Consider the following 144,179-nt stretch of genomic DNA (forward strand, 5'->3'; position numbering starts at 1 on the left):
GATAAAAACTAGTATTTTAAAATGAATTTCTTTTACTTTATTGGGAACAGAAATTTACTAACATCCTGCTGCAACCCTTCTGTCAAAAGTGAGGGAAATTTGCTTTGGGGAAGCAGCTATGTTCATTTCTTATAGCTTTCCTGATACAGTGATCATTACACTTTACTATAGCGAGCTTCCGAATTCCTCTGATGGAAGTACTGTAGCCTCAGTGAGCTCCGAATAGTCATTTAGGTGAAATCCTTTTCATAGTATTCTCGTATTCTTTACAGGAAACAGGAAACGGTTAATTTCTCGAGAAAAGAAGGCAGCCGGAACAGCTTCTTTTGAAACATTCTGCCCACTTATGATTCACTGGATCTAAATCTCTCCTTCCCGTATTGGCCATTAAAATGTTATTCCCACTATTGGCCACCAGAGGTCACCCTTTCTCCTTGTGTTACTAAACCCTCATTTTATAAGACCTTTAATCTGTAATTTCAAAGTTTTTGTTAATTGTGTTTTATGTTGCACAAATGTTTACTTTATGAAGAACCGGGCCTTAAACTTCAACCAGAACATCTGGGCTGTTATTCTCTGATAGTGATGGCACCATCTCAGTCTGGGCCAGAATGTCCCCAGCTCAGCTCTACCACAGCTCAGCATGTTTGTAAAGGCACAGTGCTACAGTCACATGCAAGAAAAATGAATTCTATGATTATGGCATACTTTAATGTAATATAATCACAGATTATTCTACATGTAGGATCGTCATATGGCATTTTTACATTCATGAGACTGTATCCTTCATACTGACCAACCACAGCAGGGGGTCGAGCATTTTCCTAGCCCCAAAATTGTGGAATCATCTCCCGACCTTTGTCCGGGACTTAGACTCTCTCTCTCTCTCTCTCCCTTTATTTGAGCCCCTGAATGACGTTTGCCTCATGGGAGCCACCAGAGTTTCAACCACCATGGAGTTTCATGCTGTACTGACCCTCCTGATGATGCTGCTGCTGCATAAACTCAAACTATCTAATTAACCATTGTTTTGTATTCTAATATTTTATACTAACACTGTTTGCTATCCAGTGTCGACCAGAGGAGGACGGGTTCCCCTTTTGAGTCTTGGTTCCTCTCAAGGTTTCCTCCTCTTGCTCTTAGAAAGTTTCTGCTTTTCCTTGTTTTTCCTTGCCAAATTGGGCTCGGACCCAATTTGTTCTGTAAAGCTGCTTTGTGACAAGGACTTCTTTAGGCCCACCTCCAATCTATCCTACCAGACGTGGCAGCGGCCGATGGTACAGGAGCTGAAAGTGGGCTTTTCCATCTTCATAACTGGGTGAAAGCTGACCATTCATGAACCTTCAACGGCGTCAATGCGCATAAGGGTCTTTGCCGACTGAATCTCACCAATGACACTGTGTTAAGTTTAGTTTCTGAACCAGTTCAAGTCTGCATTATAGTAGCTTCTGATCTGTAATGATGAACCAGTCTAGTTTAATTAAGTCTGTGTTAGGCGGGCAAGATAGCCCGCGGGTGCTCTCAGCCCCACCACCCTTTCTCTCAATATCTCTCTCTCTCTCTCTCTCTCCTTTTAGAGCTTTAACCTGCTGACAACTAGACAACGAAGCGCCCCGTGATCCAGACCACCTCATTTGGGGTGCCAACTGTTATGGCAAAAGGCTGGTGCTGGTAAACCGGGGATCTTCTACTGTCTAAAATTAATGGAAAGTTCTGGACGTGTGATTAGAAGCTATTTTAACTCTTATTTTCAGTCTTTTAGCTCCATTCACCCCCATTCATTGAGAACTCGCTCGCAGGCGCCCTCTGCTGTTCCGCAGTCATCTTTCTGATATAAGGGGGAAATAGGAAGAGGCCGGGCTCCTCATAAACCGGCTCTGACTAAGCTAAGTTACCTCTCCGTGGTTTCCTCTCTCTCCTACCCGTTTCTGGACACAAAAAACACTAAAAACATCAATAATACAACTGTTTTCAAAGCTCTTTTTGAAATCCTGACATCAGTAGCCCTCATAATTCATCAGGATTTCAAATGTTTTGTCCTTATTTTGAAGCCAAACGGTTTTTATTATTAAACTAACGCTGCTTGTTTCACAGAGCGGACGTTAGCAAACCTAGCCGACCATGCCGTGCTAGCATGTTAGCTACATTACCACTAATATCAACACAAACAAACATCACACTAACAGAAAATGACATCTTAGCTGACCTTAATGTTTCCAGGTAATGTCAGAAATACTCTCTAAATTCATCAGAATCCAAATTCACAGGAATTTTCCTTCACAGTCTGTTTTTACGTGTAATTATGTTAGCACTTCGGTGACTGACTGCTGGTTGAACGCTTGAACACGGCTTTCTCTCCAAAGAAACAAGAAAATGATCCAATCAAATCTGTTTATTAACGATCCTTAAACTGATAAACAGTTAAATTGTGGTATTTTTCTTCTCCCTAGTTTGGGATACAGTCTTGGAATCCAGTATAAAAGTCATACACACATTAATCCTTTTTTGATTCCATAGAACTGAAATTCTCAGTGTTGAGATATGTGTTACGTCATTGTGCTGCCTGCCAATTACTATCGGTGTCTCCATTGGAGACCCAGCCATTATGACATCACCGCTTCCGCCTGTGACATCACACTGAACATTTTCTATAGAAGGTCGTGTGCAAAACTGATCATTACCATTTTGCCCACTGCGCAAAAGACTGAACAGACACAATATCAACACTGTAGTACTTTTAGCTTGTGTTTTTAATCTCTTTTTCACAATTCAGCACTTTTTTTTCTCGACTGCCCAGTTATTTTTATTTATTGCAAGAGGCAGAATTTTCTCTGAATAGAGAACTTCACCTAAGAAGAGCAAACAAAGCTAAAAAAGGTAAATGTTTTGAGTATGGTTACATGTCGCTGTTGTCGGAAGAAAACCTTGTATCTCCAAAAAGTAATTTTGCAGGAGAAGGAAAAAAAAAATTTACTTTTAATGTAAGTCAATGGAACCAGATGTTTTTCCAAGTCATTTTGGGACGTTTCTTTGGTCCATTTATCATGGAACTTACAAACAATGTAAAAGGCAACAGGCATTTCCAAATTATGTCAAAAAATGAAAAACGAAAAAAATGGACATTGGGAGGTTTGGAGGTTTTCCTCCGACAGCAGTGAATATAGGCTAATAATATATTGTTGCTGTTGAAACAAAACATCTCCAAAAAAGGGAATTTTATAGAAGGAGGAAAAACATTTAGAACTTTCAATGGAAATTAATGGAGAAATGATTTATTCCAGGTAATTTTGGACCATTTCTATTGGTCCGTTCATCGTTAAATGTTGACACAGTGTAAAGGGCAGCTAGTGATTTCAAATTATGTCAGAAATTGACAAACGACAATTAAACAAAATTAAGATGCACGGTTTTGTCCCGGCAGCAGCGATATCAACATTTATTTCTTAGACATATTGTGCGCCGCACTCTTTAAAAAGATGGTTCTTCAAGTGTTCTTTAGTAAAGGGAATGGTTCTATTTAGAACCATGAGTTCTATATAGAACCAGTTAATGCTTAAATGGTTCCTTGCATGGTGAAACCGTTCTTCAGATTGATGGAGAATGTGTAGTATGTGGTTCTATACAGCACCAAAAAGGGTTCTTCTATTGTCACAGGCTTGACATCAACACTAGCAGAACCCTTTCTGGTGCTTTGAGTGTTCATGGCACTGAATAACTCTTAAAGAACATTTTTAAAAGTGTATATCACTTTTTTTGAAAATGGTCCCACATAGCACCAAAAAAAGGTTCTTCTATTAGAGAACCTGTAGCACCTTTTTGAAAACGGTTCTATATACCATCAAAATGTGTTCTTCTGTTGTTACAGGCTTGATGTCAACACTAGCAGAACGCTTGTTGGTGCTATGTAGAACCCTTTTCAAAAATGTTCTATACAGAAACATCTACAGCACATTCTCCATCAATCTGACGATCCGTTCAATGATGCAAAGAACCCTGAATGAGGGTTCTTGAGTGTTCATAGTACTACAGAACTCTTGAAGAACCATCATTTTTAAGAATGCATATCACTTTTTAAAAATGGTTCTATATAGCATCAAAAAGGGTTCTTCTATCAGAGAACCTATAACACCTTTTTGAAAATGGTTCTATATAGCACCAAAAAGGGTTCTTCTATTGTTACAAACTTAACAACACATTCTCCATCAACTCATGGTTCTAAATAGAGCCATTCCCTTTACCACAGAACCCTTGAAGAACCATCTTTTTTTAAAAGTGTACATAACATTTTAATGATTATTTTCTAATGTACTCACATTCTTTCTAATAATAGAAGCCAACATGAAAGGTGGTTCCCGTTTTCCCAGCATTGGAGGTCTACAAAGAGTGGAGAAGCACCAGCATGTGCCAAAGAGCAACCAGACAACGAAGCTCCCCGTGATCCAGACCACCTCACTCAGGGTGCCAACTGATTTGGCAAACAAACGGCTGGTGCTGGGAAACCAGGGACTGAGTGAGATTCCCCGTGGTGGTGGTGGAGCTGCAGCTTTCGGGATTGAGACGTTTCCTTACCTGTACCTGCCAAAAAAGCCCTGCGACGAACTGAACAGACCAAAGCGCCCGAGAACCGGAGTGCGCCGTCGCACTTACTTCGAGGCCCAGGCAGGATTCAGGCCATGAAAGAAGGCAGTGAAACACATCTTTAGAGCGAGAGATGAAACTGGACATATGAACAGTAGAGCTGAGGTGATGAACTGATCTCAGGACTGCAGATCCAACACCAGCCATGTCCCTGGAACCATTGGGAAGAGTCAGGAATGCTCCAGTAGATCCAGAAGAAAGATCTCATCCATACCACCTTGTGAAAAACTGGTGGATTTTAATGTTGAAAATAAACATTGCTCAGCATGTCCACTTACTGTCCACTGCATGAGACACTCCTACCTTGTTGGCCCACCTTGTAGATGTAAAGTCAGAGACGATAGCTCATCTGCTGCTGCACAGTTTGTGTTGGTCATCCTCTAGTCCTTCATCAGTGGTCACAGGATGCTTTTGGCTGGATATTTTTGGTTCTCAGTCCAGCAGAGACACTGAGGTGTTTAAAAACTCCAGCAGCACTGCTGTGTCTGATCCACTCAGACCAGCGCAACACACACTAACACACCGCCACCACGTCAGTGTCACTGCAGTGCTGAAAATGATCCACCACCCAAATAGTACCTGCTCTGTGGTGGTCCTGTGGGGGTCCTGACCACTGAAGAACAGGGTAAAAAAGTATACAGAGAAACAGATGGACTACAGTCTGTAGCTGTAGAACTACAAATACAGCAGATCTCAGTACTGTTTTAATGAAGGATCAATCCTTTCCAGTGGTTGTAATCATTGAGCCAATTCCCATTAAAAAAAAAAAAAAGCAAAACCATAAGCCTTTAATCTTAATGGCTCTAATGATCTGTTTTCAGCAGGGTGGGCTGATATGAGTCAGTCAAAAAAATCTGAGGGTTATTTCTCAGGAGCCAAATTTCAGAAACAGGAAAAAATGGCTTAACGGGAACTCCACAGATTTTTCAAAAGTGCAAAATAATTAAACACTTCATTCTAGAGAAACTTACATAGTCAGAATTGCTCACAGTGGTGGTGATAGGAACCAGACGTCCACCTCTAAAAGCTCCCTCACACTCAGCCTGATGTCTGAGACGTTGATTTTACAGTAGTTTTGCGATAAAGTTTTTGGACTAAAATGTATTTTAATCAGTTTATTTTAATCCAATTTTAAGGATACAAGAAGGGTGTTCTAAGGCAAAATAGTCCCCAAAGAAAAGGTTTTTCCTACTATTTTACCATCATCAACATTACACACAAATCTCAGAAGACACATGTAGGTTCACTGGTGGTTTTGGACAGTAAATAAAATGGCTATATTTGTGTTGTAAACATGGCGTCTCCTGGTTCCCATCACCACCACTGTAAAGAAATCAGAGTCTGTAAGTTTCTCCACAAATTTCATTTCACATCAAACCACTATGAATGATTTTGTTTACATCTCAACCACTAAATAATGCAGAAATTTTGAAAAATCAGTGGAGTTCCCCTTTAAGTCTCACTCTGATTTCAAACAGGACTTAACAATGTCTAGGAGAAATAGATAAGATTAAGAGGAGACAGGGCTGTGCAGTATGACAATATATATCATTATCATGAGAAATTATGTCATAATTCAATACGACATGCTTTTGTGAACATATTGTGTATATCATCAGTAAGCATAGAACACTGACCAACGGCAAGTTTCATTATAAAGAGAGCCAGTTTAACTGGATTTAGTCAAAGTCCTTATAGGAAAATCAGTTAATTAGGCAGCTATATTTGCAACGCCGCCGGGCAGTTATTTCCCGCCGTACGTGACCAGGCCCCTCTCTATAAGATGGGGAAAGACCAAAATACTTCAAACTGAAGCTCAAATTACTGTTTCAAAAACATATTTGAAATCACTGGTGAAATATGACGAAAACATCATAAACAGTTTGTACTGTTAGCTCAAAAACACATTAAAAAATAGTTGTTCTGGCTACTGCGCTTGGGCAGGTCTTCACAACGAGGGAGGGCTTTCCCTGCTCCTCTGCATAACTAGCAAGCTCATTGGCTCTTCGCATTCTTATTTTAACCAGTAACTGGTCTCCTTTCTTGTAACATCTCTGATTTAGTGCAACACAGAATGTCAAATATTGAATAAAAATCATTGTGTTCACATTTTCTAATAGTATTTTTAAAGATGTAGCAATACTGGTCCTTTTTCCTCTGTTCTAACTCATCAGATATCTGGAAAAATAAATATTGTGATGTATCTTGTATCGTGAAAATTTCTTGAAGTATCGCGATATTACATTTTTGCCATATTGCCCACCTCTAACAGGAGATCTCATTTAGAATATTTCTTCCCTCTGGGTTAGCAACTGACTTTTGTTTTAGGTTAATTTACAACTGTTACAAGCCAAAAAAGCCAGAGAAACTAAATAAAGATCACAAAAGTGGAGAAAATGTGCTACAATCCAGCAGAACAGCCTGGCCAGTCCAGTCCAGCAGGCCACAACTGCTGGAGACCCCGTAGCGACCTCACCACGCCCGCCCCATTGCGGCAATATCCATGCGCCTCACGATATAGTCCTACGCATAGGCTTGAAAGCTCCGTCGCAAGTTTCACGAATAAACGACGCTAAACCTCTCCGGGAAATATTTTAGTTGCGGTAGCTGGTGCGAGTGGTGAAGAATCTACAACCGAAGGAGCCGCTAATCGTAGCGTTTTAAACCGCTCGGGAACGATAGGGGAGGAAAGGGAAAGAAGTTCCGGTCAGATAAAATCGCCTGAGGCTCGATCGCTCTTCCTTTCCAAGTGAATGCCGAAGTCGCGAACGGACCATGTCTAGCGGTTCTGCTGATTACCACAGGTAGTTCGCTTTATTATCGGGTAAATTTGCTTGTGTGCGACGCTACGGGGTTTTATCTTGTAACGACCACGGTTTCAACACTCCCCATTTTCGTGTTTTCATGTTAAATGGCCGGTGAACGGCCGTGGCGCCGTATCGCGGCCTGCGCCACACCGTTTAGCCGCGTAGCTAAAGCTAAATACCGAAGGCACAAAAACAGACAACGGCCAGCTTATGATGGTTTATTTGCCCATATTAATATAACATCATTCTTCAGTTACGCTATTCTGTCTAAACTAAAGGGATGTATTCAGTTAAAACGTAATATTTTGTGTTTGTTTCGCTCCACGCCCGCCTCTTGGTGCTGCGGCCTGTTAGCCTGAGCGGGTAACACGTTAGCAATGCTGCTAACAGCTAAGAGCTATTTCAGGCCAAAATCGGCATCTGCGAGGTTTAACAGCTCTTTAGTTTTGATGTTGTGGTGTTTTAATGTGATGTTAAGGAGTTTTAACATCCTGTAAGTAGCTTTCCAGACTTAATATTGACATAATGGTCTAGTTTGATCTTAAAATCGTACAAATGCGTACGACGCTAAAGTTGGGTTCTTGTTCACCTGCTTCTTGTTCGAATATTCCCGTTCCACCTTAAATGGTGCAGCAGTCACATTGTGGCATTTAAGGACAGACTGTAGCGTTAACTGGTGCCCCATTTAAGGTGAAACGGGAAACGCCAAAATGTAAACTCGTATCCCTTTTAAGGTGAAACGGGAAACGCTAATATGCGACTGCTGCACCATTAAAGGTGGAACGGAAAATTCGCACAAAAAGCTGGCGAATATCAAGCCAACTTTAGCCTCGTGAAGTAGGAGTGCATGTTACTGTAATGCAGTACTAATGTTACTCGTCATGGAGAGAGGGGCTCACTTTGCTCACTCTATCCACGTGGCATGCCAGGAACGCGCCTGGTTCCCCACACATTATAAAGCTCATAGCTTGCCTTGCAGCTGGGACATTTCTTCATGCAACTCTTTTAGGAGTTGCTCTTAGGTGGTCCGCAAAGCCTTGGAAAAGCCTGGAAAGACCTTTCCTAAACTTTTTTGGTCTTTTAGCTCTAGAGATCGAGACCATGGAGGGCCGGAGGGTATGGAGCCGGATGGTATCATCGAGGTAATCACCTTGAAATGCCATAATTATAGTATACTTAAAGGGTAATTTCACCATTTGTCTTCAAATTTCTGAATAATTCTGTCATTGAGATCTAAATGGATTTATTCACAGTGGTTTGGCTTGCAGTGCTTAATTACCAAGAGACTTGCAGACTCAGATTTCCTTACAGAAACCAGGGGTTGCCATGTCTACGATACAAATATAGCTAATTTATCATCCAAAAACACCCGCACAGCTACAAGTGTCTTATGCATTTTAAATGTAATGTTGGTGACTGTGAAAGTCATAAATCTGAAATGTACTTCTTTTGGGACTGTTTCGCTTTACTGTGCTCTGGGTAGCTATCTGCCATGCATGGAATAATACATGTTTTAAGCCAAAAGTTAATTACAAAACTATCATAAAACCACATGTCAGACCACCACCACTGGGAACGACTAACTTGGCAGGTTTCTCTAGAACTCAGCATTTCACTCCAAACTACACTGAATGAGCTGTAAACAGTCAGTTGCTTAGTTGTGTAGAATTTTTTGGAAAATGGGTGGAGTTTAACTTGAATGCTCACACATTCGAGCCGAATTTGACACGTGGTTTTCTGTCTTGCAGAGCAACTGGAATGAGATCACAGACAATTTCGATGATATGAACCTGAAGGAGACACTTCTCCGCGGGATTTATGCATATGGTTTCGAGAAGCCATCAGCTATTCAGCAAAGAGCAATTATTCCTTGCATAAAAGGTGAATTTATTTATTTTTTTTAAATTGTTTGGGGAGCCAAATTATTTTATTTTACTGGGTAATGGCTGTTGAAGGTCTTCTTGTACTGCATTTGCTTGAGATTAATGTTACCCCATGTCGTTCAGGTTACGATGTCATTGCCCAAGCCCAGTCAGGCACTGGCAAAACAGCCACATTTGCCATCTCCATCCTGCAGCAATTGGAGATTGAGCAGAAAGAGACTCAGGCTCTGGTCCTCGCACCAACCCGAGAGCTTGCTCAGCAGGTATGCTGTACCCGAGGTCATGATAAACTTAAGTGTGTCTCAGACCAAGGCGGCATATTTGGGCGGTAGCTGAAATGAAGGTACTATTTTGCTTTTCTTCCTGCTATGTAACTGGTGAAATGTGGACTTTGTCTCTTAGTCTTATTTGATGTTTAGCAGGGAGTAGCAACCCAGTCATTTTGGATGTGAATTTACTGCTAACAGACTTTGTTTTTAGATGTCTTAAGATTTATAAGTTGATGGTTAAGAGCCATAAGCTATGTTTGTTTTTTATTTGTTGTTAATTTAAACTGACTTGTTCTTTGTTCTCTTCTCTCTGCTTTTTTTGTAGATTCAGAAGGTCATCTTGGCTCTAGGTGACTACATGGGTGCATCATGCCACGCCTGCATTGGGGGTACCAATGTTCGCAATGAAATGCAGAAACTCCAAGCAGAAGCCCCACACATTGTTGTGGGAACTCCAGGCCGTGTGTTTGACATGCTGAACAGGAGGTTCCTCTGTAAGTGTTTGAAACCAAAACATCTGTTCCTTGGCCTAATATATGTTGAACCAAGTGTGAAATGATGGTATCATCTTTCGGGACTGACATGTCATGGAGATGTCTTTCTTTTTTGCTGATCACGCTCTTGTCCAGTATATATTGTCTCTATGTGGGTTACTCTGGGCAATGAATTGCCTGACCAATTTTTTTTTTTCCTCATAGCTCCCAAATGGATCAAGATGTTTGTCTTGGATGAAGCAGATGAAATGCTTAGTCGTGGATTCAAGGATCAAATTTATGAAATTTTCCAGAAATTAAGCACAAACATCCAGGTTAGTTGAGCTTTACCCAACAGTCTCTGTTTACTTTCCTTTCCCTTCCATACAAAAGAACTGTGCTTAAATTACAGAATCCAGGTCGTCTTGGTTTATGTAATAATGCTAGCAGAGTAGCAAAGTGGAAGAAGAGCAATTGCCCTGCACCGGAAATGAAAGATGGCCGGACCTCTTTCTTAATGTCCAGTGGCCTTTGTTTCAAGGTTCAGTGCTACAGTTACTCAAGTTGATGAGGTCGGCAGAAGTGTTTAGTTGTCTTGTACCACCAAGAAAGCAAGCGTTATGAGTGATGCACACGTGCTTCTCTGCAGGTTGTGCTGCTTTCGGCCACCATGCCTGCAGAGGTGTTGGATGTGACCACGAAGTTCATGCGGGAGCCCGTCCGCATTCTGGTGAAGAAAGAAGAGCTTACCCTGGAGGGTATCAAGCAGTTCTACATTAACGTAGAACGAGAGGTGAGGACTTCTGTGGCATGTTTAAACATGTCCTGATGCTGTTTGGTAGAAAACCCCCCTTCTTTTCCAAAGCGCCATGCCAAAATCAGCAGGTCTAAGCTCTCGAGCTTAGTTCTGGTGGTCATGCTAGTATGGCATGTTTCAGAGAAGGGAGAGCAAAGACACAGTTTCGGAAATGAGTCTAGGGGGGACCTCTTTCTTAATGTCCAATGTCCTAGGTCTCGAGATTCTGTGATACAGGTTACAGTAATGTGACTAACTTTTGTCTGAGGAGTTCTTTGTCTTCGATGCACCTCTAACAACAAACTGACTTAATTTGCAGGAATGGAAATTAGACACACTCTGTGATCTCTACGAGACCCTGACAATCACCCAGGCTGTCATTTTCTTAAACACAAGAAGAAAGGTGGACTGGTTGACTGAGAAGATGCATGCGAGAGACTTCACCGTCTCTGCACTGGTAAGAGAAGTTCATTAAAGCTGCTCATTCATCCTGCTGCCGGCAGATCGATATCGCTTTAGAAGTTAATTTTTGTACCTACCGATTCTGCCTGTTGGATTAAGTATGAAATGATGGTAGTTCATCTTTCGGGACTGACTTGTTATGGAGACACTCTTCCCAATTTTCTGATCATACTTCTGACCAACTGGCCTTTGACGAACTTAAGTTTGAGATTAGTGTTTCTGCTGGTTCTAAATGAAGTCTTTTCTTGCAGCATGGAGACATGGACCAGAAGGAGAGAGACATTATCATGAGAGAATTTAGATCTGGCTCTAGCAGAGTGCTGATCACGACAGATTTGTTGGTAAGTTGATTGTAACCCCTCGGATGCTTTCAGTTATGGTTGCTTCCGCTTTAATTGTACTTGGGATTCTGTTGTGGTATGAAACGAATCAGATTTGTAGTATTAGGTAACTCGGTGTGCCTGTACTCTGACACAGTTATGGTTTCTGTTCAGTACGTGAAACAATAGGTTTTCACTTCCTTAGGTCTGTTGCGTAAATGCTTGCTCTGTAACCACATGCTGTGCAGTGCACTTGTGAGATTAGTAAAGTAACCGTTTTTCCGCAGGCGCGTGGTATTGATGTGCAGCAGGTTTCGCTCGTCATCAACTATGACCTTCCAACAAACCGAGAGAACTACATCCATAGGTGAGTCATAGCAGTGGTCAGGTGTCCAATTCTGAAACCTGTTGCAAAGCCAGCTTGCTAACTCGTCTTTCCTTACCAGGATTGGCCGCGGAGGTCGGTTTGGCAGAAAAGGTGTTGCCATCAACTTTGTTACAGAGGAGGACAAGAGGATTCTTCGAGACATCGAGACGTTTTACAACACGACCGTTGAGGAGATGCCCATGAATGTCGCTGACCTGATTTAAACTCCGGAGATTTTAATGCAGGGATAGCTATCGAATAATCACTTGCATTTTGCGCTTATTTTATTGGAAGAATAAAAAAAAACCTGTTCTCCTCAATGCTGGCTGTGGATCAGACTTGCGAATTCGATACGTGACGTGACTTTTTCTGCGTGGACGGTCGTAGACTCCCTACCAGTCTGCGCTGGTAGCGGAGTTTACAGAACATGGGTTCTTTAAATGTATTCTTTATCAGGTATTTTCTCCCTAGTATGTTTAAAATGTACGTGTTAGATGTTCTTCATCGTTTAGTAATCTACTTGTGGACTAAAAGATACAAGTGCTGCATCAAGTCTGCCAATTATGTTATGCTAACATATGTGTGCAGTTTAACTTGGTTCACTCTTCCCATGTCAGTAAAACGAAAGGCACTTTTTTTTTGTTTTTTTTTGTTGAATGTATTAATTTAATTGTATATTGTTATCAAGTACTTCTTTGTGTGAAGTCCTCTTCAAAGGTGGGTCTTAAACTAAATGTTCCATGTAGTGTTTGGCTCATTTGACAATAAAGAGGATAGTGGTACTCCGCCTAGAGCTTTTTTGGAGTGTTTTAAGCTTGACAGGTGTCTTCTGTATTTATTTATTTATTTATATAAACTGTTTTGTGATGCATGGCTGTTCTACAAAGGCCACTGTTGTAAAGGATTGACTTCTACATCTTTGGAGCTTTTGTGCGTCTGATTTTGAAATGCAAATGAGAATCTACCTGGGTGACTAGTTGGCTCCAGGGGTGAAAATACAGTTGATGTAGATGTCTGATTAGTTTCATGTTCAGAGGAGTTGGTATGTATCCACTGGCACACCACATTTGAAATGCAAAAGAAAACCATAAAGCCATAGCAGGCACATCGTGCTAGGTCCAGTGGAATTTGACTTTGGCCGTGCATACTGAAAGGGAGCTGGTGCTTGTGTGAAATGTACAGCAACAAGTGCTTTTGCAAGGCTGGAACTGTAGTATATTTGAGTGTAGGATTTTCTTGTTTTTATTAGGTTTTTATAGTTTGGGTCAAACCTTAAATGCCTGCTTCAAGCTGGCTTTGTATTTGAACCAACAGGCAAAGTGAATGTGTATTCAGTGTTAACGAATTGTATTCTGGCACTTTTGTCAGCTTGTGTTGGACTCTTTCCATGACTTATTTCGAGTTGAGTCAGGTGGCGTGACTTTAGTGACCACAAAAATGCCTCACATGCTAGATTGGCCAAGGTGAGACAGGCAGTGGGTTGCAGTCAGGAAAGAAGGGGCTTTCCATTGTGGTTGCTACTTCAGGTATACATGCACCAAGGTACTTGCAAGATGGTGGGAAAGCCTGTTTACTGTCCGAGCATTAAACGTATGCTTAGAAAGGAACGTATCTTAAGGCAAACAAAACTTAAGAATGGTTGGTGAAGGAGGCCTATCATTATTAAGAAATTTCTTCTTAAAACCCACTTTCAGACAGTTTCTATAAAGATTCTGACATTCCCCATGTTTTATTAGGGATTTGTTCTTCGGAAAGAACAGAATCTGCAATTTAAGAACAGGTCACGAATCGGAGGCAGACTTTTTCTTAGGATGTTTCTCAGAAATAAAAAAAAAACAAAAAAAACTTTCACTCACCATCATCCTAATTTTCTTGAATGCACTTCTCCAAGAAAAAAGCTAAAATTTGCAAATATTCAAAAATCAGAATAGTTTTTATTGCCCATCAGTGTGTCTTTTCCTAGCTTAACTTCATACAGTGTGAGGTCCATACTGAATTTGAATTAAGCACTTCGCATTAGCTGGTTATTCAGTTTAATCTGCTTAATGAGGATGGAAAACGTAAATTAAACCAAATGCCCAAAGACTTCTGAGCAAAGGAGTGGAGGTACTGGTGAAGGAAAGAGCCAATCGGGGGGGAAAATCATCTTGGCTTGTTTTACCAGTTGTATTTTAGTGAAATTTATTTTTACAGGCTCACCTTGACAACTCCGACAAGTAGGAGGCTGTTAAAAAAATTTTATTCCAAAATCTCCACGTGTTTTCAAAAGGAAATGAAGATGTCTTATTTATTTATTTTTTTTAATTAAGAAATTAAGAGGGGGGGGGCACATTTAAGAAAGCAACAACCCTCCTCTGTATTCAGCAACATTTCTCACTTTAACCACAAACCAAAAATTTAAGGTATGCACATAAAGAAGCAACAAACAGTTTATTAACAGTATAGAAAAAAATTGTCAATATTACTCAAATACACAAGTCACATAAAAGACCGTAACACGGACGCAGAACATTAGATTCTAGATATTTCCAGCAGTTGTTCACAGAGGGTGGCCTGACGTGGGCAACACGATCTGATGTCCAAGTCTTGCAGCCAGGACATTTGATCCTTTTGCTAAAAATAGGGTAGTCCTTCAGCAGGGGATAGGGACGGGTCCCCGGTTATGAAACAGGTTTCACTTAGAGTCGTCTTCAATGGACCCCATGACAACTCACACAAAAGCGTTGACCAAACAAATGTCCTCTCAACCATCATCCCTGATTACATACAACCTAGAACAAATATGGTCTTCAGAGCACAAAGCCACACCTTTGTAACCTTGTGCCAGTGCAATGTAAACTGTTGCTGGGAACACCACCTGTGGTGTTTAAGGCAAGTTTGAGGCATCAACGTCGTGCAGGTCTGATCATTCACAGTTTTTTTTTTACCACTGCTTCCCAGAAATGTTTGACGTATATGATGTACAGATCACAAGATGTGATTTTGAGGTCAGCGCTGAACCAATGGTCACACTTGAGTAAACTCTTCTTATGTTGTGTTTTTTGGCAGATGCTGAGGTAGTGAGTTACACATACGAGTAGAAATAGAGAACTTCACATTACAGTAGCAAACAGAGGAGCGCTGACGTTTTGAGGAACTGAGTGATTTGCCGATGCGCTGGCCCCTGCATTCTGGAAAACCCACATCCAACGTACTGTCCTTGCGGCTTGCTCCCCCTCCTCTGCATCTATGTGTGGAACCAGTCACCTCAGTGTTATGAGAGTTTTAGCTTCTCCCAACTTGCAGTCCCGAATGGTGGCTCGCTGAAGCTTAATATAAGAGTAAAAACACAGTAGACGAACATTCACCAATAGTTCCCAACCCTGGTCCTGGAGTAACCCCCTGATTCCAACACAACTGATCCAACTAATTAAAAAGCCCTTCATGGCTTCTTGTTGCGCTGGAAGCCACAAAAACTACTACAGTATGCAGAGCAGGGGGTAATGCAAGACCAGGGTTGGGAACCTTATGCAAATATACTTTATGAAGGCTCAAGGTGTCAAGAGTATAATCCTTGTATCTGTTCCAGACTCTCAAGGGTGTGCCTTGGTTTCTCTCGAGGTGTTGGAAAAATAAAAAGGCACAACAGAAGTGCTTATGATCATGAAAAATAACCCTTCAATATCTGTAAGAAAACAAAACTTTCTGAATAGATTTGACAAAGTGAAATGCAAGGATATTGCTTACTCATAACTGCTCTTATGCGTCATGACAGCGATGACATTTAAAAGTAATTTATGGCCCAAAAAATCCAAGTGACACATAAAAATACTACCAAAAAAAAAGACTCCTGCTCTCTGAGCAGAAAGTGGCAAGGTATTAAAATAGCAAGGCGGGGAACCCCAAGTGATTTCATACTAAACCAAGTCCCGTGTCCTACAAGAATGCTGCTTTGCATGGATAAGCATTTGCAAAAAATGGTTTACAAAGCAGTGCAATTTTAGCCAGAGTGCAGTAAAGTCTTCCAAAGGGTCCCGAGGATACTTTCTGCACTTCGGGATCGGTCGCATGTTTCCAGAGTTCATGAAAGTCCTTCACATGCCCATGCGAGGTCATCATCTGCTTGTAAATGCAGCGGTGATAAGGGGCCCTGCCCTCTCCCGAAAAGAAGACATGCTCCTGGGGCAAAACCCCTATCGCGTTGGCACAAATGCCCATGAAGACGTCGTCAATGTAAAGAGAGGCATTCAGGGTGAGGGAAGCCTGGTAGACCTTGGAGGCTACGTCTTTGGAGAGGACATAACCAGATCCAGGAGTGTAATCAGGATACATCAGCCAGGGATACATCTCTTCAGACACATAGTACTTGCTGTCCTTGCTACGAATTGGAGGAGAACCTTGATGTACCTTCCCGACCCAGAAGTCCTTTACCCCAGCCCGGTCGACCTCTTGCAAATAGTGGATGAGGTTGGGCAAGTGAACAAAGATGTCATCATCCGCAGACATGAGGAATCGGGCATGGGGACAGTATGCATGCGTCCAGCCCAACTGCAAGAGCAGCTTGATGGTCAGGTTGTGGAAGGTATCGAGAAAGTCCTGCTGGACCAAATCGTGGTATTTTTCATCTTCCTGGAACAGCTCCCTTTGCAGCTTCTTCCTCTGCAAGGGCTGTGGGGGGAGGCCAAGAGCAAAGACCACTTTCACTGTAACACCCAAGGTCTTCTCAATGTAGGCCTCGTTGCCCCACGTTGATCGAATGGCCCGCCTCATCTCAAAGTTCTGCGGTGAACTCTTGACAAACAGCAGGAGCAGGACATCCTTGTCGACACACTTCCGCTCGTGGTTTATTAGGTAACGGTGATTGCTAAACTTCTGGGCTTCTTCACGGCTAATTGTCAAGTTGGCAGTGATGAAGTCGAAGTTGGTAAGCAGGTGCCGTAAGGAGTAGGACTTTATATGACTCACTATATTATTGTCAAGACTTTCCCAGTACAACATGACCACTGATAACGCAAGGCAGGTCATCATCAGCTGCTGAATTTGGCGTTTTTTGATCCTGCGAAAATTCACAAACATCCTGGACCCTCTGAGAACTTCAGCTGCAGTCATGTTCGAGAGGTGGCAGAGAACAGGCCTGGGTTACGTTTCATAGAGAGACATTGCTTCTCACAGTGTCCTAGTTGGAGTTCCATCATAAAGCCGAGACCATTTCAAATCTGAAACAGAAATATACGTGTATATTAGTTACCGGGTTTTTGATCAAGATTTCAATACCTTGCATACTTAAATTTAATAGAGGGAGATTCACTCGAAAGAGCCCCCCGAATATTCTGTAATAACTCTCGCTAGGACGAAGCAATCTGAATGAAACAGGATGCCCCTGCGTCGGAGCGATGAGGTAGGCGCCGGACAGCTGTCACGACATTCAACCTCCATTTGTAACTTCCTGGTGCAGACCCCAGTACCCCTTCATGTGTCTGGCAGAAAACGGAGATCACTTCCAGCATTGCATGTAATGCAATCAATTACACATATGTCAATGCATGTTGGGTATTTTTTTGGTTCTGATTGCTTCATCCTAACAGGAGTTACAACAGATATATTCAGGGCCTCTTTCGAGTGAATCTACCTGTATAAATGGGCATCTGATGCCTCTAATGAATAGGGGCTATTTGATTACAAACAGTATAATTAGTTCCATTTAATTGTGAAATTATGAAAAAAGTAGTTGCGACTCCCTCCAAATGATCAAATATTGATGCATATTGTTTATTGTGTTAAAGTATTATGATGTAAATTTATCATCCACCCCTACTAAGTCATACTGTTTGTAACATAAACATTAACATAAAGTAGCAATAACATCTTAAAACTGTCTTGACAAGAAAGTAATCCTGTGGATTTTTGTACCAACACACTCTCACTGGTCACTTAATCAGGTATATCCACCTTATATTTGCACTCACTGTCTATTTTGTGAGGTCCACTTACCAAACAGGTGCACTTTGTAATTCTATAATTACAGATCGTAGTACATCTGTCTGAATTATTTGTTAGGCTCTTTTTACTCTGTTCATCAACAGGTCAGGACCCCCACAGGACCACCATTGAGCAGGTATCTTTTGGGTAGTGGATCATTCTCAGCAATGCAGGAGTATTTAAACAGCTCAGTATCACTCCTGGACTGACAACAGCCCACCAACCACAAAATAAAAAAAATAAAAAAAAAGTAAACAGCACCATGTGGTAGATACTGACCACTGATGATGGACTACTGGATGACTAACTCAAACTGTCCATCAATACATGAACCATAATCTGTAACTTTATATCTACAAGGTGGACCAACAAGGTAGGAGTGTCTAACAGAGTGGACAGTGAGTGGAAACAGTGTTTAAAAACTGCAGCAGCACTGCTGTGTCTGATCCACACACACCAGTACAACACCCTTTACCGTTACAGTGTCACTAGCGTTGTTAATGATCCGCCACCCAAATGATACTCGCTCAGTGGTGGTCCTGTGGAGTAGATGGCTTAAGCAGCTGCTCATTATCATCAAATCATCACCAACACAAACATTTTATATAATACCCATTATACAATATTTTGGCAGCTTGCGGTAGTCATTGCTATAAGTTAGCCTTTCATTGTACAGTACATCACAGTATACCAGCAAGCAAGATAACCAGTTCACAAATGTTATGTAAACAAAGTTATTAACTTTTGTTTTGCCCCCAAATTTAATGTTGCCATTGATATTATAACAATGTAAAACTATTGAAAAAGGCCAAGGCCCTGACCACTGATCAACAGGGCAACAAATTACGCAGAGAAACAAATGGATTATAATCTGTAACTGCAGAACTACAAAGTGTATCTACACCGATCAGATCAGGCATAACATTATGACCACCTCCTTGTTTCTACGCTCATTGTCCATTTTATCAGCTCCACTTACTATATAGGTGCACTGTGTAGTTCTACAACTACAGACTGTAGTCCATCTGTTTCTCTGCATACTTTGTTACCCTGTTCTTCAGTGGTCAGGACCCCCATGGACCCTCACAGAGCAGGTACTATTTGGGTGGTCAGCACTGCAGTAACACTGGTGTGTTAGTGTGTGTTGTGCTGGTACGAGTGGATCAGACACAGCAGTGCTGCTGCACCTATATAGCAAGTGTAGCTGAAAAAATGAACAATGAGCGTAGAAACAAGGAGGTGGTCATAATGTTATGCCTGGTCGGTGTATAAGGTAAGTGGAGCTGACAGCATGAACAAGGTAGATACCTAATAAAGTTTGAGCAACAGAACATTCATTTTTGGTGCAATAAACTGGCAACGCAACACTGCTCATCAGAATCGTGACCCCTATTGTGGATATCCATGTATTTTAGTACACAACAGTAAAGCTGTCACTGAACAAATATGCATATGTAAATCTATTTGACTGTACAAAAACAATGCTCTACTGTCAACACTCCAGTTTGGCAGCCTAACTTCATCCTGAGAAGAAATGGCTCTGTGTATATTTATCTATCAAACAGACGTTTGAATATCACCTGATCTAACCTGCACACATTAGCGTACGGCCCTGTTGGGGCTTTTGTCAATGAAGTGTCCTGGTTGTACTTTTTCAAAGATCCCTGTGTCAATGTAAAAGCCAACACAGCAAACGTGCCATAAAGTGGCCAATAATGGAGGGCTTTAAGGCCTTAGAGGCGGTGAAAAAGTGCTGAGGGGGATGCAGAGCTTTCAAACGCAGTGAGAACACAAAGGATGCCCAGAACCCACAGCTTCCGCCAGGCACGGGAATAAAACCAGTGGATCATCACTCTAGAATTCCTCGCAACGTTCCTCACATTGCTTTGTTTTGGCCCAGTTATTCCACTGTTCATCGGCTTAGAATGATAAGGTTTGAAGTTCTTTCTGAACCCAGGATTGAGATGTTGAGGACCAAAGCTTTTACTTGGGTCCACTACACAACTTTTAAAGTCCGAACAGATTATAAAAGACAGGGCATCTCACACTATCTGACTGGTTTTTGCAGATTTTTCTGGACGACTGAAATATTGGGGATCACACACTAAACCAGGGGAGACATTCAAAAGCATGCAATGACAACATACAATTCCATACGTGTTAATTTCCAATTATATAACCTTTCATACAACTTGTGACCCATACCCCTCCCTCCTTTTTATTCTTTAAAAATGATTATTTTCTCTTTTTGACATTCTTTGAAAGAAAACAACTATATACATTAAAACCTGAGAAGATGCCTGGGGGTAAAAAAAATATATAAAAGGGAAAAAAAATACATAAAATAAAATAAATAAATCAATAACTGTAAGGACAAAAGCAGAGTCCTCACTCAAATTGTATCTCTACAAACTCTGGTCTTACAGACTTCATATAGTTGACCCATTTTAACCATAATTTTACAAATTTTGTCTTACATATTACATATATTTCATTGACCAGGTGTATCCAGTCATCCACTGTGGGGGGTCAGGAGACAGCCACTTCATTGTTACAATGCAATTAATAGAATGTCCCATAAATATTTGTCCGATCTTGTTACATCAAAATTTAGCACCCCTTGGAAAAGTGTGTCAAATTGACAAAGTAATTCTAAACTAAAATTTTCAGTTCATTTTAAGCAACTCTGTTCTTAATACTGAGCATTCCCAAAATACACACCAGTGACTGGCTTCCCGCTCTCCACACATCCTCCAACATCCCTGATTTTCTACAGGTTTCTGCTTTGGAGTAATAGAAAAAAAATTGAGTAACACAATTCCACCCAAATTCTCTTCAGACGTGAATTAGTACATCTCCACTAAAATTCACATATCTTATGCCATATTTCACTCGAAATGGTAATACTACTTTCTTTTCCACATTTTTGTTTTCTATATTCTGTAGAACTTCCTTTTTTTTACCATTAAGCCTTTGTACATTTCAGATATGATTCCTTTGTGAGGCTGAGACTGATTAAGCAGGTAAACATGTTGAATTGAGGCTCACTGATTTAAAAATGTGATCAGGTATTTTTTTAGCGTTTTAAATGTACATAAACTCGATTGTGCTCATTAAAAAGCTTCGCTCCACATGTGAGACTTTTCACCGTTTTTCTTTGTTTACTTGTGTATTTTCTTCTTTCATGCTCTCAGTTTTCATTGGCTGTTGTGGGAATCGGTTCAGATTGAGTCGTTGATCAGTTTACACTAGATTTCGCTCAGAGTCGGGTTGAAAAAAAAAAAATCAAACGTTTGATAAACATGTTTTTGTTTATCATTAAAAAGAGAGAATTTTGCTAAAGGGATGAGTTTGTGTGGGTAAAACATGCAATTTGAATGATCCACATCCATCAGTCACACTGCAGATAGAACCTTATAACACCAGCTTTGTATGAACTTCATATGGGATTTGCAGTAAAGGAACGTTTTAATTAACCTATCAAAAAATCTGCATTAAATAATTAACTGTATGTACATAACTCAAATGCTAAATGATGTCAGATAGAAACCTGAAATAATTATAAGCATATGGGTAGCTTTTCATTCCATTTTATGAGCAATAAAGGGAACTGCTTACTTCCATGTCTGGGACTCCTAGAACAAAACTCCCTTTACTAACATTAGAGAACTAAAACCAGATGAAAGCACGTTCTCAATATTTTGTAACTGACATAAAAGCACTAAAAGACTGTATTTAAAATTAACACTAACAATTCTGCGAATCGACTTAAGTAGCCTAACTGCACTACAGAAGCACTCATACAGAAGTTCTTCTCAGAAAACCTGACAGACACTGGCACCCAGCCATAAAACGTCCTGTTGTCATTTTTGGATTTACACTCAATGACGCCTGGTTGAATAAATAAAAGTAAACTTGAATAATTTAAATGGTTTCAAATTCATTTTTGTGACATTTTTTAACTTAAGTGACCAAATTCTCATTATCACAACATAGTAATATTTAAATACTATTTAAAGACAAATGTTAAAATGCTTTATTAATCCATAAACTGTTATGAAGTATTTTGAAACAAAATGTTAAAATATACATTTTACATAATACAAATTTTGCACTGGGGTTTTTGCTGCTATTTGTGCCACATAAAATTTTATTGTTCTGGTTTATGTATTATATATATTTTAATGAGGTTCAAAGAAAGACAAAAACAAATTAATTTTTCTAATTTAAAAAAAAAAAAAGGATCTGCAATGAGAAATAGATATGTGGACACACTGCAATAAAAAAAAATATCCAAGAAACATTATAATACAGATATGAATGTCTGCTATAAGAGCTCAAACTGATCTACAAAATTAAATGAATATTATTTATCTGCATTATATACTGTAGAGAAATGATCTGATGTTTTAACTTTAACTGTTTTAATATGGTTCCTAAATCTGCCCTGACCAACTCTAAGTGCTATTATTGTGAAATGGAAGTGTCTAGCTGGGCTGTTATTCAGGCCCCTTAGTTTCAGTGAAGGGTGATGGTAATGCTACAGCGCACAAAGACATTTTACACAGTTATATCGCTGCTGTCGGAAGAAAACCTCATATCTCCAAAATGATAACTACAGAAGAAAGAAAAAAAACCTACTTTACTTTTAATGTAAGTCAATGGAGCCAGACTCCCCCCCCCCGCCCCAAGTCATTCTGGGCCGTTTCTTTTGGTCCATTCATCATGAAACTTACACACAATAAAAGGAAAGGGTAACAGAGTAAAGGATAACAGGCATTTTCAATGCCAAAAACTATGAAGCAGCGATAAGTTTCCAACTTTGTGGAAGCAGTTTGGGGAAACCCTTTCCTGTTCCAGCATGACTGAGCCCCAGAGCACAAAGCGAGCTCCATAAAGATGGATGGTTTGATGAGTTTGGCGTGGAGGAACTCCAGTGGCCTGCACAGAGCCCTGACCTCAACCCCACTGAACACCTTTGGAATGCAGATTGTGAGCCAGACCCTCTTGCCCAACATCAGTGCCTAATCTCACGAATGCTCTTTTGACTGAATGGACACAAATTCCCACAGACACGCTCCAAAATCTCATGGAAAGCTTCCCAGAAGAGTGGAGGCTGTTACAGCCACAAAGAGGAGCAAATCCATATTAATGCCCATCGTTTTAGAAGGTGTGACGGATAGGTGTCCACATACTTTTGGCCATATAGTGTATGTGTGTGTGTGTATGATATATATCGCTGCTGTCAGGAGAAAAGTCTCCAAAATGGTAACTTTACAGGAGAAGGAAAAAACCTACTTTACTTTTAATGTAAGTCAATGGAACCAGACTTTTTTTCCAAGTCACTTTCTTTTGGTCCATTCTTCATGAAATTCACAATTCAATGTAAAGGGCAACAGGTATTTCCAAATTAAGTCAAAAACTGAAAAACGACAAAACCTCAAATTTCAATTTTTATTCTGACAACAGTGATATGCTACTAATTTCAGCACTCCCAACTTAAAACACCTTCCCACATGCTTGGTGTGGATGACAAACTGTGTTTCAAAGTGGACGGTGAGTACAAACTCAACTAACTGACAACTAAGTACTAACTAAGTGTTAGCCTAACTGTCCATCAGAATATTTCCTCTGAAATAGAAGTACTACTGAAGAACATGTAGGTTACATGCTTTAAATCACTGGGCAACCAACCTCGAGAATACACAAGAAGCCAACATGAGCAAAGTGTAAAGTCAACAACAACAACAACAACAACAACAACAACAACAACAACTCAGAAACAAAGCAGCTTGTTTTTCCGTGGAACCATCACTGAGCAACGTGTCAAAACATTTCAAGCAGCGACTTGAACTTAAAACTTCTGTTCGCCATAAACGTTGCATGAGACAAGTGTGTGTATCAAATAACAGCACCGAGCTCATCCCTCAGGCAACGGCCAAACACATCTGTAAACAAGGCAGTCCGTCAAAGGCACATAACTAGGAGTCCTGGCTGACCATCTGAGTGCTTTCTGTATTTGTCATGCATTGGCTGACTTAGCTGGTTGACTGGTAGTGCCTGTAAAAGGTGAACTCCACTGATGTTTCGAAGGTTGTGCACAATCATATCATTAAGATTAGAGGTGGGCGATATGGCAAAAATATTATATCACAATACTTTAAGACATTTTTTTATGATTGTTGAATCAGAACATTTAGTTTTTCTGAGATTGAATAATTTGGCACAGACAAAATAGAAACATAAAAAATACTGAAACAATAATAATCAATCGACCCTTATTTAACCTCGGAGAACACCGAGGGTGACCCTCATTTACAATGTTGCCGAGTTGATACAGGAAAAGGGACTGATAATGTGTCAAATAATGTGTCATGACTCAAATCAGGCAAGTATAAAAAAAAATCAAACGTTAATAATAAAAATACATAAAAATACAGTAGAAAATACACCGATCAGGCATAACATTATGACCACCTCCTTATGACCTACACTCATTGTCCATTTTATCAGCTTCACTTACTATATAGGTGCACTTTGTAGTTCTACAGTTACAGACTGTAGTCCATCTGTTTCTCTGCATACTTTGTTAGCCCCCTTTTACCCTGTTCTTGAGTGGTCAGGACCCCCATGGACCCTCACAGAGCAGGTACTATTTGGGTGGTGGATCATTCTCAGCACTGCAGTAACACTGACATGGTGGTGGTGTGTTAGTGTGGGTGTGCTGGTGTGAGACACTGACAGCTGTAGGGGGCGCTCAAGCCATTTGAACGTTTTTACTTCTTACTTTGCCACAAACAGAAAATGGACACTTTTAAGATCACATTTGACCAACAGCCGATTTGGTCAGACTCTGAAGATGAGACCACACTAAATTCCCAAACTGTCATCACCACTGAGCAGCTTTTCAGTCGGCAGCTGTGACAGAAGAACAGCTAAACACCTGGACCTCAGCCAGAAATGAACCCAATACCATTCGCCAAACTAAATGGGCTGTAAGATGCTTTACAGACTGGCTGGAACAAAACAACATTAATAGTGATCTGGCAAAAATGGACAAAACTGAGCTAAACTTGATATTGCGGCAGTTTTATGACTCAGTCCGTAGTTCAAAAGGCGAGGCTTACAGCAGACTGTGCAGCGAGAGTTCGTTACTCTGACGTAGCAACAAGCTGCTCGTTAAGGAACTACTCTATTTATTTAACTGTTGTATAAAAGCAATAGTTATAAAACCAGTTCAGTTTTCAAATAATCATTTGGGCACCAGAAAGCTGAAAACACATTAATTAAACGTTACACATGTCTTGCTGATGAACGGAGCTGTAGAAAGCTTTAAAACACAGACAGCTGTGTAACATTGAGAGCAAGTTATGAAGTAACTAGATGATTATAGAGTAAACAGATGATTACAGCGCATTTTAAAAGATCAACTTATTCATTTCTCACTCACAGAATTATTGAAATATTGAATAAAACTATGTATTACATAATGTTATTATTGTACATAAAATAACAAAACTTGTTAAAATACACTTACCTCATACACTTCTCAATTCATAAGAATCTGTTAATATCACATAGATATTACTCGTATGGTTTCTGATACTGAACAACTAAACATATGTTTTTCGGTATTTAGGCCCAATCCCATTTCACCCCTCGCCCCTACCACTGAGCCCTTCCCCCTCCGTTTTGCGCACTCACATCGAGGGGTAGGTGTCCTGATTTTTGTTGAGATAGAGGGGTAGGCTTAAGTGTTTGGGCTAGATGGCCCTTCAAATGGAGGTTTTTCAGAGTCACACTCCAAACAGAGTGTTATGACAAAAAAAAGAGAAAAACCCGCAAGATGGCTGCACAAGAGACCAAAGAAACCCACAAATGTGAGAATTTTCTGTTAATAATTACGATAACCATTATATTATCTTAGTTTAATGTCATTTCAATGTATTATGGTTCTTTTCTTCATAACAAGCATAAAAAAAAACCTTAGTATGCTGATGTCTCGGTTGCTAGCTAGCTAAATTACCCATTCCACCTTAAATAGTTCAGCAGTACCGATGCCTGAAGCGCCACAATGTACCTGCTGCTCCATTTAAGGTGGAACGGGAAAATTCAAACAAGAATCTGGCGAATATCTGACTTCAGCTTCATATCTTTGCAGAATTATAAGTGGCTTATAATAAATAAGTGCGCTCTTTGAAGGCACATGATGTCCTGAATGTAACTGAAGCCCAGCAGTCAGGAGCTGAACTTTACCCTCCTCTGTTATCACTGCAGACTGGCAGCGTCGCCTACAGAGCAGCGCTGGTAGCTGTTAATGAAGTAATGCTCTTTTTATTTGAGGGTCCCATTTTGTAGGAAAGATAAAAATAAGAAATGGGATCGCGCCTTAGAGCGGGGACTCTTTCAGTTTTTTAAAGAAATCTGCATATATTTCCGCACCTCCAAAGTTCAGCCTTAGAAGTTGGTTGCATTTCTTGCTTCTCATGATCCAAGTAATCAAACACATTCAGTGTTGAGGTCTGGACTCTCAAAGACAAAAGCTTTAAATGCTGTTTATCTGATGGAAACAGTTTTGGTGGTCTGCAAGGTCTTGCAGGTGCTTGTGAGGAATCCAATTTTCTCTATATCTATTTTTAACTCCAGTTTTAGAAACTCCTTAACTTATTTTTAACTCCTCCTTATGCAAGTGGATTGTCTTCTATCTAATCTCCTCAGAAATATCGCCTGAAAAATGAATAACCTGTACTTAATGACTTTTTTTTATCTGGAAATGAAATAAATGAAGGGTGGTCTCTGCCTTTTACACAGTACAGTTTCACACATCCCGTTTTAAAGCACTTGACTCATGTCATCAATTGTTTAGAAAGCCTGACATCATTTTCAGGTTAAGCAAGCAAACGCTCATGGCCTCATGATGCCCTGATAGAGGCAAGTTAGGGTTTTTTCCTCATAGATCCTTCCTTCACCAAAAGTCACCAAACAATACAACTCAACTGTTGCAGGGACAAGTTCTCTGCTGATCTGAGTGACAGCAAGGAAAAATATGCAACGCTGAAAAGAAGGCGCTTCTGCAACCAAACATATGGCATATTACAACATCCTGTTCATGAAAAGAGAAGCTGGAATCACCAAATTTGTAGCAACATGATCTGATTATGGTCTCTTAACAATGATCTGCATTATATCACAACGTAATAGAAGAATTAAATCCTCAGTGACTTTCTTAATCCATTCATGTCCAATGAGTAAATTTAGTATGATGAGGAAAAAAATGCTACAGAAATTTTTTCAGACCGGACTAAAGTGATTAAATTTGGTGCGGTTACATCTTAGAAGTACGTCTATCAATACTCATTTGAATTAGTTTGATAACATGCCATTTTCATACTTCCATTCCCAATCAAATTTGGAATTTCTTTAAAAATCAGCAGGTAGGGCTGAAAGATCAATCATTTTTATATCAAAATTGCAATGTGAAAGAGTGCAATTTTCAAATTGCAAGAGCTGCAATTTTTTTGTTGTAGTCTTACAGTCTATTATCCATAATGTTGATAGAACGCAAGTTTTAAGTAGGGAAATTTTACCTAATGACATTAAATCACATCCACAAATAACTGGCAGGTTAACAGTTAACAGCGAATGTTAAAAGAGAAATAGAGGAACTGGGCGTTGGTGTTTTAGGGGGCCGTATCCCTGTCAATGGCGGATTTTGTTGCAATTTTGCACCTAAAGTTCAACAGGGGTTCTCCAGATGTGTATTCTCAATTACGAGACCACATCTGGCTCCGTGAGACTATGCTCAGGCGAGCTCAAGAACACATGCACTAATGAAAATTAAAACATAATCATGAAATAATGAACATTAATGGGTTAAAATCAGTTAGATTTCCTGTTGGAACACTAGAAGTGATGCTGAAATAAGGCCAAGCTATTACAACACTACTTCAAAAATATGATGTTTCTGTTTGGACAGCCAAGCATCACTGGTCATCTATCTGGTCATCTCCGTTTGAGGCCTACATGATCATATTTCTTGACAACTGCCTTACACTTACACTTACTGGTCTCAACATGCAAGGAAAAAAAACAAGTGTGAGAGAGAGTACTATAAACAGGCTTTGACACACTCTTATGTGAAGATACAGCGTGCAAACGAATGCCTTAGCTCAGTGGTCACCAACCCTTCTCCTGGTGGTACATCTGTCCTTTCCCTCGGTCACCCGATCAAGGTCCTCTGAAGCTTTAGTTGGTACACTGTTAGAAATAAAGGTTCTGTTCAGGAACATTTTTCGTTCATCAAGGTACAAACAGTGCAAATGTTCCCTTAAAGGTACAACAGTGGTTTTAGGGTCCAATTGTGAACCTTAAATAAGTTTATCCAGCTGAAACGTTCGTATTTGTACCTTTTCATAACCGAATGTTTTAAAACAGAACAACAAAATAAAAGCCTGGAGACGAGACGGGGTGTGTGGAGTCAGTACAGCTTAGAAAATATAATTTCAGTGGATTATGGTACAGTTATGTTCCCTGACTAAAGGTACTGAGATGTACGCTTGAGGGTCCCACCCCAGTGACAAGAGGGGCACTGCGCCAGTGACAGTTTGGTACCTTTATTTCTGAGAGTGTAGGAAAAAGCAAATATTCAAAGGGTCTTTAGTAAATGGTGATGATTGTATACAGAACTGCGAACCATCTGAATGCAAAATGGTTCTTCTCTATGATGGAAAACTTGCTGTAAATGGATCAACAAAGCATTAAAAAGCGTTCTACTATTGTTTGGTACTATACGGGACCCTTTCTTGCTTCTCTTGGGTGCAATTACATTCGAACCTTCATGCATCATCCTCCACTGACATCGCTAAAGCTGCTAACAATTCTGTTTCCCCGGGCTCAAAACTAATGCGACAAACTGACGCTTACAGCACTTACACTTGCTTACAACTCAGCTCCTGAGAACAGCTGACTAAATGCTGTGAGAGACGTTCTTCCACCGGAACCCACAAGAATCTTATCAGCAGTTTCTTAAAGACATAGATCTCAGAACTGATATGAAAGTGAATGATGAGAATGACCAGAGGCAGCAGAGTTAGACAGTATAACACGGAACAATGCTGAGCCCCACAAAACGGACACATATTCCACATTCTTCTTGCACTGTAGGTCCAGTTGTGACGTTTCTGTGGGTTTACGTACCAAAACCAGTTGTAATCTCTTTGGGCCTCATTCACAAACCGTGCTTAAGAAGAAATTTCTTCTTAAAACCCACTTATGCAGTTTGTGAGAAGATTCTGACATTTACCAGTGTCCTCTCATCTGGAATTTGTTCTTAGGTAAGAACAGAATCTACACACAGTGAAGAGCACAAAGGCGTGAACAACTCCGCAGTTTAAGAACACGTCACGAATCTGACGTAGACTCTTTCTTAGGAACTTTCTCAAGAACATGTTTAAGAACAAAGTCAGGGAGAGAATGAGGCCAAATAACGATAAATTTCCAACCTCTCTTTATCCCTTAGGAGTCTGACAGGTTCCTGGGCCTTTAAGATGGACATATGTAACAAAGCTCTGTTCTGATTGGTTCCCTCATTATAAAAGGAGGCTGAAACACTGCTTATAACTTCGGTGTGAGTAGAAAGATGTGTGTAAATGAGTTGGTTTTCTGTGACATCACAAAACCAACAAAATGAGCTGTTTTCACAGCTTAGTTTCCGTACAGAGTAGGAACTGAATAGTACTTTTTGAAACTTTAACTGTATTTAGGTTACATACTGAACAAGATAAAATAGAAATAAGTCTCTAATCATTCATATATATATACACACACACACACACACACACACACACACACACACACACACACACACACCTCATCTGCTGCTGCACAGTTTGTGTTGGTCATCCTCTAGTCCCTTCATCAGTGTCACAGGACGCTGCCCAAAGGATGCTGTTGGCTGGATATTTTTGGCTGGTGGACTATTCTCAGTCCAGCAGTGACACTGAGGGGTTTAAAAACTCTGATCCACTCGCACCAGCGCAACACACACTAACACACCACCACCACGTCAGTGTTACTGCAGTGCTGAGAATGACCCACCACCCAAATAGTACCTGCTCTGTGAGGGTCCATGGGGGTCCTGATCACTGAAGAACAGGGTAAAAGACAGATGGACTACAGTCTGTAATTGTAGAACTACAAAGTGCACCTATATAGTAAGTGGAGCTGATAAAATGGACAATGAGCGTAGAAACAAGGAGGTGGTCATAATGTTATGCCTGATCGGTGTATTATATATATATATATATATATATATATACATACATATATATATATATATATATATATATATATATATATATATAGATAGATAGACAGATAGATAGATAAAAACCTAGTATCTCTAAGGAAAAAAAAACTTTACTTTTAATGTAAGTCAATGGAAGCAGACTTTTTCCTACAAAGTCATTTTTGGCCATAAATGTAAAGGGCAACAGGCATTTTCAAATTATGCAAAGAACAAACATACACACACATTATATATTTCATATATATATATATATATATATATATATATATATATATATATATATACACACACACACACATACACATACATACATACATACACACACACACACACACACACACACACACACACACACACACTCACACTCACACACACTTCTTTCTAATCGCATGCCATCTGCCAACACTTTACATATGTAAGGAAGTGGTTAGCAGAGTGTCTACAATTTCTACATTTCAATAAATCATCACTATGGCTTGTTATTTAAGACACAGCACTGAAAAAAAATGACAGATTTTGCCATTTTGAGCCTCAACCGCTCCTCTTTCACCAAACATCCAGCCCGCGTTTTTCTTCTTTTTCCTCACCAAACTCTCAAACCAAACACTAAAGTTACACATCTCCTATTACAGAGAAAAAGACTAAAAATGTGGATAAACGGTTACGTTTTGTAGAAATATTAAGCATTAGTGTACGAATTTTGTCTCTTCCACGAAGCTGAAAGCTCTTCGAATTTTCCGTTCCACCTTAAATGGCACATCAACCGCCCGCAGCGCAGCAGGTACAGAACGCGTAACTGCCGCCCTTTTTAAGGTGGAACTGGAAAAGTTCGAATAAAAGAGCGGTTTTCACCTCGTTGTGTTTCCCAATGTGAAAAATCACACGAAAAACATGTTTTCACTTTTATCTGCTTTTAAAAACACCGCAGACACCCGAAATTAATGTCACTGAACTACCTAACAGTTGACGTTAACTCACCCCTCACTCGCGGTAGTACTTAACATTAGAGACCGGCGTCCTCCTTCGTCTGAGGCGAGGGGAAAATGTGCTAATGTTAGGGTGGTCCTCAGGTCTGTGGAGCTCAGCACCCGCCTTTATCTTCATCTGTTAAAAACTGGTTGGTTTAAAGTTGACTTAGCTCCGACAGAGCTCCGAACAAGGCTGGGCAGAGTGAGAACTGATGAGCAGAGTCTCTCCCTCCCTCCCTCCCTCCCTCGGTGCTGTAACGTTGGTGGGTGTCGCTGACGTTGGAAAAAAATCTGTCGTTCACGTTTCCGACCTAGTCTGGCACCTTTTAGGTCGTGTGTACAGCCACCAAACAGACACTAAACCTGCTGATCCCGCTTTTTTTTTTTATCCCTCTTTTCTTTTTCTTTCTGTCTTCCTTCCTTCGTTTTGTTGCTGTTGTTGCTTTTTAGCTTTTTTTGTTGAGGCGCGCGGGCGCCGCGCCCCCCTTTAACTTACTTGACCGCGTTGCTAGGACACAGAGCAGCTAGCCGACTTTATTTTTATTAATAAATTAATACATTTAAATTGTACTTTATGTGCCTACAACGTATATCAGACGTTTATTGTTGTGCTTTTCAATGTTTTGTTGTTTTTATTTTTTAACATTATGATATTTGTTAAACATTTTCACTAGCTAGCTAGCTTACTAGCTAGCCCGTTTTTTATTAATATTAACTAATAAAATGTTAAAAAGGTATTTCATATCACTAAAACTGGTATTTCACTGGTATTTCATAACACTGTCCATCGAACCAGCATGGTAGTGATGAGAAATACCGTTTAATTAGTTAATGAAAATGGGTTAGCTAGGAAGCTGGCTAGCTAGTAAACATGTTGAAGAAATTATAACAATTATATAATTATGTATAATGTAATTATATTTTTTATATTATGCTATTAATTCAATAAAAATGTAATTAAATGGTATTTCATATCACCAAACATTTCTGTTAACATATATATATATATATATATATATATATATTGTTGTTGTATGTTGTATTATATAATAATATGTTGTATGTTGTATTATATAATAATAATTTGTGTATTTGTGTACAAATTATAATAGAAATAAAGATAAAATTAAAAGAATTTCTCTTAATTTTACTAACATTCTCTGGTAGCCAGTTAGCTTCCACTGTCATCAGTTATCAGTACCATATAAGTTTATAAGTGACTTATAATGCATGTTTTTCCTGTTGCTGACTTCCTACATGTCAGTGAAGATAGTTGGGCCATTGCACCATCACGGTGGCTAACAGGCTACAAACATTGATGTGAGCACAAATATTCAAGCAAGTTACCTGTTTACATTAAACAACAAAAGTAACATCAGCCGTAACACCGCTGATCATAACACCACTGACTGAATTACTAAAATCTGAGCTTTTCAAAAAAATAATCCACTGCCACTTTAGTTTTAAAGGCATACTGTATGTAGAAAATGTAGAAATGGTGCATTGTTTTTATTCAGTTTTAAAATTTTAAATCACTTAGAGTTTCATGAGTGACACCACTGACAATGTTTTTACGACAGATTAAGCTGTCAATATTTTGGCATGTCAGAATTTAAAACTGATTTTACTAACCGTGGACTTCAAGTTAAGTTAGTCTTTCTTCCTTTGATATTGGAAATATATAAAATATTTTTTGTTTGTTTGTTTGTTTTTATGTTATGTTTCTGTAACACCATTGACAAAAAATCTTGCTTGGGATTAATTATCAAAATAACATTTAATTTATATATTTAAATTATTTTACCACAAGGCAATAAGACAGTAATTGTTATGCATTTCTACAATTTAAACTGAATAAACAAGCATCAAAATTGATGTTTTACATGAAAACAAAACTGCATTTGTGAAGTCACTGGTATGACTTGTTTTTCATGCACAAGTAAAAATCGTTAAAAGCAAAAATCAAAAAGAAGAATTATCACAGTTTTTGTTGGACAGTTTAGGAACGAAACAAAGAATAACCAGTCCTCAACTTTTTGTGGCTTATTTTTTTATTTTCATTTCTCATTTTCATGCCTTCAAAGTTGTAGGACACCATTTTCCACCCGAGGTTAGAATGACCCAGTTTCAGAATTACTTTAAACACAATAAGCTGATGGGCATTAATGCTTTTCCGAGAGCCACGTTTAAAAAGCCTGAAACTGTCATGTTACTCTGTAGACTTTGCACCCTCAGCCTCGTCAGTTTGACAGAATTTTTGACAGCCGTTTTGGATCCTTTTTGCATTTTCATCCATCAGTGTTCTCTCACTACAATACCCAGCATGCATTATATAAATACGTCAAACAACTATTGGGCATCCCTGGCGATCCTTACTGCTAGCATAGCCACTGCTGTAGAGGCTACTAAATACAGACATGCTAGTTGGCCTTCTAGCAGAAACGTTAGCTACTTAGCTTCCTTCGACATTATCCAGCTACGAGGAAAAACATTCCAACAGCCCTCCAGTGTCCATCCAAAAGTCCTTGTGGTTTTCAAAAGCTCCTCCCACCTTCAAGATACATCATCAGACGAGAATTTTCCTAGTCTTTAAAATGAAAAATCTCGCCCTAGAGGCTATTATGGCGCCTCTGTAGGAGGTGGGTACTTTCGGCTACAACAGATGTAGCAAAGATTGCATTGTTAATTTTGGATGGAGCGCTCCTTTAACGGTTCCAAGGATGTTTTTATGAGTTTAGAAGAAGCGAAAGTCTCACTTTATTCATATTTATTGAAAAAAATCAGCTAGTGTAATGAAAAGTGATCATTTTAGACCAGATGTGTTTAAGATATCAGCACCTAGAATTTCTGAAAATGGTTCGATCTTTGTACGAATATGTTTGGCACAATCTACAAGACAATGGTTGTGAGTTCAGACCATGCCGTCAACATGGTGGAGGTAGTATGACGGATGACCGATTGAGGGAGGGGGAAGAACTGAGAACTTGGGCTGGAGTTCTGCCTATAGCTAGAAGGCCAGACCCCCTCATAGCTGTAGTAGGACTGATGTAGGACTGAGGAACAGGGAGGAGATGGGGTGGCGAACACTTCGTCACAGGAACGAAAGGCGAGGATGTGAATTTATAGGTTGTTAGATTGGACGAAGGAGGGGTTTCAGGCATGCCCAGTTATAACATCATTACATTTCATACTCACCCAGACCCACAAAGTTGAGTGAAGATGCATGAAAAACTCTGCTGGGAAAAATGACGACCCACCCAGTAAGCTCTCAAACCGCAGTAGATGAGGAGCAAACCAGCCCAAGCTTTTGAGACTGGACTGATGATGTTATATTATCAGTTATTTATAGATGAACCCAGATAGCAAGATGATGGCAACGCTGGCGGCCCACTGGCTTTTTGCTCAGCGTTTTCTGGGCGGCTAACTGGTGGTTAAGCAGAGTGTAGACAAAATGACACTTTTCATCGCTCACTTTCCACTCACAGAACAAATTTACTTATTTTCCCTTCATTTATCTGTTTAATTTATCATCAGTTATACACAGTTATATCATAGATAAGGCCAGTTATACAGCTGTAACCAATCTAGCACAGTTTTAGCAACAACATTGTCAACATTATTACTTTATACAAGGCCTAGTCATCCTTTTTCCTCTCAATTGTTCCTAATAACTGTCTTAGTTCATTTTCCAAAATAAAAGTCTGTGCACATTTAAAGGGCACTGTTTGCACTGTTTGAGGAGATTAAAAACTACTTCGATTTTTTATGTGGTAAATTAATCTTGGTGGGCCGAGGGTGGACCAGCAGTGACACACAGTCAGCAGGATATCAACCTTGATAAGTGGGCTGATAAATGCTTGTTATTTGGGAAATGAGAAAAAAACATGACATCCCTTTTTTGCAGGCATTCCTAAGTGGAGAAACTGCTTTGACATCCACACACAAAAGCTCTCAATCCAGTCAGTGCCACATTGAAACTGTACAGCATAGCAAAAGTAAAAAAGTAGTAGTTTCACTAAAGCTCTCACTTCCCTTATTACCACATCTTGCATAAAGAGCTCTTTAGATTCACTTTCTATGTACCGGCACTGGTCCAATGTATTAGGCCAGTGTTATTTCAGCTGTTTCTGGTTTGCACATTTTTTCCACGAGTGTGAAGGAAAAACATGTCACTTCAGAGAAGAATATCCATTGTGCTGCAAAAAGAATGTACATTGTTTTTTAAAGCTGTAATTTCACTTAGAGGACACAGTTGAGGTCATTCCAGGGTCTGCCTCTCATGTCCAGGACAATCAGCTCATTCTTAACAGGCGCATCACAAGTTTGGCCACCAATACAGTGACTTATCTCTTGTGGAGAAGAACCAAAGGTGTTGCTGGGGTATTCACATGTTGATGTTGATGCTTCCTATGCTAAGACCCAGATAGCGAGCATATGAGTCCACAACCCAAAAATATCCAAACAAAAGTGGCTCTGTGGTCAGAAACTAACCATTAATGAAGAGTTAGTGGATGGAAATTAGCAGATAGCAGGGCTCCGGCAGGGCTGAGGTTTCCTGCTCACTCAGTGTTGACAGTCACAATGCTGACCTGTTAACAGTAAGCAAGACTAGCCTAGCCAGCACATGGCAATGTTACTAATACACCTAACATTAGCTAGCTTTATAAATAGCCACCGCTAACCTATTAACTTTAAATTTATACTGCGTTTCACTTCAAATATAACCCTGAATGTATTTCATCTAGTAGCACCCCAGACAGCAAGCATATATCGGTCCGCTGGCTTGATAAGGTCAGCCCCCTGCTGAAAGTTTGCTGGACTGCTCACTGCTGATCCACCCTCGGACCACCCAGATTACTGTACTGCATACAAGTTCTAACTAGTTTTTAATGTCCTCAAATAGATTTGAAATGCATAGAGACTTTTATTTTGGAAAATAAAATAAGAAAAATATAACAACCAACTGAGAGGAAGAAAATAATGACTAGGCCTGATATAAAATGATAGAAAATGTTGTGCTGGATTAAAATTATTTACTAAACTAACTTACTATATATATATGGGCCGCCAGCTTTGCCATCAGTGGGCCATCAGTGGCCCACTGTCCTCTTGCTTTCAGGGACTCTGACAGAAAGGGTTTTATATTCATTTTTACTATGGGGCTACAAAGCTAATTAAAATAGCTATTGCTAGCTAAACCCGTGTAGCGCAAAAAAGCAGATTTTGAAGGGGGTGATGACCATTTCTGCCCCATAGTCCTCAGAAGTCATGTCCATGGTGAAACGACAGCACAGACACATGAATTCTGTGCTGGTTTAGCTGGTCACACAGTGTGGACATTCTGCTGACTAGCACATCAGCGTCCAAAACACAATGCATGCTGGTTTAGCTGGTGTACATCCATGCTGGTCAGTGCTGGTTTTCCTAGCAGGGGTGTCAGTCATGCCCATCCCTGCTGAAAAAGAAGCCGCTGGGATTGAAGCCTAATGCTTTTGCTTTCTAAAGGGAATTGGCTGAAGGTTTTTAGTCGAGACCACTAGTTTCCTGTAGAACACTTTCAGATCCCACAAGGAAACCATCAAATGCATTTAGACTCAGCCACTGGTCAACTGTTAAACCATCAGGATACTTTACACTGTGTTACCAACCCATTTAAAAAGCCAAAACACGTTAGAAACCTATCAGGAACCAAACAGAAACACTTAATGGGTTCTATGTTTTTTGTTTGTTTGTTTGTTTTTAGCAGGGATGTTAGGAACTCTAAGCAGATTTGTGTGAAAAATGAATGTCATGCTGCCAAAGTACATTTTATCATCACTGGATTTCTTGAATTAAGCCCCCCAATAGAGTCTGGCTGCAGACGTGCACTCTCAGCCAGATGCACTCTCAGCCCCCGTGATGTCACGTGCACATGCACTCTCTGCCACAATGGCAGAAGCAGCCCGACAGCACGGTGACTTCTGGCTGCAGCTGCTTATTGACAGCACTTAATCCACTTTTCGTCCATAACTCGTCTAGAGAGTTACATTTACTGTACCTCCCTGCTGAAAAACATCATAGAACCCATTAAAAGTGTCTGCTGGTTCCTGGTGGTTTTCAGTTGTGGCTAATGGTCTTCTGTGTTTTCCTGATGGTTTGATGTCACAGTGTAAAGGATTCTGGTCGTTTAATCGGGTATTCTGGGACTGATTCCAGGTGCATTTGATCCTTTCCTAATGGCCTCTAATGGCAACCATCAAGCCAGTTCCTGTTAGGAAGCAAAACCATCTGGTTTTATTCCTAACGGCCCTGCAAACACAGTTACATTGTGACAGTGTCCTGTTTTGGTGCCCACAGCGTCGCCTGCTTGGTGCCCTCTACATTGGCACAACGCTGAAATGTCATTCCTCAGAATTATGACGTTGTCTGACAGCTTTCTAGGAGGTTGTGACAACATTGACAAGACAGCAGAAGTAATCAGTACCACGTTGACTGTATGATGTCACAACCTCCTAGAATCATTAATGAGTTCTATTTTAATCACTATTACAGTTTTAATAACCTGTTCTGATTGTCTTCAGCCTGGCTTTCATGGGTTTCAGTAGCCTATTTGTTTTTTCTGTGAATAAACCGGACATTCAAGTCTTAATGTCGTGGTCGGTTTTATATTGAAAATTTCCATATTTAATTACCTTATTATCAGTATGACAACATTAATATACATTCAGTGTGACTCTTGTTGCCCAGCAGTTCGTGATTCACTGTTTTTCCTCATAAAACCGACAAAAACACTGTGGTGGCAGAGCAGCGCTGACGTCATCAATAGGCTGGCAGTGCATGTCAGGCTGAGAGTGCATGTCTGCAGACAGGCCCTTCTGATTAGCAGTCAGTATACAAACAATACTACAAGCTAACACTACTGGCATTGTATGAAAGGACGTCTATTAGACTTCCCCAGATAGCAAACATATATGGGTCCACTGGCTTGATAAGGTCGGCTAACTAGTTTTAGTGTCCTCAAACACTTTTTAAATGCACAGAGACTTTTATTTTAGAAAATGAACCAAGACAAATGTAAGAAACAACTGAGAGAGAAAAAAAAAGACTTGGCCTGATAAAAAATGAGAAAAAAAAAACCTGTTGCTGACGCTGAGCTAGATTAAAATTATTTATTAAGCTAATTAACAAAGTATGACTAAAAATCAGTAAATTGGACTGTGAGTGGAAAATGAGACATGATAAGGGGGATGTTGTCCAATACACTGCTTAAACAAAGGTGGGCCGCGCAGAAAACGCTGAGCAAAAAGCCAGTGGGCCGCCAGCGAGCCAACAGTGGCCCGCTGTCCTCCAGCCATCAGGGTCAACACTGTTCAACACTCCCAACTCCAGCTACTCAAACCACAGCCTAAAACAGCCGAAGCAACTTCCACATTTGATGACGCTTACTGGATTTTGTGGGGTATTCTGGTGAGATTGCAAGTCTCATGCAGCAATATTCATAGCTCAGCTCCTTAAAGACCTCATGATTCAGAGGAACCAGAGAGGGAAATTGTACAGAGGACAAAAAGTATCTGGTCTGGAGCTCCTTAGATCACTACAGTGAGCGCTAGCAGCAATTTTCAAAAATTTCCCATAGACAAAAAAAAGCCTAGACCCAGAGCTTCTAATAAAGGCACGACGCTGACCACAGACTAATGACATGACTTGAGAGGTTTATAGCGACCAGCCTGGCTACAGCAAAACTTTTATAGGCCTATTTGTCAGCTATTCGTAATTTGTGCCGGTACAAAATACTTGCGTAATCGTACTTTGTCACTACACTCAAGTATTACTGACACTGAATCTCAAAGGCTGAGGGATTTTTCTCTTTTTCTTGTGTGTTTGAATTGGTTTTTAATAAAACATCCAACCAAATTCACATTAATGTGTAAAATAAAACATAATCAGGTTAAGCTGCCTTAGCATAGTAGACCTGCTGATTAGTCACACCACCACCAAACAAGAAAGTTCTTAATTTATATGTAAAATATATACACTTTTTCTTGTATATACTTGTGTTTGTTGAAATGTCAGTATTGTTTTTACCTTCACTGAAGATGTTCGGCTCCATTTTCCACTTTAATTAAGATTTTGACACACTGCTCATACTTTTACTTAAAGCGACACTACGGTCAAAGTTAAAAATGGATCTGTCGCTGCACCTGTATGTAAACATGCCTACTCACCTCCTACAGTGGTGCTACAATAGGCGTAAAAATGAGATTCAGCAGTTTGAAGACTAAAAAAAAAACCCCTCTGATGATTCATGTTGAAGGTGGGTGGAACTGTTGGAAAACTACACCTGCTTTAGGGCAGGTAGTTGAGAGTGGGCTGTTTTTTTCCCACCAGAAGGTCAAAATATAGCTAATGATACCACTACCATCACATCGGTGCATTTCTCCAACATTTTGGGCAAAGCATGCTGGGTGTTGTAGTGAAAGAAAAAAAAAAGGATAACGTGAAACAGAAAGTGATATAAACACACGAATTCTGTCAAAGCCTTAAGGTTTGTTTTCAGCCAGTGTAAAAAATAAGAGATTTTTTTAACACACTCATCAAGAATGGATTTTAATTACTTTCATTAGGTCTCCTTCTTGTGTTAAATGGCCAAATATCCAAATCTGTCATGTATCATTGTGCACTTTCAAGTCAGTATATGCATATTCTTGTGGTGTCCTAATGGATACACCAGCGTATCACACATAAATGACCTCTTTAGAACAACGTTTCTTGGAATTCTTCAGAAATACAGGCCATTTCTTCCAGGACGCATCACTGGTCAGGATTTTCCTGGCTGTCGGGCAATGTTTCCAAGACATTCACACATTTTCATACTGCTTTGCATGAATTTGGATCTTCAGACAGAGTGTTGTCTACAAGAGCTATAGGTCTTCTGGTTATCTACTCGAGTTAAACAGGTTCACATTCAGTGAGGGTCTCCAAACATGTTCCTGGACGTCCTGGAAGTCCTGTTCCAGAAAGCCCAGTCCAACACTTTGATTAGATCCTGGACAACCTCCACCTCCGCCTTTCACACGTTCACACAGGGACACCTAAAATCCAGCTCTCAATGGAGAACATGATCTTCTATGTATTGTTCCCATTCAAAACAGGACTAGATTTAAAGCAACACTATGTAGGATTTGGAGACCTCTCTGGTGGAAATATGTAATTGCATGCAACATTGTGCATTGTGCTTCACAACCCCACAAACAGATGAATCTGACGTTAATTTTGTATTTGAGACCTGAACATTGAGTTGGACCTTCTTTTTGAGCCTGTGCATGTGACGTTAATACGTAAACACGTATGACGTGGTCCAAAACCACCAAATCTGCCCGGTACCTCTGACTTTTAAATGATCATTTCAATCAAAAACAATCTTCATTGTTTTCTTATGTACGCTATGTTGCATTTCACCCCGTACCGTAAATTTTACCTATTTGTCATTTAGTTTAATCTGCTTAGAGAAGCAAAATAAAGGAAAAACATTAAACCAAAAAATTTTATCAAACGAGCTAGAGGCGATGGATAACTAACAGAAAAAATCCTCATTGGAAAATTTAATAAATGTGGGGTGACAAACGAGGACGAGCAGGAGCAGCAGAGGCAGCATCTGTGATAAGTTTAGACGCCCACCTTGTCAACTCTTACAGCCTAAGACAGTGTGAGGCTGTCATAAGGTTAGGAGAACATTTAAGAACATAATGTTTTCAAGAATATCACTTTTAAGAAATACTTTTAAGAAAATAGTTAAAAAAAAGAAAATCAGATAATTCTTAAGAAGTGTTCTGAAGAATTACAATTTCTCATAGCTTTTTTCTTAAGAATGAAGTTAAGAAAAAACACATTTAAGAAGATTTTCTTTCTTAAGACACTTTCGTGAATCCAGGAACAATTTTTTACCACAGGCGGAATCTAGAAAAAGCCATTCATTTTTCTTGTAGAGCTCCTAATTTGGGCCAGACGGCGACTGCAGAGCTCTGTGAAACCCAGCTCTGTGTTTTTAAATGAGATTTGTGTCTGTCTGGTCACTTCTAAACAAACAAAGTGTGAGAAAGAACCCAAAAACAACACTCTTTATCAAAATATAGTTTATTCTGGACTTTTTCCATTTGATTTGACTCAAATCACAAAGGTCAAATCAACATTGCAGAGAAACCTTCTGCAACAAACTGTGAGCAAGAGAAAGAAAATTGAGGGGAAAAAAGATTTGTGGTGGGAGAAAAAAAAACAAACAAAAACAACACAAAAGCAAAAAAAAAAAATTAACAGATATTTACATGGCCCGGGATGTTACGATATGCCCATGTACGTCCTTTAGCTTAAATTTGCGTAGACGCCTACAAATAAAGCAGAATTACAAAAGATTTTAAAAGAGTACAAAACCTCCAGGGGTCGCGGACACGGCGAGGAGAGAGCCAGGCGGAAAAGAAACCGACGTGTGTTTTGTTTTCTCGAGTGCACCATAAAAAGCACGTTCTCTTTAAAATCAAAAAAACGTTATAAAATACCATTCCACTGTCATAGACAATATAATAAATAGTGTCTTTATGGTACAATCTATGTTGATTATTTAAAGCAAGCATCAAAATACTCTTCTTCTCTTTACAAAATTTGAGACATTCTGGACAAAACCTGCAAATTATGATTCATTTGACGAAGAACGCGAACCCATACTAGGCTATAGCATATCTTTAAAAAAATCTGTGGATTTATTTTTATATATTTATATATAAAAGTTCCTTGGATTTTTATATCAAAAAAAAAGAAAAGAAAATCCTTGGATGTCGTCGCAGTAGGACATGCCGACTGCAGCGTCCTGCGACAACTGTTAGAACAAGCGTTCTATAATAACCCAGCTAACGTTCAAGTCAATACAACACATCTCTAGAGTTTTTTTTTGTCGAAAAATATCCAGAACTGTTAAGTGCTCAATGGAACTCTTTGCATTAACGTCTATCTAAAGTGCAGGAGAGTAACTTGCGCGTCGTCCGTCCTCTCACTTCTGATTCCTAGAAACTATGACCGTCTAATGGTATTTTATAAAGGAACTTGACAGCTCATCTGTTAATCACGCACTTCAAAGCAGTGTTTTTAGGAAAATCCCTGCGCTTACGTGGATTCTGTTTAAAAAAAAAAAAACATAATAATTAAAAACTTCCTCCGGGTCTGCAGTCGAGAAAAACAAAAAGCCACCGACTTTCAGTGCACAGACCGACCTTCGCTGCTCTGAAGGGGACACCTTCTCTCTGTTCCATGATGACATACGAGGGCAAAGGAGACTGAACTCGTTGTGAAAGCTGCAGGCGTTTAGAAAGTGCTGCTCCTACAGCTCTGATCTGTGATTGAGGTCACGCAGAGACCAACAGTGTTACGATGGGCCATTAAAGTGAGACTTCAAATGGACAGTTTTCCCCTTTAAACTAAATGTAACTGAACATCCAAGACAGTCTGGTGCTCATATTTTGCTTTCCCAGTCATGAATCAAAGGGGAACTCCACTGATGTTTCAAAATATATGCATCCTAAAACATTTAAGATAGAAAGTAATTCAGAAAGGTCTGATTTTGAACGCGGCGTCCTAGTCAGGATTGTTCACATTACAGTGGTGATGATAGGAACCAGACGTCTGAGGAGTTTAATGCCTCTAAGAGCTCCCCCACAAAGTTACTAATAAGCTGCCTGATCACATTATTTTATATTTCTGGCCTAAAAAGCGTTTTTAAAGACAATTCATGGCGGAAAGGTACATCCAGGGTGTTGAGAGGCACAACAGTCCCCAAAGAAACCTTACTTTTTCAGATTTAGAACTATTTATCATCATCATTGCATATAAAGACTAAGGTTCTCTGTTTTTGACTGTAAAAGTGTTGTAGACATGGCAACCCCTGGTTCCCATCACCACCACTGTGAAGAACATTTATCTACAGTGAACCATTTCACAGCAAACTACTCTGAAAGCTTTAATTATGCAAAATATTTGAGAAAAATAGCATTTTAAGCCTAATCTTGGACTAAATTGCAGCGCTAATGATGAATCTATGCTCATCAGATCTACTTAAATTACTTCATGTGGTAACAAGCAACTGAACTAGTTCTGTTCAACTTAAACTACATTGACTGAAAGAATCGCTCATTCAAAGTATTTATTTAGGTTGAATAAAACTTGTTAATTTTCTTGATACCACATGAAGTTATTTCTTTAGGTAGATCTGACGAGCCACTTTTCACAGTGTAATAGTCTTAATCTGGGTCTGAGAAAAAAACTGGCCCTAACTGACCACATCAGGGGTTTTCAAGTCCATTCCTGGATAGCCGGTGTCTTGATTTACACTTGCCGTAAACTGCATGAAGTTACATAATCTCAAAAAAATTCCTCATGCAGACAAACTTCAGGTACTTTCCTTCACTTTTACAGATACCAGTGTGTGAAAGTCCATGAGATCACATAATCCGAGGCAAGTGTTCGATGATTTAGGAATGCAGTTTGTACGATGCTGACTGGTGGGGTGTGAGCTTCCATTCTTGTTATCTACACACTTACAAAGGGCTCTCCAAAGGTCCTTTAGTAAAGGCAACAGTTCTACTTAGAACCATGAGATCTATATAGAACCATTTCATGCTTAAATGATTCTTAAATGAGCCTGGTGAAAAGGTTCTTCAGATGGATTGAGAATGTGTTGTATATGGTTCTATTTAGAAACTTTTGATGATGGTTCTATATAGCATCAAAAAAGGGTTCTTCTATTGTTACAAGCAATCTGAAGAGCTATTTCACAAGGCAAAGATTTACTGAAGTATGAAATGGTTCTATATAAGAACTGAGAACTGCCTTTACTTAGAAAAAAACATTTATACATGTATGCATCAGTGGCTCTCAAACCAGTCCTCAGGCAACCTGAAACGGTACACTTACGCACAATTCCTGGATGTTGGGAACTGAGATCAAGCAAAAAATGTGGTTTGAGAACCACTGAGCTTCATTAGCCTCACAGCTCCAACGCAACACTAAAGAAGCTTCAGATACTTCAGACACCAAAACTGTCCTGACTGGTGGACTAAATTTGAAGTAAGGGAGAAAACTGTCACTTTAAAGGGGTGAAGTCGACCAGATAAAGGAGTTTACACTCTGCAATACACCACAGACATGGCGAACGTTCACGTTCAGCGCTGCAGAAGTAACCTGAGCACTACTGGACTCTAATACCAAACGAAGCTGAGGCGCGATTGTTGTTAATGCTGCCGAACAGCTGCAACGATTTTTGGCCTCGATACATTATCCTAATAACCGATACTCTACCTTTCAAGTGGAACTACTAGAGAAATGCCCATGGTATTCTCCTGGGGAGTACTGGCCGATCATTTCGGAGCAAACGTCTGCGGGAAAAAAGTTAGGATGGGCAGTAAACCTAGAATTAATTTCAGTTCATTCGTTCGATTTTGTCTAGCCATAAATGTTGCATAGGTCGTATTTAAAAAGATGAACCTTTCGCTTCACCGTATGAGTATACAGGTCATCTAATGGCCTCACTCGGACATCTAAAGCTAAAAAAAATTAAATTGTCTCAAAAGAAAGAAATAAAAGAGGGAAACTGTTAGATATGCAGCCTTTCTTGACTGCTCTGTCACCAAAAACCGCTCTCAGTGACTGACGACCAACAGAATCTCATCAGCTGCTAAAATAAAACGACAGTCTACTTAGTGCTGAACGTGCACTACACACGTCAGCGATGATATCGGCTGCCTCTTCGTTTTGGAATGAAGATAAAGGGAATTTTTCTTTCTTAAAAAAAAAAAAATAATAAAATAACAGATGTACACTGGTGATTTATTGGTCATGTGTCCTGTGTGGGAAAATAACAGTCCTTTATCACACCTGTGTGTGTGTGAACGCGTGGAACAGTGTGTCCTCTCTGAGAGGGCTCTCTGGGGTCCAGAGCTCAGATCAGCAGACCCAGGGCCAGGGACAGTCAGTGAATTTGGCTATGTACACATTCATAGTCGGTCCATGGCTTCCCCGGTTGGCAGCATCATTTCCGCAGGTCTAATACACAAACCTGAAACAGATGGATTAGCCGTTATTACGCTGGGAGTGCTGCTTAATCCGACATCCTGCCTCAAAACATACTAAACACAACGCTCTGCAGGTTGGACTTAGTTGGACTTTCACAATAATGTAGTTTTAACTGATGATATACTAACAAAGAAATCTCAGTGTAAATGACAGAGATGGGAGTGGCTGCTTGATTCACACACCAGCTTTACTTCAGAAAAAAGTAGAAAATGTCAAGACATTTAATTCAGCCAGTATTTCTTTACCCTATTTACCTTACTGTCTGAAGTGAACACAACATGTCATTAGCTTGGAAATTCACAGCAAACAGTCAACATAGTCAGCATAAAATCAAACACTTCTGTAATTTTCTACATTTTCTGAGATGTACATGTGAGGCAGGACAGTAACGTAACATATCAGCTTGATTTAAGCCACAGAGAACACAAGTGAACGCTTCTCTGAGTGCCTCCATACTGACAGCGTTTTCATCAACATGTGGATTTGCATGGGATTATATCTACTTCCACTTCTATAAAAATAACTGACATGGCGCATTCAGTCAGAACCTCCTCATGTAAAACGAATTCTGTCTGATTACGGCTTTAGAAGTAATCGCTGTTAATAATTGTCTTTGTTGTCTATGTTCGCTGTATTCAACTGTAGAAGTACAAGCCTAAATAGCTGATTAGCTATCTTGCTTCCGAGGTGTTCATACTTAGTAGCTTCCAACTTATAGGGAACCCTGACTGTTAAGACATCTAGATCTAACTCTGGTACGACTCCTAACCCTAATCTTGACCCTCCTTGAAGACACCAGAAAGTTTGTTAATAATCTGAACATCAATAATAGAGGCTATTCAAATAAACCGGGACTGAAGTGTTGTCGATTTTACACTCTGCAGAGGAACCTCGCTGTGCCTTGATGCGGCTTTACACACGTGGCCTCATGATGAGCCACCGGAGATGCTTTTCCAGCAGAAGCTCCACATGCTCTGCGACATTCTTAGCCACTCAAATAGGCTTTCGCTGAGATTTTGACCGGTGTATCAAATACCTTGTTTCTCTGCTCTGTAAGAGAACCAAGACTTACCGATCCGTCCGACGCACTTGCTCCCACTTTGTCTCCGGTGGAGTTCCAGCACACTTCGAAAATGCCCCCCGTCCCCCGATAGCTGTTCACTAGAGCACCGGTCTGTGGGAGAAAGCAGAAGCGCACAGGAAAAGATGAGTAACTGAGTTAGGTGATCATCAAGAGACACTGAACGTCAGGCTCAGATGACAGTTGGAACAGAGGAAAACCACAAAATGACTGGTGGGTTTGGAGAAATGTAACAGGATGTGTAAGTAAATGGGAATGAGACGTTATGAGGATAGATGAGTGTACAGTAACTTCACAGTAACAAGCTGCTGACTTAACGTCAGCCCTTGTTTTTTAATCTTATTTTAACATACTGATTCATTTGTTTTGCAGATGTTGGATTAAAAAACAACTGCTTTGACTGTGTTTGAGCCGCTTTTCATCAAAACACCGGAACGTGGCTATCACACTTTGAGCTTATTCTCTTGCCGTGAGCGACATGCCACCAAATTCATGTACAAAATACTCTCCCACGATGTTTTCATTTAAGAGTCATGACTGGTTGAAAACGAAAGCATTGCTGAAACAGATGCTCACACTGAGCTGCTTCCAGTACGTATCAGTGTCGCTAGCATAAACAACATGTTCGAAATGGAGCAAAAGGAGCGGCCACAGTGCATGTTAGAGCAATATGAAATTTTAACACATTTGTGATGATATGAATATTAAATATTAAAGAAGTCCACAAAGTGAGGGATATCATCTAAGAGTGCATAACAGTGTGTGATTTTACTGCAGCATTTAAAAGTAACAGCAAAATCATCAGGGAGGTTAAAAAGTAGGCCAAAAAAAACAAAACATCCCAGTTCAGAGCTTTACAATATGCATATACTAACTAACTAATTATTGTGACTGAACAGTGGCGAATAATGGCGATTTTCCTTGCCACTCAATGGCAATCCATAAGCGGCCATTATCTACAAATATAAAAATACTGAATCAACCAATAAAACTCCAAATCGAATCGGGGGACAAAAAAAATGACAAATCCCTTTTAAAATAATAATAAAATAAAAAAGGGTACTAATATTTGTCCTCTGTTCCAATTTGGAAAACTTGCGAAAGGCTAAATATGTACGTCGTACCTGTGTGTTCCAGATGTGGACACATTTATCGAAGGAGCCACTGGCCAGATGCCGTCCGTCGGGGCTGAAGGCCACGCTGTAAACGGGCTCCTGGTGCCGGGTGAGCGTATGGATGCAGGCGCCACGTTCAGCATCCCAAAGTCGCACCGTCGAGTCAAACGACGCACTGTAGGAGAGAAAGACGTCACACCACAACCCCAACATCTCAACAAAGAGGCACTTTGGCAAAAAAAATCTATTTTTCGAGATTCTCCCCTCAGCCCAAAAGTAGCTGATCGGCCAAAACATGTCTGATGTCTGAAGTTAACTTCTAGATTTGTACCAAATCTAACATCGCTAACAAGTAAAAGCAAGTTAACCTTACTGATTTAATCTGCAGGCCAGGCCTAATTCATCACACGCTTCTCTCAAACGAGTCCAGTTGTTAAGTAATCTCAAATAGACTTGCTCATGAGGTTTCTGATACTGTATGAGAGTTATTTATAAAGTGGAGGGACACAGCATAGCCAAATAAAGTAGCAGCCATCATTTAGGCATGCAGTTTACACAATGCTAAATGTCAGTCATGAGCTTTCATTGCAAAACTACAGAAGCCCAACTCCAGCTTTCAGCATAGAGGCCTCAAATAAGTCAAAGGGTCTACACTTTTAACTTAAAAGGTTTGACTCTTTTCCACTCAGCAACATATACACAAATACTATGTGACTAGCTGGGACAAATTTTGGAGATTTCTATTCAATATTTCACTTCTTAATGTGTTTCTCAAAGATGGCTAATGAGACAGAGTTGGGCCAGAACTGGGGTTGCAATTTGGCTATTTATGAAATAATTCTCAAACTGAGCACAGCTATGGTACCCGAAATCCTATCTATTAAGTTGCAAGGCAAGCAAATGCAAAGATTGCTGTTATTATTATTATACTTTTCTAATGCTACAAGAGAAATTCGTCACTTTGCTGCCTAACGACGCCCAGCCTGGGAGCCGTAGCATTGCCAGCAAGGTAGCACCGCCAAGGTAAGCAACCAGGTATAACCCGCTCTGTCCTGGGATTTGAACCCACAACCTTCCAGTTGCTGTTCACCTTTCCTACCACTAGGCTACTGGCCACTCAGTGCACCGTTTTCCCATAATAAAGCAGAGAAAACTTCATAATGCGTTATGTTGTTGTCATACAGGACTCTGACTGTCCACTCCTGTTTCTAGGTGGCAGGTCAGCAGGTGTTTGGATGGATGACTGCGTACCTGGCCAGCATAAGATTGGCGTTGGGATTGTTGGTTCCAGGTCCAGTGGGGCTCCATTTAATGGTGTAAATCTCTTTACTATGGGCTTGTAAGTCGTGAACACACGTGTCCTGCTTCATACTCCAAAGCTGGAAATAAAAAAAGTGTACTCATCATTTCATAGCCTCCCTGATTATGATCTGAAAAAATAAATAACTTTATATATGGTGCAATACTCAGTCTGATAAATACAGAACCCAAAGATCTCTAGAATGGTTACCAAAAAGGTCTGGGCTATGAAGCAATAATAATAAAGAACAAAATCAAACATTTCTTGATAACAATAATACACAAAGTATTTTCAATAAAAATGATTATACTAGAATCTGTTGCTCAGTCCAGTATCAGCAGAAAGGGCTTCAACTTGGAACAGTGACTGCTTCTGTACACCAGGTGGCAATACGTGCCTGTTACATGCTAGATGGGGAGAGAGAAGTCGTCTAGCCATTTTCTCAAAACAGCACAAAGTAAAGGTTTTAAAGATGCTGAGTGCTGAATGTAGAATGTAAAGGCCCAGTGAAAGTACAAGGCTAATTAAAGCAGAGATTTTTATTTATATTTTGTATTTGTGCTTACTTATGTGATGTATCTTTATAAAGATTGTTGATGTGTTGTCATAAAAATAAATCATTTTTATGACAACACTTAAATACACCATTTATTTTATTCAGGAGCCACAATACTACTCAGACTTTCTAATGAGCACTAGAAAATGCATATAGTTATTAAGAACTATCCACATCAAACGATGGACAAACAGGGCTGAACAATGTGGGTGAAAAATATCTAATTGCTTTTGTTTTTTTTATTTGTTTTCTGATTATGATTGTGTTATATACATTAAGCTCCATGCTTTTGTGCCAAAAAGGCAGCGCTTCTACTTCCATTTATTAACACTTGAGGCTTTGGCCCAACCCCTTTTCACCCCTCGTCCCTACCACTTAGCCTCACCCGTCTATTTTGCGTGTTCACGTCTAGGGGTAGGGTGAAGCGTTAGGACTACATGGCTCTCCAAACAGAGGTTTTTCAGAGACTCCAAACAGTGTTATGAGGAAAAAAAAGAAAAACCCGCAAGATGGCTGCACAAGCAACCAAATGAAACCAACAAATGTGAGAATTTACTCCATTAAAAAAATACAATAACAATTGTATTGTCTTAGTTTAATGTCATTTTGATGTAGTATGGTCCTTTTCTTCATAACAACCATAAAAAATTCGTTAAATAGTGCTGTAGTTACATTCTGGCACCTCAGGCATCAGAACTGCTGCTCTATTCAAGGTGGAACGGGAAAATTTGAACAAGAAGCTGGTGAATATCTGACTTCAGCTTCATATTGCTGAAGAATTAGGGGTGGACGATAATAAATAACTGTCCCTCTTTGACAACATATGATTCCCTAAATGTAACTAAAGCCCAGCAGTGAGGAGCTGAACTATACCCTCCTCTGCTATCACTGCAGACTGGCAGGGTCACCTATAGAACAGCACTAGTAGCCTGAAAATGAAGTAATGTTCTTTTTTATTTAAGGCTCCAATTTCATAGGGAAGATTTCAACCACTACAACTTGTAACTCAGTTCCAAGGAGCAGGGTGACACTCGAAAACAAGTGGTAAAATTAAGAGACGATTGGGCCTTGAATGCTGACTATAGTGTTCCAAACTGCCAGTTCACAAACTCTGTTACTAGGTTAAATTCAACCACTTAAAACCTGTTAAGAATGTGGAATAAGGTGGGATATAACTTCAAGCTGCAGCTCTTGTGATTTGAAAACTGCCCTATTTAAATATGCAATTTCGATATAAAAACGATTAGCATAATGAGGTCATAGCGAAGGTGTGTGGACAAAGATGTCAAGACCATTTCTGACCATATTGCCGTTTATCCTTCAAACTAGAAAGCCTAAAGCCCTATAAAGGCCATCTTGTTCTAAACAGGTTCCTTGTTGATCGGCTGCACGTTACCTTTAGCGTCATGTCGTCAGAGCAGGAGGCCAGAAGGCTGCCGGTTGGATCCCACTTGATTGCGTTCACTTCATTCTGAGATCAGACAGAAAAAGGGGAATCTAACCATCAGCTCAACACAGACACACACACACTCAGTTAATTAGACAGTTTTAAAAAGAAACATTACCGTGTGGCCCTGGAATGTCTTGACTGGTCTGTCCTGGCCCAGCTTGCAAACGTGGATGCACATGTCTGTGCTGCAGGAGGCGAACGTGTTATTGCTCTGCCAGTCCACGTCCAGAGCGGGAGCTGCACACAGACAGAGAACAGACAAAATAAACAGGAGAACATCATCCTGAATATGTTCACACTTCTTTGTTTGCACAGTGGCTATGTTAAGTGCTGGTCTGTAATAGGGATTGGATTTTCAGGCAAAATAGTAATATTTAAGGCATTATTAAAAGAAAATCAATAAATAATTTGTTGTTGACTTATTATTCAATGTTCATTTATGAAACGCCAGCTTTATTTGGCAAAGCCCCTCATTTTCTTTTAGATTTGCTTTCCAAACAACTTGTGCATAGACGTCTTAGGCTGCAGTGGTCTGTCAAAGTTTTTCATTGTACCTTAACTATCTAGAATGTCTGATCAAAACATTAGACAAGCTCCACATATCTATATCACACGATTCTTAAATTTGAAGACGTATATGGACCATTCTGCTGAATTAGTTCAAACTGCAGTTCCATAGTTAAACTATTTAAAAACAATCAAGATTTCAGACCTTAGATATTTTAAAGGATTACTTTATGATCTATTTAAAGCCAAGACATTAACAGAGATAGTAATAAGCTGAATATGCACAAAATCATCGCTAATAGGTACTTTCTACTGGGAGGTGTCCGTCCCAAACCCAAACTCTTAAATTTACACTTGTGAAAATCATCCTTTTCAAATGTTTTCAATGTTGGTTTTAAAAGATCTTTTTGATTTCTTTTAAAGCCTTGGGGACACTACACGACTTTTAAAGTCTTTAAAAATTATAAAAGACTGGGCATCTCACACCATCAGACTGGTTTCTGCAGATTTTTTTGGGTGGCTGAAATATTGGGCATCACACACTACTTAACTTCTCCGCTTCTGGTGAACCAAACGAAGCTCACTGAACTTAGGCGAACTCTCGTGGACGCTTGCGTTCTTCTGTTACTAGGAGACCCAAATAAACAAACGTGGAGCTGCTGACACAGTAAAGAAGCAGCAGGTAAACATGTTTAAGAGGCTCATTGATTTAAAAATGTGATCAGTGGTATTTTTAGAGTTTTAAATGTGCATAAACTCGACTGTGCCTTAAACTCAGCTCATTAGAAAGCTTTGCTCCACATGTGAAACTTTTCGCCAGTTTTCTTTGTTTACTTGCTGTATTTTCTTCTTTCGTGCTCTCAGTTTTTTCACTGGCTGTTGAGGGAATCCGTTCAGACTGAGTCGTTGACCAGTTTACACTAGATTACACTCGGGTCGGGTCAGAAAAAAAACGTTTGATAAACTCTGACTGGTCTGAAATGCGCCAAAAATCGGAGTCCCTCACACACGACTCGACTCTCTCCAACTGTCGACTCCAACTGACCCAAAAATCTACAGACTAGAGCCGACCAGCACTGACTCGTTCAGACTGAGAATCGGGGCTAAAGTCGTGTAGTGTCACTCCGGCTTAAAGTGAAGTTGAAAGATTTACATTTTCCATGAGTTTGATTTTTACATAGAAATAACTTTATTAAAAATGCTGTCTCACATTGTCACGTCACTACCGAAACAATGAGTTTTAGTCTGTAGGCGGGGCTTATTTTAGCCACTCCCCCGTATTTTAGAGCAGGAAGTGTGGCTGCATCCCTGTCTCTCATGGTCACATGGTGAGCAATTACATCCCATTGTTTTGAAGTGTGCCAAAGTCTGAAAATCAGTGTGTAACATTAAGAACTGTCAGTACCGAAACAAATTTTTCTGTGATACAACTTTGTGTTTTAATGAAAAAGCTGTGTTTGCTAGTCATGTACTGGCTGCATTTCTGAGTTCTGCTCAAAAAGAGCTAAAACTGTCTCTACCGAAACATCTGGTAAAATAATGATTCTTTTGGTAGTGACAAAATGGAACGTTCCATCATTTACTTTAATAAAATAAGTATAATTAAGGTAAAGGGTCACGCAAAACAAAATGATTTTAGTCTACAGACCAAGTCCAACTGTGTTTTCAACTCTAACTTTGAACTAAATTGGTACAATGATCCATTTAAGGCAGGGGTCGGCAACTCAAATGTTAAGAAGAGCCATTTTGTCCATACAACAAAAACCAAACCACCTTGGGAGCCACAACATTTTATGCCCATTTATTGAAGTAGTGTTTTACCGTATTGGCTTAAATATGGCTCAGTATGCGCTAATATACTATTATAGTTTAAAAATATAATATAAATGAAAATGCAGACTCTGCTTTAAACTTTAGCTCAGCTATGGCTGCTTTTCTCGCATCTCCGGCAGGAAACTTTTCCGCAAAAGTATAACAGTTTCTTGTAAAATGTCTCTCAACCTTCGACTTTTCGCTTCTCATTCGCCAGCTTCTTGTTCAAATTTTCCCGTTCCACCTTAAATGGTGCCTGAGGCGCCAGAATGTAACTGAGAAATGAGAATCTGACTTCAGCTTCGCAACATTAGTGTTTGAGTTTCTCGTTGCAGATTAAACGCATCAGGAAACCAGCTGAGAGCTTATAAATGCAGATATTCATCTCCAAATTATCAATACTAGTCTTAAATCTTTCTCTTTGCCTTTTCGTTAGCTACTAGGTAGGCGAGACTGTCTTTGTCGCTATGGGGTCTGTGCGCCAACCTTTAGGGTTAAAGGGTGAAGTAGCAGTTCTACATTAACTCCAGCGTTTAAGACCATTTATTGTTAAACTGTGTTGAACGATCAGCAGAGCTTTATTTTACTGTAAAGGAGGATTATTTTATTTTTACCTACAAATCTGATTCTGCTGTTGAGCCACAACAGGGCAGTAAAAGAGCTGCATGTTGCCGACCCCTGATACAAGGTTTCTAAACAGCTAATTTGAGCATTAAAAGCCTAAATTATTACCGCATTTTTTAGACTTTTTCCTTTATTTTAAAATACAAACCTCTAGTTCCTAGTTTGTGGGTAATTATGACAACTTACTACAACTGCTGACGTTGCATGTGCCTCCATTATCTATTCAGTTGATTTACCTCTTCCTTACAGCACAGTCGGAAAAGGACAAACTTAGTCCTGCATAAAGCATTTGGCAGAACAGACAGAGAAAATCTTGGCACTTACCTGAATGGAATGGAAACTGCTGTTTGGCTTCTCCTGTGTGTGCATCCCAAATGATTGTGGTCTGAGGAAAACAATTCAAGTTAGCTTGACATTTAACACAAAGCAGCAATTCAAACTTCTTCAACCAAAAAAAATCACTTAAAAAAGGAGAATCAAAGCAAAGTGCAGACAGCAGAACAGCTCTTACCTTATCAACACCAGCACTAAGGATAAAGTTGCCTTTCTTGTTCCACTTTAGAGCAAATATGGGACCCTTGTGTTGCCCCAATGTACTGGCAAGGTTTCCTAAAAAACATTACGTTTATTATAAAGTGAAAAAAGTGAGTAAAGTTAATAACTACGGCTGTGTTTTGGATCAATTATACTCACCATCTTTAGTCCATATTCTGGCAAAGCCATCATAGGAGCCCGTGGCTAGAAGTGTACCTTCACTCTGTCCATAAAAAGAGAGAGAGAGAGAATAAGGGAGAGAGACAATATCCAAACAGTGTGTCTGTGATCTATCAGTTTGAGACTACCAAGCCCAAACCAACAAGAATAAGAGTGATTGCTAAAAGTAACTTGCAGAAAGCAGAGACTGTATTACAGAAACTTCCTGTCTTAACTTAAGATCTGACAGGTTAAGACAAAACATTTTTTTTTACAAATTCGTATTAACCTTTTCAACTCCTTGGCACCACCGGTGGTTCCAAAACGCACTTCGTCATATTCTCCATAACTTTCATATTTCATAAGCTTTAAAACCCTTATAATAAAAGAAGCTGAACTCACAATTTATTTTTCTACTGAAAGTCGACTCATTTTTCCACAAATCTGGGCTATAAACCATAAACAGATGGCGTCTCTTCAGTGATCTGCTCTGTAAAAATTATTTTTATAAAATAATAGAAAGAGCATCTAAGATTTTTGGCTTTCAGCAGTAAATTGTAAACATATAGCAATATGTGTCTGTTCATTTGAGAGGAACTTTTACAATAAATAAATAAAATAAAATAAAAATTTGCATTTATTTCATGCAGTTTCTGAATAATTTGCCTTATGATTTGGTCATGTAAATTCAGATGGACAAACCAAAATATACCCTGGTGAATAAGATGTTAAAGAAGTAAATCTTAAATTAATTAAATCTTAATTTAGGAATCTTATCTTACAATATCTTAAGTTACAAAATCTTAACTTGGTCGACAATCAACCGTCATGTCTGTTACCTAGCAACCGACCATTTACAGTTTGTTTTACAGAAGATAACAGGTGCTGGAATCTTTACTGACGCGAGAGCGCGCAGTCGGTAAAAATGACCGTCATGGCGCATTCGGAGGGGACTAACATCACTGAGTAACAGTGATAATAATTACATTACTCCACCTCTTTATGTAATACTAATCCTGCCCGAATAGGGCTTTAAACAAAAGAAGTTCTAATCTCTAACTTGGTGCTGTAACAGATTTAAAGGTCTGCGCTGAGTAATGTTTATTTGTTAGCTCAGTCACTAATTCCAATGGTTTTAGCTTGTAAGCTAGCAGAACGAGGGTTCTTTTGCTCATATTTCACTCTCAAGAAAAAACAGAAACTACACGATTCTGTGTAACAAACATTTGTGTGCCTAACAAGATGTTGCATCAGTTAAACAGAACTACCAGTGTTGGCTAGTAAACATAACTATGAAGCGAACACTGGCTAATAAGCCAGTTTGGCCACTTTGGCCACTTTGATAGTTGCATACCATAACCAATAAAAGTAAGAGAAATCGTTAATCGCGATTATTTATATGACATTTTATCATCAGCTATAATTTCATGATCATGAACACCACATTTAAGTTCTCCCCCAAGTGTTAACAGTCACTCAGGGCTGTTACCGTTACTGGGCACAGGCCTGTCCCTAGCCAAGTAGCCAAGACATGTTTGGTGTCTGAAGTTTGCTCCTTTAGTTTTGCGCTGGAGCTAATGTAGCTAACGATTAATAGGACTGTATAACCCACCAAATAGAATAATGTAAGACGAGTGTCTGAATCACTGCACACTCGCTTAACAGTGTCAAGTTGCTCAGTAATCTTAACTAGACTTAGTCATATGCAAAAATTTGGGTGCACCTGGTCAAACGGCATTTTCTAAATGAAAATAAGTGAACAGACCATCTACAGAGAACAGACTGTGCCCATTTTAATACACAATTACATGCAAAAATTCTGGGTGCATACAAATTTTGCATATCACTGTCCGTGCGGTTTTATCCTGTAGCCTCAAACACCAAACAAGGCTGATCAGCCACATCTGAGATAGTTTCAACAAACTATGGCTTGTAAGGTTGTGCTCAAAACTAGGACAAGTAAAGACAAAAAAAATATTCCCCCAAGACCAGAGAGGGAGAGAGAGAGAGGGAGAAGCTCTGGCTCTCACATTCCAGTCCAGTGAGGTGACGTCTTTGTTGCTGGGCACGTCCTGGCCTCCCTCTCGGATGCAGTGGCGTAGCACCAGCTGTGTGGATCCGCCTGAGCTGCTCTCACTCAGGTTCCAGATCCGCGCCGTCGAGTCCCCGGACCTGGACACACACAGCAGAGTGAACACATATGCGCAAACACTCACTCTACGCACGCGATGATCACTTCTGAATGTGATTCGCGGACACGTTGTGAACTAATCAACAAGTTGCATCTAGAAAAAGGAGGTCTTCACGCTGACCATTCTTACAGGAACTATGAAACACAAAAGTATAAACGTTCACAGTCACCAATTTAATGTGAGAGGAGGTGAAAACGAAAACAATGAGGACAAAGTTGGGCTCCAACTACTGATTACAGTGCTGCAACAACTAATCGACATTATTGATAACTTCAAAAATAATACATTGTTATCGATTCGTTGGCTTTATGATGCTTGCGCTTCCTATTTACATCACATCAAATGATTTGTTTGTGGTGTATTTTTTATTTGTTGAACAAAACACTATTGCCAGACTAATACATGCTAATACAAGTTTTTGTTTCCCAACTAATCGATTAATCACAGTCATTATGGACCAACTAATCGATTATGAAAATGTGTTTGTTGCAGTTCTAACTGCTTCTGTAATTATTAATTTATGACTGTCGACCAATCGTTGCAGCCCCTAAATCAGAGCACAAACATATGGGGAAAAGTGTGACTGACCCAGAGGCGAGAAGGTCGCTGACAGGGTTCCAGGCACAGATGAACACCTCAGACTCGTGACCTCGCAGCACCATGGCTTTACTGGCCGGGATCTCCACTGTCCGGTCCACCTCCATCATGTCAGAGTGATGATCTAACAGGACGACAGCAGGGCTCACACTCAGTATGCTCAAAATCTCTTTACAGCGACACTGGATATAGAAACTAACAGTCTCCTTCTTCCATGGTACCACAGTGGTAATGTGCCTGAGTTCCATGATCTTCAGTGAATAATGTGCATCTGTTAACGTAGTGTTTCCCAATCCTGGATCTAAAATACTTCTAAACTGTATATTTTAATGTTTTCCCTGCTCTGAGACACTCAGAGACACTTCAGCTCAAGATTTTAGTAATAGTGCAGTGCAAGGATCCTCTAGAACAGATTACGTGTGAGACAGAGTGAATATGTGCTCACTGGGTAAGTTGTGTGCTCCGTTCTCCTCTCCGTTTGCAGCATTCTCGCCGTTTTTGGCCCCAGCAGTGCCGGAGGTGCTGGAGGCTGAAGCAGCCTGCTGCTGGGCCAGTTTGTCCCGGTACACTTGCTGCCGCGTCTGCACCACGTCCGGCATCACCGCGTCAATCAGAGACAGAGACTCGATCGGCCGCCCGTCGAACAGCGTGCCGTCCTGAGAAAGCAGAAGCAGCAGAGAGGTGATGACTGACCGTAGGATCACTGCTGGCCAGATATTATATAGGTGGTGGATCATTCTCAGCACAGCGGCGTTGCTGAGGTTCTTACACACATCACTGTCACTGCTGGGTTGAGAGCGGACCACCTCCCAAAAATATCCAGCAAAAAGCCGCTCTGATCATAAACTGACAACTCCTGAAGGAACTGAGGATGGTTAGCTAACACAACAGATGGGTGTTCTAATAAAGTGGACAATGAGTGCAGTGCAAACTCACAAGGAGTGAAAAAGAAGTCGAGAATCGACATAAGCAGTGCTTGGGCTCCGCTGATTGCCGTTCGTGGCTATATTTTGGTTAATGGCAAATCAGCAGTAACAACAGTCCACAGAAATCAAGGTATTCTATGAAAAAAGGTGTCGATTTCAGACGAAAACAAAGTTGCTGACTGTCTTTGTTGATAACAGACTTGTCGCAGCCTCTTTCCAAAAGCTAGTAAAGACAGAAATCAGAACTATTTGAAATATTTGGTCTTGTGTTAAAACACAAACTAGCTCAGCAATGTTTTTCAGCTGAGAGGAAGACACTGACTCTTCTTTCTGTAACAGGTTGTCTGAAATTTACACAAAACACTTCAACATTTTAAGAACTCAAGGGGAAAAACTATCCCACGTTAAGTTACTTTATTTATTTAATGATTTGTTGTTAAGACCATTTGAATCTTAGTGTTTTACCATTTTGGGCGTGACACATTTTTTTTGCCCAGGAGTGTATATAAAGTTAAATGTTATTTAAAGGAGAATTCTCTGATTACTCAAGATTTCTGCATAATTCAACCATTACAATGTAATCAAAGTCATGCAGAGTGCATTATGCTCCGTCAATAGCTCATTTAACCGCTGAGCTGACTTGCGGCAGACCACAAGCAGGCACTGAAGCATAGAACCTCACAGTGTCAAACCAAAGGTCATCAGATATAAGGTGCGATGAAAACAAACACATTCAGCTCCAGCGAATAATGAAGTATGTTGTGAATGGAGTAGTAACAGCTGTGACTCACCTCATTGATGCTAACCTCAGCCTCCACATACTGCAGGCCTTTCTGGATGATGGAGATGAGGGCAGCGGGGGGCACCAGCGCTCCGTTGATGTTCGACTGGCTGATGTGGCTCTCTATGCCAAACGTGAAGGCTGAGTGGGAGAAGCCTGCAGCGATAATACAAATGATGAGGGAAAGAGGTCCTGCTGTTTCAGCAGAGTAGCCACTAGGTTAACTGTGCTGTTAGCATATGATGATGTGGAGTCTTTTGGAGTAATTTATATCAATTTGTGAAAGACAATGTACAGATTTAGCACTATACATTAAATAAAACATCTCAGACTACAACATTTTGGCCACAAAACATCTCATCAAAATCTTCCTTTTGCTGTTTTGCCCAGTAGGCATTATGAGAATATAACATCCCTTGATTGCTTCTTTAGCCTTCACTGACTGCCGACAGTACTGAGAATAACGCCTGGGCGACAGGGTGACGTAGTCCGATATCGTAGATGATGGACAAGTAACCTGAGGCGATCAATTATCAATAGCGAGTCAATAATCGCTGTTTTGGGAAAAGAACTGAAAGTGAACTAGAGAGGAGTTATTTAGCAATGAACAGCTTGTGAATAGTCTGGGAAATTGGGGTTTGTGTTTAAGAAGAGCGCAGGCTTGTGCCCCAATACTCTTTTTTGAGTGAGAGACAGAGACAGAGACAGAGAGAGAGAGAGAGAGAGAGAGAACCCGTTTAAGAACATACCTGTTAGCTCTCTCTGCTACGCATTGTAATGCCAGCTTTACTGCACGACTCTTCTCCTTCTACTTATTTTAATTTACGTTCAGTTTTGCTGGAGTAAATGGAACCAAAAATAAACGCTCTCATACTTGTGAACTTCAACGTGCTTCAAAGTTATTCACTGCAGTGAAACAATCAAACTTAAGTGACTGGGTCTTAATCTAGAGTAGTTAGCTCTAACCAGAAGATTCCCGTCTACGGCTGGAAAACCAGATCAGAAAAAGGGAACAAATAACATGTGTACATATTCATTTTTACTGTTGGAACACCCAAATTATAATGGGGCCTTTAAAAGGCTATGATAGAGTAAATTCCCCACCGCCTTTGTTGCGCGATTTATTGTAAGTAAAATGTGTAGTAGTTTCTGAAAACTCTGCAGTATCGACAGAAAATGGCTCATTTTTTATGTGGAAAGATTGCGGGCACGGCTTTGGAAACCACTTGCAGACCGAAGTTTCTCCAGCAGGGAGCACTATTAGCACACAAGTCGCTATGAATCTACACCAGAAGAAGCTCGTGAATGCACGTATTTGCAGTAACACTTGATATACCGACAGATGGCGTAGTTCAAAAGCTGTTGGGTTACTCATTATATTATTTTAATATGTGCCTTTATTAAAGATCATCAAAAATAAAAATGTATAAAAACAAAACTTACACTAAAAAGTAGGGCAAAGCTGCAGTGGACCATGTATTTGTTCTAGGGGGTGGGATTTAATCGCTATTTAATATAAACACTTTTTTACATAAATTATTTTCACATATTGCCCAGGCCTATAGGGGATTATTAGGCATGATGGTAAACTTTGATGGACATTTTACAGACGCTTTCCCAAGATGTTCAATATCACAAGGAAATATTTGTGTATATGCACAAATGTGCACAAAATCTCTTTATGACTAGAGAGAGAGCTGATCGGTCAGAAGAAATCTAGCACATTACCAACAAGAAGCCATTTGGTGGCATGCTAATAATCTAGTTCTTGTTCGAGAGAGAGCAGGAAAGGGCAGCGACGGGGGCCGAGAGACAACTGGCAGGTTACTGACAGGTTTCACTACTCTGATACATATTTGCAGAGGACTGGACAATTAGTGAGACTTTATTATTGAACCCTGACCCATTCACACCTTGCTGTTTACTGTGTCCTGAGTATCAGGATTACAACCGGATTAGAGATTAACCACATGAAAATGCATATGTAAATGCACCCAAGACACATTATTAAAAAGACAGCAATCCAGTCACTTAAACCACCTCAGGTAGGGAAACACCTACACCTGTAGGCCGATTCTGGGCCGATGCTGATACATTTTTACGCTGATACATTTTTATAAAAAGGAAAAATAACCACTAGGTGCTGAATTAACATTGCAGAGTAAATGTCACATTTGTTTATGTAGGGTAACAAATGGAGTAAAATAAATAAAATGTACATTTTAGTACAGTAGTCCATATGGATGCAATGGTACAGTGGGCCCACGGTTTGGTGTGTATCATGGTTTTTGGGGCGCAGTAATGGTAGAGGTTCAGTTTCTTTATATTTAAGAAAAAAAAAAACACAACACCCTTTAAACAATTAACTATTTTGCCTATAGAAAAACAACACTTTCCATTCAGAAAAATGACAGCATGACTGACTGGGCCTGGTTTCTGTCTCTACTGTATGAAATCAGGGGGAGAAAAACAAAATTAAAAGTGCTTCTTAGTTTCTACAACCTGTTGGTGCTTTGTCTTCTCTATTTTAAATCATTTAAGAGGGATAGATAGCGTTTCTGTGACAATTCGTTTTCAATACTTCTCTCCATGATGTTTCATAGAGTTCAGGCATTACTTTGCTGTTGAAATGTGTGTGGAGGTAGAGGGGGGCATTGCAAAGGCCACCACACACCGGATGCGCAGCGTCACGTAGCGGTGCGCTGGTATAAAATGCCAGCATGGGGAGCCGATAATAGTCAGGTTCAAGTTCACTTTTACATTCCTATAAACAAAATGAAATGAGGTGCATCACACCTGGCATCCATTTACTACCTCTTCAACAACTGCCTGTTTTCAAGCTGAAAAAGGCTAGGCTGGTAACGTGTATACAGAGCGTCGACTGGCTCCAGGGAAATTCTGATACGCTCCAAAGATGTTCTGTGGATCTGAATATACAATGTGCGTGGAGTCTGCTGTGCAACAAGCAAGTTTCAGAAGTTACAGGAAAATAACAGGCATATTGTAATACTGTAGAGTACCGTGCGCAGATTGAACCACAAGGAGTAAACCGAATGGTTCGACAATATACCGTGCACCATTGCATCCCTAGTTGCCCCGTGTTGGTGAAACGATTTGCTCTTCCAGGGTACAATAAATACCTTATCAAATATCAGTGTAAAACATCAGTCAAGGCTAAATATCTTCCGATTTACTAGTTGGTCCGAGACACATTTTAGAAAGCCAATGTACATATGAAAATGCATTCGTCTCTCCAAGCCACATACAATATTCAAATTCGTACACTCCCACTACTATTGTGACACCTCCAGTTAGTTAATCTTTACTTCGACCCATCGTTATTCATCGTCTCGGCCCAATACGTTATAACACATAACACAGAGGTTATGACTGCAATGACAAACATGAGGTTAAAACAGCCTAAACAGTTGCCTGTCTTCCATGGCCAGGAGCCCAAGAGAGGTCTCTGGGTGGGATGGTCTTCTTTCTACTCAGGTCAATGCCAACACGGGCATCTGTTAGCTGATTTAGAAGAACAGGCAGCTAGTGTTCTCCTCCAAGCGTGTTGAGCTTTCTAATAACATTGTGTTAGAAGCAGTTTAAAAAGATGCAGCGGTGCTTCACATGTCTCTGAGGAAGGGCATGCAAGCCTTCACCCTACCAGCTTGGTAGCATCTTGTGTTAGGGGGAGACTTGACAAGTAGGTGGAACTGGCCGTGACTAAACTGGGGGTGAAAAATGTCAAGGCAACAGCTGTGTTTTCGATAAAATGAAAAAAAAATAAAGTGACTGGATGCCAAGTATTGAGCTGATGTGAATATTACATGGCACAGAGCAATGCATGTGGTTAAAATCCATCCATAGACAAGTTGCATGAAATGAGCAGGTGCAAACAGGGTCACAGTCAACCCCACAGCAAGTTCAGGGCCTTTTATTCATGAATCCGTTCCCTGATTTTCTGCTGATAAGCAGAAGCATATAAGCAAAGCATATAAACTGCCGTAGGGCTTCACAAAGAAGAGCAATAACTGCTACACAGTCTCTATACATCAGTGTTGCTATCCAATGAGGGCAGTCGGACAGTTGTTCTCTTTAAGAAACAGCACATTCGCTGACTATTCACTGAGCTATAGAGGGTGTAAAGGGCCTGTAAAAGTAAAGGGCATGAGAAACGTAAACAGGGGCTAAGCTTTTAGGCCTAGACTTCATCTGTTTTGGAGCAGAATCTTACCCGACTCCTGCAGGTATCTGTACACCAGGAAGTTGACTTCATCGCTGCTTATGCTCATTTTGGATCCTGGTTAAACCAAGACGTCAGGGCAAGAGGGAAGCCTGGGGGGGGGAAGAAATACGCATTACATCCCTGTCACATCGGGAATCACTACAAACTGGGAGGAGGTCATTACTCAGCACAATGCAGCCTCTTGCAAAACTGCAAATATGCAAATAAGACCTAAAAAATGAATGCATACTACAATCTCTATAACAATATCATAACTCTAAAGAAACCCTAACCTAGTATCATTCAAATATTATGTGCAGGACATCTCACCTTCTCTTTTACTTCATATAATGGTCCCTGTATTGGGCTCAAATTCTCTGTCATGCTCAACCAAAGCAAGTTTCTGAACAAAAACTGAAGAGAACAATAGAGAGCGAATCTTGTTCTTGTGTCTCTCTTGGTGCCCCTGGCCCAAGGCAAATTTCCACTCGTTCACTTGCGAGCGGAATTAATTACAGCTCCTTGGTAGAGGCTGTGTACTGTAAGCATTCTAGCCAGCAGCACTTCTAAAACTCTCTGCATAAAAGATATCGGAATAAAGTGTTTATGAACAAAGAACTTTGAAAGTCCTGTTTAGCTTGATTATACATGCACAGTCTGGCCAATACTGAACGGAAGTTAGCAGCCGCCAATTAGCAAGATAGAATTTGCATGAAGCCAATCGGTGGCTGTTTATTTTCATTTATATCGCATCTTAAATGGTTCATATCCTACATTTGTCCTTCATAACATTTGTGTGTTTTTATGTATATCACCATGTATGTACATGTATATAACAATGGGCTGTTTTCAAACGTGGTGTCCACGTATGGACTGTATGGATTGGGGAGCAAAGAGTAGGTTTTATAACGCTAATGTTTACACACTACATAAAACAAATATAAAAATAAATTCACTTTTTCCATAATCTGGGCCTATAAACATAAAGGTAACACTTCAATGAAAAAGATACTATATGGGTCGTTCTCCATTCGGAGGGAAAACCATGTTACAAAGGCTGCAGGGCTTAAAAAGATGCTTAAAATATCAGGCACAGCTCCAAAAGTCAGTATGTACATTTACACAGTCGACCTTAAGATTAAATAACACTTTTCCCCTATGATTCTCTGATTTTTCTTTTTTTTATCCTACTTAATAGTCGCTCTGCATCTGTAAAACAGCTCGTCACAAAACAAATTTTCAACATTTGAGAACCGTTTATAATATAAATTTATATATTTTTAAGAGGTTTAACTTCGGAAATTGTATAAAACAGATTCATGTTTACTCTTTATATTGTTAACATTACATTTAAAAAATTAATTTGTCACAGAGATTTTGGTCACTGGTGTCATCAGGACTCTTACATTACATTTTAACAGTATTTTCAGCTCTATTAAACTGCTACTTTGGGTCGAGGCTCATCAGAGAGTAAGCATCTCAAGGCATGAGAAGGCGAGTCGCACTTGCTCACTATATTTCATTAATTTAATAATTTTGTTTATTAGGCAGCTCATAACTTCTGTATGTTGGCGGTGTTATGTGCTTTAATGACTGAATTAAAACTGTCAAAATAATGCCAATTTATCATTTTTATTACTGATTTTAAACAGTTGCACAAGGCCACCTGACGGCCAATGAGTCAGCCAATTTACAAAATCCTCAGTTTTAACCAGAATGTCACTGGAGTCACCGTCACTGGTGTTACGCCATATTCATACAACACCAGTGACTGTAAAACATGTTTGGAATTAAGCTCTCCTTTCTGCATAAATGACAATGGAAGACGTTAATAGACATGTTAAGATTATTTAGTTTTGGGATGAAAGAAATTGATTTTTTAAAAATGTATCCACCTGAATTCGCACTCCAAATGGAGACTGACCCATATTCATAGAGCATAAATGTACTGATGTTACAGTTTATTTTAGAAAAACCATCCAGTTAGATTGAACTAGACAAGAAGTGACACTGTATTCAAACTTCCACGTCTGTTTACAACTCGTGAGATTAAGCGCATTAACCCATTTAAGCACAAACTCTGGCTATGACCTGATGAAGCACCCGGCAAAGCTGCTTAAAGCATCATTCAGCCCTGGTTCACTGAGGCCTTACGACATGTCAGAATGAGTTCAGACACACATGCTTACTGGCCACTTTATTGGAAACCCCCACCTTGTAGGTGTACAGTTAAGAGACTGTACTTCACCTGCTTGTGTTCGCCATCCTCTAGCTCTCAATCAATGAAAAGTGCGACCACAGAGCCAGTTTTGGCTGGATATTTTCATGTGGTGGCTACTCTCAACCCAGCAGTGACACTGAGGTGTAAAAAACACCGCTCCATTAACACACTACCATGTCAGTGTCACTGCTGTGCTGAGACTGATCCACTGTCCAAACAATATCTGATATCTGACCAATGATGAATGGGGTAGAGAGCAGCTGATAAACTGCAGCAACAGATGAGCCACAGGCTATAAGTGTACTCATATATCGCTGCTGTCGGAGGAAAACCTTGCATCTCCAGTTTTTGACAATTTGAAAACGCCTTTTGCCCTTTACACTGCGTCTAAATTTCATGATGAATGGACCAAAAGAATCAGCCCATAATTACTTGGAAAGAAGTCTGGTTCCATTGACTTACATTAAAAGTAAAGTATGTTTTCTCCTTCTCCTGTAAAGTTAGCATTTTGGAGATTCGAGGTTTTCTTCCGACGACAGCGATATGTTCAAAAGTTGGTAGACGCCTCCTCTGATTAGTGAATTCAGCTACTTTATGCCCAGTGGACACTACACTATTCACAAGGTCTCAGAATCACATTACGGCTTTTACTGCACAACATTTAATGCTTGGGACCTGTTTGCAGTCGTCGTGGTTTGCACGTTACACATATGATTGCATAGAAAGCACACACACCACACAGCCCTTTACCCAGAGAGATCTGTGAAAAGAATGTGCCTGATGATTAAATTCCACTGTATCATGGAAATAAATGTCAATCATGTGTCAATCTGGAGTTGGAGAAAGCTGCTGCGGTTGTTTCTGCAGTGATTCGTGCAGAAAAAAAGGAAAGACTGAAAAATCTTGGGCCCGAAACTGACAAACGCAGTATCGGTATCGGTGATATCGACACCAAAGACTGATAACTTAAGCAACTTCATCAGTAGACGGACCTTATCAGCATCTTGGCACTGAGAGTCAACAAATGGCTAAGCTAAGGTTAAAACGCTCATGGCACAATCTGTAACTCCAGCATTTTGTGGGAAGGCAATAGTAGTGGGAGATATAACAGTTGGAATTCTTCCTAAGCTACTGCTCTCACTGATATGTCAAAGAGACCAGACAATGCAACACACAAATGGCATAAAACACGCTAACCTTAGCAACTGACCTCAGCGGCTGAGCCACGCTTCTTTCAGTAATCACACATCTGTCACTCACTCACAGTCTGAGTTACTGCTAGCCCAGGTTGTTATTGAGGGAGGATATGTCAGAGAGACATATGGAAGGAACTGCCAGTCTCTTGGGGTAACAACCTTTAGTCTTGGATTAGCCTTTAGCATATTAGGCCCCTGGGGTGGGACTGTGCGTCCACTAGCCCCACCTGCGGTGGAGCTCCGTCAGTCAGTTGCATCACAGACCAGCGAGGTCTCGCGGCCTTTTGCTTCAACAAAGCCAAAAAGTCCGCAGCTCAGCCGCTGCTACTGTTAGTGTGAATGACTAACAGTTACTAAACTCCAGCAGAGTTAAATGACTTGAGAAATTCAGACGTGAACTTCTATTTTGTGTCTGAATGGCTGAACAAACACATTCCATCCATTAATGCTTCTAAAGCTCACTAATTGGTGGTGTGGAAGCTCATCAATAGGTGGCGCAGATAAAAAGAAGGGAATAATCGGAGCCAAGATCAAAAAAGCTAAGCCCAATAACAACTCGATGACTAAGAGCTGCACACCATTCGATTTTGACACTAGTCACTCGACGCCACGCCACTAGACACCCTTTAAATTGGTGTCATTTTAGTTTCAGTAAGCTGGAACTGAGCCGGCACTGTGGTGTGTGGCATGTCTGGCCTCCTAACTACACTATCAACATCACTCACTCGTCTTTTTCTCTCTCATACTTTCATTTTTATCATCTACAGTTGTCCCAGCAGAGCACTAGGTAGTCAGAATCAAACTGTACTGTTGTGTGTGGCACTGTTTGGGTCTGCTGATCCAAACACCACAGAACAGGTTTAATTGTGCCTTTCAGAAGAAAAGAAGTGTCTATAAAGTTTTGAACCGGGAGGCATTGATGCAGATACTAGTATCGGGTATCGGCCCGATACCGTGCTCATTTACTTTTACTGATAAAAATGCAGTGATAGAAACATCCGATAACAGCTGATACTGTGTGGCGTAAGCCAAATGTGCCCACTGCCACGCTAATGAACACATGACTCAAGCTGGCAGTGAAGGAGGCTCTGCTCAGTGTTTCTGATGTTGTGGCGGTCGGACACAAAGCCGTCGTTGCCATGTTCCCACCAGGCATGTACTGGTGATTTGAGCCCATTTTTAAACACACATAACCACAAACCCTACCCAAATACATTGTCACATTTGAAGTACGGACTCGTAAGGCATTATTACAAAGTATTTAAAAAGACAGGCAACATGTGGCTTAACTTTTACACCGAGAAAGGCGGAGAATCTAAAGTCTTTAAGATAAATAGACAAATGCTTGTCTGTTACCTCAGCCTGGTGACACAAACTTATTTCACTTTGTACCTTTTAGCCAGACAACAGTGAGTTTGTAAAGAGCTAGTTAGCTGAAACAAAACATTATATTTTCACTAAAGAATGTTGAATATTTTATTTAATATCTGCACATTTTAATCTCTGCATCTCGTCCGGTATGCGGGAGCCTTTATCCGGCTGCAGTAGTGTTCCTATGTTTCCATCTTTGGAGTAAAGAGATAAGAAACTCTGATGGAAACGTAAGATATAGGCTCTTCACTGCCCTCTAGTGAAGTACGGAGTTCAAACATCTCATGGTTCTTAAAGGGATTTTTCAAACATTTCTGCATGATTAAACGGTCAAAATGTCAACAAAGTCATTCAGAGTGGTTTGGTGTGAAATGCTCTGTTCTAGAGAAACTTCAGAACTGTTCGCAGTGCTTGTGATAGGAACCAGACGTCTGAGGAGTTTACCGCCAGTAAAAGCTCCCTCCCAGAGTTATTATGTGAAATATGAATATACCGACTGATGCCTGAGGCATTGTTTTACAGTAGTTCTGTGATAAAGATAGTGTTAAACATAGTGTAATCAATTTACTTTACTCTATTCATGGTGGAAGAAACATGCAGGGTGTTCTACGGCAAAAAAGTCCCCAAAGAAAACTTGTTTTTTTTTCAGATTGACCTTTATTTTACCATCATCAACAGCACATATAAAGCTCAGAAGACACATGTAGGTTCTCTGGTGGTTTTGGATAGTAAATAAAATGGCTATATCTGTGTTGTAGACATGGTGACCCCTGGTTTCCATCACCACCACTGTAAAGAAATCTGAGCCTGTAAGTTTCTCTGTGAATGAACCATTTCACACCAAACCACTCCGAATGACTGTTTATATCTCATCCACTAAATTATACAGAAATTTTAAAAAATCGGTGGAGTTCCCCTTTAAATACTTTAAATATGAGAATGTATAACGTTACAGAGAAGCTAATTTCAAAATGCTTATCAAAAATTTTCATTTACTATTTAAATTAGATCTATATGAACGCAGTGAACCTCTATGAAGGTGAGCAACTGTATGTGGAACTTACCATGAGATCAAGCGTGGATCATTTGCTCACACCCTCGTTATCCATGGGAGCAGAACAGAATTCTTCAACCTGATTGTGAGAAATAAAAACAGAAAACCAATAAGTGTCAGACTTTTCAGCAGAGAGTAAATGCCAAATGTTAGTACGACCAAAAAAAGTATCACTTTGCAGGAAGAACAACTGATTTAGCTGGTCACTCACTGGCAGAGCTACATATAAAAACCACAAGCTCCAGCTCTTACGTGTACACAGTACACACAAACAGCACAACGAACCACGATTAAAAGGTCAGATATAATCTGATCGTTTGATCCCACGTCGTCACATCTTACGCGCCACAGTATCTTGCTTTTAAAGTCGTACCTCAGCGTTATGGTGAAACCGTGTGGTAGCAGCTCATAAGAGAGTGCCAGCGAGAGAAATTGGGTCACCGAAACAACTGTCCCCCTACGACGCTGATCAAATTACAGATTATAAACCGCACATGAGAAACCACATCATTCATTCATCCTGCGTTTCCAAGTCATTCAGGCCGGTCTGGTCCTCTGGAGCACTTTCAAACGGCTTCTGCCTTCTGTTTAATGTGGTTACGAAGCCTAGCCTGACAAAATAAAGACGGAACATAATAACTACCTGCCATCTGTCATCGATAGCTTAAATGGAGTGAGGGGGAGTGTTTACAGCAGCTCAATTTTACCTACGGTCAGTTAGCCAAGAGAAAAAAAATCATGCAATCAGTTCACATAAAGGTGGACGGTTACCAGCTCCAATGACTCATTTCTGTGTGTTTAATTCTGACTTTTACTTACACAGATCAGGCATAACATTATGACCACCTCCTTGTTTCTACACTCATTGTCCATTTTATCAGCTCCACTTACTATATAGGTGCACTTTGTAGTTCTACAGTTACAGACTGTAGTCCATCTGTTTCTCTGCATACTTTGTTAGCCCCCTTTTACCCTGTTCTTCAGTGGTCAGGACTCCCATGGACCCTCACAGAGCAGGTACTATTCAGGTGGTGGATCATTCTCAGCACTGCAGTAACACTGATGTGGTGGTGGTGTGTTAGTGTGTGTTGCGCTGGTCTGAGTGGATCAGACACAGCAGTGCTGCTGGAGTTTTTAAACACCTCAGTGTCTCTGCTGGACTGAGAATAGTCCACCAACCAAAAATATCCAGCCAACAGCCTCCTGTGGGCAGCGTCCTGTGACCACTGATGAAGGACTAGAGGATGAAGAACACAAACTGTGCAGCAGCAGATGAGCTATCGTCTCTGACTTTACATCTACAAGGTGGACGGACAAGGTAGGAGTGTCTAATAGAGTGGACAGTGAGTGGTCACAGTGTTTAAAAACTCCAGCAGCACTGCTGTGTCTGAACCACTCAGACCAGCACAACACACACTAACACAAAACCACCACGACAGTGACACTGCAGTGCCGAGAATGATCCACCACCCAAATAGTACCTGCTCTGTGAGGGTCCATGGGGGTCCTGACCACTGAAGAACAGGGTAAAAGACAGATGGACTACAGTCTGTAACTGTAGAACTACAAAGTGCACCTATACAGTAAGTGGAGCTGATAAAATGGACAATGAGTGTAGAAACAAGGAGGTGGTCATAATGTTATGCCTGATCAGTGTATATACTTATATTTGAGAGGAATCTGTTTCTCACTACTAGAAAACTGAATTTAAATTCCTGAAATAAAAAGCTTAATACAGTATATAGACCCTTCACTCTCCAGTCCTTGCAGTCCATAAGCTGCAAAAACACCCTATTCATAGTATTTGATTACGTCATTAAGAAGACCACGTCACCATTTTGATAGGCAAGCTGTGGCTCTGACTGTGCTGATAGAGCTCATAACATCTCCTTTACTGCATATACCAAGCAAAATAGACGGAATGCCCTAGACTTAGACATGTAGACGCTTTAGATGCGTCTCCAGGAAACACTACGAGGAGAGGATTAGCTAGATTGGTGGACTTGATCCGTATAGCCTGCACGTCTCCAGAGTTCAGAACATTTCAGTGCATGATATGTTATAAAAACGAATAAAAGTGGCTACCAAGGCTGTCAAAGCTCTTAAATAATAAACTCACACATATATATTAAGCTCAAATCAGCTTTTTATTCGGCAGCTTCTTATCTGAATTTTCCGCTCCACCATAAATGGTGCTGAAGTTACACTGAGGTGCCTTAAACGCAGAAAGCATTTCGAAAGTTGGGTGAATAAGATCGGCTTACCTCCATAAATGCATCAATTTATCTCAATAAATGATCCTTAAATCAACAAACACCTCAAACTTTTTTCTTAGAGACGTTTAAATGTTACTGAGCAACTAATGAGCAGCACAGCGAAGCTATAATCAGCCAATGGAGCTGCTGATCTCTTTTCACTGGCTGATCTAACGCCACGTCCCAAACCACACAGATCTGTACTTCACCTACTATACTAATGAGTGCACTTTGAATGGTACATGCACTATTTATGTACACTATTTAGTGAGCTAGTATGCGGTCTGGAGCGTGAAAATAATAACGCAGCTGGGAATCACAGCTGTTTAGATTTTAGCTTTCGTTTGTCATCGCTACAACCACAAATCAAATAAAATCACCTCTACGCTCAAATACATTGATTAACGTGCTTTAAAAAATTAAAAACTGCTTAAAAACCTATTTTAATGCTTTTGCTGGATCAGTTAAGGCCTCGTTATCTCATTGTTCATCATTATAAGCAGTGACATCACTGCTGAAACAACTTGGAATTTGCCGCAGAAAACGATGTCAGCGCGAACACAAAACCAACATTTACACATCCACCTATTCAGCCTACAGCTGTTTAGCTCCGCCCACTCACACCGAAGTTATAAGCAGTGTTTCAGCCCAGACTGCTTCTTGAACGAGGCGCTTTACAGGGCAGCCAATCAGAACGGAGCTCCTTTACATACATCAGTCTTAGAGGCAGAGACCAAAACAGAGACGATGAGAGGTTATATGTGGATTTCAGTGGGTGGCAATGAAGCTGCATTGTGGCTAATGATGATAGACAGACAGACTGAAAGCCTTTTAAGCAAAGATATTGGCTTAAATGGTTGAAATCACTAAACAAATATCTGAATTATGTGGTTCGGTATTTTTACAAAAATAAAAAATATTCGTTAATAAATAATAAATAAATAATAAAAAATATTAGACACCACACTGATGCAACTAGCGAACGCAACTCAGCATATTACACCATCATAACACCCGATTTGACCACTGATATCAAGCCACTAACCTACATAACCGACCGAATCTGAGTTCTGCTGCTACACCTCTGCTTAAATATTGTAGCACAATTCTGAATGACTGTGTTAAACAGCTGCCTCATTTACCATCTAACACTTAATGCTATTTATGTCACATTAATAAGCAACAGATTTTCATTCATGAATGCTAGTTTGGCCTCTTAAAGAGCAAATAACATTATTTCTATGGTGACTTTGACTAATAGAAAGTGCTGGAGATGTGCTGGTGAGTTGTGTGTGTTCATTTAGCTCACACTGTGTAAGCTTCAGGTTAAAAAAATGCTCATAAATTGGACAAAGAATTAGTCAGTAGCCAGTTTGACTAGAGAAATTTGAATCAGTCACAAAAAAAAAATCATGATCAGTGCATTTGTTCATAATTTAACCTAACCGGCTTTCTTCTAGAGGTGGGCAATATGATATTTTATTGTTATCTTGAACAAAAATATGCTTCTTTGAGCAAATCATGGATTTCATCAGTGCTTCAAGAACAGTGAACAACCGCTCAGTACAAAGAGAGCATCGTTAGTCGTATGTAGGTGAATTTTAGTGCAGCATAGAGAGTAAAATGTTGAATAAAATCCATTTTTGGAGTTTTTGACGGCAGTTTTGAGATGTGGCTCTACTAGTACACTGTGTCTGTGTATGATATGTGTCTGATATGTATCACAAAAATGCTTTTAACTACTGTGATATTTGAGCCACACTGCCCACTCCTATTGTCTTCTAGACATGATGTAGGCTTGCGAGATCATAAGTAATATTTAAGCAACAGAACCCGAGAGGGAGTGTGTTGTCGTGAAATAACATCACGGCTGTGATTTGGTCGCCGTAGATCATCACAGCTGTGATGTTATTGGCGATAACACATGACCTCGAGAGTTTTATTGCTTTTATACTACAGTTAAACAAATACACTAATAAATAAATAAGGCCATAAAATTGGCATTTAATATGTTTTAATGTTCGCAGTTCCTTCACCAAATTATAGCTCTTTAACAAGCAGCTTGTTGCTACGTCAGAGTAACGATCTCCGTTCACTCGCTGCACAGCCGGCAGTTCGTTCTCCAGCTCCTCACACTGAATTCCCAAACTGTCATCACCACTGAGCAGCTTTTCAGTCGGCAGCTGTGACAGAAGAACAGCAACAACCTGGAATCAGCCAGAAATGAACCCAACACCATTCGCCAAACTAAACGGGCTGTAAGATGCTTTACAGACTGGCTGGAACAAAACAACATTAATAGTGATCTGGAAAAAACTGACAAAACTGAGCTAAACTTGATATTGCGGCAGTTTTATGGCTCAGTCCGATTTGGTCAGACTCTGAAGATCAGACTGCACGTTTGGCGAATGGTATTCGGTTCATTTCTGGCTGATTCCAGGTTGTTGGTGTTCTTCTGTCACAGCTGCCGACTGAAAAGCTGCTCAGTGGTGATGACAGTTTGGGAATTTAGTGTGGTCTCATCTTCAGAGTCTGACCAAATCGGCTGTCGGTCAAATGTGATCTTAAAAGTGTCCATTTTCTGTTTGTGGCAAAGTAAGAAGTAAAAACGTTCAAATGGCTTGAGCGTCTCCTACAGCTGTCAGTGTCACTGCTTAGCGTCGGCGTCTGAGCGGAGTGATACAGTGTTTGTTAGAACACTTCTCAACCAATCAGCTTGCGTGGCCGGAACTAACTGTTGTATAAATTGTCATACGTAAGAAACTTGTACTCTTAACTTAATCTATATGGTTTAGTAGACTTGGCTATAGGTTAAATAAATTGCATGTTTACAACCTATAAAGGAAAATAAAAAAACAGCTAAAGTTTACCATGAAGTCAGCCTATATGCTACTGTCATTATTATAAGCCTGTTAATAATAATAATTTTAAAAACACATTAACAGAAATCAGATAAAGATAAACATGATTACTGCAGTGGTGACAGAAATCAGACCTCTGAAGAGTTTAAAGCCTCTGACGCGGGGGGGGCTCAGTCCTGATCCTGGAGATCTAGCACCCTGCAGAGTTTAGCTCCAACCCTAATCTAACAGACCTGATCCAGGTGATGAAAGCTATCAGGGGGAACTGAATGTCAGAGGCCAGGTGTGTTGGATCTTAGGTAGATCTCCATGACCAGGACTGTGCATCCCTGTTTTAGAGGCTTCAACCTCTTCAGATGTCTGGTTCCTATCCAGGGTGGTTGATCTCCAGGACCAGGATTGGGCACCTCTTCTCTAAAGCCTCCCTCACAAAGTTATTGCATGAAATGGTTAGAAGCTTTGTGCCTAAAACATATTTTTTTAAATCCATTCACAGAGAAAAGGTACAGAGAAAATAGTACTTCAGAGTTTGTATTTCAGCCTTTCCACTATTTTGCCATTTATAAAAACTAATATGGACATGTGCAGGTTTACTGATTTTTGGATAGTAAATAAATGGCTATATTTGTGTTGTAGACGCTATGACCCCTGGTTCCTATCACCACCACTGTAAAGAAATTTGAGTCCCTACAATCAAGGATTTCACCCCAAAACACTTTGTTTGACTTTTTATTTCACATTTTACCAACTGAATTAAGCAAATTCTGAAAATTCGGTGTAGTTCCCCTTTAATGGATGAACACAGGAGCAAAACTCCATGGAACTCCATGGTTTTTTCAAAAATTCTACATAATTTAATGGTTGCACTGCCAACAAAGTCATTCAGAGTGGTTTGGCATTAAATGCTGTTCTAGAGAAACTTACCGAGTCTGAATTGTTCACAGTGGCTGTGATAGGAACCAGACGTCTGAAGTGTTCAACACCTCTAAAATCTCCCTTACAGACAGTTATTACATTATTTGATCACGAATATGCTACCTGCTGTCTGAGACATTGTTCTACATAAGTTTTGCGATAAGAATTTGCCCTAAAACATAGTTTTAAAAGCCATTCATGGCGGAAACAAACATGTATGTTGTTCTAAGGCCAAATCATTTTTTTTTTTCAGATTTATGGCTATTTTACCATCATCAACACATAAAAAACATAAAAGGCACATGCAGGTTCGCTGGCGGGTTCGGATAGTAAATAAAAAGTAAACAAACAGGCTATATTTGATTTTGTTTACATCACAACCACGTATTATTACGAAATTTCCGTGGAATTCCCCTTTAAGGGCACACGGGTGCACCGAAAGGAGTCTGTTTTAGTGAGAAAACAGATTCACTACACAGCAATGAACACTGTGGCAACTTTAGGAGTTAATCCTGTAGCTGTGCATCAAGTCATACCTCACATTTAGGTTCACTCCTGACCAAATTAAATAAGCCTTAATGGATTTTTTTTTTATTACTACGGTTGGTGCCCTACATAGGGAGCACGGAGCAATTTGGGACCCAGCCTTTGCCAACGTTTCTCGCCTGCTACGCCCGCAGCGAAGCCCCAGACGCGCACACACAAACAGCCCCATCCCCCACGCGCACCAGTTACCCACATGCTAGTCGGCTAACGGCTAGCCCTCAAGCTAGGCTAACTTGGCAAGCTACCTCGGCTAAGCTAAGCCGAGTTAGCCTTGTTCCCTCCGCCGTGGCCCATAAAACGCCACAACCCAGACGCGGCGCCGCTGAGGCAACGTTTTTAGACCGAACGCAACGAAAATTCTCGAAATTTTGAGACACGGGTGGAAAATGGGTCACGGCGAGCTAACGCTAAGCTACATTAGCCTTAGCCTGTTAGCCGGAGAGTGTTTACAGGACGAAGCTGCTCGCGCGCCAGCTTTCTTTTTCGAATTCCCCCGTTCCACCTTAAACAGCACAGCGGGTACACTCCGGCGACTCTGCGGCCACAATGTAACCGCTGCGCCGTTTAAGGTGGACCGGGGGAAAACGCGAACAAGAAGAAGCTGCCGAGTAGGAAGCCGACTTCAGCCTCGTGTTTACAGGCCTCGCTGCACTCAAAGCTCTTACGTCTTAAATCCAGACCCCGCAGCTCCAGCCGGTCGCCTCCTTTAAACCCCACAAACGTTCCTTCTCGCGCAGGAATCGCGAGTATCTCCGGGTTTAAGCGCGGAAAGCGCCGCTGTTCGCGGACATTCAGAGCTCGGCGGTGTTGAGCGGCGCAGAGGAGCAGAACGGCCTCAGGCGCTCAGGACCTTCCGGGCGAAAAGGAGGAGAAAACACAGCGGAGAGGACTCAGGGTTTCCTGCCTGTGGGCAAAAACGTAAACAAATACACTCGGAATAAAAAACGTGTATGATTTGCTGCATTTAAAAAAATACAAATACTGTCACTTATAATATCAAAGACATAATCAGCATCGTACCCAAAACAGACACTTATGACTGCATAATAAAGTCTTTTTATCGTAGATGTTTGTTTTCCATTTATTTATTTATTTATTTAAATTCTGCAGGCACTATCTGCTTGCTAAGAGCCCATGACTTGCTTGCTTATTTATTTATTTATTTATTAAATAATAATTTGGCAACTCATTTTTTAAAGACTCAATTTATTTTTTATTTTATCTTTTTTAATTATTTATTTATTTATTATAGTAATTCTACAAGCACTACCTACTTGCTGAGAGCCCATGACACATTTATTTATTTTTTGTTTATTTAATAATTAATTGGCAACTGACTTTTTAAGCGACCCAATTTTATTTATTTATTTATTTATTTATTTATTTATTTCATAGAATGCCACATCCTGTCTGAGTGCCCGTGCCCCCATTTTAATTTCATTTAATTTAATTTTATTTCATTTTCTGAATAAATCGGCTCCTCATTATTAAATACCCAATTTATTTTTTAAGAGTTTTTTTTTATTTTTTTATAGAACGTCACGTCTTTTAATACGTAATTTAATTTATTTTATATATATTTTTTAATAATTAATTGACTGAATCAGTGGGTGCTGACTCGTTGCTCAGTACTCATGCCCCGTTCTCTGCCTGCAGGCTCATTTTCGCTTGTCTGGTCACTGGCTGTCTGTGGGCGGGGTGCTGCTGATCTTGGCTCCGCCCCCTCTCCTCTGCTCAGCTCATTCAGGCTTCTAAAGGCAGCAGCAGCGGCGGCGGCGGTGGCGGTGTGCCATCAGCAGGGCTCTGAAAACCCTGTTCGGTTTTACCGTAAATGTCCTAAAATACGAGCCTAGCGCCCACAAAACTGTCTAATAAAACCATCAGTCCTAATTACGAACGCTTAAAGCTCAGCCATGATCCAGATACCGAAATTCAACATGGTAAAAAAAATATTCACTAGGAAGTTTCAGTACATGAGTCTTATCAGCATCAGTGAGCCAATGAGCATGCTCGGTCCAAAATCCAGACTGCTGATTGGCTGATAAACATCAGCAGTCAGTTTTGTACAAATACAAGTCGCAACAGTGGCTCTAAACACCAATGGAAGCCCATTTCCCCCGATCACATACATTTTTTTTCATTATTAGGTGAATTGCTATGCCATTAATTTGAAATACTAAGTCATTATTTTCTCGTTATTTTCAGTCTTTCTCCTTGTTTTTATATATAAATATTTATATTTATGTATATTTTCATTTGAAAAGCATTACGTGTCTCAAAATAATGAGAACCTTTATTAAAATAATGATTTAACATCTCAAAATAATGACTTAGCATCTCAAAATAATGAGATAATATACCAAAATAATGACTTAACATCTCAAAATAATGAGATAATATACCAAAATAATGATTTAGCATCTCAAAATATTGAGATAGTATCTCAAAGTAATGAGATAGTATCTCAAAATAATGACTTAGTATCTCAGAATAATGAGATAGTATCTCCAAATAATGACTTACTATGGCAAAACAATGACATAGCAGTTTACTTAATAATGAAAATATAATAAAATAATAATTAGGTGCTGGATGCTTTTTTATTTTAAGTGGCAGGAATGAACTTCCATATCAGATAGAGGCTGCTGGGAATGATGGGAATGTTCCTGGGAATGATGTTGTGACAGAATGTTTTGGAATATACAGATAACAACACCCTAGCAACCACCTGGAATGCCATAGCAATCATTCATCAACAATCTGCCAACCACCTGGGATACCTTAGCATCCACCTAGCAATCCCCTAGTAACCATAGGGAACTCCAACCTGGAACATTTTAGGAGCCCCCTATCAGAAATAAGTATGATTATAGTAGACAGGTAACAACACCCTAGCAACCACCTGCAATAATATATGAATCACTAAGCAACACCCTTGCAACCACCTGCAATAACATATGAATCACTAAGCAACACCCTAGCAACCATCTGCAATAACATATGAATCACTAAGCAACACCCTAGCAACCATCTGCAATAACATATGAATCACTAATCAACCACCAGAAACACTATAGTAACCACTTTAGCAACCGCTTAGCAACATCCAAACAACCTAAAATACCATAGCAACGTTTTAATATTTAAACAACCCAACAAAATAACTTCTTTAACTTTAAATGAACTAAAAATAAAGACAAAACCTTCTCAGTGTAAACAACCCAACTTTATCATTTCAGACAGCAAAGTACCCGGAACTACTTTTCTACTCTGTTGCTTTAATGTTTCATATGGTGATAAAACTTCATAAGAACAGCTTAAGTGAAAAATGATCACATCTGTCCAATCATAACACCTGTATTGTTAGAGTGTAACTGCTATAGGTTTGATTTCATGCTATATAGTCATGTATTTCAAAGGTTTCTTTATGAAATTCAGAATCTGCCCATTGACTTCTATTATAAGCTTTTAGGGTTTTCAGCTCTTTTCTAAGTACAGGGAAACACGTCAAACGTATTGTCTGTGGTAATCGATAGCGCAATATAGATGCACAAGACAGAGATCAGGTTGAAAAATTCTGCAATATTCCTTTAAATGTGACTCATTATTGTGCTGCCTGCCCCACCATCGCTCCAGCGAGTGGGCTGATAGAGGGAGAAAACAGGAGAAGAGCCAATTTACACAGCCTATCGCACCTTGCGTCACGTAAACATGTTACGTGCACCACCTCTCTGTGTGAGCTGTTATGCAAGCAGAGAAAGTGACATATTGTGATTTGCTCTAAAGTGCCTGAAAATAAGGCGCCAGTTTCGTCAGTGAAAGATGAAACACTTTATTTATACTAGTAGGACAACAGCAGGGCGCTGAGATGTGAGTTTTCTGATATGAACTGTAAGGACCCCTGCTGCTAAGCCTTCTATTTTAGCTGGGAGTAGAGAAAATGGAGCTCAGCGGGGGTCCTCAACTCTGTACTCAAATATTCATGAGGAAAAAAACACACACAGACACATTTTATAAACTCTGTCACTAAAAAAACCTCCTCATCTGGACTTTCATCTTTTTAAAAATACAATTTATGTCTTTATCCCTACAAATTAAACAAATTAAATTATTTCTATCACATATGAACTACTGAGCAACATCCTAGCAACCACCTGCAATCATATATGAACTACAAGCAACACTCTTGCAACCACCTGCAGTTGCATATGAGCTACTAAGCAACACCCTAGCAACCACCTGCAATCATATATGAACTACTATGCAACACCCTAGCAACCACCTGCAATCACATTAGTACTACTATGCAACACCCTAGCAACCACCTGAGATACTATAGTAACAACACTTCAGCAGTCACCTGGGATAGTATAGCAACAACCTAGCAACACTGTAGCAACCACCTGCAATCATATATGAACTACTAAGTAACACCCTAGAAACCAACTGCAAACGTATATGAACTACTAAGCAACACCCAAGTGACCACCTGCAATCACATGTGAACTACTAAGCAACACCCTAGCAACCGCCTGCAATCACGTATGAGCTACCAAGCAACACCCAAGCAACCACCTGCAATCATATTTAAGCAACACCCTAACAACCACCTGCAATCACATGTGAACTACTAAGCAACACCCTCGCAACCACCTGCAATCATATACAAACTACTTTGCAACACCCTAGCAACCAGCTGCGATCATAAAAGATCTACTAAGCAACACCCTAGCAACCACCTGCAATCACATATGAACTGGTAAGCAACACCCTAGCAACCACCTGCAATCACATATGAACTACTAAGCAACACCCTAGCAACACCCTAGCAAATCATATATCAACTACTGACCAACACCCTAGCATCCACCTGCAGTCATATACAGACTACTAAGCAACACCCTAGCAACCACCTAAGATACACTTCAGCAGCCACCTGGGATAACATAGCAACAACCTAGCAACACCCTAGCAACCACCTAAGATACTATAATAACAGCACTTCAGCAGCCGGTTACATCTTAAAGGGGAATTCCAACAATTTTTCAAAAAAAATTGGAATAATAAAACCCTTCAAATCTGAGGCTCGTTACATACTAAGGCTTTTTATTCAGTGACTACAGGGACTTCAGTGCAAACTGGCAGACGTCCACCTCTAAAAGCTCCCTCACAGAAACTTATTATGAAATAGTTATGATGTATTTTCTTTTAACAATTCTTGGCAGTCGTTTCATGAAATGGTTAGATATACTGCCTGGTGTCTGACACATTGTTTTATGATAGTCTTGTGATAAAGTTTTGGCTTTAAATGTATTTTAATCCATTCCTGGAGGAGTGGTACGCACAGAATGTTGCACAGCAAAACGGTCCCCAAAGAAAATGTATTTTTTGGATTTATGACTATTTTACCATCATCAACATTGCATTTAAACTCAAAAGTCACATGTAGGTTCACTGGCGGGTTTGTAAATAAAATGTCTATATTTGTGTTGTAGTCATGGTGACCCCTGGTTCCTATCACCACCACTGTAAAGAAATGAGTCTCTGCAATGAATCATTTCACACCAACCCACTCAGAATGACTCTGTTTACATCTTAACCACTGAGTCAAGCCACATTTTCGAGGAATCAGTAGAGTTCACCCCTGACAGTGTGACATACGAGTAACTTCTGCTAGTTTTTCAGTTTGCAGCAAGATAATCTACGACAGGTTGATCAGGTCATCATTTCCCCGGACGCACGTCGTCGGTACAGCGCCATTTGTGCTAAAGCGGCACAGAAGCGGGTGTCATTAGCAGCTGGGGCAGGTCTGAATGTGGCCTCGGCTCAGGAGAGACACGCTCTACATCTGCTCGGATACAGTCAGGCCAATAAAAGCTGTCTGCCTTGCCGTACCCTTGGCAACAGCGTTGATACTTGCTGTAAATGACCCAGCTAATTGAATGCTGGAACATACAGCAGGGAGAGAGAGAGGGAGAGAGAGAGAGAGAGAGAGAGAGAGAGTGAGAGAGAGAGAGTGAGAGAGAAACTGGAGCGCTCTGCAAGTCAGCCATGATTATTCAAATGTACTCCACATCTGAATTTAGAACAGGCTGTACTGCGGGATTTGAACAGTGGGCCAAATATACGACTGAAAAAAAAAACTCTATGAGGATGCAGCGCCTTTACCTGAAAGGTGAAAACACATTTTAAAGGAACATTACTGCGAGTTTCAGCTGAAGCTCTATCTGCTGCGTCTGTATAGTATGGACAAGTACCACAGACAACAATCTCAATGGGTCACTCTACAGAAACGTCCACCTTTTTAACTATCCATAGGGGTCCCTGGTGTTACCGATCCTCATTGGTGTTACACATAAGAAAGGAACACCAGAGACATTTTTAATGAACAATGCATTTTACAAAATGTCTGCTACAGAGAATCAAACCACATGTTGTCAGTCATGGAATATCCACTAAAATATGTAATTTAATCCATTTGTATTCTATTTTTTCACAGTTACCTGAGAATAAAGTCGGTCACACCAGTGACTTCAGCTAAAAGCTTCATATGAAATCATGAGCTGAATGAGAAAATCTCTGATAACTGAAAAGACACAGTGGACTCACCATGTGCTTTTCTTCATAGATCCTCAGAAAACAGGTAAAAGGAAGTCAGTTGATGTCATCAGTGTGATTTTTATTTCAAATTAAGAGTTTTCTTTTTAACGCGGTAACACCAGTGACACGATTCCTGGGGACAACTTTCATTACATATTTTTATAATATTTATTTGGCATTTGTTTTCTTTAGTTCATTCAAATCATATATTTCATAGTCATGTATAGATTATTTTGGTTAAAATTGCAAAAAAAACAAGTTTTTTCTTTAAAATATGGCCTCACCCTTCACACATGACTGTGGGGACAAGCTCTTCTGTGGTGCTTGGAATTCAAAAGTTAATGCACAGCTACTTTACATTTGATTTACTTAAAAAGTAGAAAATATAAAAAAAATGACACTACTAAGTCAGTACTTAGTAACACCTCCTTTGGCAGATAATACAGCTAGCACATGCTTTTAGTAGCTAATTAGTAGGAATTTTTAGCCACCCTTCTTTGCAGAATGCTTTCAATTCTGCTGCATTCTTGGGCCGTCCAAGATCTACCCTCAGATTTCCAATGATATTCAGGACAGAAGAAGGACAGAAGTCGTTAATAAAGGATTCTAAGGTAGGATGCGGATCATTGTCCTGTTATAGAAGCCAGCCTCTTTTCAGCCTTACAGCTTCAGTTGTGTCACATTTGCTTCCATAATGTGCTTGTATTTAGCACACATATTGAAAGCCATTGCTCTTTACACTTGTGCAGTGTTTCCTGAGCCATTGACTGCCACACAACCCCAAAGCATAATAGATCCACCCTGTGCTTAAGAGTTGGCAAGGTGTTCCTTACATCAAATGCTGTTGCAGTTCACAGCACTTGTTTCTTTAGGCTTATCTAGACGTTGTTTTGCATACATCAGACACTTTTGACAAATTAATGGTTTTCTCAAAAACGGCCTTTATGGTACTCTGTGGTAAACAAAAATGTTCCATTGTTGAAATGTTTAGTCTTCCAAGTATTACTGACATACTGAATATTGCCACATGTAAGCTGTGTGGAGAGCGGTTTAAACCTCAATTGGTACAAAATACTATAACAGCAGTAGACAAACTTAGCTTTAAATGAACAAAATCATCATTAAAACAATCTTAAATCAGTGCTGTGATGCTTAAAATAAGATACATTCATGAAAATACATCTCAAAATGAGGCGTGGAATGAAAAGATGCACATGTATGATAATATAAACTGCTTTATTAAATCCAAACAGATGAACACACTGGTTTAAAAAAGAACAGAAACTAATCATTCAGCTGCTCAAGTGATACTGCAAAAACTGAAAATAACTAGATGGAAAATGTTGAAAATGTAAAACAGATCCTCCTTTTTTAGTTTAAGACTAGACTAGATTTGTGTGTATGAGAATAATTAGTGAGATCAAAAAGTTTTGAAGCTATGAAAGAAGAAATTTCAAGGCAACTTTACTGATTTTCAGAAACGTACAGAGTCAGAATTGTTTACAGTGGTGTTGATAGGAACCAGACGTCCACCTCTAAAAGCTCCCTCACAGAAAGTTATTACAGGACATGGTTATGAATACATAGCCTGAGAGTTTTGTAGTAGTTTTGTGATACAGTTTTGGCCTAAAACATATTTTTAATCAGTCCATTTAAGGTGGAGGGATACATGCAGGGTGTTCTAAGGCAAAATAGTCCCCAAAGAAAACTTATCTTTTCAGATTTTCCACCATTTTATCATCAACAGCATGACATATAAACTCAGAAGACTCACTGGTGGTTTATATTTGTGTTGTAGTCATGGTGACACCTGGTTCCTATCACCACCACTGTAAAGAAATCTGAGTCAGTAAGTTTCTCTACAATGAACCATTTCACATCAAACCACTCTGAATGACTCATTTACATCTCAGGCACTGAGTTATACAGACATTTTGAAAAATCAGTAGAATTCCCCTTTAAGATCATTTTACTTGACAAGATATCAGTCAATTCCTTGGAAAAAAAAGCTTTTTGTCAGTTTCTTGTCCAGCTCAATAATCCCATACATATAAATGAAAGACTAGTCAGTTTATCTTTAAATAAAAATGCAAAATCTGTTCACTTTCTTGTATTGATTTCTGTGTTTGCAGTGCAGTGTGAGTGAACTGGTCTGATTTAAATGTTTTAAGCACTATAGAAAGAATATTCTATTGAATATATAGTCCCAAACTGGGTCAAATCCACCTGACACTGACAAAATAAAGGGTCACTTCCATCTTGACTCATTAAAACACAACTAAACATTGTTTCCTGCTTAAATTCCCCAAACCCTGGACTCACAGCATTTCTATGCCAACAGAGACACCTAGCGTTATAAGATGGTACTGACTGTGTGTTTAATGACTTCTTTTCAGCTTTTCAAAGCAGTCTACAGTGATATTTTTCCACACCTCCACAGTTCAGTCTTAGAAGTTGGTTGCACTTTCTGCTTCTCACAGTCCAAGTAATCCCAAACATATTCAGTGGTGTTGAGGTCTGGACTCTGGGGTGGTCAGTCCATTGTTCAGCTTCTTTGTTTAATGTGTCTGTCTCCTTTCTCAGTGAGGTTCTTCTTGATCAGCTACACATCCTTTCAGACCCAAAGCAATAACTGCACTTAAACAGCAATAACTGTATTACTCTTATGTTCGAAGTGCTTTCACCTCAAGGCCTCTACTGTAACACTCCACCATGTGACAAGAGCTACAGTCTATTTACATCACTGACGGACGTGAGGCATTGTGGACATCACGAGTGACCCATACTGGACACGTCTTGGGTCCTGCTCACAAATCCCACAAAGAAAGGGTGCTGCTTAACCAAATGCTCCCAGTTTTAAAATATCTACAGCTTTATCATGAAGGTTCAGCCTGTATATGTAGGTGGTACAAATATGGCATGAACAAAGCTTGAACCATCTAAAAAGAGGATGATGACAACTGTTTCTCCAGTGGAAATGACTTGAACCGTCAAGGCTTTTCAAGTAATCAAGGTATGGTGCTTTTATTGCATGAGTAGAACTGGTATTCATGGTAAGAATGCATGTAACGTATGTACACTTACTGTCCACTTTATAAGAAACCCCTCCCTTGTAGCTCCACCTTGCTGGTATAAGGTTAAAGACTGTAGCTCATCTGTTGGTGCAGAGTTTGTGTTAACAATCCTCTAGTTCTTCAGTAGTGGTCAGTTTCTGGCTACAGAGCTGCTGTAGTTGTCGGATGTTTTTGGATGGTTGTTGACATTCAACAAAAAAACTTGTGTAAAAACTCCAGCAATGCCGCTGTGTCTGATACACTCGTACCAGCACCACACAAAAAACATCTTAAACAGGTGACGCAATCATGCTTGGGTATAAAAGAGAATCAAGAAAGGGTATAGTCTTTTAAAAGCAAGGATGCATTGCTGCATCCACAAATGGAAGTTAAGACAATCTCAGAAACGTCCAGAAACGCCGCCAGTTTCTCTGGGCCAGAGCTCATCTGATATGACTGCTGCACAGTGAAAATGTGCATTGTGATCTGATGAGTCAACCTTTCAGATTGTTTATGGATAATAATAATTATTATTACCTTCATTTAACCAGGAAAAAATCTTGCCGAGATAAAAATCTCTTTCGGAGGAGTGTTCTGGCCAAGACAGTCAGCAACACATAAAAAAAATTCACACAAAAACAAATAACACATTGCAGAACATAAATCAAAAGAATCAATAATTAACAACTTACAATAAATTATATAAACCACAACATAATGGATGATGGAATAGTGTTCTCCAGTCCAAAAAAGAAAATGACCACGCTGATTGTTACCAGCATCAAGTTCAAAAGCCAGGGTGCATAGGGGGTGTGGCAACGTAAAGTGGGTCTCGGGATGTGTTGTTGTTGCTGATGTTTTTGTTGGTATAGTTAGTCATTAGTGCAATTGTGTCCAAGAGGGTGGGCTTTGTAGTGTCTAGGATCCTCGTACGTTATATTGTCCTGTTTTATGTTGTCCCATTTTTTTTATGTTGTCCCTCCCTGGGTTTTGTGCTGGGGTAGCGCTGGGCTGGGCATTTCAGGCTGCCTGTTGAAAAGCCTGTTAAAAGTAAAAGAGCATTTGCCCGTACACGCCATGTTGTCCACGTCTTCTTCTGAGCTGACGCTACAAGATATGCACACATTTTGGAGCAAGATCTGCTGCCTTCTAGACAACGTCTTTTTCAGGGATGTCCATACTTATTTCAACATGACAACACCATTTGCACATGTTACAACAGCATGTCTGCATAATCAGAGAGTGCAGGTGCTAGACTGGCCTGCCTGCAGTCCAGAACTGTCAACCACTGGAAATGGTGTGGCACATGAAGCACAAAATGAATGGCAAAATAATTCGCTTTCAAAACGGGATCAATTGGTGTCTTCAGTTACAATTATTAAGTGTGGTTGATAGTGGTAAACATGCTCCTGTCCCAACCTTTTTGGAATGAGGGTATATTTACAAAACGTTCTGTTTTTATTAGCATTTCACATACTGTCCCAACTTTCTGGAGCTGAGTTTTGTAATAAAGTGGGTGTGATAAGTAATGTGGTGAAGGGCTTTAGAAACTCCTTCATGCATCACTGAAGAAATAAGATTAAAAGTCAAAGTTCTGCAAGTTGTAATATCTCCGACCTGCTGCTGCATGCTTGAATAAAGCACAATAATGAGGTGTCACAGGAGTTCATAGCTGTGGATTAGGATTTAGATGTACCATTAGTACTGTGCAGACTTGAAAGTGCTACTGGACACAAAATGGGTTCATAAATTGAAGAACAACACGGTGCATTTGTTTCCGCCTAAATTGCTGCAAAGGCATAAACAGATCTTTCCATAAATTTATTACGCACAATTAGTCAATTGATCACTATTTAAGGCCAATTTATGCTTCTGCACCAATTCAATGCAAAGTCAATGCTGCAGCTGACACAAGTGGCCTGCGCTGTTGTAAGCATTTACGCCAGACATTTGAATTTGTGCTCTCAGATATCTCAGAGTCTTTATCCTCTAAATGGATGTTTTTAAGAATCAGTTCACTGGAATTGAGCCTGTACTGCAGTGAGAGGCTCGGTACACTTGCATTAGCTTAGCCTAGCAGGCTACAGCTTAAAGGTCTGATTACAGCTTTCTCACCAATTTATCACCAATCAGTCGACTTCGCACTGTTAGAAGTTTTTATTGTCTATACTTGTGACAGCAGAGCACCAGTTAGTCAGTTAGTCAGTGTTTTGGATGCTGGTATGCTGGTCAACCAGCATGACCAGGCTGGGTGACCAGCTGAACCAGCACCAGACCAGCTTACGCCAGTCTGGACCAGCATGGAATTCATGCTACTTTTTTTTCAGCAGGGAACTTTTACAGTACTTTTACTTCTGATACGAAAAGGGAAATTCCACCGATTTTTCAAAATTCAGTCAGTGAGATGGTGATCAGTCACAGTGGTGGTGATAGAAACCAGGCGTCACCATCTCTACAACACAAATATAGCCATTTTATTTACTTTCCAAAACCACCAATGAACCTACACATGCCTTCTGAGTTTTTATATGTAATGTTGATGATGATAAAACAGTCGAAAATCTAGAAAAAGTTTTTTCTTGTGGACTATTTTGCCTCCCTGTATGTATTGCTCCACCATGAAGGGACTGATTTAAATATTTTTTAGCCCAAAACTTTATCACAAAACTACCATCAGGCAGCGTATTCATAACTACTCAATGTAATATCTTTCTGTGAGGGAGCTTTTACAGGTGGACGTCTGGTTCCTATCACCACCACTGTGAACAATTCTGGCTGGGTAAGTTTCTCTAGAACAGAGCATTTCACACCAAACCGCTCTGAATGACTCTGTCATTCAATCTCAACCATTTGATCATGTAGAATTTTTTAAAAAATCAGTGGAGTTCCCCTTTGAGTACATGTAAAAGCACACATTTTTCTATTCTAAATCAAGCAGAAATATAAATAGAGAACCTCTATTTTTACTTGAACCTGTCCAGAGTGTATCCTGCCTTCCACCCAATGACTGCTGCGATAGGCTCCAGCTCCCCCCGTGACCCAGAAGGATAAGCGGTTTAGAAGATGTGTGTGTGTGTGTGTGTGTGTGTTTTACTTGAGTAAAATTTAACCAATGATATCTGTACATTTACTCATGCACAAGCCTTGTGAGCCACCCTCTCTAATACCACATTTCACTACGTCATGGTATGGAAAGAACATGTTATGACTTCCCATTTAGCTGACTTTAAGACAAAAACCCCAGGAGAGGCTAAGAGTTTTTAACTCAGCAGCTATAAGGAGTTAAAAGATATGAAATAGTACAGTGAAGTGAAATTAAACAAGCTATGCATGTGTCTCCGCCTGTGAAAAGCCATTGACCCGTGAAGGCCCAGCGCTAGGCTACGTGCTAAGAGGTCTTTTTAAAGAGAGAAACATTCTGAACCTGGTCACGCTGCCATAATCACCCAACCAACGCGGCAGAAAATACCTCGCGGAACATTCTTCAAATACGGCAGCTGCATGTCTCGGCTGTGGACAGAAGACAGGTTGAAATAAGTGGTAGCAAACACCAGGTGTGACTGTCAGCCATGATGGAAAGCTTTAACACACTGTATAAGTGACATGGGTGACCGGTGTTGGGTCACTCACACCATTTGAAGTCTTTGAGATGGACAGAAACCTCAAAGCCGCCCAATCGGCCTGCAGAGGTGGTTAAAGTGGACTATAACTACCCTGAGTAGACTCTGATTTCAGTTAAATCATGATTTAAGTAGAAGTTAAAAAGTTAGCCTAGCAACAACTTCAGTATAAAACATCAACTACAATAACAGCTAAGGTAACGTTCTTAGAGCTTCTTAAAGGGAAACTTCATCCATTTTTTTCAAAATTTCTGTTTAATTAAATGATTAAGAACTTAAAATAATTTAAGGATTTTATCTAATGTTTCTCATTGTAGGAGTGTTGGAAGCTTATTCTAAGATTATTCAACTTAATTCTTGATTTTGTAGTGATTTTCAAGCCTATTTCTTACAACAAGCAAAGTTATATGTCAATATAGTGAGATAATTTGACTTAATAAAATCACTCAAAACAAGTAAAAATGTCTAGAAATAGGTAAAATCTTCTAATATACTTCTAACGATCTTAATATGAGAAATATTAGATATATTGACTAGATTTAAAGGGGAGCTCCACCCATTTTTCAAAATTTCAGAAGACATGTATAGGTTCACTGAAGGTTTTGGATAGTAAATAGAATGGCTATATCTGTGTTGTAGACATGGTGACCCCCTGGTTCCTATCACCACCACTGTAAGGAGATCTGAGTCTGTAACTTTTTCTGCAGTGAACCATTTTACATCAAACGACTCTGAATGGCTTTATTTCGCAACGACAGAATCAGACAAAAAAATTTGAAAAATTGGTGGAATTCCCCTTTAATACATCCAGGATCTATCATCAGAATAGTAAGTTTCTTAGGAGGTATTTCTCTCTTAGATCCTTAAATGCTAAGGCTACAGTGTGAGAGATGTGAGCAACAAAAAAGTATGAAATTAAATCTAAAAAACAAATAGAAACTAAATGTGAAGGTCTATAATGGAATGGAGGAAAAGGTAAATTCATTTCCTCACAAAGATTCTTGAATATTAGAACGTAATTGCAGTATTTAGTATTTAGAGTTCCTAGAAAAGAACAAATCAAAATTGGACTTCAGTTCAAGGACCCGAGTGAATGTCACTAACCACTGCAGCTTGTTTTTCCGGAAAAGAGATGAAATTGAAGTCGTTCGGCCTTGGATGGCGCTTTTGTCCCAGATTAGCAAGAAAAACATGAGACACAAAGCAAAAGTAGTTTGAATAAAGATGAAATTTGCCTTTTCAACTGTAAAATCGAGAGTCTGCAGACCAAAAGGCAGCCTTGTTTAATCTTACAAGAGCTGAATAAATAGTGAAGCCCATTAAAAGAGACCAGAGGATCCTCAGCCTGTGGGAGAAACTGCCCTTTCAGATCGCACAGTGGTCAAACAGAGGAAAGGTAATAGAAAATGATTCTTGCAGTGGCAAGCACTTTCAGCTTCTTCAGGCACTGAAGCACCTCTTCATCTGCTCCATTGCCCACATGACTACATGCCGTATATATACCATGATTTCTGCACAGAACGGCAAGTCAGCAAAGACACGCTCCTGCCCTCACGTTCTTTTGAGGGCTTTGGGAAAAAGGAATAAGCTCTGATACTGATTATCCATGACTGATGGTATTCCTGCTAGAAAAACCACTATAGACCAGCATGGCTGCTCACCGCTCACCAGCAAAACCAGAATATGACGTGTTTTGGATTCTGGTATGCCGGTCAACTAGCATGACCACACAGGATGAACAGCTACACCAGCACCAGACCAGGATTATGGTCTCAGCTTCATGGAATTCATGTTAGTCTGTGCTGTTTTGTTTCAGCAGGGATGCTAACAAGCTAGTAGCTGTGCTCTAAAAGAGTTAGCATTAGCTTTCTATCAAACTTTCATAGCATTTTACATAAAGGGCGGTGTCTATGATTTAGTGGCATCTGGTGGTGAGGTTGCAGATTGCAACCAACTGAAAGCCCTTTCCTCACCCCTCCCTCTCCAAGCGTGTAGTAGAACTGTTCACCTTCCCTTGCTTTTTTGTGCTAAATAATAAGTTGGATCCTCCATTTTTCACAAATTTCTCAGATTTTCTCAGAACCAGTGTTTGTTTTGTCCATTCTGGGCTACCGTAGAAACATGGCAGTGCAACGTGGTGGCCTCTGTTGGAAGACGACCCGCTCCCAGTGTAGATATGAAGGGCTCATTGTAAGCTAATGAAACACAATGACTTATAGTTACATATGATTATACACTAATAAAAGAATGGTTTATTATACTATATTCCATTTCTGCTAATAGACCCCCCTAAATCTTACACACTGCACTTTTAAAGGCACAGTTTGGCAAATTCACAGCTTTCCCTTTATCTCAAATACAGTCAATCACCTAAGATGTTCGGTGTCTGAAGTTCATCCCACCTAGCAAATAAGTTCTGGCCCAGATCCAGGGTGATTCCAGCAGTTTTTCTGGCACAGATCTGGCTACCGGATCTGGCCCAGAATCAAATTGCTTGCTGGGCCTGAAGTGGCCCAGATGCCTGCAGCCAAACGTGAGCCAGGACATAGCCGACTTTAGGCCATAACTGAGCCAAAACCTGCAGAGGCACCATCATTTCCCTGTGTCTTTCCCAGAGGACAGCTGACAGTGCTGTAAATCAGCCAAAAAACAACCAGAACTAGGCCAGATAAACGTAAAGCTTAATATATAGATTAAGCTTGGGTTAAAATGCAAATAACATTCATAATAACTACCAAATAAATTCTTTAGTTTTACATACTGGAGCTGAGACTCATGTACTAAGTAACAGAAACTATTGTACACTAACTAGCATTGCACAATCTGCATGTCTACACTCCACTAGACGTGTTGCATACAAGTAGAGTGTAAAATGATGTGTACCGGTAATGCAACACATTCTATGCAGTGTGGCTGTGGTTTCTACCATACCTGCTATGTGATGCTACATCAAATGGCTTTCTGTGGTCTAAATATGGCTTCAACAAAGTAAGTGGTGTGTGTGAGTGCTGTGCTGTGATGTGCTGAGAAATTGAACATTGCTGGGAGTGCAAACCTTCATTAAAAATGATGGTTTCAAATTGTTGGACACTGAACAACATGTTGGTGATACACTGACCTTGAACAGTGTCGAGTTTGGTGCAGCCACTATACAGGTAAGCCACAAATAAACACAGGTAATGCAGCATATGAACAATGCAAATCATGCTAATGTTAGCCCATTTAGCAGAGTGAGTCAGGAGTGTTTCACTTGCTAAGTAATCATAAAAAGACTTGCTTATGTGGTTCCTGGCGCTTTCTGGCTGTTTTGTGTAAAAATGGATAAAATAGACAAAATTAATCTACTACTATTATTTACAGCTAATTTCTCTGAAGATTAGTTCACATGCTTGTCTGAGGTTTATGTAGTGCTATTCTGGGACCACGTCAGGACCCCCAAGAAAGTCACAAACCCCTGCATTAGTTTTTTTTTCCCAAACTATTTCTTAAACTTTTACGTAGGCCGAGCAGCGACACTTGGGCAAAGAATCCTTTTCAAGAACATTTATGCTAAGGTGTGCAGGTTCTGAGACTGAGGTGCTACGAAAAGCTAATCCCTGCTAATTTCTGTTTCTTCTCATGACCATTTAACTTCGTTTCAAATGACTCCCGAAGGTCAGACTGAGAGCCAGGCAAGCAAGGCAAAGCCAGGCCCATTTTGTAGATCATTAGGTAGGAAATCACTGGCCTTTGCAGTTTTTTTGAAACTTGTAGCACACAATACGCGAAGCTACAAATCTTGCTAGCGTCTCTAACAAGACTTTAAAAGGCTTTGCAGCTCCTAGCGCACTCTCAGTAGCAGAAGGGGGAAAGGGAGGGCGGGTATCGACCAAACATATTTGCTTGCGACCCCCCTGCTTGACTCTATCAATACAGGTAAGGCAGAAGACCTTGAGCATGCAAATGGAGCCGTTAGCAGCCGGCTTCGGATTAAAGGTATCGATTGGAGCAGGTAGCATGCATGCTGTGATCGTGAAAGCTTTCGGCCTTCTCATGAGTCACCCAGAGCGTAGCCGCGGGAGGGGAACCTGCGCGGAGAAGGAAAACTTTTCACGGGGAGATTTCTCACTCTCGTGTACCGTCTATTCACCTGAAGCTTATGCACTGAGTTAGCTACTGTAAAAACAGGCTTCGCTGAGGAAGGATGGATGTTGCTCTCCTGCTGGATCCAATGTATTTTTTTCACTCTCAGCTGTGTGAGAAGGCTGTGAGCACATCAGGATCAAATTTGATGTAGGACTCGCAGGTTGAAGTAATATCTGTGCTTTCAAATCAGCTTTCAAATTGGGAACACCGTTTATGATGGCGCCCACGTTTCTGTAGGCCTGCTACAACTCACAGCAAAGGTGTTTAGAGCCCGAATCTGAACGAATTGTTGCATCTTACTGATTTTGTAGCATTATTTTGTTGCATGTGTTGATGAAGATTTTATTGCTACATATTATGACCGCAATATGCTTCCAATGTATTAAATTTGGTGACATAGTTAAAGGGGAATACTGTTGTTTTTCAAAATATATGCAAAATTAAATGGTTGAAATGTAAACGAAGTCATTCAGAGTGGTTTGGTGTGAAATGCTCTGTTCTACAGAATCTTACTGAGTCAGAACTGTTCACAGTGGTGGTGATAGGAACCAGACGTCCACCTCTAAAAGCTCCCTCACAGAACGTTATTACATAAAATGCTTAAAAATGTGAGACATTGTTCATAAAAAAGTATATAGTATATAAAATGTATATAGTATGTAGTATATAAAAATTCAGAAGACATTTGTAGGTTCACTGGTGCTTTTGGATTGTAAATAAAATGGCTACATTTGTGTTGTAGACATTGCAACTCCGCCATTGACCAGATATTATTGTTATTTTACCACTTTAGTGCCACAGCTTGGTTAATAGTGGTCCGACACCAAAAAATATATAGTAGTCAAGAGCAGCTCTGTGGTCAGAACCTGACAATTGATGCTTGGCTAGAGTAGTAGAGGGCGGTGAATGACTAACTGTTTCCAAATTCTGACAGTGTCTGATGGTCAAAAGTACGAGTATATGGGACACGCATGTGAGACAAATTACTTGAGTAATTAGATGAAGCTGAAGCTAGTTTCTTATTAGAATTTTCAGTTCCACCTTAAAATGCTGCTGCAGTTACAGCTTGTACAGGTTCCAGAATGCAACTACTGCTGCATTTAAAGTGGAACTGAAAATTAGAACAAAAAGCTGCCAAATAAGGAGCCAGCTTCTGCCTTGTAGAGAGTCAGACGTGAAACATTTAGCCCTGTTTTTGCTGCTGGGTATTAGGAAGCAATATTGACACAGGTTTATCTTTACCAGGGGTCGCAACCCAAATGTTAAGAAGAGCCATTTTGACCTTTCAACAAAAATCAAACCACTTTGGGAGCCACAACATTTTATGTCCATTTTACCATCTTGGCTGTAAATATGTCTCAGTATGTGCTGATGTACTAATATAGACTAAAAAATATAAACTAAAACACAGACTTACTTTGTTTTGCTTTAAGTTTTAGCTTAGCTATGGCTGCTTTTCTCGAATCTCCGGCAGGAAACTTTTTCTCAAAAGTGGAACAGTTTCTTGTAAAATGTCTCTCAACCTTCGACTTTTTACGAGGCTGAAGTCGCTTCTAATTTGCAGCTTCTCACTTGAGATTTCCCATTCCACCTTAAATGGTGACTGAGGCGCCAAATTGTAACAGCTGTACCATTTAAGGTGGAACGGGAAAATTCAAATGAGAAACTGACTTCAGCTTCATGACTTTTTTAGTGTTTGACAGTTTCTCGTTGCAGATTAAACGTATCAGGAAACCAGATTAAGTGATTATAAACGCAAATGAGTCCATTTGTCTCCAAATTATCAATGTTCGTCTTAAGTCTTTCTCTTTCTCATTCCATTAGCTGCTAGCTAGGTGAGACTGTTGTCTGTGTTGCAATGGTGACCAGCAGTCTGCGCGCCAACCTTCAGGGTTAAAGCATGAATTAGCAGTTCTACATTAACTCCGGAGTTTAAGACCATTTAGTGTTCTAACTGTCAGCAGAACTTTACTTTACTGCAAACGGAGCCGCATGTTGCCGACCTCTGATCTATACACTGCTCAGTTTTGTTTTTACTGTTTACACAATAGCAATTTTTCTGATTCACTTTAGTTGTTAAAAATGTTTCTTATTAAAAAGTGAAGGAACATCCCAGAATAATTAACCACTATTAACCTACAAAATATGATTTATTTAACGCTGTGATATATATTGATACCTTCAGGAATTTAAATTGTACCATGATATACATTTTTGGCCATACTGCCCACTGCTAGGCTAGAGGACGGCTAACGCAAACCAGCAAGGTGGAGGTACAAGGGAGGGGTTTCTAATAAAGTGGCCGCTGACTGTATTGCGCAGCCTGTAGAACTAGTAAATCTCATTGCTGCCGACATTCGGTCCAGTAATGGGCTTAGCAATCTCTAAAGTGGAACTACATCGACCCTCATCCCCTCGGGGTCAACCTCCAAATAGCCCACTCCTCATAACTCACACAGAGCACTTAGACTTCATTTGAATATGCATAAGCTCTCTGACTTTTAATGAATGAAGGCTAAAGGTAAGTGGTTGTGGCCAATGTGCTCCACCATTCACTCCCATTTATCTGCATGTAGCGCGCGGGTGGCGGAGGTGCTATAAGCTTCTGCTGACAAGGTGCCGGTTTCACCAGGTACGTCTTTCATTGCCGCTTTTATTGTATTCTGCACTGGAATATGACCGTATCCATCATGCTGTCCAGTCGGATAAAGAATTCTTTGTATTTTTGCAATGAGTTGTTTGCTCGGAGTTGGCGACCGGACGGCTCAGTGTTTGAGCACTCTGCTCAGATCGTGATCGTACTGGAGCGTGAGCATTAAAGGAGAACTTATGAACTTATGAATTTCTTTATTAATGAGGTTTCGCTCGTAAAAGTTTGCGTTTCATTTGAAACGGCTGAGCTACGATGCACCAGAGGTACAGCACTTTATTGCTCTCTTTCTGCTGACTGGTTTAGCTGAGAAGGTAGTGAAACCCTTAGTACCACTGGCTGCTCTGTGGATGTATCTTTAATGCGCTCTTCATACTTATAATCATGAACGCAGTGTTCTGTTAAAGAACTTTTAAAAATAGATGTGGTCAGAGTGAATGAACTGAATGAATGGTCAGGCTGCATGCTGGAATTGGAACGGAATGCTTTGCTCGTCCGTAACTTTGTAAATTGACTGGACATCCCAGAGAGTGAGCTTTATTAATTCCAAGTGGTTTGTAATATAAATATTAATGAGCCTGTTTTGAAAAGCACTCTGTTAGTGAGTTTAGACCTAATTTACAGCTACAGTGTGGAGGGATATTGAAGGATTAACACTACAAAGACGAAGTGGCTGGAGGATAGGCTGGAAATTAACAGCGTTCTTGGAGGGTATCCAAACATAGCGCAGCGACTTTGCCTTATGGGACTGTCATTAGCATGAATTGTAATGATACTAGTGAAAAAAGGGACCTTATAACTCATACAGGAGAACAAATCAGTCACTTCTAATCAAACTTTGGCAGAAAGAAAGGAAACATATATCACCGTGCAGTATTCCAACATGCTAGCAAGCTATGGACACCTTTGAAATGGGTCTGAGAGGAATAGTTTAACAAAAATCGGAATGAACATATTTTCCAAACTACCCCCCTATACTGAACCAGCCGAGACGTGTTTGGTGCCTGAAGTTTGCTTCTTTAGTGGACAAAATGGACAAGTATAGCTAATAACAGCTGTAGCCCCTGCTAAAAAACAGCATAGACTAGCATGACTGTTCACTAGCAAAACCAGCGTATGTTGTGTTTTGGATGCTAATATGCTGGTCAACTAACATGACCATACTGGGTGACCAACTAAACCAGCACCAGACCAGCACCAAACTAGCAGAAACCAGCTTAGGTGCTGGTATAAAGCAGCTTAGACCAGCATAGAATTAATACTGTTCTATGCTGTTTCTTTCAGCTGGGGCAGGAGGTTTATGTCTACTTTTGTCCATGTTAATAGATGACAGTAGGCCATATAAGCACGTCTTTGTGAGATTACTTAACAACTTAACAGTTTGAAGCAACTGTGTGATGATTTAGGCATGTTTAGCATGATGCTAATTGCTGTTCATAAGCTTCCATTACTTGCTAGCTACATTAGCCAGTGCAAAACTAAAGCAAGCACACTTCGGACACCAAACATGTCTTGGCTGATTAATCTCATTTGGAATAAGAGGAAAAGTTTTCAGATTTGCATTTTTTCATTTAAATTTTTTCTTTCAGTAAAAGTTCTGTGAACGTTTGCTAACTCTTTTAGAGCTCGGGGGCTGGCTTGTTAGCATGATGTGGGTTATAACACTTTCCAAAGACATAATACCACATGCAGCATCTGGGGGGAAAATTCTGTAATTTTGTTTTATTTTAACCAAACTATTTCTAGAAGGGTCTTGGTTAGATTCCCCATCCAGGCGACCAGGGTCCTGTCTGTGTGGAGTTTGCCTGTTCTCCCCATGTCTGTACGGGTTTCCTCCGACAGTCCAAATGCAGTCAGGCTAATTGGACACGCTAAAATTGCCCCTAGGTGTGAGTGTGTGTGTGACTGTGTATGTCTGTCTGTCTGTCTGTCTGTCTGCCCTGCGATGGATTGGCGACCTGTCTAGGGTGTATCCTGCCTTCCGCCCAGTGACAGCTGGGATAGGCTCCAGCACCCCACTGTGACCCAGAAGGATAAGCAGTTTAGAAGATGTGTGTGTGTGTGTGTATGTGTGTGTGTGTGTATTTCTAGCTTGCTTGTTGTGAACTTTAAGTAATTCCATTACAGTAGACCATCTGTGGGGTCACCATGCTCTTTGTTACATTATCTGACAATGAGATGTCCGCGGGGGGTGTGCTAAGGAGGATGTGTGGTTCAGATTTACTTTAGTGACTGTCTCCCTGAAGGTCTTTCCGGAACTCTCTTCGGAGCCCCTCTCAGTGTGGAACGTCGGGAAAGATGTTCTTTGTAACAGGGAGAAAAGTTGCTGGGGCTGCTAATGAGAAAAGGTATGTAGCACTGAATGCTGGCATATACAGTACCAGTCAAAAGTTTGGACAAATCTGGTTAAATGTATGTTTTTCTTAATATAAAAGACATTTTGATCTAAGTTTACACTTAGATGCTTTTGTTGAGGTGAAACGACTCCCTCAACAAGAAGCTGTCACTTAGGAAAATGTTGAACTGTAATTATTACATCATCCTAATTAGTACATGTACCTTATTAAAAGTTCATTTGTGGAACGTCTGTCCTCGTTAATGCCTTTGAGCCAACCATGTGTGTTGTTGGTAGGGCAGAATCCAAAGGTCAGTATTTTTGTACTGCAGTAATTCTATATTTGTTATAAAATACAAGGTTTATGTTTAATTAAGAGGTGAATTTCTAATACGGAGAATCCCCACTCTTCCAGATAATGTCTTTCTGGTTGGTCAGGCACTAGAGGGCGCTCCTGAGCAAGTCTAAAATTAATAGGTATTAATGGAGTTTTTGTGCAAAATTGGAGTTTGCAAATGCCTAATGATTTTTTTATGTTGCAGGAAAGTGTTTTCAGAACAAAACAGCATTAACTTATTTAAACACTGATGTGATATTTTGAGGAGCTCTAGTTTTAGGACTTCAGGACTTGTCTTATGTAAAAACCCCATTTCCAGTAAAGGTGGGAAATATGCAATAAAAACAAGAACTTGTGATTTGTTAATTCTATTAAACTTTTATTTAACTGACAAAACTACAAATAAATGACTTTTAATGTTTTGGCTGACCAACATGATTGTATTTTGAATCTGATGCCTGCAACTCACAGTTTGATAAATGGTTAGTCATCATAGTTCCTGCTGAATTTAAAGTACATTAATGACTGACAAGTGAGATTCATATAAAATTACCCCACATTTTTCATATTTCTGGGGTCATCTGCAACTTCTGACAGTTAATCAATTCATTGGATTGTTTCTCTTTAAGTGGTTTCTGTCTTTTTTCTCACATTTTTTTCTGTAGGAGCATCTATCAAAGGTTCCGAGGCTATGAGCTGATGGAAAAGAGGCGTACAGAGACTGCGCTGAAGGCTGGAGAAGACAGAGCCATTCTGCTGGGCCTCAGTATGGTCTTCTGCTCCATCATGATGTACTTCGTGCTGTGCATCACCATGGTGCGCTCCTACACTGACAGGTAGAAGGAACGTGACCTGGTTAACTTTCATCAGCACCACCTCATACGGCTCTTCGGCCAAAGTTTTAAGTGCAAGTTTAGACCAGTCGGAAACCCTCAGGGCCTTTTAGGCCCTCAGAGAAGTTCTAATTAATTATGGGAGCTCAAAAGTACATGGCTGTAATTTTTAGGTCATTTTTATTTAATATAATCATCCAACTTGTTGTATTTAAACTAAGGCGTATTGTAGTAATATTCTCGTTTCATTTTTTTGTTTTGGTTGGAAACTAGAAGAGTAAAATCTCGAAACGGCCAATGGATAATTGTCCAATCAGAATTTGCTCCGTGGTATTTAAGTAGATACAGTCAAGCGAGCTCTTCTATTGTTTAGGACTTCAGGAGCCGAACAGAAGGCCTTACACATTACATAATTGAGAAGTGACAGAGGAATCAACAATCACGTTTTGATTTCCAATGGGTGGAACCAATTTCACGAGAAAAAAAAAAATCTTCTGGAGGTACTTCTGAAAGATATGTCACTGACTGTGTGTATGAGCTGCAGTATAACCAGGCTTCAGTCGGTTAGGAATGGAAAGCAGCAGCAGCTCCACATCAGGACTGTTTACTCAACAGTCACTGTAAGACTGCACTGTAAAAAATGAGGTCAGCTCAGCTCAAAATGATATAGTAACTGATTACTTGGCTTTTCTTGAGTTCATTCAACTTGAGGACACCAGAGTTCACACAGCTCAAACTTCTCAGTGTAGTTAAAAATTCTCCCAGCTACTGTTTCTAGCTCTGCATCTCAGTTAGAATATGAAACTGAATATGCTCCTCAATTTCCCAAATAGCTGGCGTTCCTTCTATTACACAGTCCTATCTGCCATATTTTCCTCTTGGGCTTCCAGATATGGACAGCTATGGTATTGCTGGGATACAAACTCACAACCTCCTGATGTTGGGATGAATTATCAGACTACTACATAAAACTACGCCATGCTTTAAAGTTAAAACAACAAATATTTTCTCCAGTGTATTAAACATTTGTAGACACAAAATCTGAGCTGCTTCATGTGTTCCCGAGTGGTACGGTGGACTAAGCCGTCACCCCAACAGGAGGTTATGAGTTTGAGCCCCAGCAATGCAACAGCCATCCATAAGTGCGTACCCAAGAGGAAAAATGTCTAGCAGGATTGTGTGATGGAAAAAGTCCTGGCTCGTGGGGAAGTTGAGTATAAAAAACAAGTTCATTTTATTTACCTCGCTGAACTGCAGATCTAAAAAATTCAGAGAACTTTTGACTCAACTAAGAAGTTTGAGTTCTGTGAACTCTTCAACTCAAGAAAGGCCATGTAATCAGTTACTATATCATTTTGAGCTGAGCTGACCTCTCATTTTTAACAGTGCGCTACAAGCTAAAATATATGATAATGTCTTTTGCAAACTTCAAATGTCCATGTTTATTGTAGAAAGGCCAAAAAGTGGTAATGCTTCATAATAATAGGCCCCAATAAACAGCATCTTAATCATGTGTCATGTGTCTTAATCAATGGTCCTGTTTAACCCCTTAAATGGCCAGGGCCCACCAGCAGGCCCAAAGTTTTATCACACACTTCTATAAACTAAGAACAGCTCAGCCAGTTTGCACTGAAGTCCCTGCAGTTACGGAATAATAAGCCTTAGTGTGTAATAAGCCTGGGATTTAAGGTTAAATAATTGAGTAGCTAATTGATTCTTAATTATAAAGTGGTTAATGTATACTATTTACATATTAATAATCTTTCATTGTACCCCTATTATAAAGTAGTATGTAAGTAATGTTTGTTGCTGTTTATAGGGACCTGTTATTATGAAGTGTTACCAGACATTTTCTGGTGCACCAATGCTAGCTTAGCGCTAACCTACTACCAGAAATCCCATAGAGATGCTAGTGGAAATTAACATTATCATAGAGGTGTTCTTTTTTGAGTATTGACAGCTATGGCCCGAACTGAAGGCCTAACTCTTACAGGCACGGTTCACTACTGGTCTAGACATGCTCTAGATGCAGAGCTAAACTTAAGCATCTGCTAAACAACTGAAATGATATTTTAGTAACACCTTAATTTGCTCCACTGTAGATGCTTTGTAGACGCTCATCTTGTCTAACTTTAGATAGATACATTAAATTCAACGTAACTCTAAATCTAGCTCTCACTCATTATGATCATTGTGCTGCAAAGTCCTCTGAGATTCAAGCTGCACCTGCGTCAATAGTTTGAAACACAGATTTGCTTGACAGTTTATTTTCTCCTTGATGAACCATGGACGATCCAGCGTGTGGACAGAGGAGAGCATCTGCACTATACTGAACTCCTCCCTGACCATGGAGCTCAACTGCTCGTACAGCTGTGGTCCAGAGTGCTGGAGGAGCTCCAGATACCCCTGCCTGCAGGTCTACGTCAGCATCAACGCCACAGGCCGCATAGGGCTTCTGTCCTACAACGAGGAGACGCAGGACGTCAGCTCTGAGGTCAGACTGCTTTATGAATGACGTTGGTTTCTTTTACGAAACCTTACTTAAAGGAATATGATGGTGATAAATAAAATACAAAACAGTTTTACACCAGATATAATTGATTAGCCAAGACATATTTAGTGCCTGAAGCTGGCTTATATACGTTTTTGGAAATAAATTCTTTAATAAATTATAAATTTTATAGAAATAACTTCACACATGGGCATCAACGTCACTATTTCTACATTTGTCTGAAACAAATGTAAAGTCTACATAAGTATAATTAAAATGTGTTCAGGCAGTGTCCAAACTTTTGACTGGTTCGGTCCACTTCTTCTGTATTTCTCCGCAGTGCTTCTACGTCCCAAAGTGTCAGAAGGACCATGTGGCCATGCAGGCTGTGGTGGTGAACATCTCGGAGAAGCTGAAGGCGCAGCAGCAGGTCAGATGTTATTACGACCCAGCGGAGCAGCAGGGCGGCGTCCTCCTGAGCCGACTGTACGGCTCCAGCGCCATCTTCCACTCCCTGTTCTGGCCTTCCTGCATGCTGGCTGGAGGAAGTCTCATTATCTTCATGGTCAAACTCACCCAGTACCTCTCCATACTGTGTGAACACATCAGCAAAATGCCCAAGTGACCTGCAGGGCCTGGACTAAAGCAAGGCCTTTCGCTGAAAGACCCTGAGAATCCCATTACAGTTTAGGGCACTCGGTCCACCATGGATTAGCTGGATTCTAGCAGCATAGCTGGAGAGAACAAAACACTAGAGCAGCTGTTATGACCACACAAGCTGGTGGACGTCTGGGAAAGTTCATTGGCACAAGTGCTAAATGGGAGCTACTGGAAATAACCTCAGTGTTAACTACGCTCTGCCTATGAGACAATCAGTAATGTAGTCACCAGTTATAAGCTATGCATTATATTATTATATAATTTCTCAGTGAGATAACAGAACATACAGTTACTCGGTTGTTAAATAGGCATTTACTGGCTTGTCATTTGTTTGTCATCAGTTTTAGAGAATTCACAATTTTGCATACTTTTTGTGTTTATGTTCTTGCACTACAATTCCCAGCATGCATTTCTCAAATACTTAATACAACCATTGGAAATCCCTCCCCCAGTGCTATAAAAAAATATAAATAATATATAAATACACTTTTTAGCATTACATAGCTAGTAATGTTAGCTAGTATAAAAAAATGTAAACAGCCCAAAAGAATTTGTAGTTTTTCAAAACTCCTCCCACCTCCAAAATACATCATCAGAAGGGGGGGTTTCAGTCTTTAAACCAGAAAATTTCACTCTCAAGACTGGTGTAGGACACAAATAGGCATGTTTCATCAGGTTTGTACAACTGAACAGCGTAACACCTACTAACTCGCTCCAAAACAAATGCTAACATGTTCCCTAAGCTAGAATGCCTGAATGCTGCTGCTGCTCAAGGAGTCGTAATCGATATCAACATATGAATATGTATCCATATAATTATAGACATTTACACAGCAAACTAGCTAGCTAACATCAGCTAACACAGAAGCTAATGTTGTTGACGTCCCTCCCACCTGATTTCTTAGTATCAGATAGGCTACTAATCACTATGCTGCATTCAACTACAGCTTGTAAACCAGATTTTCCTACCCCGACTGGAAAAGAACAAAGAAAACACCAACTCGACTGGAAATTTCGGCTTGGAAAGTTCGGAAGGTGTTTGCAAACTATATCTCACACAACATATCTAATTTTTCTCATTCTGAGATTGTTATAAGCATATTATAAAACCATTTAACTTCTTTATATGTTTTATACTTGTTTTAAATTAAGTGCTCTGTTTTTGCACATGTGCAGACTGAGAAGAACGAAAGAAATCAGAGTAAGGGTTCACATGCACTAAAAAATCTGATTACTGAGCCCAAATCCAGCTCTTTTTCTAGGCCTTAATCTGATTTAAGAAATCGGAGTATGCTGTTTACATGACCGCTTGAAAAATCAGATAACTGCCGAAATCCAATTATGATCAGACTGTTAAGTGCATGTAAACACACTCAATAATTAAGTCCCACTTTTCTACTTTTAAATGTCATTTTAGCAGTATTCAACCTTCAGACACAGCTGGCCCCACCTGCAGTCACATTTCCATCCGTGTCTCGTTTGAAAATGACTGCCACATGAAAGACCTGCCTTTATTCAGCTTTATTGTCATGCATTCCCCTTTATTAAAAGCACTTTCCACAGTTTAGGCCTTCTGACTGTCTGAAGGCTCCACGGTTTCTGCAGCCTACAATGAAACAGCTTGCGTGTTGTTCATGTGCTGAGTGGAGTTAGATATTATTTGTGTTCTATTAATAAGTTTCTGCTATGTTATTTAGGCTGTTTATTAACTTTCTCTTCATGCCCGCACAGCACTGGTTAACCACCTGCTCCCATGCATGACCCTAAAAATTAGCCCCACATTGCAAGATGTAGTGTTTGGTCCCATGGCAATGCAGATCTGTACTGGAGGCGTCAACCTTGTAATTTGAATGCATGGAGGTCAGAAAAATTGCATAATTTCAAGCTCCGACTTCCCACTTCCAGGTTAAGTTGAATGCAGCATTAGTTCACTGGCATGTTACCTACTTTGCTATGTCAGCTGCGTAGTATAGAATGAAATGTGCTGTGCAGAATAATTGTCTTTAGACTGTGGTCAGAATGCTGCTCAACTCCCTTAGCTCTCTCCAGCGCCACACCGTCGCTCCCTCTCGTCACTGTGCTGGATCGGTCATACTAATCAGCTGTTATATTGGGTCTTATCAGAACTCAGGTTTGTGCTTCACTAGCTATAAAGCTCCCTGTGGATGCTCAACATGATTGACAGGCAGGTAGATATGTTGGTGGTTCACATCATTAGTTTTGTTAATAAAACTGTGTTCTGACTTAAAAATTTCTGACCACATCTTTAACTGAAGGGCCATTTGACAAAGACCCAGCAGAACTCAAGCTCTCTTGGCTTATTGCAACTGCAAGCTTTGTCGCAACTACATATATAGAGCTGTTTACTATAACAGGGTCCCCTGTGATAGGGGTAACTGTTGAAACTAGCCACGTATAACATTTAAACAAACTCCCGCAGACCTCACTTCTACTTTCTCTGTAAACCCTCTTTCAGTGAATAAAACCCTGCATGATCCTGACACATTTTCTTGTGTCTGCCATGGCTTAAAACCATTATCTGTTACATTTATAGTTTACTGTACCATGTAGAGTCTCTTTGCGAGTACATGGCGGTGGTAGTATCGTATTTTAGTAGATGTATGTTATCTGTTCGGGTCCTGCTCCATGCTGGGGCTCCTTGGCCTGCATCTCAGCAGCTGGTAGAGTTTGCCTTGTGTCAGCAAGGTCTGGCTCCCCTCCCCTCCCTCTCTGGCAAGGATTTCGGCGCAGATGTGAGCCAGGCACTGGGTGAGCATGACCAGGCCCACCAGCAGGCCTCCTCCGAACAGCATGAGGCTGGGCCACACCAGGCACTGCAGTGCCAGACGCAGGGTGTATCTCCTCTTCAGAATCACCTCTTCAGAGTGTCTCCCCATGCCGGGGTGGCAACTTATGGCCTCCCCACTCCTGTTCAACAAGTACTGTTGGATCCTCTGGGCCTCTTTCATCAGCTCGGAGTTGTTCTGCTGGCTTTTAGGGGCGTAGAAGCACTGTAAAGGAAAAGAGATGGTACACTCAGAAACGTACAACTGGCTCTTGTGCGTGTTAAGAAATTAAATTTTACATTTCTTGTACGTTTATATTAATTAAATTGAGCCATTTTTAATATGTACTGAAAGTATTAGCATTGAAAGAACACAAAAATGCCATGTTAAATGTCAGGTCAAATAAAATTAATCATGAATTAATTGTGTTTTTCCACGTCTCTTGCAATTTCCACCTGCTTTCATAAGACGCATATGAATTGATTCTGTTGCCCTTAAAACAGGATGCATCCCACATTACCTTTGGCTCTATCAATTTGCATACTGGGCGTGTCTTTCACCTTGTTTTACTTACCATCTCTGTGTTGTCTTTCCCCCTATGCTATCCCCTCTGGGGGGGTAAGCCTACATTTTGTATTTTGGTTAATTGCCTAGCCTTGTTATTGTTGGCCGTAAGAAGTTACTACCATATTAATGCTGTCAGAACAAAACTTTGTATCTCCATTTTCAGTTTCTTCACAGAATTTAAAAATGCCAGCTGCCTTATACATTGTGCTAACCTTTCATGATGAAATGATCCAAAATGACTTGATATATAAGCTTTTTCGTTTTCTCCTTCTCCTAAAAAGATACAAGGTTTTGTCCTAACAGCGATGATAAACTCTATTGCTGAGTGTGGTTCCAAACTGCCTTCAGTGACCACTTTTAAACCAGCTCTAGTAAGATAAATTGGACTAACATTGATTAAATTACATGAGTAAATCAGTTCATTGGTCTTAATGAGTTGGAAATGTGATAGCAGACTAATTCAAGCCTTTATTAACTAGATTAAGTTGCTTTGTTTTCAAAGAAATCATTTCATTGTGTGGAAACATTTCCATAATTCAGTTAAGTTCAAGTGAAGAATGAGTTTTGTGAGTGTGTTAGCACTGGGCACAAGCGGTTATTAGTGGTTCAAGGGCCTGGGTGCTTAAAAACTACTTCTAGGCCAAAAGAATTGGCAGTATTTGGGCCCCACAGACTTGTTGGAATGCAAACAACAGAACAGTGATGTAGAATCGCAATGTGAGGTTACAGGGAATCATCCAGAAGCACTATTTTCCATGTTTTTGCAAAAATGATTTTAAAAAGCAGCAAAACCACGACACACGGGCCACAGCCAAGTATCCAAGTTGTAAAAAAGTTGTGAATAGCTGCCCAGAAAGTGGCACTGAATTTTGACATTCATCAAAAGCCCCAGCACCATGTCGATGTAAAAAGGATATATGAAATGTAATATGCTTTGTATGACTGTTATGTAGACGTGATCAATTCGTCAGCATGGCAGGTTTAAAGTGGAAGCAGTATTTACAGTCTCCAGTATTATTAATGGGTAAGGAGTTGACAGGAGTACCTCTGGGCTCAGGTTCACCGATACTTCATCGTAATGTAGAAGTGCTCTTCTCCCAGAAGCTGTGATGTTCACAAAGACCTGCAGGCACGGGGAGCTGTTTAAGCATCTCCAGTCATCCGAATCATTCAGAAGCTCAGCCTGGATCACTGAGCAGCTGATGGCCTCTCCCCAGTCACTGCACAGCAAAAGCAGCATAAGCTAGCAGGTAGGTGACCACAACTAAAGCCTGTCTTACAAAGCAGGATTTCTTACTTTACAAGCTTTAAGTTTAACTTTAAGCTTTGTCCAGTCTAACTCTGGATTTTCTGTCTCACTTTCTATGGGTGTACTTTGCTATGGCCACTTATGATGCATCAGGGCAGGTTGAGTTCAGGATTACAGATCATAAACAGCTCTTGAAGCAATCAGTGACAGCCTTCTGACCAATCAGGGACAGCCTTCTGACCAATCAGGGACAGCCTTCTGATCAATCAGCGACAGCTTTCTGACCAATCAAGGACAGCCTGCTGATCAATCAGTGATAGGCTTCTGACCAATCAAGGACAGCCTTCTGACCAATCAGGGACAGCTTTCTGACCAATCAGGGACAGCCTTCTGATCAATCAGCGACAGCTTTCTGACTAATCAAGGACAGCCTGCTGATCAATCAGTGATACGCCTCTGACCAATCAAGGACAGCCTGCTAATCAATCAGTGATAGGCTTCTGACCAATCAAGGACAGCCTGCTGATCAATCAGTGATACGCCTCTGACCAATCAAGGACAGCCTGCTGATCAATCAGTGATAGGCTTCTGACCAATCAAGGACAGCCTGCTGATCAATCAGTGATAGGCTTCTGACCAATCAAGGACAGCCTTCTGACCAATCAGGGACAGCTTTCTGACCAATCAGGGACAGCCTTCTGATCAATCAGCGACAGCTTTCTGACTAATCAAGGACAGCCTGCTGATCAATCAGTGATACGCCTCTGACCAATCAAGGACAGCCTGCTAATCAATCAGTGATAGGCTTCTGACCAATCAAGGACAGCCTGCTGATCAATCAGTGATACGCCTCTGACCAATCAAGGACAGCCTGCTGATCAATCAGTGATAGGCTTCTGACCAATCAAGGACAGCCTTCTGACCAATCAGGAACAGCTTTCTGACCAATCAGCTATAGCCTTCTGACCAATCAGGGACAGCTTTCTGACCAATCAGGGACAGACTTCTGATCAATCAGCGACAGCTTTCTGACCAATCAAGGACAGCCTGCTGATCAATCAGCTATAGCCTTCTGACCAATCAGAAACAGCCTTCTGACCAATCAGAGACAGCTTTCTAATTAATCAGGGACAGCCTTATGACTATATATATATGTATATATATATATATATACATATATATATATATATATATATATATATATATATGTGTATGTGGTTAAAATCTGATCAGGCTGCATGAAAGTCGTGTGAAATAACCAGGCGTAAACAGGATCTAATTAGTCTAATTAGTGTAATTAGTCTGTATTTGGAGACATACAGACTTCATAACGCATGCACAAGCATTGAATGACATATTTATTGAACAATACTTCAGAATGTATGAACACCATATGCCAGTAAGATGTTTCATGATGTTCTTAACTGGGCCTCTGCCTTACAAGATCCATTACTTGGAACTGATGCTTACGTCAGTACAATAAAAGCTTACGTCATCATCATCACCATCATGGCCTGAGCTACTCATAAATACTGCGTTGCCTTATAAATATGTAAATCAATTCTTATGCATGTGTTATTATGTTCTTATGAAGCCTTCAGATAAAGTGTCACTGAAAGTTCTTTGCCCTACTACTAAGATTTCCCTACAAATTCTAAGAAAACAACTAGCTGGCTTGCTGGGCAGTTCTTCCTCGTACCTGTTCAAACATGGCTTCACAACAACGATTCCCACCACGAAGTACATGAGGATAGAGAAGGCCACCATGGCGAATCCTAGCAACAAGGCTCTCTCCTCCCCGACACTGGAGACAGGGGCCTGGGCCTTAGCCTTCTCTCCAGCTCTGCACCTTCTCCACTGAGACTCCTGCGCCCCAGAAGGGTACTGCAGCAGCTCCCTGAGGAACACAGCTCACATAGAAGTGCTGGAGGGACCAACATCATCTACACATAGATCTAGACAGTAGTAACCGTTAAGGTACACAAATGGGTAACTGAGTGAATCTGTGTAACGTTGATTGTCATATGCTTTAGTTTTTCTTCCTCTCTACTGTGATTACCTTAAAATAGTTTGTAACTTACGCATGCTGGAGTCACCTGCTCAGGTTGTTTATAGAATTTAGCACCAAGATCCACAAGGTCCACGCTCACGAGTAAATAAAAGTGCAAATCGTGAGCAAATTGATACAGGATAGTGCAGTTCAGTGCAGCCAAAACCTGGTTTAGCCAAAAATATGTTATTTGTTCAATATGTTATATGTTATGTTGATTTTATTGTATATTTGTGATTCAGTGATATCTTTTCTTGTCATAATTCTGTAACCGGCACTGATTATTAGAAATATCAGATTTTATTTGGGGCTTTGGGTGATGATGGGCCGGTCGGGTCGGGTTCAGACTTAGAATTTGATTTTGCAGTTCAGGTTGTGTCCAGACTCACAACTTCATGTGGTTCAGGTCGAGTTCACACTCAGAACTTGATAATGTGGTTTGAATCGGGTAACTCAAAACTTGATGTGATTTGAAATGGGTTCAGACACAAAATTTGATGATGTGGTTTGAATCGGGTTCAGACTCGAAATTTGATGATGTGGTTTAAATCGGGCTCAAACTCAAAACTCGACATCCTACAGGTTCAAAACGTGAAGAAGCAGTTTGGATCCGATTCAGATTCAAACTCGATGATGTGGTTTGCATCGGGTTCAGACTCAAAATGTAATGATTTGTTTTGGGTAGGGTTCAGGCTCAAAATGTAATGATATGGTTCAAATTGAGTTGAGACTCAAAACTTGATGATGTGCTTTGAGTCGGGTTCAGAGTAAAAACTTGATGATGTAGTTTGGATCAAGTTCAGACACAAAACTTGCTGATGTGGTTCAGGTCGGGATTAAACTCAGAACAAGATGATGTGGTTTGTGTTGGGTTCAGACTAAAAACTTGATAATGTGCTTTGAATCGCTTTCAGACTAAAAACTTGATGATGTGGATCGGATCAGGTTCAGACTCAGAACTTGATGATATGGTTTGAGTTGGGTTCAAACTCAAAACTTCATATTGCAGTTCGGGTCAGTTTAGCATTGGCCAAATCATTTTTGGGCTCACTCAAGATTCCTGATTAAAGCTCTAGTGTAGAACCAGCAATACATATAAATTTGCATTTTTTTAAAATGTGACTAACCAGGTCTTTTGAAAAATTTGTTTCTTAGTGACTTTTACTCAGTAACTTTTATGTTCGTAATCGATTTACGGCAACATACTAACACGATTTCAAATTGTCAGAAAAATTGCAGCACTGACTTAAGTTGAAAGTTTGTTCTACCTTAAAAAAATTTCAAAATCAAAAGTTAAACCTTTCAAAACATGACTACACCTCTACAAAGGCAATATGAAACACTAAGAATGAAATTGAAATCGTACCTCATCGAGGACGGTTAAGTCAGACAGAACCTGTATGTAATAAAACTGAAGTTCATCGCATTTCAGGTCACCACCATCCTACATCTGAAGATAACAACAACTTCCGCACTCAAATTAAATCCATATCCTTAAAGTGAATTACAACGAAGGAAATTATTGATAATCCTCCAAACGAACGAAGCCAAACAGAATAATGAGTGTGCGGCTCCACCCTTACCGTGTACGCCGCCGCCGAGCGTTGCGCAGGTTGATGTGAACGGGGACGCTAAAGGATCCTCGAGGGGACGGACTCAGAAGCATGCCTGCCTGACCCCAGTCGGCCCTGGATGGGCTACAGCACCAAATTAAGCGGAGTAGCACAGCACCCAGCTTTCTCTAAGACACACAGTTCTGTATGGTGCCATGGAGGGCACTTTGGGGAGCGGCCTGTTTTTGCCTGGGTTGGGTTCTTCTACAGGCGGGGGTTTCTATAGGAACCACCACAGCCAAGCAAGGCAATAATTATGTCCAAAGGGACCATTATTGCAACTGGCAGTATATTCATATTTGGAGAGCACCCACTGGGTAAGAACTGTGTAGACCTATGTTGATTCTGAGCAACAGGTCTACATAAACACATAAACAGTTGCCAGTTTATTAGGTACACATATACCTTAATAACCTTCAGCTACTGTATACAGTACTATGCAAAAGTGAGAGACTAGTGTTTTCTAATTATTTGTCAAAATTGACCATCACATACAAGTTTTTGACTTTCATGAGACATTTCTGTTTTAAACTCCAAGAGTCTTTAAAACCTGAGTTAAAAAAATACTGAAAGATATTCACAAAATGGGACCCTTAACAACCTGGTAAACCACCGAAACTACCACCATCAGGTAAACAGTAAAGCTTTTATTTTTAAAATATAATAAGAATATAAAAAAATCAAGCTCCATTCTTGCTTCAGATCCGAAAAAAAACTAGGTATTTCTGTCCATCCTTCCACAAATCAATCAAAGAAGCTACTGGTGCATCTCAGAACAATGTTCAGCCCAGACCTCAACATCACTGAGAGTGTTTGAATTACTTGGATTGTGAGAAGCAGAAAGTGCAGCCAACTTCTAAGACCAAACTTTGGAAACCTGAAAACCTGAAAGAGAATCTCCTGAAAAGAATGGACACCAACAAAGGCGAAGAGTGGACACACTAAAAACGAGTACCTTGTACTTAATGGTTGTTTTGACTGTAAATTAAATAAATAAAGGGTGGTCTCCGATGTTTGCACTTTGTATGCACTTTGTAGATTTACTACAGATTGGAGCCCATCTGTTGCTGCACAATTGACCAGCCCCCCTCAACACTGTGCACCATAGGACCACCACTGAGACATTATTTGGATGGTGGTCCTTTCTTAGCATACCAATGATACTGACATGGTAGAGTGAATCAGGCACATTGCTAGAGTTTTACTGGCCACTTTATTAGCCACCCCTATCTTGTTGGCACACCTTCGAGGTGTACAAACAGATACTCCCTACAGTCAGTATTTGCATAAATACAACCTATATAGTAAATCGCTGCTGTCAGCACAAAACCATATTTCCAAAATGGTAACTTTACAGGAGAAGGGAAAAACATACTTTACTTTTAATGAAGGTCAATGGAACCAGACTATTTTACAAGTCATTCTGGGTGGTTTCTTTTAATGCATTCATCATGAAATTCACATACAATGTAAAGGACAATAGGCACTTTCGGAATATGTCAAAAACTAAAAAACAACAAAATTGGAGATATAAAGTTTTGTTCCGACAGCAGCGAAACGTACCCACTATAATAGCCAGTCACAGTAGGTACAAGTTAGATATTCTTCAAAAACTGGCAACTCATTGTAATCTTATGCGGGATGCTGAAAATTTCATGGCGTCAGTGCACAACAGGTTGAAAAAGATGTAGATACCAGATTAATGCTAATTATCGCTACAAAATAAATGCTCTGAGGCTAAAGAAAACTGAAACACCATCCACATCGACCTCAGAAGTCATGCTACCTCTGAAAAATTACCTGTAGGCCACCCTCTAGAAAAACAAATTTAACCCCCCATAAACTTGACCATAATTCAACGCCTTACCCTAAAATGTGTGTCCTCCTGTGCCTCCTTTCCATGTTTTCCCACTCCAGGTCTTATTATTAGCGCCATAAAACTAGAGGATGGCAAAGTTGATGGACTTCAGTGGGGTGACAAAACTCCCTCACTCTCACTTTATCAATGCAACAGGGCTTGAATAATTCATGAGCTTTTTAATTCTAAGTAACATGTATTATTCATGAAGTGTTGACGTTAAAAAAATGGAAATGTTCAAAGACGGCACTGTAGGCCTACACCTGCTTAGCTTTGATATCTCCCAAGGCTAAATGGCTCTAGCACGATACAAATAGCTGTTGACAGGCCTTCTTTTTCAAACAGTTCGGTGCTGGGCCTTAGCGCAAGGTCAGACAAAAATGTTTTTACCGTTTTGTATCATAATTTTTTCCCCCTAAACACTATTAGACTTTTAAAATATGAGTCATCATCAGTGCGCTGGGCCTTTGCGACCTCACAACTTTCCAAAAAATGACTTGATTTTTAATTGCTTTGAATATGCATCATAGTTGTGAGACTACTCTGCTGAAAAAATCATAGAAGCCATTAAGAGTTTCTGTTGGTTCCTGATGATGTCCATATAGTCAGTAATGGTAATTTGTGTTTTCCTGATGGGTTGATATCACAGTGTAAAGGACTTTAACGGGTGTTCTGGGGCTGATTCTAAATTCATTTGATGGTTTGCAAACAACTTAAAACAACTTTAGATCCAATTAGGAAGCAATCAGATGCTTTTAGAATCAGTCAGTGCATTTACAATAATCTAATCATAATCGGATTTCTGCAGTCATCTGATTATTCCACAGCACACTCTGATTTCTTAGATCGGAGTAAGGTCTAGAAATCTGATTAAGAAATCTGATAAAGAGAGCTGGGTTTTAGCTCAGTAATCAGGTTTCTCAGTGCATGTGAGCTCTTACTCTGATTTCTTTCGTATTTCTCAGTCTGCGCATGTGTGGAACAGACTGTTGTACCAGAAATAAGCAAGTACTGTTGCCGTGAGATGCAGCAAAACACTTTTGGAGTGACGCTGAAACCAAATACATGCTTGACGAAATGAAGGATTTAAATATTCTTCATCTTCTAGACGATGTATGTTCAAAACTTCAGGTAAAGTGGCGCAATGTTTCAAAAAAAGCCGCAGTACGTTTACATCACGTCTTCCTCACATTACCTCACATCACGTGAGTTTATTGGCCGGTTGCAAAGCAGAAATCTGATTACTGTCTGACTCATGTGCACCTGGAGGTTTCCCATTATCTGATTACTCAAGTGCATGTAAACATGTTGATCGGATTACTGACAAAATCTGATTTTCTGCAGTTATCGGAATATTAAGTGTATGCAAACACATTCAGTCTTTGCTCATCTGTTAAACCATTAGTATCCTTCACATTGCGATCTCAACCCATTTAAAAAAGCCAGTATATTTTACAAAACCATCAGGAACCAACAGAAACACTTAATGGTTTCTATGGGGTTTTTCAGCAGGGTTGTTTCAAAGATTTAATTTTATTATCTAAAATTATTTCGATTAACTTGATATTTCACCATGACTGCGTGGACATCTTCAGCTCGACCTCATATTGAGACAATGTGACATATTAAGCGAAATTAACTTATATACTTGCTGAATGTGCAGCAGGTGTCTACAGGCCATTGAAGATGAAGGTTGTGATGTCACTGATGCCAAAGGTCACTTTCTTAAAGGGGCAGTTACCTCAGGATGACAGGGTGGACAGCAGTTCTTGGACATATTTGAACAGCTTGATATTTTTATGAAAATGACAAAATGAAGAATCAAAATGCCCGAATTATTAACAAGCTTATTGAAAACTTTAAGAAAATATAATTAAAAAAATAAATGTGTTATTTAATCACTTAAAAGAGTCAATTTAACCATTCAGCACCAGAGACATGTCAAAGTTCCCATCGCCACATCAAAGAAAATGGTACAAAATGTCATTTTAAAGTAAAGGCTAACATTCCTATATCGCTGCTGTCAGAACAAAACATCAGATCTCCAAAATGGTAACTTTACAGAAGAAGAAAAAAAAAAACTACTTTACTTTTAATGTAAGTCAATGGAACCAGAATTTTTTCCAAGTCATTTTGGGTCGTTTCTTTTGGTTTATTCATCAAGAAATTTACACACAATGTAAAGGTCCACATACATTGCATTTTCAAATTATGTCAAAAACTGAAAAACGACAAAAATTGAGGTTTTTTGGTTTTGTTCCGACAACAGTGATATATTCGTAATAATGTATTCATTCAGAGTAAAACTAGTTGTTTCACGAAGTTTGTATGAACTTTAAATGACTGCGCTGGGGACACTAAAGGCACGTTTTAATGATACTGACCCACATAATAACATTTCATGACCTCAGGAGGCCCAAATTAGCATCTGAGCTTTGAAACTTTAAACATGACTCGCAGACATTTTTTGCTGGGATTATGTGGTATGAATGTAAAATGAAATATAAAAGTTATGTATTGGATAAAGGAACAATACCAAATTGCTATGCTAGGTGTCTTTCCACAAACTTTCCCTCAAAAACATACTAGTTTGCTAGCATCAGCAGTGGACAACAAAGAGTTTGTGACTAGGTGATTCCACGATTGGGGCAACATTTACATAAATGCATGTAAAATAATGATAAACAACATTTTGACTAGAGATGAAATCCTTCCCAATGACCTATCTGCATGTTTCAGATCAACACCTACCTTAAACATTATTAAAACTTAGGCCTATTAAAACCTACAGCACAATATTTTGCCCATCCCAACACACTATAACTACACTTTACCTTGTCATAATCATGAAATATTTCAAAAATCAGCAATGTGTATATCCTTTATCATGAGTCATTACGTTATAAGTTATGAATGTACGTTTTGCTTGTGTTCCTCAGTGTTCATTCAACCCTGTTACTAGAACACATTCACCATCTAGAATATTCCACAAATCACCTGTTCAACTGGGACTTTTCTGAAGATCACAGACAGATGATTGTTTTTTCTTTATTTTCAGTTATATTGTGATTTTGATTGATAAGATCAGTTTGGAAATCCAATGCTCTTACAAAATTATGGATTAAAACAAATCATTCATTTAAGAAATGTATTTTAAGTCAATTATTGGAAGGTCCTAATGTGCTTGTGCTGTTAGCATGGATTGCTAGTCAATCACATTTTGTGTATTTGCTAACTGTACACTAAAAAACACTCAACCCTGTTACACAGTTAAGTCACTGTCAGCAAAGAACCCTTGTAAGGAATGTGTGGAAGGCTGTTTCCGCCAGTGGGATAAAATATATAGACATTTATTAAGTCAAAATAATGAGAAAGTTTTCCACAATTATGACTTTGTATTTCATAATAATGAAATGCTAAGTCATAATTATGAGAAGCTAAGTCATAATTATGACATATTAAGTGATAATTATGAGGTTGAATCTCATTATTATGAGTTTGTAAGTCATAATTATGAGATGCTAAGTCATAATTATGACAATTATGAGGTTGAATTTCATTATTATGAGCTACTAAATCATAATTATAGGAAAGTAAGTCATAATAATGAGATGTTAAACCATATTTATGACATATTAAGTAATAATTATGAGGTTGAATCTTATTATTTTGAGCTACTAAATCATATATATGAAAAAGTATGTCATAATTATGAGATGCTAAGTCATTATTATGACATATTAAGTAATAATTATGAGGTTGAATCTCATTATTATGCGTTACTAAGTCATAATTATGAGATGCTGTCATAATTATGAGTTACTAAGTCATAATGAGATGCTAAGTCATTATTATGACGTATTAATTAATAATTATGAGGTTGAATCTCATTATTATAAGTTGCTAAGTTGTAATAATGAGATGCTAAGTCATAATTATGACGTATTAAATAATAATTGAGATTGAATCTCATTATCATGAGCTACTAAGTCATAAGTATGAGATGTTAAGTCATAACTATGAGATGCTAAGTCATAATTATGACGTATTAAGTAATAATTGAGGTTGAATCTCATTACTTAGTCATTATTATGGGATTATGAATTACTATGTCATAATTACTAGATATTAAGTCATAACAATGGAAAACGTTCTCATTATAACGACTTGCTACATGTATATATCTACATTTTTTTCCAGTGGCGGAAAAGAACTTCCATACAAATTAGCTATTATGGAAATGGGTATTAATTCATTAATTCATTAATTAATTAAGGTTCAATGCACGTTTCCTCAGATTCAATGCAGATATAATGTAAAACACATTCTCATTTTTAATTTTTCATCGTTTAAGCGCCTATAAGAGCTAAATAAACGACACTCAAATGGTTGAAACCGAATTTCCCGAAGCTGCTAAATTAAAACCACTTTTTTTGTTGATAGAATCGAATTACGGCTCCTCTTTCTCTCAGCACGGTGAATAATACATGGAGCGACCTGCCGGACAGGCTAATGTTTCAGAGCCTGCAAGCCTTCAGGGGAAGAACTCGTGACAGGAATATCTTCTGGACTGAGTGAGTTTTGTGGCTTTTCTAACTTCAACTCATATAAACGTTTTATTAAAGCTGAAGAAACATCTGTAGAGCTTTGTTTAGCGCTTTTTTTCTGCTTTTTGTACCGAGATAAAGTCGAGCATGTGTGGAGTAGAAGGTGGAGCAGCGACAGCGCCCTCTGCTGGCAGCGCCATACCTCAGCTGCTAATGGACAACATGATGTCTTTAATTTGAGCACATTTCTCCACAGAAAGGAGCAGAAATGGAGCGCAGGACGTGAGGAGAAGTGAAAAACACTCTTCCAGCAGCTCGTACTGATGGATTATCGGCGTAAAAGGGAGCTGTCGTTTCTCACCATTGGCCTGCTGTTTTTCTTGAGTGGTGTAGAATATGGTAAGTGCTTTGGTGTTTTGTCTGAGGCTTCAGTAACTTCAGTAAGGCCTCCACTCCCTCAGGGAGGCCCAACTACTGAGAGAACAGAGGAAATAGTGGCTGATGTTTAATACCATTTACAGAAAAGCCATAACATTAAATCCACCTCCTTGATTCTAGACACATTGTCCATTTTATCAGCTCCACTTACTATATAGGTGCACTTTGTAGTTCTACAGTTACAGACTGTAGTCCATCTGTTTCTCTGCATACTTTCTTACCATGTTCTTCAATAGTCAGGACCCTCATGGACCCTCACAGAGCAGGTACTATTTGGGTGGTGGATCATTCTCAGCACTGCAGTAACACTGACGTGGTGGTGGTGTGTTAGTGTGTGTTGTGCTGGTACGAGTGGATCAGACACAGCAGTGCTGCTGGAGTTTTTAAACACTGTGTCCACTCACCGTCCACTCTATTAGACACTCCTACCTTGTGAGTCCACCTTGTAGATGTAAAGTCAGAGACGATAGCTCATCTGCTGCTGCACAGTTTGTGTTGGTCATCCTCTAGTCCTTCATCAGTGGTCACAGGACGCTGCCCACAGGATGCTGTCAGCTATATTTTTGGTTGGTGGACTATTCTCAGTCCAGCAGTGACACTGAGGTGTTTAAAAACTCCAGCAGCACTGCTGTGTCTGATCCACTCAGATGAGCACAACACACACTAACACACCACCACCACGTCAGTGTTACTGCAGTGCTGAGAATGATCCACCACCCAAATAGTACCTGCTCTGTGGTGGTCCTGTGGGGGTCCTGACCACTGAAGAACAGGCTAACAAAGTATGCAGAGAAACAGATGGACCACAGTCTGTAACTGTAGAACTACAGAGTGCTCCTATATGGCCAGTGGAGCTGATAAAGTGGACAGTGAGTGTAGGTACATGGATTGTTAATGTTATGGCTGGTCAGTGTGTAAACTTTGCTTTCACACTTCACACCTTTTCTGTTTCTCTCAGTTCAGATCAATTCAGTAGGCTCTATTAAAGGGGAGCGCCACCCATTTTTTATCTCTGCATAATTCAGTCACTGAGATGTAAACTCATTCAGAGTGGTTTGATGTGGAATAGGTAACTGTAGAGGAAGCTCAGATTTCTTTACAGTGGTGGTGATAGGAACCAGGGGTCACAATGTCTATGACACAAATATAGCCATTTTAAATACTATCCAAAACCACCAGTGAACCTACATGTGCCTTCTGAGTTTTTATACAGTGGGCTCCAAAAGTCTAAAATCACTAGTTTAGACTTTAGACTATATATATATATATATATATATATATATATATATATATATATATATATATACACAACACACACTGATCAGGCATAACATTATGACCAACTCCTTGTTTCTACGCTCATTGTCCATTTTATCAGCTCCACTTACTATATAGGTGCACAGAGCAGGTACTCTATGGGTGGTGGACCACTGATGAAGGACTAAAGGATCACAAACTGTGCAGCAGCAGATGAGCTATCATCTCTGACTTTACATCTACAAGGTGGACTGACAAGGTAGGAGTGTCTAATAGAGTGGACAGTGAGTGGACACAGTGTTTAAAAACTCCAGCAGCACGTACCAGCACGAATGATCCACCACCCAAATAGTACCTGCTCTGTGAGGGTCCATGGGGGTCCTGACTATTGAAGAACAGGGTAAAAGGGGGCTAACAAAGTATGCAGAGAAACAGATGGACTACAGTCTGTAACTGTAGAACTACGAAGTGCACCGATATAGTAAGTGGAGCTGATAAAATGGACAATGAGCATAGAAACAAGGGTGGTCATAATGTTATGCCTGATCGGTGTGTGTGTGTGTGTGTATATATATATATATATATACACATACAAATAGAACATTTTCGGTCTAAATGAAGGTGCTTAGAGATTAAAAGTTTAAAATGGTTGTGTGAAACCGACAAGTGGAGATTTAGTATATCCTATAATACATTCGAGCTCACTGATGCACTGCAGCTAAAAGCAGATTTTCCCAGTTCAGTAAAAGCTCTCTGCATCTGAAGGGTGATCCAGTCACTGGAGCGAGTTTGATCATTTCTGTTATTCACAGTAGCGTAGACGTGATATATGATGGCATATGGCCTATGAGCACTTTATACATAAACAGAAAGTGTGTGTGGAAACAAAAACAGTTAAAAAATAGTTTCCCGCTGTACAGCCAGACAGGACCAACCTACTCTTTCACAGAGTAAGCAGTGATGAGTGTTGAGGGGTCGCCAGTGATGAATCTCAGAGCTGAATGACAGACTGAGTATATTGGTTTAAGAGTATTAGCGTGTTCATATCTATAAACCACATCACCGTAATCAAGAGTAGATTATAATGTTGCTTCCTTTTCCTCGTGTGCATCAGAAAACACATTTTGTGTCGATACAGGAATCCAAGTTTTTGTCTCAGATTGCCTGCAGGGTTATTGATACGGCGTCTGAGAGTACATTTGTCATCTAGCCGTATGCTGCAGTACTTACATTCAGTGACTCTTTCAGTGTTGGATCCCTTCAGGCTGATGTTCACAGTGCTGAAATCAATGTTAGAAGCTCTGGAAAACAGCATGATTTTTTAAAACTAGTTGTAAAAGGCAGTTTGTAAGGGATTAAACGTGCACTGCAATTTTTCCATCGCTACTCAGAGAGTCGGCAGAACAGTACAGAAAAGCATCATCTGCACAGAGATGCACTTTATAAGCCACAGTGGAAGTGGCAACATTATTAATATAGATATTTAATAATATAAAAGCGGTCCAAGGATTGAGCCCTGAGGAACACCTTTAGTTACTGGTAGCAGATCTGATTCAATTTGCCCCAGGGTAACAGTGCTGTCTGTCAGACAGATCATTCCGAGCCCATCTAATAGCACTGTGGGCAAATCCAATATTTTATTGACTTTTTAAAAGTTGTGAATGATCAACTGTTTCCAAGCTTTGGAAAGATCAATAAAAACGGATGCACAATGTTTCTTTCTGTCTGTGGCAGTTAGAATAGCATTTAAAACAAGTGTGGTATTATGTTTTTCCCTGAAACCAGATTGGCAGGTATACAAAACGTTCACATGGAGAAATGACTTGAGTTGATCGTTCACTAAAGATTCTGAAAGTTTGGCTCGGCATGATAATTTTGAGATTGGTCTGTAATTATTAAGATAAGCCTCACCTCCTTTGAGCGGAGGTACATGTGCCGGCTTTAAGATACTAGGAATACTGCTTGATGAAATAGAAGGATCAAAACTGTATGTCGTATGTTCTAAAAGAATAGTGTTTGTGAGTTGCTGGAAAAAGAGATCTAGTCTGTTCTCACCTGACCTTTTTCTCGGGTTTATAGCACTGAGCTTTAGCCATTCTGACATTTTTAAAAGAGGCTTATCAACGACCACGAGAAATATATTACTAAAATGATTTAGCACCAAGTTTCTAACGTGTAAGTAATACTACTGAGCGCTAGATCATTTAGAAAAGTTAAAATGTTTGTAACGTTTTCTAACCACCATCCAAGAGCCTGACTTGTTCGTGCATGTGTCCGACAGGGCAGCGGTCACTAAAACCAAGGTCGAGTACTTCTACAAAAGTAAATTTTCCTGTGCTTTTTGAAAGACAACTAAAAGGAACATACAATAATACCCTAATTTGATCAGTGTATGAAGTGTTTTCTTCCCTCATTTACCCCTCTTTGAAAAAGTGGTAATTTTTGGGTGTTGAATTTGTATACTAATGACCACTGATCTTATTGGCTGTCTCTGTGGAAGAGGCATGAAAAAGGGGTGTGGTCATTGCATTTCAAAAAATGATATCATGACAAGTTAAACAGTCTTAAATCTAGGTAATATATCTAATGTTTCTCATGTTGGGATTTTCGTAAGCTTATTATGAATTCCTAAAATTCTTATCAATTTCTTTTGAGATTAAATTCTCGTCTAACATCCCCAGTACATCACTCCATTCATGTACCTTTTGATGACATGTATTACCCAAGTACTGTTTGCAGAGAAGCAGCTCCCTATCATGATACTCCCACCGTCATGCTTCGCTGTGGGTGAACGTTGGTGTTTTTGGGATCATATGCTCAATGCTTCTTTCTCCTTCCTTTTTTGTTTCGTCTGACCGGAGCGCACTGATCCAAAGAAGATTCCAGAACAGTTCTGATTTGTCTAAATGCTTGTGTGTTCAGCTCTGTTCTTCTTTTGTAGCAGGGCTTTGCCTGGGTTGCAAGAACAGAAATAATTGTGGTGCAGTTCGTTGCTTATTGTTTTCTATGTAACTGTAATTCCTGCTGCTTTCAGGTCGTCCTCAAAGAATCTGCAGACACACCTCCAAAGTTCAGTCTTAGAAGTTGGTTTAGCATTTTCTTCTCCTGTGTTTGGGCCAGTAATCCCCAACACATTTAGTGATGTTGTGGTCTGGACTCTGGGGTGGTCAGTCCATTGTTCAGCTTCTTTGTTTGATGTGTCCGTCTCCTTTTCTCAGTGAGGTTCTTCTTGACAGCTACACATCCTTTCAGAGTCGTCTCCTCACAGTGGAAGGATGGACAGAAACACCTGTGGATGTTTTCAGATCTGAAGCAGCTTGATTTTCTCCTCTCTCTCAAAGATGGAAGCTTTAAGTGCTGCTTATCTGATAGGGATAGGGTCTTCCAGGTGGTTGCTAGGAATTCCATTTCATCTGTAGGTTTTAATCATTTTTTTAAGTCCAGTTTTGGAAACTTATTGTTCATTGACTTTCTCCTTCCTTATGCAAGTGGATTATCTTGTAATTATTCTTCTCAGAAACATCTTTTAAAAAATGAATAATTTATACTCAAAGGCTGTTTTGACTGGATATAAATGAAGGGTGTACATTACTGTTTATGTGAACCTAAAAGGATAATGCAGCTTTTTACTGGCATAGACCCTTCAAAAAAAGCCTCTGATGAGTAGATCAAATCCACCACAGAGTCATCTGAAAATGTGCTTCAATCAAAAGGATGAAACTCAAAAAAAAAGATTTTTTTTTTTTTTAACAAAAAAAAAAAATTGTTTACATTTAAGTGGTGCCCTGTGTGACTGGAATTCTTCTTCTTTCTTGGTTTTACTTATTGGACCTTTTTTATATATAAAAATTCTTAAACTTTCTGTTGTTTATTTTCCAGATATAAAAAAGTCTCAGACTTTTGGACCCCATTGCATGCAGTGTTGATAATAGTGGGATGGTGGTAAAATCTGGAGAAATAAGTTTTCTTTGAAGATTCTTTTGGGGACTATTTTTCTCTGCATGTATATTAAAAATACATGGTAGATTAAAACCTATCGTCTCAAGCATCAGGCAGCGTATTCAGACGTCTGGTTCCTATCACCACCACTGTGTTACAACATATTGATTGAATTATGTTGAAATTTGGGAAAATCAGAGGAATTCCCCTTCAGCTGAACAAAACTGACATTGAGTTTTAGAGTTGCCAAATCATTGTTGAAAAGACGAGAATTATTATTACATTTTTATTATTCTCTCTCTGTCTCTCTCTCTCTCCCGCTCTCTCTCTCTGTCTCTCTGTAAGCCGTTATCCTGCCCACCATATGGAAGTATCTGCAGATCCTGGATGCTCCTGCCTATTTCCTCGGTTTGGGTCTGTCAGCTTTCAGCTTCACCGGGCTGCTCTCGGGGCCGCTGTTTGGACGCTGGTCCGATAAGACACGGACTACAAAGACCATCATTCTCTTCTCCAATGTCTTTGAGATTGTAGGTGAGTACTGACACACAGGTAATATTAGTGTGTCCAAAACCACGTGAGAAATCACAAAATCACATGTGAACTGAAGAGCATGTAGACCAGCCCTTTAGAAATGAAAGGGGAATTCCACCGATTCCATCAAAATCTGAAGGCCTTAATGCCTAAAAAAGCTTGATCACATAAAGGTATTACATGAAATGGTTGTGAATAAATTGCCTGATGATGTCGTTTCTGGTGTCATCTGGTGTGAAATGGGCTTAAGACATCAAACTCATTTCAAACCCATTCATAGCGGAGGTACATGCAGGGTGTTGTGAGGCAAAATAGTGCCCAAAGAAAACAAAATTGTCTGCATTTACCACGAAATTGCATATAAAACTCTACATGTGTAAGTGCGCATGTACTCCGGTTCCTGTCACCACCACTGTAAAGAAGTCCAAGTCAGTGAGTTTCTCTACAGTGAACCATTTCACATCAAATCACTACAAACGACTTCGTTTACAAGGACTGAATTATGCCGAATTTTTTTTTTTAAATCAGTGGAATTCGCCTTTTAGTGTTTAATAGTGTAGCACACATCAGATCAGCACGCTAACACTGTGGCTTGTGCTACAGGCAACTTCATGTATTTCATGGGCTACTCGAAATGGCTTCTATTGTCCAGCCGACTTGTCGCAGGTGAGGATGTTCTGATTACAGTTTTAAACTTTATTTTAAGTATATATAAGTATGTTTAAGTATGATACGATTACGCGCATTTGACCAAATATGGTGGACTCTGTCTAGTAAATGATGGTCCTGTTCAAAAGTTCTCACAGTCTAGTGTCCCATGATAACTCCCTCAGGTATTGGAGCTGGCGCTGGTTCCTCCATCTTCGGTTTCCTCACCCGGACCACCCTCCCTGACGAACGAGCACGGATCTTCGCCGCTGTGATGGCGTGTCGCCAGGCTGGACTTTTGATTGGTCTGTCCCTGTTGCTTCAAAGCAGGATGAGCCCTGTGGTTCTTCTTCTCTTTTATACTGTTACTTTATACACTATACATACGCTGTGTGGCCAAAAGTATGTGGACACCCCTCCTAAATATTGAGTTTTGGTGTTTCAGCCAAACCTATTACTGACAGGTGTATGAAATTAAGCACACAGCCATGCAGTCTCCCTAGACAAACACTGGCAGTAGAACAAGTTGTATTGAAGAGCTCAGTGATGCTGTCATAGGATGCAACCTTTGCCACATGTGAGATTTCTGTCCTGCTAGATCTGCCCTAGACAACTGTAAGTGCCGTTATTGTGAAATGGAAGTATCTAGGAACAACAACAGCTCAGCTACAAAGCAGTAGACCACACAAACGCACAGTCTGGGGCCCTTTCCTGTTCCAGCATGTCTACTGCCCCTGTGTACAAAGCGAGGTCCATATAGACATGGTTTGATGAGTTTGGTTTAGAGTGGCCACCGGTGGCCTGCACAGAACCCTGACCTCAGCTACACTGAACACGTTTGGGATGAATTGGAACGTGGGCCAGAATTTTTTTTTTCCAACAGCAGTGCTTGACCACACAATGCTCTTTTGACTGAAAAGGCACAAATTAGCACAGACACACTCCAAAATCTTGTAGAAAGCTTCCTAGAAGAGACGAGGCTGTTGTAGCTGCAAAGGAGGGGCCAACTCCATATCAAAGACCATGGTTTTGGAATGGGATGTCCAAAAAGCTCATATTGCAGTGATGTTCAGGTGTCCACATACTTTTGGCCATATAGTGTTTTTTATGTACTTGTTGGCCACTTTATTAGAAGCCCCCTACTTTGTAGGTCCTAATATATTTTGATATGCAACAAAATCTATGTACAGTTAAATGGCTTTACAGTATTCTACAGTACTTTACTGATATTGTGTCTTGTCTCATCCAGGACCTGCTTTCAACATTTTCCTGCGGTTGTGTGATTTCAGGATGGGGCCGTTTATCGTGAATAAGTACACCTCCCCTGGGGTGAGCCTACGCCTCGCCTACATTTAAAAATTTCTTACAACACAACCTGTTTCTGAACGCTACACACTCAGCAAGCACAAATACTTGTTGATAGAGTTTTAATTTCAATGGTTATTCAAGATAATTATTGTTTACTTAATGGCAATATGTATTTTACAAATAACAACATTAGTAAATGTTTTACAGAATACAAAAATAGCAGCAATTGTGCAATAAATAGGTGTTTAGAGATCTAAAGAGCCTCCTGATTTCTGAGAAATAAGAAATGCATTTGTACATTTGTTGTTCATTTTTATTTTTACAGAATCACCACGTTTGCTTTGTTTAAACTCTGCAGGTGTAGTAATGATGCTCTCATTTCATTGTTATTTTAAAAATCAACCAATGAAAAATTAGCCAATGAAAAATTGTCAAATCAGAATTCATTTGATTCTGACCGTTTATAGAAACAGGAAAACAGTAGCAGCTTTATGCTCTTTACTGAGTCACTGTAGAGCTGCAATGTAAAAGGCAAAATATACATTAACGTCTCTTACAAACTCCAAAAAAGGTCGTGCTTCAAATTCCTGTGTCTAGAACGGCCAAAAAATGTCAGTGTGCACCTCTGTTAGCTTAGCGCTAATGTACTAGAAGATGGGGCTAAATGGTTTGAGGAAAATATCGAATGGTGATTTTTCTGACTAGTATTGTGTTGCAATTTAAATGCAATTATTTTCCGTAAGTTCATTTCCAGGCCTGTTTTTTGGCCAAGAAGACCAGAATATCCATCTGGCGTGGAGCTTGAACCCTGAATGTGCCCGGGTACCAGTTAGTTGTGGTTGTGAGGTCACAGCTCATGGGTGTTTTGTTGCTTCTGGTCAGTCTAACTCACCTGCAGGCAACTTTTGTGACTGAAAATGTGTACTCTTTTAACCTCTTAAAATTCCAGGCTTATTACACACTAAGGCTTATAATTCAGTAACTACTTTAGTGCAAACTGGCTGAGCTACTCTTCGTTTATAGAAGTGTGTAATTTCAACTTTTTAAGAGGTTAAATTATGATTTCGATATAAAAACTACTATAAGAAATCCCATAAGGGCACAAGCAGAAATTGACGTTATTGTTTAGGTGTTTTATCTTGTTTTTTGACACAAAGTCTTGGTGTAACAGTCACGATTTGCCACTGTAGATTACAGTACTTTACTAACAGCGATGCTGTCAATATGGAAAGTATATAATAGGATAAATACTGTAGTAGCACCAAGCAGGTAAACATTGTCTGGCTCTAACGCTCCTCTGTGTTTGGTCCAGTTGTTTATGTGTGGGATGTGGCTGCTGCTGCAGTGTGTGGTGTTCGTGCTGTACCATGACATCCCCCCGCTGGACTCCCTGCCTGAGCACATGGCTCTGCAGCAGGTCAGAGATCAAGAGGAGGAGCCTCTGATTGACCCGGAGGACGGTGGGACCGACACTCGCAACTTGGTCCACTCAGAGCAGATCGAGACCCGACTCTTAAGTGACACAGAACCCATCCGACCCCCCTCACCTGAGCAGGACGACCCCTTTAAAAACTTCAGCGCCAGCCGAGGTGAGTGGTTTTCAGCACAAAAATGTCCTGCATGACAAAATCAGAGCCTTTTTAAAGTCCCGAGGGACACAGAGTAAAATATTAAAATGTCTGTATGATAATAAACCTGAGTGTTACAGTAAACATTCAGCAACGCTTGTATGAAAAATATACGATATAAATATGATAAAACACGGCTTAAAAACTGCTGAGCAGGGCTATCTGAGAACTTTGTGGGCGTGGCTTATGAGCAGCTTGATTGACAGCTCTCTGTCCAACACTCCTAGCCTGCTCCGCCCCTCATACAGAACTAAAATCATTATCCAGCTTTTATGTCACGCTAACTAGACAAAGAAGTCATGGACGAACAGATGTGCAGACAGATGAACAAACAAACGGACAGATGAAGCAACGTTTGAATGAACAGATAAACAAACAATGCTGGTGTTGGATAAACGAGTGAACGGGCGACAGGCAGCTACAGACAGGTGGTCTAGCTTGCTAGCCTTTGGTTATGCTGGGTTGGCTTTAGCTCGCTAAGTTTCTCTGACTCTGAAACTCTTCTGTGTGGGCGGGGCCAGAGACGCAGCCCTGTGATTGGTCAGGGGAATGTTTACAGAAGCATTGACCAAGATTAGGACCACCCAGTTTACATCAAGAGGAGAGAAATATTACATTACTGCTTATAACATTACAAGCCTCATTGCTCAAATCTGACTTTTTGCTCAAATCCAATCTCTCTGACAGGATGGTTCACACTCGTTTAGGTAAGTGATTCAAATCTGTCATTAATGTGACGAACCAGCGTCCTGAAATGACCCTCATGCGCACATCCTATTCAGTAACGTCACGTGAATGAATCACGTTCATCATCAGCACAAACTAACGAGCAGAACGAGCTTCGCTGAGAAGATAATTAAGTCTGATCAGCTCTCAGCTTCATTATTAGAGCGAGACGAAGGAGAAAAAGGTGAGATGAGCTGCTTTTCCACCGTTTACAGGCTTTAACTTCTGTTCGGTGCTGTTGCCATGGTAACACTGAATGATGGCGCATGTGCAGTGGAAAAAAAGCACATGACCACAAATCGGATGCGTATCAGATCTAGGACCACATATGAAAGTGACTCAGGTCGGATTTGAAAAGATCAGATTTGTCCACACAGCTCAGAAAACATCAGATCTGAGTCACATCAGGGCAAAAAATCGGATTTGTGCCACTTCAGCCTGGTAATGTGAAAGTAGCCTTAGTGAAATATATTGGTCATGTTTTGGTCATTGGAACATTATTTAAAGGATATACTCAGTACATGTTTACTGTTTGCCTGTAAGAACAAGATCAACCTAATTAGAAAGAAAACACAGATTTAGGTTCCCTGGGTCTTTAAAAACTGAAGGTCTAAACCATTTCTTTTTGGTAACTGAGGTTAAGATTAGGGTGGATGTTAGGCTTGGAATTAGGCGTGTATTATACATGTAAATAAAATAAATATGCAACATATTATTATTATTATGACATATAGATACTGGCAGATTAGTGCTTTCAGGATGAAACCTTGTATCCTCAGTTTTAGTCGTTTTTTATTTTGTGCATAATTTGACAGAGCCATATCAAGAAATGAACATTTCTTGATTAATGCTCCAGTAATGTAACTGGTCCAAAATGACTTAATATCATTGTGAAAATGAATGTGAAAATTAATATTTTCACATTAACTTTCAGTAAAAGTTTTGTAAAATTGTCATTTTTGGGATACAAAATTTGTTCTTGCAATGATGATGTATGTAATACACATGGAATGTATTATGATGTATAGATGCTTGCATATATAATACACAAGACACACTATTACTTATAGATATATATAAAATTAATGGGGCATATTATTCTTACATGTAGGTACTTACATATGTAATGCATATGGAACATATTGTTACATTAAAATACTTACATATATGTTACACATATCAAATGTCAGAGATCTTCATTTATTTATTTTCAGTCAAAATGGCCGTTAAGTACAAGTTATTCATAAAAGCCTCAACAACTAAATGTAATATCAGGTTTTATTGTGCATTTAGTGAGTCACTCTTTACCTTTATTACAGCGTCCGTTCTTTTCAGGAGACTCACTTTCAGCTTCTCAAAGAAATCTGCATATTTTTCCACACCTCCAAAGTTCAGTCTTAGATGTTGGTTGCATTTTCAGCTTCTCAAGATCCAATTAATCAAACGCGTTCAGTGATGTTGAGGTCTGGACTCTGGGGTGGTCAGCCCATTGTTCTGAGAACACCAGCAACTCTGATTTGCAAATGTTCTTCTTTTTTGTCTCAGTAGGTCGCAGTTTTGTCTTGACAGCTACACATCCTTTCAAAGATGAAAGCTTTACGTGCTGTTTATCTGATGGGGACAGTTTTGGTGTCGACCAGCTCTTCCAGGTGGTTGTTAGGAGGCTCGTTTTCTATGTAGCTTTAAATCACTTTTGAACTCCAGTTTTGGAAACTCCTGTTTTTCTCGTATTTCCTTTGACTCCTTTCTTACCCAAGTGGACAATCTTACATCTAATCTCCTCAGAAATATCTCCTAAAAATGAATAACTTGTACTTGACCCCTTACATGGACCAAAGTTTTATTAAACACTTCTATTAACCAAGAATAGCTCAGTCAGTTTACATTGAAGTCCCTGTGGTTACTGAATAATAAGCCTAAGTATGTAATAAGCCTGGGATTTTAAGGTATTTTGGCTCTTTTGACTGGAAATCAAATGTGTGAAGGATAGTAACACAGTACTGTACATTAAATTGAAATGTTTTACATTATTAAAACAAACTTTCATACCTTTGAATGACTGTGTGTGTGTGTGTGTCTGTCTGTGTTGTCTTACTGTTCATTGATTCTCTATGTTGTGAGGAGGGAGATGATCTGACACTGCTGAAGGTCTTTATTGACCCCCCTGCGCTTCGTCTCTGGCTGCAGTGTGCGTTTGTGTGCGCGTGATATATAGTGATATATTTTTTATCGATCAGCGCCCAGTGCTTCTCATCCCTCTCTCTGTCTCTCTTCCCCTCCGTCTGTGCGTTTCTTCCTTTTTTTTCAGAGTTCCTGAGGGAGGAGGTGGTGGTTCTCCTCACCGCTCAGTTCATCACTCTCTTCAATCAGACGGCACTCGAGGTGAGAGCAGTCAGAAAGCACTTTGCGGCATTTAACCCAGCGCTAACCCGGCCCACCCACCTTCACCCGTCAATCACCCAGCGCCGCAGCACCCAGCTACAGCCCAAATGCCATTTATTACACTCTCCCAGGTGAAGAAACCATAATCAGCACTAATCCGCTAATGCTTTGCCACCAGCGGAGGCTTCTTCGCTCTCAGCGCCGTTACCCATTTAACCCATTTACCCACAGGCCTTTTATTCATGTCTGAGGTGGGTAAATTCATCCTGACGTTTGGGTAGGTATGCACTTTTTTTGCTGCTAGCGGATCCAGATTTGAACCTCTACTTTTAAAATAATCTTAAATAGACTTCTGTACATGGTTTCTGACACTGTATGCCATACTGCCAGGCTGGGAAGCCCTCTTTTTTCAGTGGGAATCAACATCGTGGGAACAACGTGTGTTCTCAGCACTGATATCGTGAAAACAATTTAAATGAATGGCCATAATGACATAATTGTATATAATTCTATGTAATTCATGCAATTTATTTGGCTGTTTGTAGTATTGCTTAATTGTCAGAGGGCTGCTTTCCAAATGGCATAATACCGTATACTCCTGTATACCGTATACCAGGGGTGCCCATACTTTTGTGGCTTGAGATCTACTTTTTCTAGTGGACAGGTCATCATGATCTACCATTAAAAATGCATTTCAGTGGTCTATTTTGATATTCAGCATTACAGGGCAAACGAGTGAAAAACCACACCAACCTTATTCTGATGATTTGCACTGAATGGTGTCAGCCTGGTTTGTGTAGTCTGGATCACCTTTTTCTTCCTGAGTTCACTGGGAATTCGTCGTCATAGTTTCTGTGTATAGTTTGAAAAGGCCTCTCGACGTTCCCCTTCTTCGGAAGTGTGATGGATACTTGGCAGATCAAGCAGATGCATTTGGAGTTGACACTGTAAAAAAATAGCCCTCTACCTGCTCTGCATGGAAGTGGCAAGTGTTCGGTTTCTTTGTGTTCGGTCTCGTGATCATCTTCTAAAAGAGTCAGTGTAGGTTACACAAACTGCAAAAATAGTGCTACACAAACTGGCTACTGATAAATTAAAACCTTCTAGAACTCACAGCAGTGCTTTAGGCGGGCTGTAGCGTTGCTACGGTAACAAGCAGTAAATTAAAGAGACAGTGGCCACATTTCACGTCAGTCAATCACGTTGACCTGCCCACCGCCAGATGCAGTAAGAAAGTGTTGAAATTTGACTGCCTGTTTGAGGCACGATCTACCAACGTGCACTGTGCGACTGACTGGTCGATCGCGATCGACGTATTGGGCACCGCTGCCGTATACTGCATGCTACTCTTCATAGCACACTATCCACAGTATACAACAAAAGCCATGTGTCGTACTACAGGAAAGGGGCGCGACTAGACTGCCAACATCTGGGACTGAGCCAATCTGAACCATCCCAATTTCCCCAGCTCTTCTATGACTGCTTCACAACCATTGCTAGCGTTTTAGCTCTTTTTCAGGTCAGTTCTGGCAACATGTGGAGACGTGCCTGCTGAGTTTCCAAACAGACCTGTTTTCCTCTGTTTGTGGGTCATTTCATTTTCATTGCATTTATAGCTGGCAGTATGAGCTACATTAGTGAGTCAGTCAGTTTAGTCCAAAGCTAGACTTAAAGAAAAATCAGATTCTCAGTTTTTTTCCTCACCGCAAATGCAGTCAATCAGCCAGGACACCTTTGCTTCTTTAGTTTAGCACTGGAGCTATGAGGGTAATGCAGCCAAGTAATGGAAGCTTGTGTACACCAATGAGTATCACAAAAATTGCTTGCCTAAATCTGCACACTTTTACCTTAAACTGTGTCCACTTGTTAATTAGTCTCAATGCTTACGCGATTACTTAAAAAGTATGTTGTTTCCGACACTGTATGACTGTATTGTTACCTATACGATTGGCTAAAAGTATGGACAAAAATCATGCTTTAGGATGGCTACTAATACTGTTTTATATACTATACTAATTTTTTTAAAGCAGGCAATTATTACTTTAATCCACGTCTGAGAAAGCTGCTCTGGTATTACTGTTAACAGTAGCTTAACCAGCTTTTCCTAACCATGGCTGTTTTCTCTGCAGACGATGGTGACCCCTTTGACGCAGAGGTACTTTGGCTTCGGCGAGCTGGGGAACAGTGTGATGTACAGTCTGTGTGGAGTGGAGGTGATTGTAGGCTTCTTCCTGGTGCGCTGGCTGAGCCGTGTGCTGGAGGACCGGGCCGTGCTGGCTGTGGGCCTTCTGATCTGCTGCGGAGCCTGCGTCTGGTGCATCATCTTTCTCGCCAGCCCCCAGGGTGAGTGCATGTGAAGGGATGGCATTGTTTCTGATTGTGTTTTTGAAAGACAGATTTTAAACACAATGTACAATTTTGTAATTTGCATTTAGTCTTGGTAAAAAATCTAAGATGTACCAAACTATTGTGTTTTTTTCTATTTTCGAAATGTTGAAAATGCTCGCCGTCCCACAAATTGCATCGTCACAAACACATGCAGTCGAAAAAGTTTGAAAATTGCATTTTAAAATTTAATTTTAAGTTAACACATCCACATAACTTAACACATAGCTTAACGTGGCACTTTCTGCACAATTTGTATTTTATTTTATTTTTTTAGTTTAACATATTGGAAAAAAATAATGTGCATTAAATGTGCAGAAGTGTGTTCTCAGTAGAGCAAGTGTATTTACTTGACTGAGGGTGCCCAAACTTTGTATGTCAACGGTATACGTTCTCATATTTAACAGCCATGAGATGTCTAAACTCTATACTCCACCAGAGGGCAGCGAAGACCCTGCATCTTACATTTTAGTCAGAGTTTCTTATTTCTGTATTCCAATGACTGAAGCATAGAAAGCTATAGTATATCGTAAGCGTTTCAGAAAAGTGCTGATAAACATCAAGCACAGGTTCATTTAGGCCAGTGGTCACCAGCCCTCCTTCTGGAGATCTACCTTCCTTCAGGTTTCGCCTGCAGCCCAAATCTAACACACTTCAATTAGCTAATCAAGGACTTAGGAAGGCAATAATTAAATGGATCAGGTGGGATCGATTAGAGTTGGAGCTGAAGTCTGCAGGAAGGTAGATTTCCAGGAGTGGGCTTGGTGACCACTGGCCTAAATGAGGCTCTTGTTTATTTAATTTTTGGTGTTTGGTATCAGCTAGATAACTCCCATAAACTCTTTGTTTTTATAGCTAAAAGAAAAAGTTACAGTGTGCCTGGCCTATAACTTTAGCTAGGGTGAACATAGATGCTAAACATCTATAGATGGCTGCCTTTCTTGTAAACAGGCATGTATCTCTGATGGGCATCACCACATGGGCTTGAGAATATTTTGACGAACCATTATCAATAAACACTGTTTGTTGCTGCATGCAGAAATGCAAATTGAGGCTGTACTATGCACAGTGGAAGTCATATGTCAAAAGCCTGGAGAAACGCCGCCAACTTCTTTGGGCTTGAACTCATCTGAAATGGACTGATGCACAGCGCAAACATGTTTTGTGCCTTTCAGATTGTTTATGGAAATAATGGACATCATGTTCTTCAGGCCAAGAAGTAAATGACCATCCAGATTGTTTCCAGCGTAAAGATCAAAGTCAGCGTCTCTCTTGGTATGAGGGGGTATTAATGGGTGACTTGTACATCTGTAAATGCAACATTAACACTGAACATATATAGAGCATCATATGCTGCCTTTTAGATGACGTCTTTTTCAGGGATGTCCATGCTCATTTCAGCATTCAACATGACAGTGCTGAGCCACATTCTGCACATGTTACAACAGCATGTCTGCATAATCAGAGAGTGTGGGTGCTAGACTGGCCTGCCTGCAGTCCACATCTGTCTCCCATTGAAATCATGGGCAAAACACAACAAAGAAAACATTTCGCTTTCAAAGTTTTAGTCTTCAGTCCCCTAATGATTATTAAGTTTTGTTAAAAGGAGAGGTGATGTAGTACAGGGCTAAAGGTGCCCCTGTACCAACTTTTTTGGAGCGTCTTTCATCAAATTTGGAATGAGCGCATATTTACAAAAAACAGTGAAGTTCAAAAATATAAAAGGTGTTTCACTTTAATAATTCAGGTCAAACAGAATTAACTAATCACTGCTTTATGTTTTTCTTACCGTTTCACGTACTGTCCCAACTTCTTTGGAGTTCGTATAATTCATGATTTAATATAGTACAGCAGTAGTAAGATGCTGAGCGGCGTCCCTGCCTGTGGTCGGCAGTAACCTGTAGCATCCTATGCTTTTCTTTTTAGGAGAGGGAGGTAGTATTCTAACATTTTTTGAGTAATGCCTTACATATTCAAACATCACGTTTGACCGAAATGCCTATTCGTAGTCTCTAATCCATTTTTATTGTATGTTTTTTTTTTGTTGACATACCCACCCTAGATCCAGTATCACTGTACTCATATCATCATTGCGATTCATAATTGCCAAAAAGAAAATAATTATGTTGAAGCAAGCATTTTAGTGAGCTTTGTTTAGGTAAAGGGCAGGTGCTTGGACCCCCTGCATATGCCTGGTGAGCATGGTGGGGTGGAGTGTGTGAAAGTGCGAGAGAGAAAGCGAGGCTTTGGGCAGCCGTCCAGACAGACTGGCACGCACACCTGTGCACGGACAGACACAATATGCCAGCCCTGTTTGGCGGCAGAGGCCGACGCTCCTCCATCGCTGTGAAATGAGTTTCTGTCAGATGTGCTGCTGCGGATTCGTGCTTACATACAGATACACAGATAAGGATGCTGCGAAAGAGAAATGCAGCGGTCACAGTGCCGATCAAACGTCTGGACACGAGCTTGATGGAATGTATGTCTGGTCACAATTCATTTTGTTAGTCTCCACTGATTATGTACAGATGCTTTAATTGTGAAAGTACTGACCGGTTAACCCGGTTGATTATCTTGACAGTGCTACTTTCAACTTAAAGTTGTATTTAATGTACATTCCTGGGGGAAAATATAAAGGTTTATACTGATGGTTTTGGCCTGGTCAGAGTCCAGATTCACACACTATAGAGAATATTTGGTTTAACATTAAACACAAACTAGCTTGGCAATGTTTTTAACTGTTTGAAGCCATCAATGCTGGGAGGAAAACACTGACTCTTCGTTCTTTAAAGGGCTGTCTGCAAATTTATACAACATTTAAAGAACTCAAAGGGAAAAACTATCCCATGTTAAGTTTAACTTTATCTATTTGTTTAATGATTTGTTGACCATTTAAAGCTTAACGTTTTGCCATTTTGGGCTTGACCCGTTTTTATTGCCCAGGAGTGTATATTTAGTTAAATGTTATGTGAAGGAGAATTCTCTGATTATTCAAGATTTCTGCATAATTCAACCATTACGATGTAAACAAAGTCATGCAGAGTGGTTTTATGCTCTATTCTAGAGAAACAACCCAAGTTGTTCACACTGGTGGTGATAGGAACCAGAAATCTGAAGTGTTCAATGCTTCTAAAAGGTCCCTCAAATGGTTATGAATATGCTGCCTGATGCATAAGACATTGTTTAGTGTTAGTTCTGAGATAGTTTTGGCCTAAAGCATATTTTCAAAGCTATTTGTGAGTTCAGAACATGCCTTCAACATGGTGGTGGTAGTATGAGTGAAGACTGATTGAGGGAGGGGGGAGAACTCTGAGAACTTGGGCTGGAGTTCTGAGCAGCTTCTGCCTGTATCTAAAAGGCCAGACCCCCTCGTAGCTGTAGTAGGACTGATGTAAGACTGAGGAACAGGGAGGAGACGGGGTGGCGAACCCTTCGTTACAGGAACGGAAGGTGAGTATGTGAATTTATAGGGCGTTAGATTGGAAGAAGGAAGGCTTTCAGCCATGTTCCTCCCCCCAAACTTCAGTTATAACACAACATTTAATGGATGAGAGGTACATGCAGGGCTTTGTATGGCAAAGCAAACACACTTGAAAAGATTTATTGCTATATTTGTGTTGTAGAAATGGCGACGCCTGGTTCCTATCACCACCACTGTTAAGAATACTGGTTTGGTATGTTTCTCTACAATAAATAATTTCACATTAAAACACTCTGAAAAACTTTGTTTACATATCAATGACTGAATTATGCAGACATGTTCAAAATCTGGAACCCCCTTTAATGTTTGAGCCAATCAGATGTGTTGTTGGCTCTAATTAGCTCTATTTGGTAGAAAGCCAGCATTTCTGATTGAAGTAATTCCATATTACATAGTTCTGATGTCTTCACTGTTTTTCTCAAATGTGGAAAACAGTAAAAATCAAGACCTCGTCTATGAGCAGGTGTTCCTGGTTCTGTAAACGCGTCCGCAGATGAAATCACCGTTTACATTGCTGTATTGTGTTTGTGGACACTGTGTAATTTCAGGGTTGCCGGTTGATATTTGAGTTGATTAAAAGCTGGTATGGTGTTGTGCTGCAGGGCAGATGTGTCTGATTTGCATATGCATGTGTGGTGATCAGGTGGCTTTGCGGTGGAGCTGACCGAGTTCATTATCGGAGTGTTTCTGCAGCTGCTGGGGCTTCCCTTCGTCGCCGTGTCTCAGGTGTCCCTCTTCTCCAAAGTGACCGCTGAGAAAACACAAGGTACGTGTGTAAGAGAAAATGAATTGAATTGAATGGAATTGAATAGAGAAAGAATAACACAACAGCGTCGTGTGTTTTTACACAGCACTGATTTCCACTTTCGCCTTATTCTGTGTGTGTGTGCAGGTTTTAGTCAGGGCGTGCGGCGCTCGGTCGGAGGCTTGGCCACTATCCTAGGCCCCCTGTGGGCAGGTGGTCTGACGGGGAATCTGTACGTGATGCTGGGAATGATGCTGTTGCTCCTCATTCTGATTATGGTCAGTGACTCCATTGTTAGATTTAGAATTATTATTGTACTGATATATATTACTGTGCAGAAGTCAGACACCACCCATCATTTATTTCAGACGTTAATTACAATTTATTCATTTATACTTCTGTGGAGATTAGATATAAGATAATCCACTTGCATAAGGAAGCAGTGAAAAGACAAGAGTTTCCAAAACTGGCGTACAAAAGATTTTTGGTTACTGTGTCTTTTCGTTCGAGATATAATTATATTAGTAATAATAATACTAATAATAATCTGTATTTGCATCACACTTTTCATACAGAAATGCAGCTCAATATGCTTCTCAGAGAATTAAAAGACAAAAGAGACTAAAAGAAATACATGTAAATAAGATCAGATGAACCTAAAAGTAGGGAGAAAAATAAAAAAGTAGTATAAAATAAATGATAGTAATACTGATAATAGGAATAATAACAAGAATAACAGCAACAATAATAAAACATTAAAATAGTAATAAGACAGTCAAAAAGAGTGCAATAATGCTAGTATTGAAAGTAAGTATAAACAAGGGAATCATGAAAAATAAAGTTGGTAAAAATATGTTTTCAGCTGCTTCTTGAATGAATTACTGATGCCGCCTGTTTAATCTCTCTTGGTAAATTTATTTGGTGCATAAAACCAAAAAGCTTCTTTTCACCTCTTCTTTTCTTGTTAACTTTTGGTGCTTACATGGCCTTAAAGAGCCTAAATGGTGCTTATACATGTAATGTTTTAAAAAGCAGTAGTACTTCTTTAAAATCCCTAAAGGAGACTGGAAGTCAGTGTAATGAAGCCAGAATTGGTGTGATGTTTTCTCACTAGTGTGTTGCTGTTAAGCACTCTGGCTGCAGCGTTCTGGACGAGCTGTAACTTATCAACCTTTTTTGACAAACCAGTAAGCATATCGGAACAAAACCTCCAATCTCCAAAATGGTAACTTTACAGGAGAAAGAAAAAACATACTCTACTTTTAATGTAAGTCAATGGAACCAGACGTTTTTCCAAGTAATTTTAGGCCATTTCTCTTGGTTTATTCACCATGAAATTTACACACAATTTAAAGGCCAACAGGTCATTTCAAATTATGTCAAAAACTGAAAAACGTCAAAAATGGAGATACAAGGTTTTGTTCTGACAGCAGCGATATGTAAATGAGTTCTGTTCTGATTTACTGTAAATTCAAAAAAGCAGCCCATGCAGGCACATAAACTGCTTCAGGCTGAACAGATGAATATATGCAAACTGGTTAGTTTTCATGACATCACAAAAGCAATGAATTTGTAAGAGTATTTTTTCAGCTTAGTTTCCATATATGGACTGTAGACTGAGAATTGAATGGCATTTCGAAGCTTTAAACATTTTTATAGCAAGAAAATTAAAAGCAAGAATATTACATTTTCCATGTTATGTGCCCTTTAATATGACAGCCTCCCTCTACCTCATTAATCATTAGTAGTACATTAATACATCAATTGTACCGCTGCTGACCAGATATTATTTTGGACCATGTCACAGTCACTGCTGTGTTGAGAGTGGTCCACCATCCAAAAATATCCAGCCAAAAGCTTCTCTGTGGTCAGAAACTGACCACTGACAAAAGGCTAGAGGATGGCTATCACAAACTGTGCATCAACAGATGGGCTACAATCTCTACCTGTGCACCAGGGTGAGATGTTTCCGATAAAGTGGCCAGCGAGCGCATAGCACCCCACATGTTTACTAATAGATAGATTGGATACATCGATTTGGGTAAACTGTGGATGTTTTATTGATTGTCAGATCATGATGGTGCTCTCCTACGAGAAGCTGGTGGAGCCTCCTGTGGTCCAGCATGCGGACAGCTCGGAGAGCGGAGGGTAGAGGACGACGTTACTCACATACTGCAGGCACAGGTGAGGTGGAGAACAGCCTGCTGGATCTGTGTGGATTGTGAGCTGCACTGTTCACTGATCTTTTCCTCACTAAAGCTGTGGAGCATCAGAAATCAATGTCTCTGGACAAGCGGTCTCCAACGCTGGTCCTGGAGAACCAACTGCCTGCAGAGTTTAGTTCCAATCTGTATCCAAAAACCTGTAGCCAATCAGGGACTTGAGAAGAGGTTGATTAGCTGGAGTAGGTGCGGCAAATTGTGGTTGGAACTAGGCTCTGCAGGAAGGTAGCCCTCCAGGACCAGGGTTGGAGACCACTACTCTGGACACTACATTAGTAGGTGTGCACCAACATATCACTTATGGGTCAATGCTAATATCCAATATTGATCAAGTGCATATCTGGCGATGCCGATACATAAACATTTATTAAATGTAGAAAAACCTGGATTAGCATTACAGAGAAATATATCATGTATATATATGTGTGTGTGTGTGTGTGTGTGTGTGTGTGTATTGATATGGTTACAGATGCAATAAAATGAATAAAATGCAGACAATTTAGCACAGTATATCAGCGTTCCTAAACATTCAGCTCTTCCAGGATACAAATAATAAAAATAAAATAAAAATTACCTGTAAATTTACGGTAAATTACTGGCTACTAGTTGCATTACTTCCACAGTAATTTACTGTACCATATTAACAGTAAATAACAGTACAATATTAGCTGTATACCCTGACTCCTTACTCATCTGAACCTCAAGACTATACTACTATACTATACAAGACTATACTATACTATGATGTAGCTGTATTCTGCTGTACACTTACACTACAGTAATAAGCGGTAGTTAAAATACAGTAACATCCTGTATTCATACATAATGACTGTAGAGCCAATACAGCTCAGTATTTCTTTTTAAAGAAATGTAAATAAAGTAAAAGATGAATTAAAATAAAAATCTAAGTCAGTGAACATATTTATATGCCATGTTTTGCACTGTATATGCTCAGAATATCTAAGTATGAACCTTGAATGCAAAAGCACATTTTACAAATTAACTTTGCTTATAATTTGCACAAGCATATTCTAACAGGTTTTAGCAAGTTTTCAGTAGGAATGCGTCAGAATTTATACATTTTTTCGAATAGTTTTTACAGTAAATTAGTACTGTTAATAAGCAGTTTAGCTTTTGATTAATTTCTGATCTATTTAGCCGAGTTAAAGAAGCACAAAGACTGCGGCAGCAAACCGGATGAGAAGTGCCGTGCTACATAACAGCTAATGCAGAGTGCAGTTATACCATAAAGAAAGCAGAAAATTGCCCATAAACAACAAACTCAAATTCATTTTACAGTCTGCTTGTATAGATTTAATGTAATAGAACTTTCAACATCATTTAATGAATTTGTGGTGTTTGCTATTCGCTTACTAACTTTATACAGGCTCACAGGCTTTTCCAGAATCGACCACTCAAAATCAGTGCCTGACCTCACTAATGCTCTTGTGGCCGAATGCAGTCAAATCCTCACAGCAATGTTCCAACATCTAGTGTAAAGCCTTACCAGAGAAGTAGAGGTTGTTAGTGCAGCAAAGGCTGAACAAGCTCTTGACTTCAGAAGAAACGCTGGATGGATGTTGTCTTAGCCTTGAACTGAACGAATGATGACTGCATTGAAGACTCGTTGTGTGGAGGCCCAGCAGCTTCTACTCTAATGTGACATGGTCAGCACCCAGCTCTCTCCACAATGTCCAGCGCCAAATTAATATATCCACGATTTTGCATTTCCACTCAGGTCGGGAGCACTCGGCGGTCCGTCTGGCTGCGTGCGGAGTGTGTGTGGCGCGTGGTGGAGCAGATGCTGAAACGGTGGGGTGTTACGAGCTCATGCCAGAGGTAGCAGACCTCGAACAGCGAGAGGGAGTGACGGACACACACACCAACCCACACACGTCGCAGGCTGCGCTTCATCCCTCTCAATCATTTACTGCTGGACCCATCTCATTGTGCTGCACCAATACTGGTCATATTGGAAATGTTTTAATTTAGGACATTACACGACTCAGTGATACATGAACTGTGTTTAAAGCCTTTCTCATTTTAGTGTTGTTTTAACGTGTACTGCATTGATTGTCCACATGGGGGTGCTGTTTCTCCACACTGAAGGCCCTCCATTGTAATCACACTATTAAACCTCTAAGCCCTGTGTGCTGTGTTTGTGTAGAGGGAAAATAGTGATAGAGAAACGAAAAAGGAAATTAGATTCTCTAAAACATAAACAGAACTATGCTGTCATTTTAATCTCATCAACTTTGATGTCGGCCGTTATTTACTTTTAATAACGAGAATGAATCTTTGGCCTTGAGAAGCACGTTTACGCGCAGATTAAGCACCGAGGGAGCTGAATGTCAATGACGCTATTATGCGGCCTATCGTCGCCCGCTCTTACATCTGAAACATCGATTCCACTATTTACGCCCATCTGTCAGCACTAGCCGTGTTGACGCTACAGTGAATTATGGCTGTCTTCGTGGGGCGGAAAGCCAAGCGAATTAGCATTTAACCCCTCACACCTTAATCCAGATTATCTCCCAATCCCTCACTCGCTCACTCGGGATTATAATCCCAATCTCGAGCGCACGTTCACATCTGCGGACCACACGCGCCCTGCCAGACAGCTGCTGTGCGCATTAATCCCCTTGGTTTTAAAAGGCCTTCGTGACATTATTTATCGCTGCACCTTCATAATTCTGCCAGACGTATTAGTGTGATGTTGAGTGACGGCGCACTAACGATATCCCCTCTGCTCCTGATTGCGCATTAGAGCGAATGTATTTACGATCCCTCCTGGCGGGGCTGCTCAGAGGGTGTGGGAAAGGCCCAACAGGGAGTCCTCCATAGAAAAGAGGCTTGTTTTTTTGTATTAGTACAGCTTTGAGTAATTGAGGGAAAACAAACGCAGCCTAAATTAATGGAGGCAGGCCGCAGCACGTGCAAGAATAATGGCTCGCCGTCGGGTTGGCATTTGAGTCCGGCCGATTCGAGAGAGAGATGCAGCTTTTTACTCACCTCAGCTGTGAAATGTCATTTAGAATCAGCAGGTCGCGGCCACGGGCAGTATCGCGAAGCGCAACGCTGCTCAAATCCTATTTGACAAATGTGTGTCAGACGTCATAAGCGGCTTGGGATTAAACGTGTCAGGCAAGTATATTGAACATCAAATAAAAAAAATAAAACAACCGTGCGAGGCAGCCAGAGGGGGGAATTGGGCCGATTTGAGGGCAGAGTGATGGGCACGGATGTGGCGTGGAGATAAGCTTGGCACGTGTTGGTCCAGGACATGGTCAGCGTGCTGTTGCGTGCGGCATGGTTCAAGATAAATGTCATAGAAAACCAGATTTTCCTTGCTTTGTTTTGAAATAAAAGAGTGATAGTTTTCAAAACAAACCGTTCGCGCCCCAGTTTATACCGTCCATACTGGGGAAGCAACAGGCCGTTTTGTATTTGCCATGGTTGTGATGTCACACATACCTACATGACTCTGCCTGCAGCTTCTTCATTGGAGAAACCTGGTACCTCGTTTAATTTCTCGATTTTGTGAAGATGCTGGCGAACTGGGTGACAATTCCTCTTTTTGGATTTCCTTTCCTTTTTTTTTGTTTCTGTTTTTGGCTGAGATACAAGAGTTTCATGCTTTTTTTAAATGAAAGAGTTTGACTGTTAAAAGTCTTGAAACGAGCCGTTCACTCCTCGGTCCATACAGTCTACACGTGGAAAGTAAGCTGTGAAAACAGGCCATTTTTGAATTAACCAGGGTTGTGATGTCACAACCATGAACACGTCTGTCCTTTTAGTCCATAGCAGTTCAGCCTGGCCTCCTTAGTGTTGCTCATTCACCTTTTCTGGCCGAAGTGCTGGGACATCAGGAAGAATGGCAATGTTAGATTAGCTTTAGTTAGCGTCATCGCTACGGCTGCAAAGTCTCCCGAAAAAGTTTTCATTACAGATGCAGCTTCTTCATCACTGCCTTTTCTGGTGGACTCTCCTGGCTGGGTTGGATGGCAGTGTTGGATTAGCTTTGGTTAGTGACGTTACAACAGCTGCAAAGGGTCGAGGACAAATTATCGCTACAGGTGCAGAGTACCTCCTCCTCCTCATGATGTGATTCATTTCTCGTTTTTGTGAAGAAACTGGTGAACTGGTTGCCAGCTTCTCTTTTGAATTTCTTTCTTTGATTTTCTTTCTGTTTTTGGGAGCTGCTGAGATACTAGAGTTTCACGCTTAAAGATAAGCAACAAAAACAGCCATGGCTGTGATGTCACAACCACAAACACATCTGAATGTGACCACAAGTCTGTAGCAGTTTAGCCTGGTCATATCAGTGTTGGTCAGTCACCTTTTCTGACCAAAGTGCTGGGTCGTCAGGAAGAATTAGCTTTGATTAGCGTCTTTGCTATGGCTGCAAAGTCTCTGGAAAAAGTTATCACTGCAGGTGCAGCTTCTTCGTCAAAGAACCTTGTACCTCCTCCTCATGAGTGGTTTCATGTCTCGTTCTTGTGAAGAAACTGGTGAACCGGTTTCCAGCTTCCTGTTCTCAGTTTGCTTTCTTTAATGTAATCTCTGCTTCGGGCCGCTGCTGAGATACAAGAGTTTCATGCTTTTTTGAGATGAAAGAGTTTGACGGTTAAAGTATCAAGACGAGCCATTCACTCCTCAGTCAAGTATGGAATGTACGCTGCAAAAAAAGGCAGTTTTGAATTCACCAAGGTTGTGATGTCACAACCATGAATAGTTGCATATGATTACTCTTTCAGTCTATAGCAGTTTAGCCTGGTCAAGTTGTAGGTCAGTCAACTTTTCTGGCCATATTAGATTAGCTTTGGTTAGCGTCATTGCTATGGCTGCAAAGGCTCTGGAAAAAGTTTCTGAATTAAAAAAAAGGATTTTGAATATATATTCCCAGTACTTATATTCCATTACCTCCCAACCCTGCAACCTTCAGTCTGAAGGACTGAAATGAAGCACTTCACGCAGTAAATGTAGTTTACAGGAAAGATGCAACAAAACTTGAAATGGTTTGTTAGTCTGTATGATTTATTACATTACAACAGCTAATCCCATGGTAGTTTTATGTTATACAGGAATGTGATCTATAACTAAAAGTTAAGCTAAGTAAGTAGTGCGCTAGCTAGCATGCTTGCTCTCCAGACTTCATGCTAGCCAACTGTTTCTGTTTATTTTGCTTCTTTCCCACAAACACCACATTTACTGCATGTAGTTCTTCAGTTTTGTCCTTCAGACTGAAAGTTTTGCCTTAATGAAAAGTGCATGATATGAAGCCATATTGAACCTGAAGCTCAAGATGTGGAAGAAAGGCAGTGCGGTAATGACTGAGCCCAACTGTAGCAAAACTGACCAGAAAAGTCACATGTAAGGCTGGAATGTTGGAATTATTTACCAAGGTGAGCACGATCCTATTCTAGAGTTCAGGTCGCAAGTCAGTTAATAGTGTGTAAGATTTAGCAGCATCTAGTGGTGAGTTTGCACATTACAAC

General features: G+C 40.0%; 6 protein-coding genes and 4 non-coding genes across 11 annotated transcripts; 7 read left to right on the forward strand and 3 right to left on the reverse strand.

Moving 5' to 3' along the window:
• Positions 1-7,315: 7,315 nt before the first annotated feature.
• On the forward strand, positions 7,316-12,802 carry eif4a2 (eukaryotic translation initiation factor 4A). Its single transcript, XM_036596230.1, has 11 exons — positions 7,316-7,442; positions 8,530-8,587; positions 9,194-9,326; positions 9,452-9,591; positions 9,923-10,091; positions 10,296-10,405; positions 10,720-10,863; positions 11,186-11,323; positions 11,580-11,669; positions 11,936-12,015; positions 12,095-12,802. The coding sequence occupies exons 1-11, from the start codon at positions 7,414-7,416 to the stop codon at positions 12,237-12,239; spliced, it is 1,236 nt and encodes a 411-aa protein (XP_036452123.1). The 5' UTR covers positions 7,316-7,413; the 3' UTR covers positions 12,240-12,802.
• On the forward strand, positions 10,146-10,216 carry LOC118826809. Its single transcript, XR_005008811.1, has one exon. It is a non-coding gene; the product is annotated as a small nucleolar RNA SNORD2 (small nucleolar RNA).
• LOC118826805 lies at positions 10,449-10,627 on the forward strand. The gene has a single exon (XR_005008807.1). It is a non-coding gene; the product is annotated as a small nucleolar RNA SNORA81 (small nucleolar RNA).
• LOC118826806 lies at positions 10,948-11,105 on the forward strand. Its single transcript, XR_005008808.1, has one exon. It is a non-coding gene; the product is annotated as a small nucleolar RNA SNORA81 (small nucleolar RNA).
• Positions 11,427-11,500, forward strand: LOC118826810. The gene has a single exon (XR_005008812.1). It is a non-coding gene; the product is annotated as a small nucleolar RNA SNORD2 (small nucleolar RNA).
• Positions 12,803-15,582: 2,780 nt separating the features above from the next.
• b3gnt5b (UDP-GlcNAc:betaGal beta-1,3-N-acetylglucosaminyltransferase 5b) lies at positions 15,583-31,471 on the reverse strand. Of its 2 annotated transcripts, XM_036596231.1 has the most exons (3): positions 31,259-31,471; positions 28,158-28,230; positions 15,583-17,210 (listed from the first exon to the last, which is right to left on the reverse strand). In XM_036596231.1, the coding sequence occupies exon 3, from the start codon at positions 17,101-17,103 to the stop codon at positions 15,931-15,933; it is 1,173 nt and encodes a 390-aa protein (XP_036452124.1). In that variant the 5' UTR covers positions 17,104-17,210; positions 28,158-28,230; positions 31,259-31,471; the 3' UTR covers positions 15,583-15,930. The 2 variants fall into 2 exon arrangements, with proteins under 2 accessions (XP_036452124.1, XP_036452125.1); XM_036596232.1 differs by lacking the exon at positions 28,158-28,230.
• Positions 31,472-41,711: 10,240 nt separating this feature from the next.
• tbl1xr1b (tbl1x receptor 1b) lies at positions 41,712-76,459 on the reverse strand. The gene is made up of 16 exons (XM_036596429.1): positions 76,283-76,459; positions 69,051-69,119; positions 63,208-63,308; positions 58,987-59,132; positions 57,715-57,925; positions 57,261-57,393; positions 56,511-56,652; positions 54,481-54,544; positions 54,299-54,396; positions 54,112-54,172; positions 50,960-51,081; positions 50,791-50,865; positions 48,790-48,917; positions 47,548-47,713; positions 46,415-46,516; positions 41,712-45,325 (listed from the first exon to the last, which is right to left on the reverse strand). The coding sequence occupies exons 3-16, from the start codon at positions 63,263-63,265 to the stop codon at positions 45,299-45,301; spliced, it is 1,533 nt and encodes a 510-aa protein (XP_036452322.1). The 5' UTR covers positions 63,266-63,308; positions 69,051-69,119; positions 76,283-76,459; the 3' UTR covers positions 41,712-45,298.
• A 15,361-nt stretch (positions 76,460-91,820) lies between these two features.
• On the forward strand, positions 91,821-102,286 carry kcnmb2 (potassium large conductance calcium-activated channel, subfamily M, beta member 2). Its single transcript, XM_036597226.1, has 5 exons — positions 91,821-91,878; positions 97,912-98,013; positions 99,003-99,173; positions 101,469-101,664; positions 102,002-102,286. The coding sequence occupies exons 1-5, from the start codon at positions 91,832-91,834 to the stop codon at positions 102,284-102,286; spliced, it is 801 nt and encodes a 266-aa protein (XP_036453119.1). The 5' UTR covers positions 91,821-91,831.
• Positions 102,287-104,945: 2,659 nt separating this feature from the next.
• On the reverse strand, positions 104,946-110,639 carry LOC118825425 (calcium-activated potassium channel subunit beta-3). The gene is made up of 4 exons (XM_036596010.1): positions 110,557-110,639; positions 108,623-108,820; positions 106,720-106,894; positions 104,946-105,332 (listed from the first exon to the last, which is right to left on the reverse strand). The coding sequence occupies exons 1-4, from the start codon at positions 110,637-110,639 to the stop codon at positions 104,946-104,948; spliced, it is 843 nt and encodes a 280-aa protein (XP_036451903.1).
• A 6,281-nt stretch (positions 110,640-116,920) lies between these two features.
• On the forward strand, positions 116,921-140,613 carry mfsd8l2 (major facilitator superfamily domain containing 8-like 2). The gene is made up of 13 exons (XM_036597106.1): positions 116,921-117,018; positions 117,248-117,390; positions 122,971-123,156; positions 123,760-123,822; positions 123,990-124,109; positions 125,054-125,133; positions 126,425-126,701; positions 129,775-129,848; positions 131,978-132,191; positions 136,358-136,480; positions 136,607-136,737; positions 138,531-138,643; positions 140,420-140,613. Exons 2-12 carry the CDS (start codon positions 117,315-117,317, stop codon positions 138,609-138,611), a joined length of 1,425 nt encoding a protein of 474 aa, XP_036452999.1. The 5' UTR covers positions 116,921-117,018; positions 117,248-117,314; the 3' UTR covers positions 138,612-138,643; positions 140,420-140,613.
• The last annotated feature ends 3,566 nt before the right edge of the window (positions 140,614-144,179 follow it).

Source organism: Colossoma macropomum, unplaced genomic scaffold (assembly GCF_904425465.1).
Source record: "Colossoma macropomum unplaced genomic scaffold, Colossoma_macropomum, whole genome shotgun sequence".
NCBI lineage: Eukaryota > Metazoa > Chordata > Actinopteri > Characiformes > Serrasalmidae > Colossoma > Colossoma macropomum.

What these genes read in the sequence shown, in the direction of transcription:
- tbl1xr1b (XM_036596429.1), bottom strand. Translation starts at nt 63,265, where the DNA reads ATGAGCATAAGCAGCGATGAAGTCAACTTCCTGGTGTACAGATACCTG. An exon ending in CAGATACCTGCAGGAGTCGG is followed by an intron (nt 59,133 to 63,207) that starts GTAAGATTCTGC and finishes TTATCGCTGCAG; the next exon opens with GCTTCTCCCACTCAGCCTTC. An exon ending in TCACCTCACTGGACTGGAAT is followed by an intron (nt 54,545 to 56,510) that starts GTGAGAGCCAGA and finishes TTTTATGGACAG; the next exon opens with AGTGAAGGTACACTTCTAGC.
- LOC118825425 (XM_036596010.1), bottom strand. Translation starts at nt 110,639, where the DNA reads ATGCTTCTGAGTCCGTCCCCTCGAGGATCCTTTAGCGTCCCCGTTCAC. An exon ending in GCTCGGCGGCGGCGTACACG is followed by an intron (nt 108,821 to 110,556) that starts GTAAGGGTGGAG and finishes TGTGTTCCTCAG; the next exon opens with GGAGCTGCTGCAGTACCCTT. An exon ending in GTGAAGCCATGTTTGAACAG is followed by an intron (nt 106,895 to 108,622) that starts GTACGAGGAAGA and finishes TTTGCTGTGCAG; the next exon opens with TGACTGGGGAGAGGCCATCA.
- b3gnt5b (XM_036596232.1), bottom strand. Translation starts at nt 17,103, where the DNA reads ATGACTGCAGCTGAAGTTCTCAGAGGGTCCAGGATGTTTGTGAATTTT.
- eif4a2 (XM_036596230.1), top strand. Translation starts at nt 7,414, where the DNA reads ATGTCTAGCGGTTCTGCTGATTACCACAG. An exon ending in ACATTAACGTAGAACGAGAG is followed by an intron (nt 10,864 to 11,185) that starts GTGAGGACTTCT and finishes CTTAATTTGCAG; the next exon opens with GAATGGAAATTAGACACACT. An exon ending in CGAGAGAACTACATCCATAG is followed by an intron (nt 12,016 to 12,094) that starts GTGAGTCATAGC and finishes TTTCCTTACCAG; the next exon opens with GATTGGCCGCGGAGGTCGGT.
- mfsd8l2 (XM_036597106.1), top strand. Translation starts at nt 117,315, where the DNA reads ATGGATTATCGGCGTAAAAGGGAGCTGTCGTTTCTCACCATTGGCCTG. An exon ending in CCAGGCTGGACTTTTGATTG is followed by an intron (nt 124,110 to 125,053) that starts GTCTGTCCCTGT and finishes TGTCTCATCCAG; the next exon opens with GACCTGCTTTCAACATTTTC. An exon ending in TGCTCCTCATTCTGATTATG is followed by an intron (nt 136,738 to 138,530) that starts GTCAGTGACTCC and finishes ATTGATTGTCAG; the next exon opens with ATCATGATGGTGCTCTCCTA.
- kcnmb2 (XM_036597226.1), top strand. Translation starts at nt 91,832, where the DNA reads ATGCTACATCAAATGGCTTTCTGTGGTCTAAATATGGCTTCAACAAA. An exon ending in GGGGCTGCTAATGAGAAAAG is followed by an intron (nt 98,014 to 99,002) that starts GTATGTAGCACT and finishes TTTTTTCTGTAG; the next exon opens with GAGCATCTATCAAAGGTTCC. An exon ending in CGCAGGACGTCAGCTCTGAG is followed by an intron (nt 101,665 to 102,001) that starts GTCAGACTGCTT and finishes ATTTCTCCGCAG; the next exon opens with TGCTTCTACGTCCCAAAGTG.